The sequence below is a fragment of the Meles meles genome, chromosome 6 (assembly GCF_922984935.1).
Source record: "Meles meles chromosome 6, mMelMel3.1 paternal haplotype, whole genome shotgun sequence".
NCBI lineage: Eukaryota > Metazoa > Chordata > Mammalia > Carnivora > Mustelidae > Meles > Meles meles.
Window position 1 is genome coordinate 103,092,490 of NC_060071.1, and position 127,015 is coordinate 103,219,504.

General features: G+C 43.9%; 1 protein-coding gene across 7 annotated transcripts; it reads right to left on the reverse strand.

Annotated features, from left to right (window-relative positions):
* Positions 1 to 411: 411 nt before the first annotated feature.
* On the reverse strand, positions 412 to 99,793 carry NIN (ninein). 7 transcript variants are annotated; one of them, XM_046008168.1, is made up of 31 exons: positions 99,640 to 99,793; positions 99,119 to 99,172; positions 90,585 to 90,788; positions 78,687 to 78,768; positions 67,014 to 67,174; positions 53,217 to 53,256; positions 51,698 to 51,888; positions 47,237 to 47,383; positions 46,616 to 46,783; positions 45,996 to 46,132; positions 45,545 to 45,685; positions 45,120 to 45,294; positions 42,553 to 42,663; positions 42,071 to 42,160; positions 39,888 to 40,026; positions 37,947 to 38,068; positions 36,149 to 36,654; positions 33,165 to 35,312; positions 31,769 to 31,894; positions 31,587 to 31,656; positions 29,745 to 29,960; positions 26,722 to 26,835; positions 23,014 to 23,136; positions 21,858 to 21,971; positions 20,943 to 21,089; positions 19,447 to 19,626; positions 17,528 to 17,677; positions 14,902 to 15,003; positions 10,448 to 10,648; positions 6,620 to 6,733; positions 412 to 4,383 (listed from the first exon to the last, which is right to left on the reverse strand). In XM_046008168.1, exons 3-31 carry the CDS (start codon positions 90,765 to 90,767, stop codon positions 4,174 to 4,176), a joined length of 6,408 nt encoding a protein of 2,135 aa, XP_045864124.1. In that variant the 5' UTR covers positions 90,768 to 90,788; positions 99,119 to 99,172; positions 99,640 to 99,793; the 3' UTR covers positions 412 to 4,173. The 7 variants fall into 7 exon arrangements, with proteins under 7 accessions (XP_045864124.1, XP_045864123.1, XP_045864129.1 ...); XM_046008167.1 differs by having other exon boundaries at positions 14,902 to 15,006; XM_046008170.1 differs by lacking the exons at positions 412 to 4,383; positions 6,620 to 6,733 and adding an exon at positions 8,028 to 8,495.
* Between the last annotated feature and the right edge of the window lie 27,222 nt (positions 99,794 to 127,015).

Below are 127,015 nucleotides of genomic sequence, written 5' to 3' on the forward strand. Positions count from 1 at the left end.
TCTCATCACACACAGCTCAACAAAGAAAGTCTGAGTCACCCATAAAGATGGCAAAAGGAAACTAGTGCACCCAAAATCCCAAGTAGGGCCTCAACTGAGGTTAAGTCAGGATTTTGGATGTGAATTATGAACCACTACAGGGTACAGGGACCCCAAACTTGCTGGTATAAAAGTAATCAAGTCTGTGACAGAAATGGAGTCCCAGTGCTCTGAATCGCATACAAATCACTTGGGAATCTCCTTAAAATGGAGCAAATGAAGAATATGATTTATTAGGCTGGGATGGATGCAGAGATTCTGCATTTGTAAAATGTGTTCAGTGCAGTATTTTAATGCTTTTACTCTAAAGACCAATGATGAACACACTGACACGGTATGAAAGTTCGGGATATATAGAACACAAGAGCCACATTTACAAAACTTTTTATTTACATTTTAAGCTCACATTAAACCCTTTTAGAGTGGCTAAGATAAAATATACAAAGTTGGTATCCACACATACACATTAATTTTTCTCTCAAAAGAATCCTAGGGATGGCTTCTTGATGAACCCAGCCCACCCCCCAAAATTAGTGTTCCCTTAAAACATGGTGTGAAAATGTTTTCCCATAAGAATAGTTAACTTAAATTATTCAAAACTGAGAAATAAAAGGTTAATTTTATTAAACAGCTATCCCTATCCATAAAACAGTTTTCTATTTTATTTAGAGTGTTGATATGTTCAAATAGGTCCAAATTTGATATAATAAATAAGCTTTAAATATGGAATGCTTTGGTTATTAGGCTTTGATGTGGCTTTTGGCATTACTTGCATATCATTCCAATGAGCCATTACAGGTAATCCATTTAAAACAAGACTTGCTTAATACTATTACAGAGCGCTTAGCCTTGCCTTGATTGGGAATACCTTTAAGATGCGGACAATAGCAACATATTTCTCTTTTCCTTCACTCAGGAAAAAAAAAAATCAAACAAATAAATTCATTCCCATGTTAAAATCCACCATAAAGTAGACTTTTCATTCATTCTTAATAATACATAACCTGGGTATTTGTACATTATTGAAACACTAGACTCTAAGAGCTCCTTCTATATCCTGAAAGCTTGACTTTGTGATCTATTTATGTAAAATATGCTCATGATTAAATATATAAGCAGTGTATTTGAAGCTTCTGGGAAGGATTCACAGTTAAAAGTTTTAAAATCCAGGTTTTAGAAAAATAAATAAAATACTGTGATCGGTTCTACCCCTCCCCCTCTACTTTCTCCCTTCACTATTTGAGCTTAAGGGTTCAGGCTTCTAAAATGCAGAAGAAAGCAAAATAGAACAACACAGGTTTTGTGATCCACATTTTCTTTGTCTTAGTGTAACATATTATCACAAAGGCAAACTTGACTCTTTCCTTGAAACGAATAGCCCATCTTCTCAGACTAATTTGAATAACTCTGAAGAAAGCCAAAGAAAGTTTAACCAGTGCTTTTAATAAACGAGTAGCTAAATGCCAATAAAAGGATACATAACTTGTGATTTTAAAGAGTGTTGTTAAAGTCTGAAAGCCAAACCTAAACATTTAAGTTCAAATTTAATCTCTTTAAAAGATTTTTTAAAAGCTGTAAATGCTATTATAAATTGCCAGTTAAATTCCCACTCTAGGCTACAAAAATAAACTGCTGCACAAATGTATAAACTTAAGGTAACTATTTCTCATGTTGGTCTTTTTTCCTTTTATAAGTGCAGTAAAGCAAGAAATAAAGCACCTAGATGTTGATCCAATTAACTTTCATTTGAGCAGCATTTTGATTTTGGATAAAGGGATTCTAAATGTGGTCTAAAACTTTCCAGAAAGTCGTATTTACATTCATTAAACAGCATTTTATATACATATAAATACAGATTTTTGAGAAATTAACCTACACTTTTCATAATATAAAAACAGAAATTACAACACATGTGATCACATGCTAAAGCCAGTTCTTTGAGCAGTCTGCTTGGTGCTCAGTTTTGATAGTAATAAGCTTGAGTAACTTGAAGCATATCACATAAATACACCACAGATGCATAGTTTATTTACGACCTTAGTCGCCTAGGTCTATCCACAGTTTTCAGTGAAAAAGATTCTCTGTTAAAAAGCCAATGCCATACAAGTAGTTGGGTTTACAAGTAACTGTTTGCACTGGGAAGAAAGATTAGGGAAGGGATGATAGCAGATGTGACATGTTTTGAAGGGTAATTACAGGGAAGGATTAAAATTAATTATTTTTCCAGGGGGAAATTAGGACTTTCTGATAGTAAGAGCTATCCAGACCTGAAAAGTTTTGTTTCATGAGTGTGAATTCCAGTCCCACAAACTGCCATGCCTTGTCAGAGCTCTTGTAGTAAGGACTTGTGTTGGCCCTAAGCTTGTCAGGTGGGACCAAGAGATGGTTAGGCCATGAGGAACCTGAAAGTTGCTTGATGCAAATTATTTTGTTGAGATTTTGAAACATCATATGACTTCTTAGGCAGTGTTCTTGAATCTTTTGTTCCTGCCCATAATGCTGTGTGTGATTTTGCTGTTACCTGTCTTATAAATCGATGGTCTTGGCCTTCTAGAAATACATCAAAGTGAATATTTATCTAATTGCTCTTCCACAAAAACAAATAGGTGACTGTACTGAGCTTTGTTAGTGTCCTAAACATAAGTCCTCCACCCATGGCTGGCCGGCTGAAGTAGGCTAAGAAGCAAAGATTTCATTTGGGGGAAAATGATTACTCATCGTAAAAATGTTGACTGCTCTATAAAGTTCCAGTCTTGAGAACTGAATGGAAAATCCTACTTGGCACTCATTTACCTCAGATGGCATGCCAGTGCTTACTGGGGTAAGAAATTCCTTTCTTTTTCTTTTCTTTTTTTTTTTTTAAAGATTTTACTTATTTCAGAGAGAGAGAGCGAGCGAGCACGAGAGGGGGTAGGTTCAGAGGGAGAAGGAGACTCCCTACTGAGCAGGGAGCCCCATGTGGGACTTGATCCCAGGACCTGAGCCAAAGGCAGATGCCTAACAGACTGAGCCAAGCCACCCAGGCATCCCCAAAGTAAGAAATTCTTATGATCAGAATTGAAGTGTTAGAAGAACAGGAAGCACGGAAATTTTAACCTATGTTAAACAAGCAAGTTCCTCTTCCATAAGTTTTTAATTCTAAAATCAAGGATTTTCAGAAGAGTAAACTCACCAAAAATGTAGACATAAAAATCATAGTATAGCTCTAAATAAGGTCACATGGTTTATGCATTTCAAATTCTTAAAGGGGCCCTACAGTGTTTCAGGAAGACCATTCAAAGTATTGTTCCCTGAGTTCTTGAAGCAACCCTAAAAGTAAGTTCATGAACTCCAAGAGTTGAGAGAGAAACCTACATGGTTTTCTTATCTCCCTTCTAAGACCAGATGTTTACTCCAAAGTGATTTGTTCCCTGCTTTCCCTATAGTTCAAATGCTTTAAGAATGTGGCTTTATCCATTTTTTAGAAGATAAGCTCCCCAAATGAAACTTCTAAGAAGGAAAAAAAATGTTTAAAGAAAGTACAGTTTTAACATTAGTTAACAGTGCAGTTGAATAAATCAGTTTCACATCTATTATACATTGAGAGCGGTAATACTGTCACAGGTGTTAGAAGGTAGAGTACTATGGACTCTGGCTTTTCTGACCTCTGTGGTTATTGAGCCCAAGGTCTGTTACCAAAGAACCAAAATTATTGGAAACAGAATGACTTTTCCATATTTGAATGTGTAAGAAGACATACTTTTTTTTTTTTTTTGTAAATAAATATTAAAACAGTCATCAGATCTCAAACTTTAAATATCTGGGATTGACACATAGCATTGTACATAGTATTTTTTTTTTTTAAACTCATTCAAAACTGGGGTTTTAAGACTCTTTGTGTTGTGTTCATATATCTACCGTTCTGGTGGCTATTAGGATTTTTTTTTTTTTTTTAATTCAAAACTTGGGAATAATTTAGTCTCTCTAGAAAAACTAATTCTACTGAATGGGGACTGCAGGTCTGTTGCTGGCAGTTTTAGGCTGAGCTTAACTTTAAACCATTAAAGGTTAAAAAAAAAAAAGTTGAGAGAACCTACTGAAATGTTCCATCCATTTTAGTCAAGTGCGCAAATATGAGTGTATCCTTTGGCTTGGCTATGACCTCAATGGAGGCGTAGAAGTCAGTGGTGCTGGTGCCAGATTCCTGACTATATTACTGAGGCTGGCAATCTTCTCTTCTAGGAGGTAATTTTTCTTCTCTGCTGTTTTTTGTCGCTGTTCAGTCATTTCCAGAGCTTTCAACAACTGGGCATTTTCAACATACAAGTCCTTCACCACTGTATCTGCTTTAGTATTCTTGCAGAGCTAGAAACAGAACCAGAAACATCTTGACTCCATTTCTGTAATTAAGTTTAAGGGGCGACATTAGGACAGTTGTTCATAAAGGCAAATGACGTCTATCAGTTATATTCTTTTATTTTACAACACAGGTTTAACATCAGACCTGGCATCAGGGATACAAATAGAGCAAATCCACTTCTTCCAAGCTGTTTCTTTGCATGTTTTTAGAAGTCACTAATGAAAAGAACATACTGATATTTGAAGGCTCAAAAGTCAAAGTCTTTTTCCACCTAAATGGTTACTGCTTTTTTCATTCTCTAAAAAATATCAGAATATGTTTATAGTTTTGGGGGTATAGAGTATGAACTTTAACTCTGGGAAGCTCAAACATCTGTTAAGAACATTCATAGCTATAACCTCCTGATTATTTTAAACTTTGGTCCATGTATTACATAGAACAAAGAGGTAAGATCTGGGCAGTTATTTTTCTTTAACTCTTCCCCTTTTGTACGGTAGAGCTTGCCTAGAAGATATATTTTAATTTTTAGGGTTAGAAGACAAAGTCTAGGTTGAGCTAGGAAAATCTGTCAGCAGCCTTGGGATAATTTTATTATGGTTCCTATTAATGTATTCCAATCCCCCATTTATGCCTCATTTTACACCCAATTTTAACCAGGGCATCTGAAAGTATAGAGGTTTTAGGGAATGAAGAACTGAAACTTAGCTAATTTATTAGCATTTCAAAAGGGTTAACAACGAAGCCCGGACCCGGCACCCGGCACCCAGAACCCGGATGACTCTCAGGTTTAACATACTGACCTACTCGGACCCAGAACCCGGATGACTCTCAGGTTTAACATACTGACCTACTCGACTGAACTGGCGGAAGACAACTTTTCATCTCTCTCCTTCCCTCCCTTCCTTCCTCCCTTTTAAAAAACACTTTGATGGCTCTTCATCACCTGCAGAATGAAATGCAAACTCCACAGCTCAGCACCTAAAGCTCTCTACGGCCCACTCCTCCCTATTGCTCTAGTTTCTTCTGCTTCTTTCAGGACAGTATGAACTGTTAATGCCAAAATGTTTGTAGATGTCCACGCCCCATCTGTTGCCATAACTGCATGATGTTCCCATAGCCTAGGCTTCCCTTCTCATACTTCTTCATCTGTTTAAATCTGACTCAGCATCAGTACTTGCTTTAAGAGGCCTTCAGGAAACTCGCTTTAAACTCCTGAGTTGTATCAAGTATCTCTTCTCTATGTTCCCCTCTGCTGAAGTAGACTATTTTTTGCCAAATGCTCAATACCTTGTAAATGAACTACCTTCCACATGGGCAGGATTTTGTTTTGTTCTCTGCTGTATTTCTAGTGCTTAGAACAGGACTTGGCACATAGTAGCTATGTTTTGATTAAGTGAGTGATTAAAGGATTGAGTAAGTGCTTATTGTATAAGACTTTCCTTTCTTTCCATTTTGTGATTAAGACATTGAGCAAAGGAAAATTCCAGTCTACCTCTGCAGTAAGGCATTCTTTTGGGCTGCTGCTTTTTATATATCTAGAAAACCACTTGGACAATTTCTGCTCCCGCCCCTCAGTTCTTAATCTCAGTTTCCAAAGCACTACAACACATTCCTATAAAGTAGTCCTTTTTTTGCATGTCATCAGATGTTACACAAATACTTTACAAACACAGGCCCCACCTGCCAGCAGCAGGTGAAAAGGATCAGTCTGCACAGTGGTCCTGGAATTCCGGGTCCCTATTCTAATTCAGAGCACAGCCTTTTGGGGTCTGATTATAGCCATAAGTACTTTTTGAGGTCTTTATAGCTGTTGCAAATAGGAAAAGCTAAAGTTCCACTTATTATCCCCCCATTTTACCAACATAAATTTTGTGTTTCTTAAATAGAATGTTTCCGGTCTTGGGCAAATAAAAAAATCTACAAAAATTAAATTTGAGCTGAACTTTGTTAGGAATTAATTCGTTAGGTCTGCATCAGTCTCTGTCAGCAAATGTACATTTTAAAAATTGTGGACCAACCTGCCTTAAAAGAGCTTTGGGAAAATAATGCGCAATACAGAATTCATGCTTCTGGAGTGGTATGGGGGAAGAGTGAGTCCTAAATTCAGTTATATACATTTGTAGTAGCATTTGCCTTTATTTGACAGCATAAGTGAATGAGTTAATGGCGATAAAGGAATGGAAAGCTGGAGTTAAAAGTGGAATGTGAGGTGGGCGGGTAGAGGTGACCCGGGAGGCTCACTTGTTCTTTGAGCTGATTCACTTTCTCCTGAAGAAGCCTTTTCACCAGTTTCAGTTTCTGTTCAACTTCCATCATTCGTTCCTCCATGACCGTTACCAGTTGCTCCTGGCTTCCCTGAAGGGAAGAACAGAAAAGGGTATTATCATTGGAAAATCATGCCATAGTGGAAAGAAAACACTAGTAATTTATTTTTTCCCACAAGATGCCTAGACAAAGGACAGGAAATGTTTGCCTTTGGTAACTGGAAGGATGGATTTCTGGTGAAATGGGCGTTCTGAACACCGGGGTTGCACATTAGGAAAGAAACCCTATCAGAGAAAGAATCAAAGATTTTAAAAAAAATATCTTACCTGTGTTACCATCTTCCCCTGAGATAAAGCAATATTCTTAAAACCCAGAATTTAGTACCTGTGTGCATCTCTTTCAGTAAAATAGTTATCCAAAGTAAATTAAGCTATGGTTATCAAACTTCCATCTGTGACTGGGGCCTTTGCCATACTGTGGGTCTCTCAAGAATAAAACAAACAAAGCCAATCGGTGTACAATATGTGTGTCCATTTCTCCTGCATGGAAGGGCTGGTTATTGGAAGGGTGTTAGTGTTCCTTTCCTCGTAACAAACAGCTTCTTCCTGCCAGTTACTGTAGTCAGTGGTTCCCAGTTTGCTTGTCAGTGTGAAGCAAAAATTCATACTGGAGGTTGGGTTTATCCTAAAAGATGTAAAACCAGGAGTCCTCTCTGCCTCCACGACTCCTAGGTAGAACAATAGGGGAGAAGACCCTGGCTGTTCCTTCCCTCCCCACACAACAGTGATGGATTTAAGGAGTTGTGTGGGGTTTGGAGAGCCCGAGGACCCAGGGAGAGACTCAGTACTACCAACTGCCCCTCCCAGCAGGCCGCTAAAATGTCCACATAAGAAATTTGAGATTTTAAAAGGTTCTTCAAATGTTTAAGCAGAACTCAGGTGTTAATGGCTGATAGTATTACTCCTTTTAAAAGCACGCAGAATGACCAAACACGGGTTGACAGCCAACACTGGTTGGGATAAAATAACAGCATTTATTCAGATAAAAGCAACTAAATCATGTGATGATTTGAAGACAAAAACTGTAGTAGGTAGAAGTCTGATGCAGAAAGTAAACCTCAAGAAATCAGGCCTTGACCACATCTAGCTTTAAAAAAACTCTTTTAAAAGCTATAATGGCTTTTTAAATTTCAAACATAAACGGAAAATGCCTGATTTCTACTTGCCTAAAAAAACAAAACAAAGCAAAGCAACAACAACAACAAAAAACCGTAACAGATAACTCAAAGAACACAGAACATGGCAAAAGGGGAAAGAGGAAAAACAAAGGCAGTCATACATTTAAAATTTATTTTATTGTTTTGTCAAAATTTTCCTTTTTCCTGTCAAAAAAGCATTATACATCTTATACAAAACAGTATAAATAACCCAAACTTTCTTCAAATTCCATATATAAAAGTAGTACCTCTCGTTAAAAATAGTTACAGCATATGGAATGAGAAAATAGAATACATCCTTTTAAGAATCTCAAGTCCACATTCTTTAAATGGTATAAATAAAACGATTCAAAACAAGCTTAAGTTTGTGAATTTGATTCACAAAATCTGTCATTTCTACATTAATAAATAAGAGACAATACTGCAAAGGCTTAAAAATAAAAATAATAATTTAAAAGAGCACTTGATTCCAAAACGTTTTTCAGCTTATGTGTGTGTGTGGGGGGTGTGTGTGTGGGTGTGTGCACTGAGTATCTGCCAGGGTAAGAAATGTCAGCAAAAGCAGCCCAGTTTTCACAGGTGCCCAATCCTTCTGTAGGAATCTGCGTGCACTGCTCGCTGCTCCGGTAGCAAGGCCTAGAGAAAGAAGGCAAGTGGTACACTTCACCCGGATGTCAAGATTATGTTTTGGGAGGAGTCTAAATTCACACGCTTATAATGCAAACAGTTTTTAAAAGCACACACATTACACTCCATCTGCAAGCAAAGCAACACAGGCAGGAGAAATCATCACTCCACACAGAGAGGCAAGGTGCAGATTCTAATAATGTTCTGTCATCTTCAAATTCGTGTCAACTCAGTTCTAACAGAAGCAGGAGAGTGGGCAGTGGCGTTCTAGTGACAACAGTAAGCAGTCCACTCTGCTGTCAGCTGCAGAGATTTTTTTTTTTCTCTGTACAAAAATCTTAAGGGTTTTTGTCCTCCTAATCCTGAAGTAATCAGAGTAAAAGGATATCATTTTTAAACACTGGTGGGTGGGGTGGAAAAGCGTGCTCTGAAAACAGTGTATATGAGAAAGCAGTGGATAAAGTCTTCGCCTAATCCTTTGGTTTAAAATGTCTGTTAAAAAGTGAGGTCAAGGGGCACCTGGGTGGCTCAGTGGGTTAAGCCGCTGCCTTAGCCTTACCTGAGCCTCGGCTCAGGTCATGATCTCAGGGTCCTGGGATCGAGTCCCGCATGGGGCTCTCTGCTCAGCAGGGAGCCTGCTTCCCTCTCTCTCTCTCTCTGCCTGCCTCTCTGCCTACTTGTGATCTCTCTGTCAAATAAATAAATAAAATCTTAAAAAAAAAAAAAAAAGTGAGGTCAAGATGGGATGGGGGAGGGAGACAAACCATAAGAGTCTCCTAATCTCAGGAAACAAATTAAGGGTTGCTGGAGGGGAGGGCGGTGGGAGTGGGTGGGGTGGCTGGGTGATGGGTACCGGGGAGTAGGGTATGTGCTAAGGTGAGCGCTGTGAGTTGTGTAAGACTGATGAGTCACAGATCTGCACCCCTGAAACGAATGACACATTATATGTTGATAAAAAAAACTGAAGTCAAGGTTTTATAATTCAGTTCTGTAACTGTGGAATTGTTGAAGCATCTGTTCAATACCCCACCGGCACAGTTTTACTATGGGAACTGAAGTGGAATAGCAGAAACTTCCAAAAACGTGGATTTTTAAAGCACAAAAGACAAAAATAATTTGAAGGTTTTGTTTGAAAGCAGAGCCGACAGAGGCGTATCATGACAGAGCACAGCTATCTGCTACTAGAAGGGGAAGACAGAACTGCTTCAGGGAGTAATTATGGTGCTAATTTGACTTGTAAAGCCACTTTGAGAGGATTACAGAAAAGGAGGTGGGGAAATTCCTTATGAAAAGTCAACTGAGAGACAACAGAAGAAAAGCATCCAAACCAGAACGAATTCAGAGTTACACAAACTAAGGAGTATTTTTTAATTTTATTCCTAGTTCTGAATAAACAAATTGGGCAAGCAAAAAGCGTTAAGAGACTTCTGAAAAAGCTTGACTATGAATGAAGCACTTTGAGAGAAGTATTTGAAAACCCAGGTAGTATCACATTGTGTCTGCAGCGAGTTAGGGTAATGCTACTTCAACGGAAAGGGGAAAAGATGTTCCTTTTCTTGAAAAGAGGTTTTCAAACTCGATCATTTGCACTTGAATTCTGTAATATTTTTGGCATCAGACAAATGGCAAGTCAAAAAAACTTGGTCCGTTCGGTTATACATTATGCTCAGGTGATCTTGATACTTCATCAATTACCAAGGTGCAAAGGAGACCCAGAACACTGTTACCTAGCTTGGAAGCTGAGAGCACAAGAGCATCACTGCAAAAACACCAAAACCAAACCCCAAAATAACACTGCAGTTCTGCGGATTTGTCCTACAGGAAAGGTGGAGCTCTCTGACAGAGATTTGGATTCTCTGCCCCCACCCCGGAACCGGTACAACTTTCCTATAAACAGGCCAAATTCCGCGAGCTGAGTTAACTGGCAGGGAAGAAAGAGCCTCCTCAGAGCCTCCTCGTACCTGCGGTGTGTTGGTTTCGGAGGTCCTGTTTTCAAGTTCCTCCTGCAGGCACTGGTTTATCCTCTCTGCCTGCAGCAGCTGGTGTTGAAGCTGCAGAAACTGCTCCCTGGGCACCATTGGACAGGCTTGCTGCTGGCGCAGCGGGAGATCCCAGGCGTGAGGGGACGGGCTAAGCATCACAGTGGACCTCAGGTGCTGCTTCTGGAGGACAAAGGCAAAGCCCGGATTAGCGGTGCTGCGTCCCGGCGGCACAGCGCTACTCTTGAAAGTGTCAAGCAGAGTGAAAGAAGCTGACAGATTCAGTAATGGCTTCTCACACCCCCTGATAACTTGAAAACATGACAGTATGTGACTGGAGTTGAAGTAATGGGGAAGCATCATTTTTCTTAGGAAGTAATATAGTTTTTGACTTGAAACACTGTACTTCCTCACTCTTGAGGGACTCTAAGGGCACGAGGTACACGATATACATAGTGTGTCTAAATTCTACCTCACTGTCTCCTTATACTAGAATGTTTAATTACGCCACTTTAAACAAACAAAACACAGGGTTGGAGTAAGCGAAGGGGAGAAAGTGATGATGCTTTAGGGTTCTGCCACTTTACTTACCATTCATAAAGATTCTTAAAAGCAACCGTTCAGGGACCACCTATTTTCCAGGATAGCCACAGAACCTCCTATCTAAAACTATCTGACCCCGTTTTAGTTTACCAAGGTTAAACTCTTAAACAGCACTGCAAGATAAGCAATTCTGGGACAGAGGGGGGATATCCGAGAACCCCCCGGGGAACTGAAGTACGTGGAACAGAAGTATTTGTTCAAGACAATGAGGAAATGGTACATGTATCACATGCCGAAGCTGGGGAGAGGAAAAAGGAGGAGATCGCACTGCATTTGGCCAGGGAGGCATGCCCCTTCCCATCTATGGACACGTTCAGCAGACACAGGACTCCACAGAAGGCATGCAATGAACATGACCAGGTACCAGACTCAAGCAGCAGCTCCTCCAGGCTTGTGAGAAGGGAAAAAGACCCTCCAAGACACAACTCTAATTAAACGTTATGAAACTTCAGAGCCACTATCCATTTCCTGAAATCTAAACTTTGGAGGTGGCAGATGACCCATTTTGAAATTTTCTAGTTGTAGATTCAGAAACCCACCATTTTATTTTCAGGAATAAAAAATAGGGAGAATTTTGATCCCATGATTTTATACCAGCAGGATGATTTTCTTGAGGTAGGTCTTCAAATACGGAGGGAAATCCTGGTGTACATGTAAACAGAGACCTATTCCATAGTCAAAGCAAGATGAAAATGAATATTGGCTCTTATGTATTTACTGTCACAATCAGTAGAAATGATTATGTGAACAAAGAGTCTAATGAGATATCTCCATGCTATGAAATTCATTGAAAGAGAATGTTCTACCTTCACACACTATCTCAGGCAGAGAACTGCACCCTTCTCTGCTAGTTCCAACCACAGACTTCTAGGTACAGGTTAGCCACAGACAAAACAGAAACAAAAGAAAATTACAGGAGTCATAAAAAGAGGAAGAAAAGTATGAATTATAAAAAGAGAACAGTTAAAACTGGGTATATTATATACCCAAACATGTGTGCTCTAGTCTGTAAGAACTTAAAAGGGACCAACATTTACATTTCTCTGTATATCCGTTTCGCAGACCTTAAAATGTCTCATCGCTCTACTCCTGTAACTGCTTCTTCACCTACTGTGATTTGTGAACTTACCACCCTTATCTCCACCTATCCCCAAAGAATTAGTTAGAACATTCCAGGTCCAGTCTGGATGGATCAGATATTAAGTTCTTTTATAGTTTATATTCTGCATCTCTAAATGGCAACTTTGTTGCTCAAGTGTTGGCACCGTTGGCTAAGGCAGACCTGAGAACTGCTGATACAGACTGTAACCCTTTTCCTGAATGTTCACATTGAATTGTTCATAGGACATTGCCTCATGTCGCTGAAAAAGCCCTGGAGTGGGAATTGAAGATCCCAGATCACAAGATGAGGAAATGGAAGAATTTAATTGCCCTAGGCTATGGAGGCTATGGGTATGTATTGTGTTAGCTCAGTGACTACTTCTTCTTCTTTTTTTTTTTTTAAAGATTTTATTTTTAAGTAAAATCTCTACACTCAACACAGGGCTCAAACTCAGAGCTGCACTCTCCAACGACTGAGCTGGCCAGGGGCCCCTAGATCAGTGACATGTAAACTGGCATACAAGGACGAGGAGAAACTCCTTCCCACGAGGGATGGCATACACCAGATCAGAATGGCCTAGAAAGCTTTTCTTAAAATCCTCGATACCAAAGATTCTGATGGAGGAACATCTCCCTGCCTGCCACTTGCCCCTCACCCAAACCCAGTGAGAATCCCTGCCAAGTGAGAGGAATGTACCTATCTCTCAGGTGAGGTGGGCATAAAAAATGGTATGAAAACCACCATACGTGCCCCAAAGTGGCCTAATTTATAGATAGCAGAACATAAATAAGAACCTGTTTTGTAGGGCTAGCAGGATGGGGAGAGTTATTGCTTAATGGTTAGAGAGTGTTTGAGGTGATGCAAAAGTTCTGGAAGTAGTGGTGCCGGCTGTAGAGCACTGTGAATGTAATCCGTGCTGCTGAATTTTAAAATGGCAAATTTTGTTATGCAAATACCAAAGTCACAAAATTATACTTTAAACAGGTGAGCTTATATGGTATATGACTTACATGTTAAATTTGTATCGGTCTATACAGAGTTAATAGCTCTCCTATTGCCTAAAAAAGTTTCATTAGAATAGTGTTTCATTAGAAAAGATGTTCTTTTCAGTGTTCCAATGGAAAATTCATGCCTTTTCTTTAGTTACTCAGCTCTGGTGCCAGGAACATTCAATTTACCTCATTCATGAGCAAATATTTACTACTTGATCGAGGAGAAAAATAATGAAGGGAAATTGGTTATGAAGGCTAATCATGGAAAGCGGAGTTAGGAAGAGAGAGGGGTTTCTGAGGCCGGTGAGAGCAGCAGGGAGAAGAGCGGACCTGCTGGCAGAACATTTGGAGAGGCTCTCCCAGTGACTAAGTATACCCTGTTACTGCTCAGTTTGGGACGAGACATGTGGAGCTTAGCTTCAGATCTCTTATTCATCACAATATATAATTATTTCATCAGAAAGCATGTCTACATCAAAACACAGCCTGCAGCTCAAGTGCTGGAACACATTTATTATATGCTGTCAGAGAAAGAAAAAAATGGTTTGGATTTCACTATTTATAGTTTAATCTCCCTATTAGTGAATAAATCAGAGAAGATAAAATTGGCGGAAACCTCAGTGGTCATTTAAATGCCAGTATGACATATCTGCCCGTATATCACGTTTAAAAACCATTTATTTAAAGTTACTTTTGCGTGCGTCCAGCTTCATTAAAGAAAATATTTAAATCTCATCCTCTAATTCTGGCTCTAAAATATTTGTATACCTAGTACTTTCTAAGAGCACAAAAAGAGGGGCGCCTGGGTGGCTCAGTGGGTTAAGCCTCTGCCTTCGGCTCAGATCATGATCTCAGGGTCCTGGGATCAAGCCCCCATCGGGCTATCTGCTCAGTGGGGAGCCTGCTTCTCTCTCTCTCTGCCTGACTCTCTGCCTACTTGTGATCTCTGTCAAATAAATAAATAAAATCTTTAAAAAAAAAAAAAAAGCACAAAAAGACATTTCCTACCCATGCCTCTCTACCTTAAATAAACTTTACGGCTCACTACATGACATGTTCATCTACCCTAAGCCAAAAAATCTCGGTGCAATGGTTACTTATTAAGGAAGATTTGTACGTAAGTTGTTTTAGATCCTATAATTGCATTTTATATTCAGAAAGTGATCTAGAAACTCAGTGTCCAAGCTGAAAAGTTTTACAGGTTCATTTTTATATTGAACAGATTACCCCTCCCAAGGCCGTGCTGAGTTTCAAACGTAGTAATGCACAGTGACAGCACTGGAAGATGAAGCTTCTAAATGCTAACGCTCCCAAATTCCCTGCACGGATTTCCCAACTAAAAAGGCTGTTAGCAATCCCATCTGTAAAACACTACAACGGGGGAGGTATTAGGAAACGGTTATAACCCAAGGAGCGGGGTGAGGGGGGAGCTCTGGACCTCTTGAAGATCAGATCAAGTCCCCGCCACCTGAATTTGTGGAGGTCTGTGTCTTTCTTGCATTTTCGGACAGTCAACATTATTCCTTCCTCTGTGAACAACGATGAATTCCTGTGACTATGTAATGGGCAAAAACGACTATCAGTCTTGGTAAGACAAACCAAAGAATTCAGCTTGGCGTCATACTTTTCCACTTTTCTTCATAATCAAAATTCAGTGCTAGGTTAGCCTCTCCCAACAAATGTCACATCCGTGGATTAAAATATTCTTCGTAGGTAAGGCCAGCTGCTTAAAAACTTACCTCCATTAGCTGCTCGTCCAGTTTTACTTGTTTCTTTTTCAGGCCTTCATTTTCCAAATGAATTGTTTCTAGTTCTCTTTCGAGGGAATTCATCTGACTGACCTGCTAAAAAACAAAAAAATCCCCTTTAAAAAAGCCAAACCCTTGGGTTGCTCTACTTTATTTTGACAAATTTGTGCTAGTCAGAAATCTTAACCCTTGGAAGAAAACAGAATTCACTCAGTGAAGGAAAACAACAATATAACTGAGTGCATTGGTTACATTTAAGTAGGATAGTTTTTTTTTTTTTTTAAGGTTTTATTTATTTATTTGTCAGAGCACAAGCAGGGGGAGCCACAGGGAGAGGGAGAAGCAGCCTCCCTGCTGAACAAGGAGCCCGATGAGGGGCTCAATCCCAGGACTCTAGGATCATGACCTGAGCTGAAGGCAGATGCTTAACAGACTGAGCCACCCAGGTACCCCTAGGATAGTTTTTAATCACCACTGCTTATGTGGAACAGATTCCAGAAGGCATCTGGCTTTCAAACTTCAGGCCGCCCACTGTACAAAATATATCCAGGACATAAGCCCACGCCCATAACCAGTTATAAAGCTGAAAGAAAGCTTTCATGAAATGAAATTTATCCTTACCATGAGCCATGTACTCTGATACTTCCTAGCATCTTTTATTAATAAAGAAGGCTGAATCACTAAATTTCATGACCCTCTACCATGGAGCTGCAGTGGGAAATACATTGTCTTTAAGGCAAAGCTTATTTATTCTTTTTTAGGATTTTATTTATTTGACAGAGAAAGACACAGTGAGAGAGGGAACACAAGCAGGGGGAGTGGGAGAGGGAGAAGCAGGCTTCCCGTGGAGCAGGGAGCCCAATGTGGGACTCGATCCCAGGACCCCAGGATCATGACCTGAGCAGAAGGCAGATGCTTGAACACTGAACCACCCAGGGGCCCTAAGGCAAAGTTTAAGGTTTTAAAACAGAAAGTACATAAAACCTGAGTTGGAGAACTCCTTTCTCAATTTTAAAGATGAAATTTGAAGAATTGGGGAGTATCCATTTTTGGAATTCTCTATTATAGGAGGACTTCAATGAGCTACATGATCCTGGAATTCAGAATATTGCTAAGCAGAAAATACAGGACACTTCTAGAATGCTGATTTTGGTTTCTAGAATGCTGATTTTGGTTTCTATCAAAAAGAGCTGAGGAAAGGAGCAACAATTGTTAGAAGTGTAATCTTCTCAGGTTAAAACTACCGTTAGACTTTTCCCTTAGCAGCTGGATGAAACCCTTTACCTTTCTGAAAAGTTTACTTGAATGTACCTAAAACTGAATGGTATCTCCCCCTTGAGAGCACAAACCAATCTTCTTACTGCCTATGGTCATGCTAAATTTTACAAACTTAAGTTTCATACAATTTTTATAACAAGTAATTGACTGTTCATCATTCTTCCCATAATTTTTACACAAACCATAATTTTCAGAAGAGAAAGGTAACAGTGAAAACTCCGGGTTTTAATTTAGAAGAAAAAAAAGAAAACAAGTAACAAGAACTCCCAGGGTAACCTTGGTTTTAGAACTCTTACTTCATGGAATAAAGTACAGAAAGCAAACCGAGTGATGCCATTGAGGTTCAACCACATGGTAACCGGCCTCCAGGATGGTCCCTCATGATCTCCACCCCCACCCCCGGGGTTCATACCATTGCGTAGTTTTCCTGTACCAGGGTCAGTCTGTGTGACCGAAGGAAGACAGCAGAAATGATGGTGGGTCACTTTCACGATTAGCTTATAAAAGGCTCTACAACTTTTGGGATCTTTCTCCTATCACTGCTATGTCCTGAGAAAAGGCCCAGGTGGTGAGGAGCTGAGGCCTCTGGTAATCAGCCAGCAGGGAACAGAAGCCTCCTCCTCATAGCTACATTATTGAACTTGGAAGTGGAACCTTTAGTACTTCAGAAGCCTTCAGATAAATGCAGTCCCAGCTGATACGTGGACTGCAACCTTGTGAGCCCCACAGCCAGAACCACTCAGCTAAGCTGCTTCTGAATTCCCCACCCCCAAAGACGCTGAGACAACAGATGTGTGTTGCTTTAATTTGTTACACAGCAACAGGTAACTAATAACATACTAAGATGTTTCCAATATTCAGGATATATACATTTAAAAATAGATTTCACTAACTTTTAAGATTTTATTTATTTATTTGACAGAGAGAGAGAGATCACAAGTAGACAGGCAGAGAGAGAGGGGAAGCAGGCTCCCGCTGAGCAGAGAGCCCCATGCGGGACTCGATCCCAGAACCCCGAGATCATGACCCGAGCCGAAGGCAGAGGTGTAACCCACTGAGCCACCCAGGCGTCCCTAGATTTCACTAACTTAAAAGGACTATAGTACTACTGAAGATGATTAACCATCTTCATTGTGAATATTAAACTGCTCCTTTCTAACCATCACTAAATCAGAAAGAACTATGATACTATTTGATAAGATCACAAAAGTATAGAAAGATGGAAGAACCAAAATAGTCCACTGGAATCATTTCCCTGGAAGCCTGCAGGCAAAGAAACCTACGCATAGGGACACATCATGGTAAAGACAGACACATGGTAAAAAGTCTTAAAACTCACCTTCTTATTAGTAGGAGATTGTTCCTTTTGAAACTGTTCACACTCTCTCTTTAAGCTCAACTTCTCTTGCTCTGTGGGCTTCACAGTACCTGATGGGTTTAGATGCTTTTGGTGCTTGGGGGGAAGAAGATTGGATTCCAGCTGACGGACCTAACAAGAACATATGCGAGAGGAAGAAATGTTAATATAATCATCCAGCAAGAAAGAAAAAAATGAACATAAGAAAATTTTTTTTCACCCTTGGGTTTTGTCGTATTAAAAATGCTTTTTTTTTCCAGTTAAGTCGGCCAATTCTTTTTTTTTTTTTTAAGATTCTATTTATTTGAGAGATAGAGTCAGGCAGATAGAGAGAGAGAGACTCCCCACTGAGCAGGGAGCCCAACGTGGGGCCTGATCCAGGACCCTGAGATCATGACCCAAGTCGAAGGCAGACACTTAACTAACTGACTTGAGCCACCAGGCGCCCCAAATCTGTCAATTCTTGAAGTCTGCTTTTTTGCAGTTCAAAAAATCCTTCTGGGGAAATCGATTTTTAGTCTCTTGGGCGTAAAACTCCAGCCCTGTAAGGATCAGACTGAGACACAGGGGACCTCTGAATCTACCAAACTACAGGGAGTCGAATAGTGTGACGTGGCTATCGCAAAAACAGATGTAGTCCTAGGCATGTTCTGACAGGAGCATAGCTTTTAGGAGTCAGTGAGGTGACAGTCCCCTCCACTTTGTCTTGGACTGTTCACACCTGAAACAATGCATTTATATCAACCATGTTCCATGAGGACAGTGAGCCCGTCTGTCTTGTCGACACTGCACCTTCTGTGAGCGCAGTCTCGGGCACAGAGCGGGTCTTCTAAATGATTCTGCGGCTCTTCTGAGCGTTCTTTCTTTAAAGAGGTGTTTCAGCAGAGTTGGTCAGCTACTTAGTGGAAGTAAAGAATACAAACATCGGTGGCTGGAAAAGCCCCTCTTCAGAGACCATTCTAACCCTGAGTCTTTTTAAAAAGAGGTCCCTTTTCTCTCCAAAAAGTCTAATTTTGGGGGCACCTGGGTGGCTCAGTGGGTTAAGCCGCTGCCTTCGGCTCAGGTCATGATCTCAGGGTCCTGGGATCGAGTCCCACATCGGGCTCTCTGCTCAGCGGAGAGCCTGCTTCCCTTCCTCTCTCTCTGCCTGCCTCTCTGTGATTTCTCTCTGTCAAATAAATAAAATCTTTAAAAAAAAAAAAAAGTCTAATTTTGCCATTTTTTTTTATTACCAGTCTTGGCAGCTAGTCCATTTGAACAAAGAATATATGGGTAACATAATTTCCCTGAGGCTATTCTGGATAGGAGGATTAAAATCATTGACTATAATATAGAACTGATGATGCAAAATGAAAACTATTCTATAAACATACCACAGTAAAATTACTGGCAAGTAAATGATAAATTATACATTCTTGGGGCGCCTGGATGGCTCAGTGGGTTAAAGCCTCTGCCTTCGGCTCAGGTCATAGTCCCAGGGCCCTGGGATCAAGCCCCGCATTGGGACCTCTGCTCAGCAGGGAGCCTGCCTCCCCACCCCTCTCTCTGCCTCCTCTGTCTACTTGTGGTCTCTGTCAAATAAAAAGGTGGGGGAGGGGCACCTGAGTGGCTCAGTAGGTTAAAGCCTCTGCCTTCAGCTCAGGTCATGATCCCAGGGTCCTGGGTCCTCTCTGCTCAGTGGGGAGCCTGCTTCCTCCTCTATCTGCCTGCCTCTCTGCCTACTTGTGATCTCTGCCTGTCAAATAAATAAATAAAATCTTAAAAAAAAAAGTATACATTCTGAAAGTAAGTCTGCCATGGCAGAATACTCAAATCCACACCCTAGAGCTATTTCAATCACATTTTCCCATCAAACAAAGTATTTTCAAATCTATGGCAGCAGCTGCAGCTTTTCAAGTTACCTTGTCCCGGGAGTGCGTGAGTTCAGCTCTAGTGTTCCGCACCACGGTTTGGAGTCTCTCGTTCTCCTGCCGAAGTAGCTGTTGTTCCTCCTTTATCAGATGATCCATCTTGTCCCAAGTCAGCTTTGGCTGCTTCGTATGGAATCCTGGTGGCTGGGTGGCTGTTTCTGGGCCCCGGTTCTTAAAGAGCAAAGCAGAGTTAAGCCTTAAAAACAAGCTAATTTCTGTTTTGAGTGTATTTAACTCAATGACAATAATTCTTAGCACCTTTCATTCTTCACTTTTTCTAATGGAGGTGTGACTGTATGTTGTATACATAGATATAAAAACAGTATTTTGGGAGTTTGATTTTAAAAAGGTTTGGAAATTCTGCTGAAAATGATCTTTGGCAAAATAGCCCCAGCAAATCTAATAGGAAAGACGACTGTAGAGCAAGTCCTGATTCTATAGAGAACCCAAGTGTATAGAGATCGGTGGCCTTAATGCTTCATCCTTATGAAGGTAACACTTTGGTCCCCTGATAACTATTCCTTTGGTTAACAGAGGACACACAGGGAACTTTAAAACACACTGCTAACTTGAAAGCCTTCACAAGCTAAACTCTTTTCACATTTGCAGTCAGATCCTTTTTTTTAGAATCTAAAGCACATACTGTCCCTGTAATTGAGGCCTGAACTCCAGAACATGCTTTTAGCCATCAGAGCGATTTTTCTGGATCCTGGAAAATGCTTTTAAAAAGGTAACAAGTAGGTAAGACTTTTGCTTTTTAAGCCAAAACATGAAAAAGAAAAAAAGTTACAATTTCATTTTGAGGAAAACGTCAGCCCAGAAGTAACTTCTATAAATGGAAATAACTATTTTCCCTTAACAAAATAAAAAATAAAAAGGAGGCACCTAGATGGCTCAGTGGGTACAGCATGAGAATCTTAGTCTCGGGGTCATGAGTTCGAGCCCCACATTCAGTATGTAGCCTATGTAAAAAAAATAAAATGTAAAAAAAAAAAAGGTATGAAATAATTGGATTAAAATAACCGTCCTACTTTTACAGTAGGCAAAACTCCTAACATCTCCACAGGGCTGGTATCAGTAACACCATTTTTCATTTCTATGCACACAGGTGAAGCAGCATTTTGATATATTAAAATAAGACACTTTATACAACATCAAAATGTTTTAGTTTTGTTACTACAAAATAACTCAGCATGGTCTTCTGTCTTGCACATTACAAAAAACAACCTTGGCACTGTGGTTCCATTTATCTGAAGTTCAGAAACCGGCCTCCCTAACCTATGGTGGCAAAGGGCAGAGAAATGGTTCCCTTGTGGTTACCAACCAGAGAGGAGACCAGAGAGCCTACTGGGTGCTGGAAATGGTCTGTATTTTGAGCGAGGAGGTGTTTTCACAAATATAAACATGTGCATATAATAGATAAGTTATAGACTTAAAACTTGTGCGCTTTTCTGTATAAAGTCATACCTCAATAAAAAAGAAATTACCTTGTCACCAGCATTCTGAAGTTGCTTATATAAAGACATCACTTCTTGTTTTAAAGCCTCCTTTTCCTGTTGAGTCACTCGTAGGTCAGCTTTAATCAGTGACATTTGCAAGTTTACATTCTGCAGGGTGTCTTCTAAACTCTGAACCTGCATCATAAGAATAATCTTACACTTGACACAGATCCTCACGGTCTCACCAAACATGTCCAGGAATGAATGAGCTAGGACAAGAGAATTCCAAGGTCCCTTCTGTTTCTTTTTATTTATAGACAGCTTTTTTCAGTAGCTTAATGGAAACCCCAGATATTATGTATATTTACAGGATGCAATATTTAGGTGAGTGATGAACTGTGCTCCGGAACAGGGTCTTGCTGATAGCATCATCTGGTCACAGAACCAATGAGAACCAACTGGCATGACAGAAGATGGCTTTACTCAATTTTGTAGAGATTGTGTTTTAGCCAGTGGTGTTGGTTTGTAAAGGATCTCTTCATTAGAAATGAAAATATGTAGCTGTCAGAACCCTACTCCATGCTAACATCTAGTATATATTTTAATTAAAAATAATTTAAATTTGTAAAAGCAAGGTGGATAGAGATCTTTAATAGGGCATGAATCTGCCTTAGAAACCCTTTTTCTAAATGAGAAAAAAAGCAGTCCTTTCTACACATTATTCTCAAGCTTTCATAAGTAATCTCATAATGATGAGATAATCTCATAATTCTAACAATGAGCTTTGAGGGAACTGTTCAAATTATTTCATCACACCATAAACATGTGACAGGTATTAGTCAAGTTGTATCATCTGAGCCCTGGTAGGCCAATTCCACCTGGAGTATTCTTTCTACTGGGAATTCTGCTGGAATATCCAGGAAAATATTAACCGGGCAGATGAAACAAGAATTGGCCACATACCTTTTCCTGTGAAGCCACGAGTTGGGACTTTAAGGTTTCACTCTGGTGTTCCCAAGACTTCTGTTCTTGCTTCATAGTAGCAATTCTGTGCTCTAAAAGACTTGATTTTGCCAGCTGTTTCCGGGAAAAGAAAAGAGGGAACAGGGCTTTTTGCACACATATCTAGCCTCAATTTCTATACTGCTGCATACATCATCTGTTTGCATGGGGGACCAGGCAAGGTCAAAGAAAGGTGTCTTCCTGACTCCCTTTCTACCTTTAATTTTGAGGAGTCTCTTCTTTTTGACGATTTCCATTTTTCTCTCTCATTGCCTCATTGTGGGTGAGAAATGGTAGGCTGGAATGCAATTAGAAATTTCAAGAGGCTCCTGGGTGGCTCAGTTGGTTGGGTGTCTGACTCTCGATTTCAGCTTAGATCATGATCTCAGAGTCGTGAGATTGAGCCCCGAGATGGGCTCTGCACTGGGTGTGGAGCCTGCTTGGGATTCTCTCTAGGCCTCTCCCCCCTACAACCTCCCCACCTCAGTCTCGAGAGAGTACCATAATAGGAAAATATGAAATGCCTATCAAGGCCTGTGGGACAAATGTAGTGTTTGGGGATTTGCTAGGGAAAATAGAAAAAAAGTGTCGAAGTAATAGATCTCAGATTATTAAAAGCAACAATATTTATATTATATGTTAATAGTGATATATCTAATAATATACATTAAGGGGCACCTGGATGGCTCAGTCAGTTCAGGGTCTGGCTCCTGATTTTGGCTCAGGTCATGATCTCAGGGTTGTGAGATCGAGCCCCTGGCTGGGTGTGGAGTATGCTTAAGTTTCTCTCTCTCCCCCTCTCCCCTGCCTCTGCTCGTGCTCTCTCTCAATAATAAATAAATGTTTAAGTAATATACATTAAGTAACATGGTTATATATTAAAATGAGATAAACTACATATTACTATATATATAATAATATATTTATTAACCAACATAGACGCCTGTCGAAATCATGACCTCGGGAATTCTTAGGTCACATAAGGCTAGCTGAAATGTTCTACTAGGAGACCTTGGAACAATTTGGCTAAAATGGGAGGCCCATATGCCACTGTCTAGAGAAATGCTCGTTATAGTATACACTATATAATAATGGTAAAATGTCTTATGTTTACTACCTTATCCACACAGCTATTTAATTCTTCACTCAGAGCTTCCTTTTCTTTCAGCAGTTTTTCATTGTAGCTTAGAACACTAGAAAGTTTTTGCTGGAAGTCAGAGAGCTCAGGACATCTGTGCAGCTGTAAGAGATAAACAATCCCATCACATCTCATGGCTGTGTTTATAAAGAGTATTTATAAACAAGGCATTTTCATGGTTGCTGCTATTTCCTATCTATATAGGTATTTTGGAGGACATATAAACTGAGGGGACTAAAATTAAATTCAACAGAATGCTCCTGTTACATTCTCTCCATTCTCCAATCGACTGCCAAAATGTCTGCCCAGAGAGATTCACGTAAACAGATACGGTAACATCATGGTCCTTGCTTTCTTTTTTTTTTTTTAAGATTTTATTTATCTATTTGACAGACAGAGATCACAAGTAGGCAGAGAGGCAGGCAGAGAGAGAGAGAGGGGGAAGCAGGCTCCCTGCCGAGCAGAGAGCCCGATGCGGGGCTTGATCCCAGGACCCTGAGACCATGACCTGAGCCGAAGGCAGAGGCTTAACCCACTGAGCCACCCAGGCGCCCCGGTCCTTGCTTTCTGTTTCACCTTCGGGACAAAATAAGTAACATTCCGGCATTCTGTCATCACTTTAACTTGTGCACATATATTGCACAGTACATTTTCCTCAGGCTTTTTTAACGAGAAAAAAATCCTTTTCAGAAATCTCAGTCAGGGGGCGCCTGGGTGGCTCAGTGGGTTAAAGCCTCTGCCTTCAGCTCAGGTCATGATCCCAGGGTCCTGGGATCAAGCCCCGCATCGGGCTCTCTGCTCGGCAGGGAGCCTGCTTCCCCCTCTCTCTCTCTCTGCCTGCCTCTCTGCCTACTTGTGATCTCTGTCTGTCAAATAAATAATTAAATCTTTTAAAAATAAATAAAGCTTAGGACTATAGAATTGGCATGAACAAAGTACAGTAAATCAATACAAGGGCAAGTCTTAAGCTAAAACAGTGAGCGTTTTTCAGCTTGTTCCACATGCCTTTCCCTTTGGAAGAAGCCAAAACTGACTTGCTTCAGAAAATGTTCAGCGTGGACAAACTGGCTTTCTCCTCTCTACTGAAAACAAGACAAACCAAGTTTCTGTTCCATTTTGGCACCTAACTTACAAGCATTGACATTTTGGGCCAGATAATTCTTTGTTGGGAAGAGTGTCCTGTGCACTGGTGGATGGTGAGAAACATCTCTGGCTTTACCTAGTAGATGCCTGTTGCACTCCCTTCCCCACATACCAGTTGTGAAAGCCAAAAAATTGCTAGATGTCCCAGGGTAGAGGAGTGATTCCCATCTCCAATAACAACTGCTCTAAAGAGACTGAGTCTTTTTTTTTTTTTTAAGATTTTATTTATTTATTTGACAGACAGCGAACACAAGTAGGCAGAGAAGCAGGCAGAGAGAGAGGGGAAGGGAAGCAGGCTCCCCACTGAGCAGAGAGCCGATGTAGGGCTCGATCCCAGGACCCTGGGATCATGACCCGAGCCGAAGGCAGAGGCTTAAACCCACTGAGCCACCCAGGTGCCCCGAGACTGTGTCTTATACTTCTTTACCCTTTCCCATAGTTCCTACATTTTTATTTCCCTCTGTTTCACTTGGCTTTCCCATCTTCAATTCTTTATTATTCATTATGATTTTTATGGTCATCCTTCTACTTCCTACCTTACATTCCTTTACATTCACTTTAGGAATAATATGACAAACCGACTCTAAGGGTTGAATCTTGTCTTCAGCTGACAACAAATCCAGCATGCCTTACATATCTAAAGTCAGAAGGACATACCTGAGGGTTTTGAAGGGTCAGGGGTGGGAGGTTGGGGCAACCTGAGGGTTTTGAAGGGTCAGGGGTGGGAGGTTGGGGGAACAGGTGGTGGGTAATGGAGAGGGCACGTTTTGCATGGAGCACTGGGTGTTGTGCAAAAAGAATGAATACTGTTACGCTGAAAAAAATAAAATGAGGAAAAAAAAAAAAAAGTCAATAAGGATATGAAAAAAAAAAAAAAAAAAAAAAAAAGAAGGACATAGTAAAATGTATTTTAGAGTAACTGGGCTTTGGTTGACTAGAGGACCTGTCTCCTTTGCTCACTACCTTGCTTCCGCATCCCCAGACCCTCACAAAGCCTGGTGCCATTTTGGGTGTAGAGACTGGTATGAGACTTCTGCTGACGCTACTCTTGTTTTTTTTCTGCGCAACAGAGAATTTCTCACTCACGAAGTATTTTACTTGTATTAGGTCCTACAGAGCTGCACATACTTCCTAGGTCCAAACTGTATGTCAGCAACAATGGGCGGATACTGTCCCACTGTTGGGATCCAAAAGAGCCCAGGAGCCATGAAACACCTTCTACCAGAGGCAGACAGGGCTCACCATTTTTCCACTTCATTATTTATACCAATGCCTCTGTAAAAAATAGACAATAAAAACGTGCCGTATAATGTCCTCCCCATGCTGGATTAACCGCCCCCCCCCATCCACTCCTCTTCTTCTGATCTCTAGCTTAGTGAAGTTGCAAAACACGTACTTCTCTTGCTATGGATCTGGAGTCCATCATTAAACATCTTAAAGACTGCACAACAGATTTTCAAGAGGTAAAGGAGAAAACTATGCCCACAGTAGTAAACTTGGTAGTAACAGCTTTGGAATACTTATGCATCAACAGAAAGGCCTTATGAATTTTAACTTCTGGAATGTTTATAATGACAGCTTCTGTTATGGCAGAAGGCTTATACTTTGTATAGCAGCATCTGAATGGAAAGGTTCTTAAAAAGCTCCTATGAGGTATCAATCACGAGGCATTACGGGGGACACAAATTCCCTGGAAGTCTTACAATCCTATTAGGAAATCAAGACTTATCAGAGTCAACTACAGATCAACACAAACAGAAAACTCAGTGGTAGAGACCCAGTATTTCAGCATGCAGAGGACACCTTTATTCTCATAAGCTGAACAGACACAAGTGAGAAAATTTTATAATCTAAGGATGTCATAATATCAAAATAAACCTTTAGTGAAGCAAATTTAAAAAAAAACAACACAAAAACAGAACCAAATTCTCCTATTCATAAATCGGGATTGCTCAAATCCTGTACCCACTGAAAAGTTCAGAAGGAAGAATAAAATAGGGCAACATTCAGGATATAACTTTAAGGTGAGCCCTCTTTTATGTTTAAAATTAAGTCTTTGTTTGAAACTTTGAAATAGGCTTCTTAAAGCCAAGTTCACAAGTGAGACTTCATGTTCTAGAATCTACTCTTTAGTCCAGGATTGAAGCCTCAAACTTGCTGTAAGAATAAAGGGAAAGAGGGATGAGCTCCACCTCTGTCTTACAAATCTAGATGAATAGTTATTAAAGTTAGGAGCAAGAAATTCGCTTTCTTTTTAGACACACTTCTATTACTTTATCACCTGGCTGGAAGACAGCAGAACAAACTTTTTAAACTGAAGTGGTTGTGACTGATTTGTAGTAACAGAACTTCAGTCTGCCACATATGTAAGTTACACAGTAGAACAGCATTTAGAGAATTGGCAACTGGAGCCCTGTAAGTGGACTTGTCCTGCAAGCCCTCAGGACTCCTCAGAAAGGACATCTGGTGGCTGGAAAGCCAGACCATCAGGTACCATATTGTTCTATGAGCCTCCCCGACGCCCACTCCAAGCAGCAGTCTTACTTGTTTCATTTGCTCCAGTTCATCTTTGAGAAGGAGGTTTTCCTGTTCCACGATATGAGTCTGTATTTTAACTTCAGAAAGTTCTGCCTCCAGAGAAGACACTAAAGTAGAGGACTAAGAAGAAAAATTAGGAAGTCAAGACACAGGCATCTTCACGTAGCCTGGGGACACGTACTAGGCTCACAAAAGGCAGAAGTCAGGGAACCCAAGGCCCAGTTTAGTGACACACTCTGAACCAAAGCTATCCTCTGAAAGGCTGGGTACCTGAACAGTGATTTCTGAGACGGGTTTTGCGGGTTTCTCCACTGCAAAGTTACTCTCTCTTGGGGGAAGATAGTTTGAGACTACAAAAATCACATTTCTCCTGAAACTTCTGTTCGTTTTAGTTTCTCTCAGTGGATTTTGTCTACAATGGCCTGATGATGATCTTCTTTTTCCTTCTTTCTACATTCATTAATTGGAATTCTACTGTGAAGAAGAGCTGTTATTTCTCCCCCATTTATTTAATCAATTTTTAATATCAGGATGTGCCCCTATTTATTTCATTTCATATTTATCTTATGCAATACTAGAAATATTTATTTTGTTGATCACACCATTCTAGCTTTGGCCAGTAAGAGCTCCTTCAGGTGGAGCTTTGTGTCCTTTTAATGATACACCACCCCCCTCTTTAAACACTTTTTTCTTTCTGGCACCATGAGGTATTCGGGCTCATCTTGAATCTTCCCTGCTCCAGCCCTGGAATAAATAATTTTTCCAAGGATCCCTGGTTTCATCTATAGGAGAATGGTGTTTAGAAACCAAGATTTGGGCACTCCATCCATACACACACATCTCTATCTCTGTGTCAATCTATATATATACTAAGAAACACGAGTTTATACTAAAGCCTTAAATTCCAGTCCAACAACAGAAGGTTTCTTTTAGTTTCCCCATTTTCCTACTTGAAGCTTCCTTCTCCAAAAGTGAGAGACTCCATTCTGTTGCCTATAATCTATTTACTTATTTACTCACTTCTAATATATGCAGTTTCAGAATTACTAACTTATCCCCCATGAGAAACACATTATGGACTACATTATTATAGCATTTGTGTACACTTCTTTCTTTAGCCCTACAGTATGGAGTCAATAATAATTTCCAAATGACTGAATTATTTTCTTCCCTATCATAATTACATTATCCATTTATAATACGGTTAGGTTCAATTCTTAAGTGTCTGTGTTCCATGTTGGTATCCCCTGCCATCCTGATTGATTCTAATTGTGTTTCTTTTGGGGTATGTGAAGAATTTGGAAAACACTGCTGATTCCTTGAGTCAGCTATGTGAAAAGATAGACTCCCTTCCTTCCTCCCTTTGACACCATTCCCATTCCTCTCTTCGGTCCCTTTCCCATCTACCCACTATAGGTAACCTTTAGTTTCTGGTTTATCATTCTTGGGTTTCTTTCACACAAATGAGCACATATATGTGTATTTTTTCACGTCCCCTTCTCTCTTACATGAAAGAGGCATCCTATACTCTTCTGTGCTTTTCTTTTTCACTTAACAGTATGTCCTGGAAATAATTTCATATCAAGTAGAAGTCTCTTTCCTTCTCTCCCTTCCTTCCTTCCTTTTTTTTTTTTTTTTTTTTTAAATATTTTATTTATTTGACAGAGAGAAATCACAACTAGGCAGAGAGGCAGGCAGAGAGAGAGGAGGAAGGAGGCTCCCCGCAGAGCAGAGAGCCCGATGTGGGGCTCGATCCCAGGACCCTGGGATCATGACCTGAGCCGAAGGCAGAGGCTTTAACCCACTGAGCCACCCAGGCGCCCCTCCTTCCTTCCTTTTATAGCTAAATACTACTTTGCGCTGATTGTATCCACATTTATTCAACCATTCTCCTATATATGAACATTTAGGTTGTTTCCAAGCTCTGTGCATGTGAATAGTCACACTGTTGGAGGCATACTTTTAGGGTAAATCCCTAGAAATAGTATTACTGGGACAAATGGTAAGCCCATATGTAATTTTGATAAGAATTAACAAATCTCCCTCCAGAAGGATAACCTCAATTTACAGCCCCACCAGCAATGTATAAAAGTGCCTGCTACCCAAAGCCTTGCCAACAGAAAGTCCTATTTTTAAATTGTTTCCAATCTCATAGGTGAGAAAAGATGTATCAGTGTTGTTTTTATTTGCAGTTTTGTAATTATGAGTAATTTGGGGCATTTTTTCCTTAAAGATTTTTTTTTTTTTAATTTATTTGAGAGAGCGAGAGAGTATGCATATGACCATGGGGTAGACAGAGAGAGAGCCCCACATGGGGCTTGATCCCAGAACCCTGGGATCATAACCTGAGTTGAGGGCAGACACTGAACTGAATGAGCCACCCAGGTGCCCCAAATCCATGGATTTTTAAAAGCTCTTTACACAGTAGGGATATTAGCCCTACTCTCTGCAGTATATGATGTAAGCATTTTTCTCTCAGTTTGTGAATTATCTTTTGACTTTGCTTATGGTATTTTTTTTTTTTTTTTTTACCATGAACAATTTTTTTTTTTTTTTTTTGCCTCTGGTTTATGAGTCATAGTTGGACAGCTTTTCTCTACACTAAGGTTAAAGACAAATTCATCATGTTTTCTTCTAGGACTTACACAGTTTTGTTTCTGATATTTAGACTCTTTACCCAATTAGGGTTGGTCCTTATGTACTGTACAAGATATGCATCTCATTTTATCTCTTCTCAAATGTCTACTGAGTGTTCCAGGAACCACTCATTAAAAAAAAAAAAAGAAAATTCCATCTTTACCCCAGTGATCAGAGAGGGTACCTCTGTTATATACTAAGTTTCCATCTGTGCTGGGGTCTAATTCTAGACTTTCCAGTCCATGTATCTATTGGCCCACTCATTTGCCGGTACCACACTGTTGTAATTATTAAGACTGTATATTTTGTATATGTAAGAAATTTAATACCAGCATTGCTTTATTTCTTGGTATTTCCTTCCCCTCAGGCTGTAGGGCGGCTCTCCTCCATACCTGGGCTCTACATTGTTCCAGTTCTTCTTTTAGGTGAGACTCTCGTTGTTTCCACTCTTCAAATGCACTGGGTCCCGACTCTTCCTCCTCCTGGCACAGCATTTCCGCCAGACGCTCATGAAGTTCCTGCAGTTCTTTCTCATTCTGAGAGTTCTTTTGGCTAAGTTCAGAATTTTCCAAATCCAACTCCTGGTTTTTGGTTTTTAATTCTGAAATCTAATTAAAATTGAGATAAGTTTTAAAAACAAGTTACTCCATGTCTACTAAGAAACAGATATAGAGACTAACTGGTTCTTCCTCCTCTGTAGATAGGGTTTTCTACATAGATAAGTACACACGCACACACTCCGCCCCCCACCCCCATACTAAGAGAACGAATACAGTACTCGTTATCACAAATTCCATCGGCTGGGAAGTGTATGAGGAAGTGAGAGACCCTCCGTTCAGTCTAACTGCAGGGGGATAGCTCTGTTCACAGCTGGATTTGTCTCCCTCCAGATTGCTTTCTGTCTATATACGAAACTCAAATGTACAAAGGTGTTTCTCCTCTTTAAAACAAAAATAGGGGGGCGTCTGGGTGGCTCAGTGGGTTGGGGCCTCTGCCTTTGGCTCAGGTCATGATCCCAGCATCCTGGGATCGAGCCCCGCCTCAGGCTCTCTGCTCCGCAGGGAGCCTGCTTCCTCCCCTCTCTCTCTCCGCCTGCCTCTCTGCCTACTTGTGATCTCTGTCTGTCAAATAAATAAAATCTTTTAAAAAATAAATAAATAAAACAAAAATAGGAAACATTTCAGATGTTTGGACAACCTGCTTTTTTCCACTTAGTCTCTTGTAGACTTTTATCTTTCTAAGTCAGTGCATTTAGAAACTACCACATGCTCTCTGTTTTTTAGTGGCAATAGCATATTCTATATGTCAAGACATTCCATAACATATTTATCATTCCCACAGTGACAGACATATAGGACTGTTATTATTCTTTTAATTGTGAAGAAACAGAATAATCTCTTGAAAAATGATACCATTTTGTATTTAGGATCATTTCCTTAGAAGTGGGGCTGCTGGGTTAGGAGGTCTGCATACGCATCGCTGTTTGGAGAGAGATCCCCAAAGTGTCTTCCTCACAGTGCTACCAACTTATACTTCTCCCCAAAATGTATGAGTACACTGAGTTCTTCACATCCAATTATCCATCTTTCAACTGGATTTTGCCATTTATTTGTAAGAGTACAGAATCTATTTTTGGATGTTAAGACCCTGTCTGTTTCAAGACCTGAAAATGCTCTTTTCTTAGGATGTCCTTGTCTTTTGGCTGTTTCATACAGACCCTTAAATGGCCTTTCCCTGCACAATTGCCTGTTGTGAGATTATACAAATTGGGTGCCGAATGGCACAAGCTATCAGAATATACTGTAATTCTATGCAAAGATATACTGATGAACCATTACTCTCTATCTGTGAAAATTGTGTCCTTAACTTTCTGGTTTCAATCATAGTGATGAAAGAGGAAGGAGTTAACATTACATGAAAGAATGTGAGGGATAGAGCTAGTATTTCATAGAAATGGTTTTAAAGGTATCATCTCCCCATTCCCACTGGTTATAAAGCTTATATTAAGCACTCAGATTCTAGAAGTAGTATATATAATATGATATTCACCAAAAAATAGAAACCTAGTTTAGAGTCAGCACGGGGTGAGTTTCCATTCTGGAACTCTGGATTTACAACTGTATCATCATTAGGTACTTGCTCTTCCAGTAGCATATCCTATAAGTTCATAAATTACAAATAAGGAAAATTTCAGAGAATCAAGAAACACTGGGAAATACTAAGTATCTCCTTACCTGTTTCTTTAAACTTTCAACCACCTTCTGAACTGCAGCTTTTTCCTGTTTTACAGTTTCTATTTTTTGCCTAAAGGGACAGTGAAAATATAACCTAAGAGTTAGCCTTTACAAGTTGAAGGAAGCAAAACAGTTTTAGTCCTTGCAAAAATGCCTTAAGAAAATTTAAGTATATGTCTTACCACATTTCTTCCTGAGATTCATTTAATTTCCCTAATTTCAGGTTAGAATTGCTATCTTCTTCATTCAAAGTAGTAATTTCATTTCTCAAAATAGAATTTTCTTCTTGAAGCTTCTCAGATTCATATCTGAATTACAGAGATTAAAAAAAAAAACAACAGTTGTAACAAGGCAGTCATCTGGCATTTTTGGAAAATGCTTTCTAGTAACTTCCAATAAAACAAGTTTTCCATGCCAGTTAGAAAGAAAAGTCTAAATTAGTAGACTCTTAGTAATGGAAGTCAAGCTATGACATATTGACTCATTTCTTTTGGGAAGTTAAGAATTTCACGAAAAGACGTTAGGGAAGTGCCTCTAAAACACTTGAGCATAGAGATAGGAATTGAGACTCTGCCCACTAGAGTTGCTAATTTTCTCAGTGGCAAGCATACTGCTTTGAGCAAATAACTTCATTTATCTCAGTCTCAAGTCCTACTTGCTCTGGATGGGAATAAGCTTATTACTTAAGCTTATTAGCTTTAGTTACAGGCCTCAGGTTTCCTAGAGAAAGAAAATTCACTACATAAATCAAAAGACCACACTGAAATATGTACACTCATTTTACTTTGTTAATTTCTTTTCAGCTCATTATATTCTGACTTTTAGAACTTCAAAATGGTCTGAAGAAGAAAAACTACATCCAGAATTACTTTGTTTCATATCAAGATATTGCAGAAACATGTAATATTTTACAAGTTTTTTTAAAAACCAAATTTGTTAGAAGACAACTGCACTCATAGTATATAAAGTCAAGCGAGCAATGGTTCAAATTAGTCTTATTTCGAGCACATTAGAATCTGATAGCTCTTCAATAAAATTGTACATTCTATGATAAATTTCCATCGTTTACAGAATACCAGCATGTATTTCAACTGCTGTCAGTGAAAAACTATATGCCACAAGGCATGACCTTTTCCCTCTATGAGTACAGGATCGGAGTTCTGACCTTGCCAAGTGAGTTAACAATACACAAAAGGCATTCTCCTGGAACACATTCCGCCATATGACGAAAATAACACTGAGCCAAAACCCAAACCGAACCACTATCAATCCAAATGAGACGCTAGAGAGGAGTTATTAAAGACTTGACGTACACTGATGAGGCACATGGTTAAACGGCAAACACTCTCCACTCCGACACGGCAAACGAATGACACGCATCTCCTACGGGGGACGGGAGTGCCTCCTAGGCCGGGTTATTCTACTTGTTAATACGACACAGAAGCAGAAGGAAGTCTACAGTAGTGCTCTCTCCTTGAAGACTAGCGGGTTAGTTTCTCTAGGCAGAGCAAGCAGTGGGAGTTAGATGTGGTGAGGTGCTCTCGGGAGTCCGGGGAGCTTAGAAGGTACATACGTTACCTCAGAAGTTCCACTTTCTGTTGCATCTCACTGCACGTGCTTTGCAAGTCGTGCATCATGGCCTTCAGCTCTTCCTCGTTTTCTCCTTGACAAGGTGCGTCCTTCTGCCTAACTACAGCAGTGACTCGCTCCCTCAACTTTCTGGTCAGCTCCTGCAGCTTTTCCTTCTCCAGTTCTAACTCTGCTAGCGTGGCCTGACGCTGCAGGTGTCTGTCTTGAAGGCCTAGGAGAGCGGCGTCCTCCTCCTCCGGTATAACCGGGCTCTGGACACCGGGCCTTTCTCGACGTGTCCGGATCGTTCTGCGCAGCCAGGAGATCTCACGGGCCTGTACTCTTTCCAGGAGCTGTGTGTTCTCCTGCTCGAGGTACTGGTTTTCTTGATAACGTTCCTCTATAACATGGTGCACGTCCGTCACCTTTGCCGCACGCTCTTCCGGGGTCTGATGGAGTTCGAGTACCTTCCCATCAGGCAGGACTCCCAGGGCGGCAAAGGGGGCCTCCCGGGAGGAGAAGCCGTCCCGCCGCAGCCCCACGCTGGCCTGCAGCTTCTCTAGCTTGCCCCGAAGTCTCAACACCAGAACATGCAGCTCCTCGTTTTCTCTTTTTACCTCCTCGTAGCTCTTCTCCAGGCTAAGGAACGCGTCCGTCACCTCGGCCGCCTTCTGGAGCTCATCCTGCAGTTTGAACACTTCCGAAGCGAGTTCTTTGTTGCTCTCTAGGGCTTCGTCGTAGCGCAGCTCGATCACTCGCAGCTCCTCCTGGAGGCAGTCATTTTCCCTGCTGGCATCTTCATACAACAGTTTATACTTGGGGGAAGCCTCGGGGATTCGCTCAAGCATCTTCAGTTTCTTCTTCAGCACACAAACATCGAAGAGCAGGTCCTGTTTCTTTTCGGAGGCTCGACTGCAGTCTGCACGCAGGATCGTCAGTTGCTCCTTAAGCTGACAAATCTGATTCTGCAGGTCCCACGTCTCAGTCCTGGTCCCTTCACTATTTTCCAGCTCGGAAAAGCTCTCCATCGATGCTTCAGACTCCTGCATCTTGACCTCCTGTCTCTGAGCAGAGCTCGTCCCTGGACTGCCCAGATCCTGGGTCTCATCGTCCGGGAGGTCACTGAGGACGCACTGTGGGCTCACACCTTCCACCTGTTTCATCTGGTTTTGCAGCAGGAAGGGCTCTGTTCGTTCCACAGAGTTTCCAAATAAGCCAGTCGCTGGCTCCTCTGAACAAGAGGACGTTACCGACCCTGGCTCTAATGTTTGCAGCTTCTGTCGCAACCTTGAAATTTCTGCAGCCATTTTCACATTTTCCTTCACCGCTCGCTCGTGAGCTCTCTGCAGGCTTAAGAGGACATCTCCGTTCTCTTCCAACAGCTGCTTTCCTTGCTGGAGCAGGGACATGGCTCCACTTCCGTCCGCCTCCTCCTCTCCTGCTGCCTGGCAGCCAGTCTCTCTCCTGGACGAAGGACAGGCCACCTGCTGCATTTCCTTAATTTTGTTCTGAAGCCTGGAGATTTCGGTGCTCATCTCTGCCCTCTCTCGGTCTGCTTTCTCACAGGTCACTCTGTGGACATTCTCCATGGCCTGAAGTTTGGATGCCATCTCCTGCCGCTCCCAGTCCCGTTCGGTGGTGAGCTTCTCCAGCTGCTGGCTGGCCAGTGGCTCTGAGGTCCCCGCCCGGCCCGGGACTGGCTCGCCGTCCCTCAGCTCCCTCTCCCGACTGCTCTTCAGCTCGAGGATCTGGTCGGACAGGAGGCTCTGCTGACTCGCCGACACGTTTCTTAGATCTTCCAGGTCTTTGAGAAGCTGCTCCCTCTCAACAACCATACTATTCAAATGTTCTTTGTAGGTTTTCTCCAGCATCTCTCTCTCCTGGGTGAGGACCAGAGAGGTTGCTTTCTCTCTTTGGAGAGTCTCCTTCAGCTGCTCCTGGGCTTCTGCGCACTCCTGGGTGAGCTCGTCCTTCTCGAACTCCCACTGGGATCTCTCCTCACACTGTTGCTCCAGGAGCTCCTTCAGCTGCTGGCGGTAGCACCCTTCCAGGCTCCGCAGAGCGTTCTCACATCTCTCAGTGACTTTCTGACAATCAGCCTGAAACTGGGCTTCTATCTGACAGGTTCTTCTATTACACTCAGTCTCCATTTTTTCCCTAAATGTAGTCAACATACAGCATTACTGAAACTGCCACCAACTCCGGAAGCAAACAAAACACATTTTCCCATGCACAGAGGAAGCGCCAGAAAAATAAATTTAAATGCTTTCTAAAAACGGTCTTCACTTATTCCTATGTAACTGATTTCTACAGAGACAGGATCTCATTTCTGAGGGCTAAGACAAGCAGCCATAATCAATTTATATGACCTACCTCTCTGTCTGCATTTAGAGGGAAAATTGAGACACAGACTTCGTTGGCACACTCCTGGATATATTTGTGTTGGAAAACGTAAACTGATATTTCACATCAATGATTAAATGCATATTAATCTGTAACTTGGGAAATACATAAAATTCCTTCATGTTAACTAAGTATACACTGGAGGACAGTAGTCCTGTAAACCATACCTATTAACATAATCATCGTTTTTCCTTCTTGTTTAATAAAGCAGCACCCAGTGAATCAGAGTATGAAGCATCATATTCTTCACATGTGCCTGAGATTTCACGTGAGGAAGGGAAGCACAAAGCAGCATTTCATACTTTTGGCAGCAACAGAACTTTACCCAGAATTTAGCTCACAAATAGCATTTCTCAAACACAATAATTATTCTCATCTGGAACCTGAAAGGATACTTGTTGATATAAGAAATACGGTCTTTGAAAAAAACGAAACAGTTCCAATAATCCCAGGAAAGGTTTATGTCTAAACAATGGCAAAATGGGCTGAGAAACTAAAGAGCCTAGCCAAAGTCACCCTATGTGACTGGAACGTCTGGTGCCCCCAAGGGACAGTGCCCCAGGTTTCTCCATTTTCCCCTATTTTCTTACCTTCCCTCTTGAAGTTCCCTTTGGTGTTTCTCCAAGAGCTCTTTTCGCAACTCCTCTTTCTCAAGAGTGTGCTTCTCCATCAGGCTTTTAAGCTGCTCCTGGTGAAACTGCTCTAGTTCCTGAGTCAAGCCTCTCACCTTCTCTTCTGTCCAGGCACCATTTTGAATGAGTCCTTCTCTCTCTCGATTAAAGCTTTCCTCTGCCTGCTCCAGGTGAGCCTTGAGTTCCAACTCATGTTCCAACCTCAGCTTCTCCTGCAGGTGAGTCTTTTCCTCCTCCCATTTCCTTTGCAGTTGTTTTTTCTCGTCCTCGTGTCTACAGATAGTTGTATCTTGTGCCTCCTTGAGCACCACTGCCTGACCCTGAAGTTCTGCTAGTTCACTTTTAAGGTCACTTAATTGTTTTTCCAAGACATGCACTTCATTCTCATACTTTTGCTTCATGTTCTCTTGCTCCTTTTCATAGGCGACCTTGGTTTCATCTAGCTGCTTTTCATAATGGTGCACCTGAGGTCAGAAAGCGAAACCACCACAGTGTTATTCAACTCAAGGCTGTAGAAAGGTGACAGGGGCCGTGGCCACTTTTTGCCTATGAGACATTCTTCAGTTTTCCCATTTTAATGACTTGAAACCATGTCAAATAAGATATATTTGAGTCAGGCATAGTTTGCTTTCCTTTTTAACTTCACTGAATCTTATTATTATTATTTATTAGAGATGTTATTTCTTTGAGAGAAAGCGTGCACACATGCACATGAGCAGGGCAAGGGGGGAGCAGGGCAGAGGGAGAGAATCTCAAGCGGACTCTGCACTGAGTGGGGAGGCTGATGCGGGGCTCCATCCTATGACCCTGGGTCATTACCTGAGCCGAAATCAAGAGTCTGATGTCCTACCAACTGAGCCACCCAGGTGCCCTGAATTTTATTAGTTTCCAGAACAACTCTAAAAAAAAAAATGACTAGATTTTCCCATAGATACCATCTGTCTTCCCAGGCATCCTGTCCAGCTGTAAATGTAGGGTGTTAAAATACTTAATTAATTCAAGCATTTCTTGAACACTTATCACAGGCACTCTGTTATGGGGACCCAATGTGAGATAAGAGGTAGTCCTGCCACCCAGGGGAAACCACCCTAGACATGGTTTTGACAAGTACATACAAGCATACCACAAGGCAGAATGAAAAATATAAAAGGTCTAGGAAACAGAGCTACATTGTAACCTGGAGATCCAAAGATGGAAAAGAAATCACATATGGTCAAGGGTATTTGGGAATGGGTTCATGCAAGAGGTAGCATCTGATATAAACTCTGAAGGGTAAGGAGACTCTTAAGAGTAGGAAAGAAATAACATAGCATGTAATAGCATGAACAAGAGAGGACAGTTTGATGGAGAACAGTGAACTCCTAGTTTGACTAGAGAAGAAGGTAAAAGAGAAGACCAAAAATATAAGTTGAAGCAACACGGTGGAGGGTTTTAGAGGCCAAGATTCAGAACTTGTACCTAATGCTAGCTATATCAAAGGGCTTTTTTGGTTTTATTAAGATGTTTTGGAACCAGCTGGAAATAAGGTATTGGCCTTCAAGTTCCATGCTTGCTATATCTGAAGATAATACATTTTGGAGAAACTCTCTCCTAGGAAGAAAAGTCCTCAGGCTCTGCTTATGGAACCATCCTGAGCTACCAGATGCAAGAGGAAATGTATAGAAAGTGATGCTCTATGAGTAAAAAGAATTAAGAATGTCCTTCATGCAAATGCTTGTCAGAGCTCAAAGAAATGTACAGGATAAGAAGGACTTACTTTATCTTCAAGCTCCAGTCTCAAGCGACACAAGTCCCTGTGATGTTGTTCTTTCATCTGTTCAATGACCAGCTCCGCCTCGATGCTCATGTTCAGTGGATTGCATTCTTCAGAACTGAGCCCTGAAAACACATGGGATCTGTTGACCCTGTGGCAGGTTCTTTCAGTAACACAACTGGCATCTGAGGAAGGGAGGTCCAGCTTAAGGGATAATTTTTAGCCTAAATTACCACTAATGAGATCTACTAGGAAACCATAGGAACCCAAGAGGCTTCTTGTTTTCAAGCATTAAAAATGAAGATGAATGGGCAGTACCATAAGATTCTTTCATGGATAGACTCTGTGCCAGACCTTAACAGAATCCATCTTTTTGAAAAGTAGGTGGGTAGGGGTGGAAATTGTTGTTTAAAGATGACATTCTAAATGAAAATGCCATGGAGTGAGGTAATTCGGTGACACCAACCCACCTTCTATCCCAACCAACAAATACTACGGGACAAACTAGCAGAGGGGCAATATGATAGAAGGCGCCTGGAGGCATTACCTTCATGGGTCAAGATCTCCAATCCACCACTCAGTTATAGAAGATCGAGTATTACAATATTGGTTCCCTATGGTGCAAGTGGAACCCTAATTTCAATTATCAGCTCAAATTTTATAAATACAGGGCATGAGTTAGGAACCTAGATATAGCAGTTTGGGAGAAAAATTCGCAACTCATACATATGGGTTCACTTCCACAACTGCCCATGATGATGACTGAGAACAACACTGAAATGTGAAGTGAAAATAGGAGGCTGAGGCAGTATACAGACAAAATGATGATGTCTAATACTATGTGGAAGTCTCTGAAGGGAGGGGATTCAAAAAGGCTTTTCGTGTGGGGGCCCATAGGCATATAGGAGAAAGAGCCTGTCTGGCACCTGGGATTGACAGTCTTGCCTTGGGGTTTCTTTTCATATATTGTTTCTTTTCAGGTGGCATAGCCCCAGTGTGAGAAGTGATACTTGGAGTATAAGCCTTCCCAAGATGGCACAACTTCACACGCTTATGAGGAGAACCCCCAACAGTATGAAGAAAGTCCCAGAAAAGCTTCTGAGATGCATCATATGATCAGCTGGGTTCCATCCTCACACTACAGTAAAGCCACTGATCACATACTCAGAACCACAGGAAAGGTCTTCTGCTCTCTCCCAGTCCCCTCCCCAATCCCTTATTTATTCTAGAATGAATAGATAAGAAGAGGAATAAACAAACCCTCTAAGAACATGTACTTCTGTAGCAGTAGGGAAAACTATAACAGAAGAATTTATTATGAGCCCTTTCTGAAATGCAAAGTCAGCACAGGAAGGAGGAAAAGAGCTAATAATGAATGTAGCAGGGCTAACTCTGCCTTTCCACCTCACCACTCAAAATCCTTCTCACAGGCACAGTCAACCAACATTGACTTACTTGCTGTTTTACAGAGGCAATGCTGGTATTTAGCACAGCCAGCGTAAGAAACCCAAATTCTGGTTTCTGCTTGGCCTATTCTCCAAAACACTAACCATACTGGTGAGGCACTCAAGAAAGGGAGGACTCCGCACCAGCTCAGTGTCTGAATTCTAACGCTCCCAAGGCCTTAGACTCTCAGACTTGTGGTCAGTTGTTTTTGTTTTGTTTTGTTTTGTTTTGTTTTTAAATAAAACAAATATCCTTGTGGTTTGATTTTTCCATTCTTTTGTTGATACACGTAAAAATCGGATAGATATATTTTCATAAAGACTTTAAAGACAAATGAAAAAGTAGACCACAAGTGAAATAGCTCAAGAAAATAGTACTGCCAGGTTTTTTAGTTTTGTTTTTGTTGGTTGCCAAAGTTGTGCAATTTTACATTCAAACATGGCCCTAAAAGCAAAAACTGAAGCCCAGCCTCTGAAAAGATGATGTCGAATGGCTTACCCTGGTCAGGCTCAATGCAAGCCCCATTAGCATCAAGTTCTTCCAACAGTGAGTTCTTCAAGGGAAGTCTCAACACTTTGCCTTGTGTACGAAATTCTTCCAGCTCAGACTGGAGTTCATCCACTTGGTCTTGTAATACCTTGAGTTTAAAAACCAACATTAGTCTTATCTGTGACAGCAAAAGCACAAGCAGCAAAAGACAAAATAAACTGGACATCACCAAACAAAAAACCTTTGTTTCGAAGGATATCATGACCTTAAGAAGACCACCCACAGAGTGGCAGAATCGTTTTTGCAAATTATGTGGTCTGATAAGGGACTTGTAACTACAATATATGAGACTACAATATATAGTTACTACAACTCAATAATAAAAAGACAATCCATTTAAAAATTCGACAAAAGATGTCGGATCTTTTTTCAAAAGAGGGATGCTGATAAGCACTTGAAGAGATACTCAAAGGCTTCGTCATCAGGGAAATGCAAATAAAACACCCAGTAAGGTACCACTTCATAACTCCAAGGGATGGCTCGGCTCCAAAAGCCACAGCCAGAACAACTGTTGGCAAGGATGTGCAGAAACTGGAACGCTCATATTGGTGGGAATGTAAAATGGTGCAACCCTCTTGGGAAAAGTTTGGCAGTTCCTCCAAAGGTTAAACATGCAGTGATCTTCTAACCCAGCAATTCCCCTCCTAGCGAGATACCCAAGAGAAATGAAAACCTAGCCACACGAAAACTTACATACAGATATTCACAGCGGCATTATTCATAACAGACCTACCCCGAAGATCATCAACTAATGAATGGGTAAATAAAATGTGTATAACCATATAAGGGACTAGAACGCAGCAATAAAAGGAAGGAAGGGCTGATGCATGCTACAACAAGGACGGGCCATGACAACATTATGGTTAAGTGAAGGAGGCCAGCCACTAACAACCACGTGTTATATGATTCCATTTACATGAAATGTAAAGAACAGGTGAATCTACAGAGACAAAAAGTAGATTATTATTTGCCTACGGTGAGATTATAGCTAAGTGGAGTGGGAGCTTCTTTTGGGGGTGATGAAAACATTCTAACCTTGATTGATTATGGTAATGATTGTATAATTCTGTGAATATACTAAAAGATACTGAACTGTACACCTTAAATGGATGAATTGTATGGGTGAATGGTATATAAATCTATTAAAAAAAGGAAACACTGAATCTAAGGAATTTGGGGAGATAGAGATGACAGATTTTACTAAAGAAATCATAACTTTGAAGATCTATAAGGAAAATACCTCTACTTGATTAGAGCCTAGAGTCAAAACTTAATTGTAAAAGTGGCACTAATGTTTCGTTTCTTTTCTCAAAATGTGCACATGTATTTCCTGAGAAGGCAGGCCATGAGCGCCCTCATAAGGATATGATTGTTTTCCTTGTTTTTGTATGAGTACAATTCTCATCTAAAGTAGTTATTACAACTGTTATATTTACCCTTGTTAAGAGCCACAGGTGTTTGTGATTTAAGGGAAAAAAATCCCAAATTCCTAAACTTAGGAGAGTTACTTAAAAAAAAAAAAAATCAAAGATTCCTATTATTCATAAGGATGTTTTTGTCTTTTCTGGTAGGAATGTATGAGAATTTACTGGCTGAAGACTTGAGTGGTTTTGCTTCATTTGCATTTTGTAAATAAAATAAGGAATGTATTCAGAAAAAAACCCCAAAACCACAGAACAAATCAAATTACATCAGATTAGGTCTGCAGTGTTTGATTAAGAAAGGCTCATTTTGGAATAAGCCCATCAACATGACCATGTATTTCTCCACTTGGAATGAAACGATATTCTCCTCTAAGCACTAGCAATTCTCTTATTTATTTATTTCTCTTATTGCTCTAGCAATTTCTGACCTAGATAAAGCAGACTTAAATGCCGTTTGCATGATTCCTTAATATTTTGGGTTAAGTGCTTCCTAGGTCCAGGCTGTGTTCTAAGTGCTTCACAAATATTCACCCATTGACTCTTCACAACAAGGTACTGAGCGGGTACCCTCATGTTTCCCATTTTACCAAGGAGGAATTGAGGCGCCCACAGATTATTAAGTGACCTGCCTATGGTCACTAGTAAATGGTGAGGTGGGCTTTGAACCCCAGCCCTCCTGCACCTGTTAGGTTCTCCTTAGTCACTCACCCTGCACTGCTGCTCATATTCGTTTCTCATCTGGGTCAGCCTCTCCTCTTGCAGAAAGAATTCAGCACTGCTGGGATCAAGGTCACCAAACTAGAACCAGAGAAAGGGCATAGTTTTCATTTTCCCCAAGTATCTCTCTTGGACCTTTAGCCCACCAAAAGCCCCAGTTTCTGGTGTTCACCCAGAGGATGGTCTCTTGAGTATGAAAGGAATGTGACATTTAAGCAGAACATTACCAACTGCATGATGGGAAGAAAATACTAGAGCGATGTGTTCAGCTAAGGCAGGGATCACTTCTCAGCACTAGGCAGTATCTTCCCTCGTATCCAAGCTCTGAAATTATATCCCTGCCAAACCGACAGCCTCCTTGAGCCATCAAAATACTTCCCTAATAGAAACTTCCTTGCGGGCATTGCTTCTGCGCTGTTGAGTAAACTACACTTTGGGCTGCATGTCAGGAGTTCACATTTAAACAGATTTACCTTTTCGGCTAGCACGTTTTCCAAATTTCGCTGGAGTTTGTTTGTCAGATTCTCATACTCTGCCAACTTCTCTGCATTTTCCAGAAGCTCATTTTCTAGACGACTATTCTCCTAAAGAAATTTGGAGAAATTGAATGGGCACAGAATTAAAAATAAGCAAGGTGCTGAATCTTTTGGGAGGACGCATACATTAATTTGTGCTCTAGATTGAATTTGTCCATCTTGAAAGTCTCAGTAGATGAGAGGACAAAAGTAAGTATAAAAAAATTGATATTTATCTTATAACCCAAAAGTCTACCTCCTCTTTCTTTGACCCTACAGAATGATGCTGTCTAATACAGTAGTGACTAGCTGTCACGTGTGGATAGCGAGCACCTGAAATGTGGTTATATGAGATACACTCTAAATGTGTAAAATACTCACCAGACTTTGAGGAGTTAGTGCAAAAATGCAAAATGGCTTAATAATACTTTCTGTATCTTGATTATGTGTCAAAGTAATGTTTTGGAGATACTGGATTAAATAAAAATAATTCAGGATTAAATTCACCTGTTTCATTTTATGTGGCCATTTGAAAATTTGAAGTTACATATTTGGCTTGCATTGTGTTTCTATGGGATAGTGTTGCAATATAGTATTTATTGACATGAAAAACATTCTCAATATATTGTCAAAATTGGTAGCAGGATACCTTGTTCATCTGATAGCAAAAAAGAACTCAGAAAAGTTTAAAAGGAGAATAATGAATATCGCTTTCATTTACTGGTGATATAGTTTGATTTATATTTATAATTTTATTTTGGCTTAAAGATATAAAAGCTACACATAAAGATTTTTCATTACTTGTATGTTTAAATTATTATAATAAAATAATACATCAAGTGATGTCACAAAAGATTTTTTTAACCTGAAATTATTATTATGTATAATGATTGTTAAAGAGATTTCTAGTCACATTTGCTAAAAAAAATAAATAAAACCTCCCAGACATGCATTTTGACATATGTTCTGTTCCAGTGTTAAAGACTGATTGGAAGAACATTATTTTCAGAGTATATTTTGCCAAAAGAATATAAAGCCAGTATATTTTTAATACATTCTAGTTCACACCCTCACATAGCAATATGGAATAAAAAAAGAATGTGCTTGAAGAGTTTTTTTTTTCCTTAAAAAAAAAATCACCTTCTCTCAAAATGTCAGTTCTAAAACTCTAATCTTTCAAAGTATGTCTAAATTTAGATGTCAAAACAGTTAGGAGTGATCTCTGTGTATCAGGCCTGTGCTGGTGCTCTGGAAACTAACAAGTCAGATTCTGTTACTGACCACAAGGAAAACACAGTCTGGACCGTGGGGAGGGAGACAGATGTAAATACAATCATCTACAATGCCTTATCTTCTGGCAAGAAAAAAGCAAGCATCATGGGAATGAGAAAGTCATGCGGTCAGCCATGTTGGAAAAAGCAGTAAAGGAGCCTAAAAGCCCAGTGAGGAACCGAGAGAGGTGAGGGCAGGTGGGGGCCTACTGGCAGGACCTGCAGCTAGAAAAGCAGGAGGCCAGGCTCCCTTCCAGGGGCCCTCAGTGCTACCAGGCTGCACCTTAAGGGTAACAGCATGTTCTTCAGTCAGTTCTTAAGTGAGGTAACTCTGATGGCCGTTTGAGGGTTGGGTATATGGAAGAAAAGGTGCACTGAGAAATTCTGACGAATCTGAACCTGTGCAAAGGCTGCAGACACGGAGAGGAAGGGGATAAATCTGAGAGACCTTTCAGAACATCAACAGGTCTGAGAGACCGATGAGTGAGGACGACTGAGGATCTTAGCTTCTGTGACAACACATGGTAATGATGGAGACTAAGGAGGAAATTCTGAAAAGGAACCAATTTGATGGTGAGAGTGGGAGAATTCGCTCAGTTTTTGATGTGTGGAGTTTCAGGAACAATAATTCATATTCTATGTATATTTATTACCTTCCAAACTCCACATATTTAAATATGCTCTGAGGTAGACATCACAATGACGCCATTTTGGGGCATCAGGAAACAGGTTGGGATAACGTGATCAAGCTTTTCCAGTAAGTAGTGGTATCCAGAATGGAACTAGGCAGTCTGACTCCACAGCCAACTCCCTTTAGACCACACTGTACCATATCAGAATCCAATAAAGAGAAAGATCGCTTCCTCTCCTGAGACACAGGGAAGGAGAGGAGGATGTGTAAGGCAAAAGCCATATTTGGAAGCAAAGAAACAAAGCTGTTGAGCTATGTGTGGCAGGAGACAATGCCATCTGCTCTGACCTGGGGTGGGAGACAGGGAAGGGAGAGGGCACTGACCAGGTGGAAGGGGGAAGAACAAGACACACTAATCAACACTGTCGGCAAACCAGAAGCCTGGCTCCTCCTGAAATCTGGATCCCAGTAGGGGCTTGGCCATGTCTGGGTCATGACCAGCAGGGCAAACTTCCAGGAATCCTGGGACTCAGTCATGTACAGACCCGCCCTCTTACAGAGCCCTAGTTTTCCGGCAGTATCCCCAGCAGGGACACAGGCCAGATACCTCCTAGGAGGATTACCTTTAAAGAGAGAGCGAGGCGGTCCCGGATGTAGTTCTCTTCTGTTTTTGCCTTTTCGATTTCCTGCTCAAGTTCCAAACGCTGCTTGCCCACCTGCTGAAGGATCTGTTCCCTCTCCTTCCGGAGTTCGTTCTTTAAGGCCGCTATCCGTTCCTTGTACTCTTCATCCAGTTTCCTGTGAGAAGGGAAGACCAACGAGCTGCCATCCAATCCCTCAGAGGGCCTCTGCAGATCCACCAAAAATGGAAACACAGGGTCACAGAGATGGGAACCTCCTTGAAGGATCTAATGGGTCCTGCTTTCCTCTAGGCTTGACTACACCTACGTCACCCCAGCCCGGGTGTGGCCATGCAGGTGGGCAGGCTGAGTCCCACCTCGAGGGGCCAGGGTGGCAGGAGGGAGGGCCGTGGCCCTACTGGTCACACCTGAGGTTGTACTCATTCCGCCGCTCTATGGCTGCATGGTGATCGTCCACCTCTGAAGCCATGAGAGTCTTGAGCTTCTCGGCCTTGTCCAGGTCTGACCGTAGCTTCTCCTTTTCTCTGACCACTTGGTCAACCCGCTCCCTAGAAGGAGAAAGAGACTGAGTTCCAGAGAAACTGTCTTGAAGCAACAAGGAGACCCAGAAAGGCTCTCATCTGGCTTGCTTCGACACAAAGCCAAAACCAAGACAACCCAAACCCTTCCAAAACAGAAAGACATTTCCACGGCTCCCTTCACAAGCCTAACGCGAACCTAAGTGCTACCTGGTTTCCACAGTAGTGAGGTGCGAGGACTTGAGCCACATGTGTGCACAGAATGCGTCCCGGGCATCTAAAGGACTTGTGGCTCGAGTGGGAAAGGGGACGGGGCAGGTGAACCTTCTACTCAACTCACAGCAAATGCCGGATCTCAGCCTTAAAGCTGGCCAGAGCTGCCTGGTGGATGCCATTTTTGGTGACCAGAAGTTCATTTTCAAGAGCCAGTGTCAATTCTGTCAGGTTGACATTTCCATCAAGGCTAAAATCCAAGGCCTAGAAATCACAAGTTGAAGACGATTACAGGTTCTGTCCTCTGAAGCACAAGCAGAGGAGGGCATACACACTCAGAGAAGTAGACTGGATAGTCAAGAAGCTGGATAATTACGTCTCTTTAGTAACTTCTTAGGGACCATCTGCATCTAAGTTCCCTCTGAGAAAAAACAACGTACTTCTTTGCATGTTTAAAAAAATACTATCTGGCCCTGTACATAAATACAACAGTATGACTCTAATCTTTATCAACCAGAGATCCGTTAAAGAGCACTGCACTTGTCAATAGTTTAGAATTTACGAACATGGAAAGTAGTTAGCAACAGACTCCTGGTCACACGGGGTAAGAAAAGTTACCTCTTATCTCTGAGATCTTATGAAAAGAAGAATCATTAAGGAGAAATCAAATCAAATCAGTTTCAAAAGCCCTGGAATTTTTCAACCCTTCCCCAATTTGTCCTATTTGTCCCACGTTAGCTGCCATACCTTAAGGATCTCCTGGCTGTTCTCAATGCCCTCTTCCTGCCAGGAGTCGAGTATCTTCTCCACCGATGCATAGCCCATCCCATCATCCAGGCAGGAGAAGACCCGAAACCCGATGGTACTCGTCATCACCGATGGGGTTGTGGTGCGTCGGCCACTCTCATCGAAGGACTGGAAGAAGAAAGAGACTTAAGCCAGATGCTGACCCAAACTGGACAGTCCTGACCACAATGAGCAGGAGACACGTCTCTCTAACACTACTAGAAAAACAAGTCATACAGCCCCTTTGATCTTTCTTTCCCAAGTTGAGTCAAGAATGCAAACCTTATCAAGGACAGTCCATCTGGTAGCAAGTCCCTCGACATAGATGTGTCTCTGCTTAACACCAAGTTTCTTCTGATCCACAGCTAACATTAAGGAGCCTAATTAGTGGCTTCCTGCTCTGTAATTTATGGTCACTTTTCAAACCCAACTTTTCCTTCCCAGTGGTTTAGTCTGTCTTATTCTTTGGCTTCTTTCTCTTCCTCCTCCTCCTTCTTCGGACAACAGGTTAATTCATTAGAAATGACTCAAACGGGTTCTAACTTCTACTCACGGAGAAACCACTTCCTATTGTTTTCTTACCTGCATGGAGAGGTGCCTTTTCAACTGTCTGTAGGGAGTAGATGCTGACGGTGTGAGGGATTTTCCATTTCTGAACAGGCCGTAGAAAAAATCTTCTACCCTCATTGTACCATCAGGATCAAGATTATGGAAGACTTCCTCAAGCATCTAGAAAACAGTAACCACTTACTTTCAATATTTCCCTCAAAATAACACAAGACCCAAAGTACATCTGTGGCCCATAGAATTGGCACCACTGTCAACCCTAGAGCTCCAGGAACAGAACATGTCCCTTTATTCTCATTTCACTGAATTTCTTTTCCTTTTCAGTAATATGTCCTTCCTCCTCCACTGCCTTCTCCAAGTAAACGTCCATTTTCATAATCTTATGCAACTTAGCAATTGCCTGTTTTTTCTTTTATTCATACTCTTCAAATGGGTCATCTGTAATATTGCTATACATTAGTCTATGGATTAAAAAGTTACTTAAAAAATATAAAGGTCTAGCTTCCCAGTGTTGTAATAAAAGAAATAAGTTTGGATTGGGGGCAGCTGGGTGGCAGAGTCGGTTAAGCATCAGACTCTTGATTTCAGCTCAGGTCATGATTTCAGGGTCATGAGAGGAGCCCCAAGGCCGGCCCCATACTGGGCATGGAATCTGCTTAAGATTCTCTTTCTCCCTCTGCCCCTCCCCAACCTCTCTAAAAAAAAAAAAAAAATTTTTTTTTTTTTTTTTTTTTGGACAGTCATTAAGCCATTATATTGTGGTGACTGTACATGATATTTTGCTTATATTGAATTTTCTAAATTGGTACGTTAGCATAGCAGAATTTGGTCTGGGACAAATTGCAATGATCTAAGAGTTTGGGTCCGAAACCCAGGACCTGGGATTTAGAGCACTACTTGGAACAGCACTGCATGTTTTGGGTTTTTATTTAATTCTTTAGCGCTAGAGAAATAAAGATCAGCTGAGACGGGTTTGTGTGTGTTCAACAGAAGGATCCAAAAGATGTAAAGAGAAGGGAATTTTGCCTGGCTATTGTATACCCTCTAACAATAACCAAGTGGTCCTCATCATGTAGCTGGGGAAGGAAAAACCAGACTATAGTCCCTTCCAGAGGCTTGCCTAGGAGGTGGTTTGTGTCCTAGCTCAACAGAAGAATATAAAGGGATGAATAAAGCAGCATGAGTCACTGACACCATGAAATGGGGAGGAAAGGCAATGACCTCCTTTTTCCTGGCAGCTGGATTCCTCTTTACTTTGGGGGCTAAGATTTCTCTATGCAGAAACATCTCCATTGTACAAATCACCTGAGAATCTTGTTAAAATGCAGATTCTGCTATCGGGGGGTTGATATAAATCTGGGGGCAGGGGCCCAAGATTCTGCATCTCTGACAAGCTCTCAGGTGATGTCCATGTTGCTGAGTGGCAAGGGAACCAATAAAAAGCAGCAGAAATACTCTTGAGGCAGTAGAGTCTGCAACCGGGTCCATTCTAACAAAGGTCTCTTTGTGACACATCTTCAAATTTTGAATATTCATTTCACCAGTCTGGACTATTGCTAGGGTTTGTTGTTTCATAACTGTTGATTTTATTATTTGTGGAAGTGCCTGAGGCATTTATCTCAAATGCTTCTTTCCAAGTCACATCCAATAGGAAACATCTCTCTATTCTTTTTTTTTAATACCACTTCCTCTGGAGAGGTCTCCGAAACAAGAAACCATTCTTTTCTTTCTTTTTTTAAGAAACCATTCTAAAGAGTGGCAATCTCTGGAAGAAGAACAGTTCCTAAGAGAGAATTAAATGGTAAAACCAATGTAAAAGTATTTGGGGTGAGATTCTGAGGTTACTAAGATCTCTTAGCATTTCTGTCTCATTCTTACTGACCAAAAGACCACTTTCTTGGAGGCCCACCAAGCCAGAAGTCACAGTAAATCCAGGTGTGCTGACCAAAGTTAAGCATGATTTTGACTCTGACCTTAGCTCCACACTGCCTGGTCTTGTGACCTTGGCTAAGTTGATGCACAGCTTCCAGAATGCCTAAAAACCCATCACCTCATCCCTTCAAAATGGCAGAGCAAGTGAGTCCCACTAGGAATTGCACACAGCAGAGCGGACAAGTGGCGAAGAGATGCCTGTGGACTCTGGAGAAGGCAGGGTTGGGCTGAACAGAACGCAAGGCAAATGGGCATCAACAGGGGTACCCCCCTGGGCCCTGGACAGGAGCCAAATCTAGAATCCCAAGGACATTCCTACTCCTCATGACACACCAGCCGGGTCTCAGATGTTTGATTTCCCAATGTGTCAGTTGGGAAATGACGCACCAGATTAGGGTTAACAAACCCAAACACCCAGAGAGGCCAGGAAGGTGACATAGGTGGATGAGGCTGGGTGGTCTTGAGACATCACAGAGTGGCACCATTTAAAGCAGGGAATTGAGCACATGAGCACAAGCCCTGTCCAAAGGAGCTAGCCAGTCGCCTCCCACTGCTAGCATAATGGGGTCAAATACTCTGGTTCTTAGAAAAATCTCCTGATTTAAAAAAAAAATATATAGCAAAAGTTCAGTTTTAAACATTTGGCAGGCCTACAGAGAAAAAAGCCCCCAAAACTTGGGCCATATTTGGCATCTAGGGCCATAATTTGCCATTCCTGCCCTAGAGTTGTCCTTGCTTCTGGAAAGCAGGGTACACGAGATAGGCAATCTAGTTCCCCTTCAGGGTAACAAGCAGCAGGGACATCACTTTCTTTATCTATAAAATGAGGAGAGAACTAAATCTATAATTGCTTTCAGTCATGAAATCCTATGATCCCAAGTTGCAGGGTGATGAGATCATCTTGAACTTTCGGCTCCTCTGTGGTCTAGAGCCAGTCATATGAAGTACTATAGTATTTCATGATTTTTTTTTTTTTTTTTTTGGTGGGGGAGACATTAAGTAAAAGCTATATTCAATGAGCAATCTTTTACTCATTCTTTTTTTTTTTTTTTTAAAGATTTTATTTATTTATTTGACAGAGAGAGATCACAAGGAGACAGAGAGGCAGGCAGAGAGAGAGGGGAAAGCAGGCTCCCTGCCGAGCAGAGAGCCCGACGCGGGACTCAATCCCAGGACCCTGAGACCACGACCTGAGCCGTAGGCAGCGGCTTAACCCACTGAGCCACCCAGGCGCCCCTCTTTTACTCATTCTTGATCAGAGGATAATAACCAGCTGTGCTACTTCTCTTCCTGGGCTTTGGAAACTCCACCACGGAAGAAAATGCAACTCCCCACAAATGGCTACAGATTATTCCAAGAATTGCTCTTAGAGAAATAATCCAAGTGTGTGCAATATTTCTTGGCAAAACTGCCCAAGGCTCTGCATACTGCGCTGGTTTACAGCATGGAGGATGAATTTAATTTTATTCAACAACCAACCCTGAAAAGTAAATGACCACTGAGCCATTAAAAAGGTAGTCAAAGGGCACAGAACAGTCACACATTCTAGGGAGAAGCAGGGAAAAGGCTTTTCTGCAAATTTGGGTACTTGGTGGCTTTTGGTGATAAATATCTTTCTGGCTTAGGAAAATAATACCACATAGCCCCTGCACAAGCAGAAAGTATGGTTTGAAACATCATTATAACCCAAGACTTCCCCAACTATAACTGCAGCCCTAACCTGAGTCCCTCCTTGTTTACAACTCTTGGAAAAACACATCTTAGAATTACTTCTCTTCTCATGTTTCACGGCTGTTCAAGCACCCAGTCCTGCCAGTTCCCATCTTCATTCTTCAGAAAAGATAAAGCTCAGAATCTTAGCAAGTAGGAGTCTTTGGGTTTCCTTCAAGATTCTTCTGTGTCCTTCAAAACTACCAACCTACCCTTTTCCATTTCTTCTTGACCAGAAGAGTGTGATGGCTCCCAGCTGGGCCCTTCGCACAGGCCGTCCTGACACCAATATGCCCCACAAGGAAAGCTCAGACCCACCTCAGTATCCAAGTTTGCCCTGTATATTCCTCACTCTACTGAAGAACCCATGGTTGATATGAGATCTCTCCAAAAACCTAAACTCATCAGCCTGGCCTTTGAAATAAACACTCAACCAGCTCCAATTCTTCAACTCCCTGTGTCATCCGTCCTCAGAGTCTTTCCCACAATTTGCTCAGTGAAAGCTACTTCTACAAATACATTTGACATGGTGGCTGCACTGAGGTCATGGCTGATAATGACATGGGGTAACATGCTTAGCTCAGTGAGGGGTACATCGTGTGTGCCCAGGACGTGTCAGCTACTGTCAGGGTGGGTCCTCCCCCCGCCACTCCCCATAACATAACATGAGCTTCTCCAGAAAGAATCTTCACGGCTTACTTCCTAGGGGAAAAAAGAGACTAGAGTCTCTGTAACATGCTGCAGGAAGCCAAAACACGGCTGTTCCTAGCCTGTAGCCTGTCTAGATTTTACCATGATTATTATTCCTAAATGAAAGCACGGCGCAAGGCTTACCTCTCCATCCACATTCTGCAGACCGTACTGCTCACAGATGGAGACTAGCTTCTTTCGGTTCAGGTGACCATCACGGGTGATCCCCAAGTCTTCACAAACCTCCTGTAGTTTCTCTTCTATCCAGTCTTGGGGAGCGGAAGACCCACTTTGTGAGGCATGCAAGTCATCTGGGTTCCAAAATCTTAACTGACCTGAAATAAAAACATCTATTTTGCTGTCCGCAAAGGAAGTGCAAGGAGAACAAGCCTATCCTCAAAGAGAATTGTGCTTTGTAAAAGTCAGTATTACAGGGAAGAGACTATTGATGTTGGTTCCATTTTGATTTGAATCTGCAGCTCAAATGAAATGGAACCATGGGTTCTTAGGCTGCAACTAGAACCAAGAGGCACCTTCTACACCATGCAAGAAACACCTCCCGCACAGGCATATGAAGGTTCTAGGTTTGTTTTCTTCCAACTGAAAGCATGCACAGGCTTCAGGCTTTGGTGTGATTGGAAGAGAAGGCTAGCTGAGAACCAGTCCAAAGAGATTTCTATGCCCTGCCCCAACTATAGATAGCTAACAGACGTCACTATCACCACTCCTTTGAGTCCAAGCACGAGAACTGCTTTTACTGAGAAGGAAATGATTTCATGATAAATATCAAAACATAATCATTAAAAGTCTCAGGATTAGCCTCTTTCTAAATCTTTACACCTTTAGATATTCTGCCCTACAAACCCACTTGAAAGAGTACATGGTTGTAAAATGCAAGTGACTCATCATCTAAACATTAAGGATAGGTTTTATTTGAGCACTTAAGGGTCAGACTTCCTATTTAAAAATCAAAATGTATTTATTTTCTATTAAAGGTTCTTCTCACTTCAAGTTAAATTTTTCACTTATGCGTTAGAGATTTATGAAGTCGTTACTGAATCATGAGATAATTACTGGCACAATTTTGTGTGCCTGGAAGAACCTTAGGAGGCTGAGAAGTGCATTTAGTGCTACCCTTACTATTTATTGAAGAAATTAAGCTCATTACTGCTGTGTCTTTCCAAGTTAGACACAGTAATTACACTAAGTGGAGTTTCACCAGGGTAGGCTGTGAAGGGGGGCGGGGGGCAGGGAGGTTCTGTCCGCTGAACCACAGTGCCATCTGCTGGCCACAGAAGTCCAACAGGCTCTGCAGCTGCTTCAAACCATGGGAAACTTGTCAATGGGTGCATTTTAAAACGGCTCTATTTAGTTTTGGGACTACCCACAGATTAATTTGAAAGTTTGTATGAGACAGTAATTGACCCATAAGTAAAATCCCACACCTTAGTTGCCATACCTTGCATTAGGTTAAAGGCGAGGGTTTTAAAACTATGAACGTTTTCCTGGAAATGAGGTTGTTCTCATGAACATTGTTCTTAAGGTTACTTCGCAGCTGGCCTCCAGCCTAGGAGGCTGTTGGGAAGAAGGCTGGGAAATGCAGGAAGTGGGGGGTGGAGAGTGCCCTGTGACGGGCAGAGCCGGACACACACTCAGTTCCTACCTTCTGCTTCATACTCCTCACTGCGTTGTGTCTTCCAGTGCTAGAGAAGGTGAGAGAAGATGAGTGTGTTTTAGTACATATTCAGTTTTTCCAAGATCAGAGCACTCTCTGGTTCTGGAATCATCAGCTGGGTGAGTCCCATGACTCAGAACCCTCCAGGTGGGCTCTCCAGAGTCAACCAGCCAATCCAGAAGAGACTCCTAAAAAACACCAGGTAGCAGCCTGCACTATTTCACTAGGGATTTGCCTTTTGCATTTGCAAATTGACTCATTCAACAGCAAAACCTAGCACAGCCAATAAAACCAAGCCAAAGCAAATATTCAGAATCCGTCAACCAACAAAAAATTCATACCATGCATTTATGAATTTGTTCTTCAATGTGTACTGGGTGCGAGGTATTATGGTACATCTTCAGAATACAACTATGAACGGAACAAACACATTTCTTGCCTCGAGAAGTTCATATGCTAATGAAGACATGCAGACAAGAACACAGAAACTATAATATTGTAGCACATGAAGTGTTATGATGGGGAAATTCAAAATGTTATGAGGGTATCTTCCAGACTCAGGAAATCAGGGTAGACTTCCTGAAAGAGGCAACATCTGAACTGAGACCTGAAGGGTGAGCTGGAGACAGCCAAGTGAAAAGGAAGGGACAGCCACTATTTGCTGAAGCACAGAGGCAAGAATGAGCCTAATGTGTCAGTGACTCAATGAGGAAGGAGACAGAGATGCAACCCAAAACAGGTAGGCCAGAAATCTCAAGTTAAATAAAATTTATGTTACCGGTAAATTGCATAAGAAGCCATGAAAATTACCTGAACTGGACCAGTTTGATGGACTACTGTGCTGTGTTACTACTGGGTCTTTTTTTTTTTTTTTTTTTTAAGATTTTATTTATTTATTTGTCAGACAGAGACCACAAGTAGGCAGAGACACAGGCAGAGAGAGAGAGAGAAGAGGCAGGCTCCCTGCCGAGCAGAGAGCCCGATGCGGGGCTTGATCCCAGGACCCTGAGACCATGACCTAAGCCAAAAGCAGAGGCTTTAACCTCCTGAGCCACCCAGGCGCCCCACTACTGGGTCTTTTTCAAGTCACAGCATACATCTGTAGTCCATGTACTACACAAAAGCACCCAGCCAAGGGCACAAAGCAAAACCCGACTCCAGCCCTTGTTCTACCAACCAAGCACAGCGCAGGTCTACTTCCAGTCAGTGGCAACAAGGAGGTCCACAGTAGCCTTTGGCTAGCCAGGAAGCTGCCTAATCACTCCTGTGGGGAGGTTCTACAACCATCGCAGGAAACCCTGTTGAGAAGGGGGTATTCCCCCCTTTCGAAAGGAGCTGCTGTCTCAGCAGAGATCAAACTTGATGAATGAAGCCGCCTTTGATTACAAATACCCAGCCTTTCTCTGTGATGGCTGAACTACACAAGTCAATCTGATTTCCTGGGATCCTAAAGAAACTCAACAGGAAAATACATCTCATTAACTCCAGTTTGCAAGAGCTTGGATCCCTCACGGCAAACAGTCTTCCACCCAAAATTCTTAGCTGGAATGTTGACTTTCAGTATCTCATTCAAGCTGAGATGAGTTGAGGTCATCTACTTTCTTTCTTCCCATACTCATTTACGCTGGTCCTCTCCAGTGAACTAAAGGATAGATGTCTACCAGGGTTTCACACTTCCCATATTTCAGTTGGAAAGAGACTGAAGCTAGCACCAGAAAGTTCCCCCAGTTCTGCCCCACTATACCAAAACCCAACCTGGCGATGCTGGGAGGGGTCATTCTTGCCGGGAAGAACACGTCACAAGGCCGTGACTCGAAATACGGAAGTTTACTACAAGTCCTTCAGATTACAACTGTAAGTCGCTAATACACATGGTAGTTATGGAAACAGTATTAGGGGACAGTGTGACTTTTGCTTGTCTGTGATTACAATTTTAGCAGTCCACATTTCCTCATAAAGACTCACTACTGACCCAGTGGATGGAGGAGGCACAGTGGGGGTGGGGAAGGAGCAGTGGGGTAAGCAGCCCAACGTACAGTTTCTTACACCACTGGTTCCGGGCAGAATTCAACTGTTGTCGTAAGAAATGATTTAAATCAATAAAGCTCCACTAATAAAAGCAGCCTGCCTCTCTGTCCGGCATATTTATTTCCTCACCCACAGAGCAAAGACTTAAATTCTTCTACTACTTTGGCACCCCACATTGTGAAAATGTATCATTCAGCATGTCAGTTGGAAGCACCCTAACACGTAATCCCTCAAATATACCTAAAACAAATAAAATGGGTTTCTATGATCTAAGAACCATTGTGCAAAATAATAAAACCTACTAAAATCATGAGAAGGGAACAATTTTTTAACAGCACAAACGGACAGAAAAGTAACACAATTTATATCATCACTGGACCAAAACAAGCAACGGAGCCCCCACTAGGATACAAAGATGGGAAAATGCAAACATATACCTTCAAAAAAACCCTTGGTAACAATCCCTAACATAATGAAGTACGTATAGTGACAGAAAGATTTATTTTACATTTGCTCACTTCTCAATTCATTTTATTTTTTATTTTTTTCTTGAAGATTTTATTTATTTATTTGACAGAGAGAGAGATCACAAGCAGACAGAGAGGCAAGGGGGGAGGGAGGCGGGAAGCAGGGTCCCCACTGAGCAGAGAGCCTGATGCGGGGCTTAATCCCAGGACCCTGAGATCATGACCCCAGCTGAAGGCAGAGGCTTTAACCCACTGAGCCACCCAGGCGTCCTAAATTCATTTTAAAATAGGGAGCAATTCGTTCAGAGGTGCGAGAGGCTCCAATACGCCGTGTCATATATTTCATGACTATGGGACTGGATGCGTGTATCTGAGTCACTTCTCAGAACAGTATTCCCAGTATTGCCCTCCTTCCCTGATTCTTCCTCCTAACTAATAAGAGCCAGACTGCCTTACCTACTGAATTTGGCCTGGACACATTTATGAATTGCTTTTGCCTCAGTTTCTCCATCTACAAAATGGGAATAAAGTAGTACATATTTCACAGAGTTGGGTAGAATGCTTAGAATTGTGCTTGGCACATAATAAGCACGATAAGACCTTATTTTTATGGGGCATGTGTTTATGCAGTACCTATTAAATTTATTTTTATTACCATGTTTAAACTTAAGGCATTAAATTGGGTGGCCCTGGGACAGTATCAGTTATTCATATAAATTTATAAGAAAAATGCCAATTCTGGCAGATATGCAAAGAATACAAACAGCAACACAGTTAAATAAATATGGGGAAAGTTTCATTTCAACAGCAAAGAAGTATAAATTAAAACCAAGGAATCACTTTGTTCCCATTAAATTAGCAGTATTTAAGATAGGAATCCTATTACCATCAAGGTTATGATTTATTTAAAATAGGCCTGTTTAAATGTTACTGGTAGCAATGTGGATGGACATTAGCCTTTTAGTAAAGAAAATTGAAAATTGCTTCATATTTGAAAGCCATAAAAATGTTCATACTCTCTGACCCAGTAATTTCATGATTTCTAATGATAGTAAAATCAAAGGAAAAATGCATATGCATAGATATGTACATTTAGCACTTTTTATAAGAGCACTGAACACAATTTAAACTTTGAACAATGGAGCACAAAGTACAATTATACATCATAACGCAGTCATTAAAAGTATAATTACAAAACCATATAGGAGATGGAAAAATGCTCTCTATGCTACAACTGCCGCTGGCAAAAATATTTATACAATTAGACAAAGACTGGAAGGAAACAGACATAATCAGAATTGGTGCACTTGGTTGAGGGAATGTGGCAAACAATTATATTTCCTTTGCTATTCTAGATGTTCACTGGGGTCCTTGGGGCACCTGGGTGGCTCAGTCGGTTAAGTGTCTGCCTTCAGTTCAAGTCATGATTTCAGGGTTCTGGGATCAAGTCCTGCATCGGTCTCTCTGCTCAGTGGGGAGCCTGCTTCTCCCTCTCTCTTGGCCTGTCTCCCCTCACCACCCTCCCCTGCTTGTGCACTCTCTTTCTGAAATGAATAAATAAAATCTTTAAAAAAAAAATACAAACAGGTCCTACCTTGTTTTTTCTTTTACCCACTTGCCCTCAAATCCTCACCAAATGAATTTCGTATATTGTGGGGATGGGGAGAAGGAGGAAGAACTTTCCCTTTGCTATGCAACCCTCTGTGATGTCTGCGGTGTCCTTCCCCCGGTGTCCTGGACAGGGGAGGCCTCGCAGGAGGCCCAGGTGCCCTTCAGGAGGGTGGAAGCTGCTGCTGGTGCATCCCAGACTAAGCAGAGTGTGGAAAGATCAGGGACACTGGTCAGAGACTGGAAGAGGGCCCTGAGATTGTGACACACTAGAGGCAGCTTAACCTGGTGGCATCAGGTGCAGCCCGGCCTCCTGAAGGCCAGGCAAGCAGCTCGGGCAGCTTCAACAATCTCACCCAAACCCTCTGGGCAAGCGGTAGTGGGTAAGGGAGAACTTGTTAGAAAATGGCTAGGGTGACGATCACGCACACATTTCTCCCATGGCCCTGTGTAAGAAACCTAGATCCAAGCTAGGACCAGCCTTCTAGAAGCAGCAAACTTATGCTGAATGGCTGTAGTTTCATTCCACAACTGCTTCAGTTGGAGATGGAATTTGCTGCCCAGAAATGAGCTGTGCTTATCCCCATTCTCCACCAAGGGTCCGTTCCTTTAGTAAAGGGGAGGGATAAGCACACAGTGGCTGAGTGTTTGTTTATTAAATTGCAATTTTGAGGGGTGGGTCGAGTCGGGGGGGTTCAGTTCATTCATAGCTCATTTTTATTCCCACTGCCTGGAGCCTGTAGTTCCAATTAAAAAGCAAGGGGAGGGGGAAGGGGGGATGTCAGGTTGGAAGGTTGGGGGGTTGAGCTCATTCGCCTACTAGAACAGCCCAATAAAAGGAGGCATCATTCTGGAAGAAGGTCTTTTAACTGCTGCTGGTGTACCCAGTGCAGTGAAAGCCTGACAGGCACAGACCAGCCATGAGCATCAGAAGGGAGAGAATCTCACAAATCTTTGGGAAAGTTGGGAGAGAAAGGAGGGACAATTGCGGGCATGTGTTCTTGAGACTAATTCATGAAAAGGGATTTTTATTTTTTTCCCCTGAAGTCTTACGTCACCTCTCACTGCAGAAATGGATATTAATAAATGCTTCAAAATCATCCTGTGGGGCTTCAGTGACTGCAGAAGCTGGAGGCAAAATGGCAGAGGGCGTGAGCACGGGGCTGAGCAGAGAGGCGGGGTTCAGTCCTGCTCCAGCATTCTGGGAACCCTCAGTACCCGGCCTCAGCCACAAGGCGGGGGTGAGCCGCCCCGGGGGAGGAGGAGGCATGCGCCTGGCACCTGGGATGTGTCAGCCACGGCTACTAGCTCAGACACGATGATGTTGTGGTTAAGGATCTGGGCTCTGGAGCTGGACCCCCGAGTTCCGTGCTCCGCCCGCTTATGTGTGTTCAACCTTGGCCTCATTATTTAACTCCCCGCCCGCCTTGATTATCTCACGATGCCTGCCTCCAAAGGTGTGCTAATACTCGGAAGGCACTTAAAACAGTGCCTGCTACAAATTCAGAGCTAAGTGTCTGTTAAGCCAATAAATATCACTATTACTACTCCTATTATTTGGGCATCCAAAGCTAGGACAAGGGCAGAGAAAAGACACAGCTGATTGACCAGTGTCAGCTTTCAGAACAAACCCAGAAGAGACTGTAGAAACGACAGCTTGGAACACAGTAGTTGTGATGAAGCCGTCAATCTGTGATTCAACTTAGGAGCAGGGCCCCCAGACCCCTCCCCATGGGTGGCAGTGTCCCCTGGGTGGCCACAGCTGGCGGGGCGGCCGGGGCTTCTGTATTACCGTGCCCAGCATGCTGGCCCACAGCCCCACTGAGAGCAGCCAGAGGGGAAGGGTCAGAGGTTGCCGGGCCCTGAGATGGCTGCTACAGAAGGCAGCCTCCAGCCCCCTACCACCCTACCCAAAGCAGACAAAGGGAGCCCCGTACCCGCTACACGGGTTGTGCCTCTTCACATCTCCTGGGCCATTGTGGCCGGCGTTCTGGCTATCCTCTAGCTGGACCAGGGAGCCCCGTGCACATGGGCCACAGCAGCGAAACTGCTTTCAGGAATGCTTTCTTGGGAGGGCCACCTGCTTTGCTGGACTGCAGAGCAGATGGCCTGAGCCTCTTGGAGCCCGGGCTCCCAGCCCTGAGGCAGGGGCAGCATCTGCAGCCTGCGGGCCTGGTGAGGCCCCTGCCCACAATAGCCCAGTCACAGCCCCCATCAGCCATCTGCTCCACAGCGCAGACCTGTGCCCCACAGAATGTATGGCTAATTAAAACGATTATGGGGGTGCACACGGGGTTATTCTTTCCCAGCAGAGGTGGCTGAACTGATCTCAGCAGCCTTAAGAATTTGTGTTGGTTTTGTGTTTTGTTTTTTCCCTTCTTCTTTATTTGAAAGGGGAAAGCCTTGCAAGCCCAGAGAAAGGAGGAAGGAAATTTACCGGGATAACAAAGCTCCCCAAACAAATGGAGCAGTAGTGACCATTTGATGAAGGCAGCACACTTAGGTGTCTTAGACTGTCTTAGGAAGTCTCTGGAAAGACCCACACAGAGATCAGTTTAGAAGAGTGCCTATAACCAAAAACTTGAGACCTTTCAAAACTACAGCATCTATGGGATATGTAACGAATAGTCCTAAATGTCTATAAGCCCTTGCTCTGAGTCAGGTCCTGGGAGCTCAGGACGCCCAGCAGGGACACCCTTCCTGGGACTTCAGTTCCTTTCTGCCGCCCCGCCTTTGAAGGCACACCGGGCAGTGGAGGGCCTGACCACCCAGCCCCTGATCTCTCCGCTCGGAACCCAGGGACAAGCTGCTCAGTTGCCAGTCTTCTGCCTCAACCACAAAGCCAATCACTTCCTTTATCTTCACCAGTAATTAAGAGCTACAGGTAAGGACCGCCGACAACAGGAGTTAATATAGGATTTTTTTTTTTAAAGATTTTATTTATTTGACAGACGGAGATCACAAGTAGGCAGAGAGTCAGGCAGAGAGAGAGAGAAGGAAGCAGGCTCCCTGCTGAGCAGAGATCCTGATGCATGGCTCAATCCCAGCACCCTGGGACCATGACCAGAGCCGAAGGCAGAGGCTTTAACCTACTGAGACACCCAGGCGCCCCTTAATGGAGGATTTTTTTTTTTAAAGATTTTTTTTTTTAATTTATTTATTTGACAGACAGAGATCACAAGCAGGCAGAGAGAGAGGAGAAAGCAGGCTCGCTGCAGAACAGAGAACCCGATGTGGGGCTCGATTCCAGGACCCTGGGGCCATGACCTGAGCCGAAGGCAGAGGCTTTAACGCACTGAGCCACCCAGGCGCCCCTTAATGGAGGATTTTTAATGGCACACACAGGTAGAGGAGTCCTGCTACACTGTCAAAACGCCTCCAGGACTGCCAGTGTGAAGAAATCCTGAATTTAAGAGTTTGAGCCTTAAGTCTCTCCTCATACCAAGGTTGGGGAGTGTTCTTGGTTCACTGGGTTCTTAAGTTCCTAAGGAAAGGGGTTTTTAAACACATCTGCTCACCGTATCTTACTCATGAGAGCCGCTCTCGGTGGGTAGTAAACACTGCTTTTCCATTTGGAAAATAAACTTAATGGTATAGTTGGAAAATGTTACTCTTATCATTAAAATTAACTTGTTGATTTTTTTATATGTTGTCTGTTTTATTTTCTAGTTGGAGAATAATTACTGGAAACTGTTGACCTGGAAGGACGTGGGGGTCGGGGCTGGATGCCAAAGGAATTCCCTCTGGAATCAAGTCAGGAAGGCTTACCAGGATGGCAAAGCCTCAAAGTCTGAAAGCGGCAGTCTGTGTTCGAACGAGAGATACCTTATTAGCTTTGAAGGGATGTCTTTATATCACTTTCAAGTGGTCTACAATCGCATCTTGAATGAGCGTTTCATCTCTGGGAATAGCCAAAGGATCTAATAGACTTAAGAAAAAAGAAAAGGAAATGCTGGAATTCCATTAATAATAAAAAAAAAAAAACCTATCCTGATGATGTCACATCGTTTGATGAAATAAATGGCATCAGTAACTAGACTGCTTACTTTGTCGAAGACTGGAACAAGAAAATCTAAAGGGAGGAAGGGGGAAATTTCAACTACCAAAGTTCTTGGCAGACCTTCTCTCTGTTATTAACATGTTTGCTCCGGCATCAAATATTGCCTCTATACAATATAAATGAATAATTCATGAAGGTTAACCACAAAGTTATGCACATAAGAAAATGAATGTAAGGGGACCAGAAGTCAGTTTCCCACTGCTTGGCCAAGTTTGGTTTTCTGTAGGGTAGTAAAACCAGTTTGGGGGGGCTGGTTTGTTCCTTTCTGAGTTCTTAACCCCCCAGCACCCCTCCTCTCCCTCCCTCTACAGGCCCAACACAAAGCTGTGATTGCTTGGCCATTGTTGAGCAGACGAAGCAAATGGCTTCCACTTTTCTCTCAGGTCCTCACTTAAACTGCCCGGTTTTGGCTTACATTCCAATTGTCTATAGTTGAAGAAATCATTGTTTAAAGCCTCCTGCTCCCGATAATAATCTTACTAGACCTGCTTTACTCCCTGTGGAGGAAAACAGTTAACAAGGTGTCCCCTGTTTTCAACAAGGGCAGAAAGCAAAGTGGCCCTGCCCCAATTATATTCACGGAACCGCCTCGCCCACAAGGTCTGAGGAAGAGACTAGAACTGGGCATTAGTTTTGTTTCTCCCCTTTTCCACCTATCCTGAGAAGAGAGCACAAAATTAAAATTCAAGGTCATTTCAGTAGCCACTGCAGGTGTGCATATAAAAAGGTGGGAAAATGTACCCTTTGGACCCTCAAATCTCATTTCTGTTTCTTAACCAAGTGAAGCAAAAACCACCACCAAAATGGTCTCACTAATCACATCTTACACTGGAATCAAGAATGTGCCCTTTGTTGATCTCAGTTAATTCAGAATAGAATGTCCAACTGAACTGCCTTGAGTGAAAATAATCCCATAAAAAAAAAGAAAGAAAGAAAGAAAGAAAGAAAAGAAAAATCACCACTTTCCTTTCAATGCCACCTGAGATGAGCGGTCAGACTCCCAAGGGGAATGCATTTGCCTGATAAAAAAACTAAATTGGAAGGTGACGCAGAATCAGCCGACAGTGGAAAACACTTGTCATTTGTGAATCATCACATTCTGCTTCCGGGTTTCCAAAAGAAATTTTGAAAGACACATTCTAGCACTGAAAATTTAGGAAGATTCTAGGTCTTTCCCTATGCGATAGTTTTATGGCCTTGTGAACCAGACATGGCAGGGGAGGCGTGCTTAATAGCTAGGTAAGAGACTTTCTGTTTCAGCAGGAAAGAATCAAATTGCTGGAATAAAGCTGGATTGAGAGGATTAAAATGTGTACCATTTTATTCGTTCACCGTGCACGAACTACACCATCAAAAGCACCTCCTAACAAAGTTTATCCTCACATAGTCCATTCCGAGGATGAGGCCAAGGTGGTGAGTATTCGGTCCCCCACCAAGGCACCGCAGCACAGGGGTAGACCATGAGTGGTCATGGGAGGCATTCCAGGTAATGAACCAGGCCTGAAGCTTCCCATAGGACTTACATTAGAAATAAATTCAGCTGCTTGAAAGCAAAGTTTACAATGGCATCCCTCTCATCTGTCTTCTCGGGTGGGAGGGAGGGCAGGAGTTCCAGAGAAGTACAACTGTGCTGCATTTGGACATATGGGAGAAGGCTTCCCGAATAAGGATGCAGAAAAAATGTTGTGAGCCACTGACCCCGGAGAGAGGAATGGACTGTCAATCCATGGCAACTTCCCTATTATGGAATAACCCTAGAAAGAGGGGGGGAGGGGCACGCGGGAGCATTACTGTTTATCCCTCCAGATGATGGTCCGCTCACTTACCCCTATAGGAGGAGTTCCTAGAAGGAAGAAAGCCACCCTGAGGACAGCTTTCAGAGGTGTTTGTGACACATTCCATTCAGTTGCCCATCCCCCTCCATGTGCTCAGATAAATAAAACAACAGATTCATCCAAGAGCAAAAGTTGGTCTCCTGTTGCATAGCAACAGAAGGGCTTCTGCTCCAGGTAACTTTTGACAACAAGTTCAGGCCCTTTCATTGTCACCAAAAAACTCTCAAGTCACTTTACAGAAAATCAGGCGTGTCTGAGAGCAGCAGGGATGGCAGAGACAGCAGTCTGATGGCAAGCCAGTGTTCTCACCTTTCCTGAGCCAGCTCCCAGGCATCGAAGGAAACCCACAATCGAAACCAAGAAGGCCCATCTCCAGCTCCCCGTCTGACAACCCCTTATGAATTATTCACGTCAGGAGACAGCTCCCCCACCCCCGCTCCCTCCTTCAGGACTGCCCAGCGACACCGAGATGAAGTCTGAACCACTGGTACCAAACACACCCAAGAAATAAATTTTTAACACCCGAGGGCAGGAGACAAAAGGGCCTCAGGCAACCCCAAGGGAAAAAAGAAGCCAATGGAAGAGTAAAGAACTCCTGACAGATTCCCAACTGCTTCTAAGTTAAGAATAAACAAACCCTGCAGGTTATTAAGAATGTTCTCCTCTCCCCAGTTCCTGCGTGGGGGCCACTCTAGCATAAGGAGGACGAGCAGGCACTCCCAAAGACACAAGGGCACTTTCAGGACAAGCTCGAGCCACCCAGAGCATAAAGCTCTGTTGGCCCACTAGTGGCCCTAGATCTCTGAGGCTCCTGTGGAAACCGGCCAGAAAACAGGAATGCTATCCTGACAGGACAGTGTGCCGCAGGACCGGCATCCTGAGGAAACGACGTCACTGGACTGTACGGATCCGTGAAGGCAGCGAGGGTGACGGACGGCGGTGGCTGGGACAAGAGTTGACAAGAGGAGCTCCAAACACGTCACTCGTGCAGCTCTTAATGTAAGGAATCCCTTTGAGAACTGAGAGGCTCAATTCAGCTCACAAAACACTTCATTTTTAGGCAAGAAAGCATCTGGATGAACTCTGGCTTGGGTCCACCTTCAGCAATTTAAAAAATGGTAAAAGGGGGTGATCCAATGCCCCTGTAAGGCTTTTGGGGGGCGGGATACAATGGACTGGCCAAGTCAGGTCAGTAGGGGTCCTCTGGGAGAACAGACATGGAGAGAAAGGACCCTTTGGGGCCTCTATCTGCTGTTCTATGGAGAGGGCTCATTGAGTACTAAAGCGTCTCTCTACAGTGTCAGAAGGTCACAGTGTCAGAAGGTCTCACCTACAAGGTCCTGGAAGACTAAGGGAGCGGAAGTACCTGGCGCGGTGGGGGCTGTGAAATGGTTCCCCCAATGTACCCTTTTACTAAGATTTTGCCCAAACTAGGCTTCAACTCTTACCTTTATGTATACATGAGCCCAAAGTCTCACTTTTTTTAAGATTTTATTTTTTTTTTATTTGACAGAGAGAGAGAGAGATCACAAGTAGGCAGATAGGCAGGCAGAGAGAGTGGGGGGGGGGAAGCAGGCTCCCCGCTGAGGAGAGAGCCCAATGCGGGGCTTGATCCCAGGACCCTGGGATCATGACCCAAGCCAAAGGCAGAGGCTTAACCCACTGAGCTGCCCAAGCACCCCCAAAAGTCTCACTTTTAAACAGTAAATCTCCCTGAAAGTCGGAAGATAAAGCAAGAATATAAGAAATAAGCTGCCAGCAACAAAATCAGCTCTGTCCGAGAACTTTCTGGGTATCTCCAGGTAGTAACTAGAAATCACCTTATCGAAAAATTAGTAATCATTTTATTCCTTACCACCAAATAATAATGCCTTGGCTACTGAAAGTCATTGGGAGAAAGAGATACTAGCCTTAAAAGTGTGTTCCACATAATGAAAGCTTACCCCCATAAGTGTTGAGACAGATTTTAACCATTGTTTCCCCATAGAGAAGTGTCTCAGATACATTCCACAGTACTCAGGGCTATGATACAGACTTTATGAAATAAAATGGTACCCTTCCTGACAGCAACACAAACATTATGGACACAGCAATAACTCAAGTAGGAAAACCACTTGCATCTCTGAAACTGGATATGCAAAATTTTTGTGCCTGTGTTTTGCTGGGGAAAGAGCCTGATCTAAATCCTCACAGGGACCCGAAAAGGGTCTGAAATTGAACCCAAGAAGGGAAGCAGCCTCTGCTCCAAACCGACTGGCCCTGTGCTGTGATATCCCAGGCAGCGTTCTCTTCTTCGCGTCTTCTAGCCTTTTCTGTCTTCAGCTGTCACCTCTCACCCATGACACTCTTACACCATTTTCGGGGTCTTTCTATCTTTCTCTGTCTGCTTTTCTTCCTCTTGTCTCACTCACATGTCTGACACTGTTTCTTCACTTCTGGTGCGAGGACAAGTATTCCTTTTTTTTTTCCTCAAAGATTTTATTTATTTATTTGAGAGAAAGAGTAAGCAAGAGAGTATGCAGCACTAGCAGCAGAGAGACACAAAGGGAGAAGCAGGCTCCCCTCTGAGCAAGGAGCCCGATGTGGGACTCGATCCCAGCACCCTGGGATCACGACCTGAGCCGAAGGCAGACATTTAACTGACTGAGCCACCCAGGTATCCCCAGGCATTCCTTATGTTTAAAACCATGGTGGCCACCTCTTGGGATGGGCAGACCAGTCCTGTGTCTTCTAGATTACAGTACAGTGGCTGGTTTCATTTCTGCTCATTGCCTGCATTCTTTTCAGTTACCTCGGGGTTTGTGGGCATTCTGCAAGGTAGAAGATGCTAGAGGTCTGGCTGCTGGGGGCGCTATTGGAGCAAGTCTCCTGCGGGCTTTAAGGAGCTGAACACGGGCGTCAGACAGCAATGAAGTACGCGCATGCACGGGAACCTCCACCAACCCTACTGGACAGACCGCTTTGAGAAGGTTGAGGCACTCTGTCTCTTCCCCAGCTTATGTTAACATCTGAAATATTTGCATCCCCAGTTGGAGCTGGGATTTGCAAGAAATATTTAGAGCTTGCTCAGCATGGCCTTCTCGATCACATTCTATAAATGGCATGCTGGTAAATGAGCCGTAAGGAAAGAATAAAGAAAATGCTACTGCTTCCCCTTTGCGGGTAGATGATGGTGACGTGCATGAGGAAAGGCAGGGAGATGAGCAAAGCAGGCAGATTGGGCTACTAGAGGACCAGGCTGGCCCGGGCGCTCCTCACCCAGGAAGGAGAGCTGTGGCGACGGCCGAGGCCACAAGAACCAAGTCTGAAAGCTGCCTTCTGCTGCCACGAAAGATAAGGCGTGGCTCTCAGGATGCCCACGCACTCCGCCTTCCTCTCACACCTGCCACGGATGCTGGTTTATGGACTGCAGGGTGCCGGGGCTGGGGGGCAAAGGGGGCAGCTTTTTACACAACTAAAAATGGCAATGCCGTGAGGAGAGACATATCCCCAAGCAGGGCTGAAAGTGGCAGACCCCAGATAACGTGAAAGTCATTGAATTTTAAAACACATAAACATAAGGCTGGCACGGAAATGTCAGCTCTCCAGAAGAAATACAGACGAGACGTTCAAACGATAGAAAAATCGGCCATATATATCCCAAAGGCAAGTAATAAGATTAGCCAGTGGTTGGTAACGGACAGAAGCCATGACCCCCGGGTTCACCTGTCCCCACACCACCGCCCTGGGAGCGGGTGGGGGTGTCCCCACCGCTGGCCAGAGAGGGTGCACCTGTCCGACTCCTTACCTCGTTGCGGTCCCCGGCAGGGGTATGTGAGGGCCGAGCTTCTCCGTCCAGAGGCTCGATCTCTGCAAACTCTTCCACGGATTCTTGAAACTCAGGTAAGGATCTTCGTCCGTAACGCTTGCCACCTTTAACATATTTGGGCTGAGCTTCTAGTGAGCAGTCTAGGCGAGGAGACAAGAGTTGAGGCCACATTACATGACGGACTCAGCCCGGGGCTGACAGTCACAGCTGTCAGACGCAGCCTCTTATACTAGCCCCAAAATAAACCACCGCTGTTGGCCAGTTGTGCTGGCTGTGGGCGGATCTGAGCCATCAGGTCAGATGCAGAGCACGGCTTCTAATTCTGAGTGACTGACAGCTCCCCGAGCACATCCCTGCTTCCAACGGGAGAGCTGCGATGCCAGCAAGGAAGGGCTCCCCTGGGAAGGACAGGACTAAGAATGGGATAAAGCCAGATGTCCTATCTACTCTTCTGTTGACGAAGCTGGTGTCTTGCAAAGAAGGGAAAAGGGACAGGGCAACGGAGGCACATTGGAGGAAGTCTTGGAGAACAATGCTAAACCAAATGCCACATCAGCACCGTTAGTATTCCCACACCCCTCCTGTACCTCAGTGACTCCTCTGTTACCCATCCCACCTTTGGATCCGTCAGACAAGCGGGATGACAGAACAAAGAAACTGACACAGTGGCTCCTAATAAATTAATGACAGCTCATCGCTTACATGAAACCTGGCATCGAGATCTCATTATAAAATTAAATCCTAGGGAATAAAATAAAATAGTCAATGCAAAACTGCAGAAAGGCAAACAGTAGGTGATGTTTTTTTTCTCCTCTTCATGAACTTTGGTGCTGTACAAAATCAAAAGGAGTGTGCACTAAGGGGAGATTCATTCTTGACCTTAAAGGAGGACCTCAGCATTCTGCTGTAACGTGTCCCAGGTGCAACAGTCACCACCGTCACCTGCCACCGTCACCCACCACCGTCACCCGCCACCGCCGCCACCACATGCTAACCTTTCTCTACAATGGGTAGCTTTAGAGCAGTAGAATAAATACTTCACTCTATGCCAATGTCATCTTAAGAGATTTTTTTTTAGCACCTTGCACAGAATTAGGAGACTAAGATATTCTATTAAAGTACTAAAGATTGGCAAAGCTTTGATAGCAGTTCTTATCATCCACAACGCACTGGGTCTCTCTAGAGAACATAATGTTCTGTTTGAACAGGGCAGTCTTCACAAGATGGGTCTGAACTCAGACACGCAGATGTTCCGATGAGCTGCGGACACCCATCATCAAAACTGGGGCGTGGCTGATTAGAGAAGGACTGGAAGAGTGAAACCCTACCTTGACCACCGCGGAAACCATGTTCAGGGTTAGCCATTCTATTGTCCTTTCCCTAGGAGGCCGGGTGATCCTGTCTGGCTAACTCTGCCCTTCCCTGAACCCCCCTCCCCTCTCCTTCCTGTGGTATCAGCTCAGATTTCAGAGATGTGGTCAGAAGCATCCTGAAAATGCTCAGCAGAGCTCAGAGTGAAGTATTTATGCTCGCTCTATAATTTCCAGCGATATTTATATCCAGCTTCTTACAAGTCCCAGCCAAGTCATCGCATTTGGTTGAGCGATTCTCTCACAGAGAGGCTTTAAGCAGACACAATTTATATTGAAAAATCACATGCATGCTTGAAGGTACCTTTCATCAGGAGAGAGTGGGTCAGCCTGCGCGCATTCAGGAGCGGCCCAGATACCCGAGCTACGTGTTGGCAGCTGACCCCCACAGATGCTGGTCAGACAAGAGGCAATGCAGAACCATTCTTAATTTAGTACACATTCTTAAATTTTCCTGGCAGACAAGATACACCATTTGTGACGTTGCGGGGGGTGGGGGGTGGGGGAACCAGGGGGAGTCGAAAAAAATGAAAAGAAAAACTTAGGATGTCAGAAACGGGAACGTGACATGTCCCCAACATGACAAGGTTGGTGGTCTCAGGATGGGAGTGACAGAGGCGCTCTCGCTGCGTGTTGTGCTTTTACAGAGGTAAAGACTGGTGGGACAGGGGACTGATCCGCTTAAAACAACTCCTGGGATTTATTCCAGAACCCACCTTTGGGGAAAGGACTCACCAGTTATGTGGAGAGCAGCCGGTGGATTTGGATAAGGGATAGAAGGTAATGGATTATGAGCCATTAGGAACCCTACAAGGTTTGGGTTTATTTTATCTATTTGAGCACTGCCAAGAATTTTTTATAAAAAAGTATTTCATATTTTATTATTATAAGTAATTTTGAGCAAACTTTAAGTTAGCATCTTTAACAGAATGTAACTACATCACAAAGTCAATTTCTAGAGAACTCTATGAAACTGTATACTCTTTGGGGATACTAAAGATACCAGCCCACAGAAAGGAAGAACGGGGTGTTCATGTGACCTGATAGTGAATTTCTGAAACCATCTGTGACCAATAAAGACTAATTGAACTAATTATCAACAGTTACTTCTCTGACTTACATGCTCACATCTCTATTTCAAGCATGAACTAAGCAGCGAAGAGAGAGCAAAAGTAAGGACATCTGGAGAGAACATTCATGGGCAACAGTCACTCATGGGTTAAACATTTGAAAACTATGATTTTCTTCACCAATCTCAACCAGACCTTTAGAAGGCCATGGCAGCAGCCCACCAAATGAACATTAAGACACTCTCGTACCCCTAAATTAAAGAATGCTCTACCCCCATCCATACCACACCCAAGAGAGACTCACACAACTGCAGCCTGGGGGCAAAGTTTCTGTCCTTTATGAGTGCATCCAGCTGGAAGACGCACATTTCAGGGTTCCATCACAGAACAAGTTTATCTATGCCAGATAATAGGGTGTAGCTTGATTTATTTAGAAATGAAATCATTTATGTCAAACAGCTTTCTTTAACATAAATGTAAGTGACTGCTCCAATCACGTGCTCCAAGGAGGACCATGAAATGCCAGTGAAACAAACAATATGTAAAGGACTGCCAAACTTTCAGCATCTATTTCCTTAAACACTAAGTTATGTCTCTGCCTGAACTGCCAAGCTTCAGAGTCACTTTTGCTTCTTTCAGTTTTCTGTTTCTCCTATTTGAGAAAAGTAAAAATGGTCTTTGAAGGAAAGAGGACAAGCCCAGACTGCCTAGAGGAGTCTTAGACCCCATCCTTGGAGAATTTATTGTGAAATGCACCAGTCCTAATAAGGTGGCTTTGAAGCAGTCCTACGTGACGTAGTGTAGATGATCTGGGTTTTATGCCATAAGCCAAACACTTGGTTATGAGTAAGGGACAGAGAAATCCTGATTCAGTTCCCTAAAGACTGCTAGAGAAACACAGAACCAACCAACAGTCTCTACAGAGCAGTTGGAAGGGAGGAAGATCTAAACGGGGAGTTCCAAAAACTAAAGAACTACCATTTCTCCCAGCCTCAGCAAGGAAACAAAATCTGGATGCTAGACACCGCATTCTTTACTCCATATCCTATCTGTCCCAAGGAGAGGAACTCCAGACTTGTGATAATGTCCACCTTCCAGAATCAGGATGAACCCGCACGCATATGTATGACTTGTAATCACATGTCTTGCACTTACAATAAAAGGAAAACTGAAATGCAGAGTCAGTGAGAATGACTACTCAGTGGATGAGCCAGCTGCCGGCAGGGAAAACCACGGACACTCACTCACCCACCCACCCACCCCTCTCGACTCCCTTCCCTGCCTCAAGCTCTAGCTGAGCATTAAGGAGGGACTGTCCACCCCTCCTCCTTGAACTGACTGCAGCCTGAGGGGTGGAGGTCTCCACTTGGAAGCTCTGCCCTCCCAATGGCCAAAGGGCAAAACAATGAGGATCCAAGTGGAAGTTCACAGGCAAAGTATTATATCTATTGAGGGATAAGATGGATATTTTATCACTTTTTGATTTAAACCTCCCTGTTCCCAAAACTGACCTCAGGATATTTCCAGGATGAAGAAGAAAGCTCTGTCTTTTTGATGCTGATATTCTTATTTTTAAATGCTTGTATGGACCTTTGTTTTCTCCTTCCTTTCCTGCCCCATTCAGTTAGCCTGGGACAATAGTTCCTGGGGACAGCAGCCCCTTCCAAAGCCAAAGGCCCTCAGCACAGGGTAACGCCAGTCTGGGGCCCCTGTATTACATTTCTGCTGAGCTCATGGGATTCCTGAAACTCATTTAAAAATAAGGAGTCCAAGACGAAGCACATGCGACCCTCAGGACAAGAGGCCCCAATTAGCTTCCCTGGGCAAGGGCAGCCAGGCAGCAAACGAGCACCACCCCAGCCCCATGGCCCATCCCCACCTCCTGGCCTCCTGTGAACACCCTTACACGCACATGACACAGAGTGCAACCCCATACCTGACCCTAAGTAAGAGAGAGAGAAGAGAAAGAATTAAAGGGAGACCAAGACTGCGGGGTGGGAGGGAGAAAGTGGGAGGGGCAGAGGGAGGGAGAGAGAGACATGGACAGACACAAGTGGGGAGAGGGTGAGGGGGTGGGAGGAGGAGATGGGCAGGGACCCAGAGGCCTATGGAGGGTGGGAAGCAAGAGGAACAGATGGGGTGGGGATCAGAAGTTGGGGCAAAGTGTGGCAGGGGTCCAAGGAGGAGGGCAGAGGTGTGCTGGAGTGGTAGAAAAAAGAAAGAGGTGAGGAGGGGGATGTCCCAAGGAGGGAAGGGGAGAAGAGAGTCCAAGAGAGAATGAACAACATAAAGACGTCGGGGAAGCCTTCGGACGTTCCTTCCGCCTCCCGGCATGCTCTCTGCCTCTGTGGGAGGTCACTAGCCAGCAGGGTCTTCCCCCCACACCTCTGTGCACATACGGCCCTTTCCGGGGCAGCTGTTCCCTAGCTGCCAGCACCCCACTCCGCAGCTACCCCTCTCTCCTGGAATCCGCACACAAGACACAGGGGCTCATCTGGGGCTTTCAGTGAATGTGGTGACAGAATTTCAGGAATGGTCGCCACCAGTCTGCATTGATGGTTCTTGCTGGAGCACAGGTGCTTCGGGGCACAAAGTTAATGGAGGAGGGGGGGCTCTGATTAACCCTGCCTGGGAGGAAAGCTCTGAGGTGAAGGTCTGCACCTCCCCAGGGTGCCCAGGATGGTGGAAGGGTGCAGCCGGCAACCCACAGGACTAAGCGGTCTGACTAGCTGCTCTGTGGAGCCCTAGAGCCCTTGCAGATCCACAGAAAACCACTTTGAGTCGCTAACAATGACATGACTGTTTCCCCAGCCTTCTCTTGGGGTGTCTGCCTGCTGGATCCCTGTTAGAAGGCCATGCAGCCTAAGCCATTTTGGGGGAAGAGGCGGAGAATTCACATTCACTTAAGTGAATCCTCCCCATGGTTCCAGGTTCAACTCACGATGTACTTCTCTCAAGTCACTGCTCGTCCCAACTCTCATGGAACCTTTTCTTCTATGAATTCAGTGCCACCCACACTGTTGATAGCGCCTGACTTTATAACAATCACGGTCCTCTTTTCCTAAAAGCATTTTACCTGGTAGAATTACCAACCCGGCGGGGCTGTGATGCTTTCTAGGGCAGCAGAGCTTCATGGAAAGAGCTTGGGCTTTGATTCAAACAGACCTGGGGGGCACCTGGGTGGCTCAGTGGATTAAAGCCTCTGCCTTTGGCTCAGGTCATGATCTCAGGGTCCTGGGATCGAGCCCCACATCGGGCTCTTGGCTCAGCAGGGAGCCTGCTTCCTCCTCTCTGTCTCTGCCTGCCTCTCTGAATACTTGTGATCTCTTTCTCTGTCAAGTAAATAAATAAAATCTTAAAAAAACAAAAACAAAAAAACACAAAAAACAGACCTGGACGGGAACCCTCAGTCCTTGTAAAGATCAGGAGCACTTAATGTCATGAAGGCTTAGCCTACTTATCTGGAAAGGCAACCGACAGGAGCTCAGTGGGATAGGTCGCTGCTCTGTCTGGCAGCTCATGCTCCAGAAACCCCCATGGGGTCTCTCCCCACCTCCCAACTTCTGTGGGGCCTACAGTGGCCTGGAGCCAGTGGGCCGAGCCAGGGGAGCAAAGTCAGAGACTCCACGGCCCCCAAATCTGCAGCAAACTTGCTTAACCTCATTTTTTTTTGCAATGGGTAAGATTAGCGCCACACACATAATGTGATTCAGTCTGTCCTCTCCCAGAAACTGGAGTCCCCTCCGTGTCATTCTTGCCTGAATTTTCTTTCTTGTCACCTCTTTCCCCATTACCTGATATAGGAGGGACACTAAGACTCCCTAACTCTCCTCTTCATGTCCCTGCTTTGGAAGCCTTCTCCAACTCTGGAGCAGACACAAACTTACAACACTGGCACAACTCCTGAGTCCATGGTTTTGTTCACAGGAGTATTTTGGGTTTTTTGCACAACATATGTAGTTTTTTAAAAAAAAATGCCTTCCTGCCCTTAGTGAAAATAAAGCACATGCAAGATCATCATAGCAAGCATTCTTAGTAAAATCATCACAAGCATTCTTCTCTGGCACATTTGAATTGCTATTTATTCTTTGATTACAGACACATCACAATTTGTCTAACGATACATTATCAAATATTCATGCTTGATATATATTTTTCCTCTATTTCAAATGACTATCCTTAAACACACATCTTTGTGCACGTCCATAAATATTTCCATGGCATAAAATCTGCAAGCTGCATTGATTAGCCAAAGGCATTTTTATAGTTTCTGGTGCCCATTCATTGTTTCACATAATTCCAAGAAGGTCCTATCATTTTATGTGACTCGCAGTGGGCGTGAGTGTTTCCAACTTCCCCTGACGTTAGGAAGTGACTCCTCACTCCTTTTTTGACGGTAGTGTGGTGATTTTTTTTGCTTTTAACTTTTAGAAAAAATGTTCCGGTTCCCCATTGTTCTGGTCTTCATACACAACATGGGAACAGGGAACCAAGTTCTTACTTACTTGACTCAACCAGACAGAGCACAACAGAACCCAACTCTTGGGCCATTTGTGTGTTGTGTTCATCTCCTAAAAACAGGGCCCTCGGCCAGACTTCGGTGCCCGGCCCAACGCCTCTGAATACAATGGCAAACACCACCTCCAGCCCGATGCCTGACCATAAGACCTGCTTCACTGCAAACTTGGTGAGTGAATGAAAAGATAACTGTTTATTATTATAGCTTCCTCAAGATATAAGAAAAATAGTTAAACTAGGGCAGCCCCTGGAATTAGGAATATTATCTAAAAAAACAAAGAGTTGGCTGCACCAAAACCACGCAGAGTCTTATTTTCTTCATGATTTCGCTTTTGCAGATCTGAGCTTTCCCTCCCCAGGTAAACAAAGGGAAGATTTTTACACTAAGCATATCGGGGAAAGAAAGGGCTTCCTTTCTTTGCTAACATCTTCCTTTCTATGCTAACATCTACTACTGAACAGAAATCTAATGCAAGATGCATCAAACAAGGATAAAATCTCTGGAGAACAGACCCAGACGGTACGTTGATAGCATACAGCGTAGAGCCCATGCCGGCATTTCCATTACAAAAATCCTATAATCCAAAGCCAGAGCAAATTGAATAACCAATAATTAAGCTTTTGTCCCTCTCTTATTCGGGGAAAATAGTTTAAAAATTAAATTGTGCACGTAGATATGAAGGAATTAGTCACTGGTGTTAATCAATTAGGAATCTGCAAATAATTCCCTACAACTTAACCCATTTTTCTGTCCCTATCTCAATATCAGCATTTTTCATTTTGTTGTTGTTGTTTTTAGGGAAAAATCTCTTCTCTAAGAGTCTTAGAATTATAAATTATCAGAGTAAAACAGATGCTGAAAATCATCTAGTATGAAAAATCATCACACTAATTTTAAAAATAAAGAAATTGTACCTCAGAGAAATTATAAATGGCAGATCCCAAGTCTATGAAATAATGACTTAATTCCATCTCCTCTCAAATTCTTTTTTTTTTTTTCTTCTTTCTTTCTTTAGAGGGAGAGAGAGAAGAGGCAGAGAGAGGGAGAGAAAAAAATCTTAAGCAGGCTCCATGCCCAGCCTAGAGCCTGACATGGGGCTCGATCTCACCACCCTGAGATCATGACCTGAGCAGAAACCAAGACTCAGACACTTAACTGACTGAGCCATCCAGGCGCCCATCCTCTCAAATTCTAATAGAGGTTTGTTTTTGTTTAATTTATATATAACTGTCTTTTATTAGAGGAACATGAAAGCATGAGGTCCGCTAGGTATTTGTCCTGAGCAAGCAGAACTTCACAGTGTCAGTTTATGTTAGGTAGAATCTGGCAGAAACACAAAGTTAGTCATTTTCACGAATTTAGATGTCATTTAGAGATTCAGAGTGACATGACTGAATCCTGGAGCTGAACAGATTTTAAGTATCTTCCAGTACAACCTCTTTCACATTTGAGATGACTGAAGACCACAGAGGTGGTGACGTAGAAGGCCACCCAAGTAGAGGGGCAGAGCTGGTATTTTGTAATTCCTGGCTTGAAGGCCTTTCCACCATATCAAGCTGGGCTTTCTATATTATAGTCTGGTACTGCATCCGGTATTTTTAATGAAAAAAAATCTCAGGTGTTACAAAATATCCATCTGTGACCCATTCCGTTTCAAAGGCAGTGCACTGTGGCCCTGTTTTTTCAGTCACCTTGCACAGTTGAAGGGCAGTCTTTGCTCTCAAAGTCTAGTTGGTCCATTGATTGATTTCAAAAGACAAGACAAAAATACCACAGGTCTGGCCCTTATGGTACAAGATGAATTAAGTGCTGAAAAGCCAAAGAATGCTGCAGACACAGGCATTCCTGTCACTAATGATCAGGTGAAACTTGCTCTTTTCAGTCCTTCCTGCTGACTCGGGCCAATTGTCAGAATCCTTGGGGCTGGGATGCATGGACTGAGGACTGGGTCTGCCCCCCAGTTCATCCATCTGGGGGTTGACATTCTTAAACCAGAGCTTCCTCGAGAGGAGAAGCCCCCCCCCACCCCCCACCGGTTACACAGCGGCAGCGACCCCCTCTGCCGCACTCTGTGAGACTTCGATGAAGCCATGTGTCTCTTTGGGCCTCGGTGGGCTCATGGGGAAAATGTCAGCATTCTCTCCAGCCCTACAGGGAGATGGTCTAGGATTTAGGGGACAGGCATCTTCATACAGAGGAAGAAGGGGGTGACCTCAGGTGGACTCCCGATATGACATTTGAGTCCTGAACCTTCTTTCTCTGTCACTTGCCTGCCAAGCCAGTCAGCCTGTGGGGGCTGAATCACATTTTCGAGTGGGTGGGAGGATGCTGCAGTGGAACGGACTGTGTGATCCCCAGGAACAACTGGAGGGGCCAGAGCGAGATGGGCCAGGGACAGAAAAAGCAGAGATGCTTGGGCACAAAGCGGGGAGTGTGGGAGGCAGGGCTGACTCACTGGCTCCGAGGAGATCAAACACTCTTTAAGGCGCTGGCTCAATCTTAGCTTTGATCCTGCAGGCCAGGCATTGGGGGTGGGGGGGGCCACAAATGCTGTACAAAATGCTCTCGAGAGGTGCTCGGCTACTTCATCCTGCTGATTTGGGACGGCTCTCTCCCAAAGGTCTGCTGCAGCTTCCCCAAAGGACGGAGCACACAGCGACATGATGAAACCCCTTCTGTGTGTTCTCCTGGAAGACTTGTCCAAATTATGGTCTCGACCTGCACAGCAGTGGGGCACACCCATAACTCCAAGCCCACCATCTGGAGCCAGATTTGTAAATGTTACTTCCCGGCTATGACCAAGCTCAGCCAGCCTTTGCCTACCTTCCCCATCCTATTATTTAGATCCCAACACCAAGCAGCTCTAGGAGGTACCCTTCACATCTGGGGTCACCATAAACTGGCACACTTAGTATGACCTTCTTCTGGCAGGTGACCATACAGGTTTCGAGGAAAGAGCAGCACTGAGATCATGTGGACTGCTGGCAGGACTGCCCATTCCAAACCCACATAAAGGCACGGGATCAACACAGAAGAGCAGCAAACTGGATTCTGAGGTTACGGAGGCTCTCATGAACTAAAATATGGAGATGTCAGGTCCCTAGCTCTACTCAGGTCCCTAGGATCTTGCCCTATTGTTATCGAGATGAAAGACAACCTTAAATAAGTAAAAATACCAACAAAATGTGAGGACCCCCCCCCCCCCGGAAGAACAGAAGCCCAGAATGTTCCAGCAGTGGTTATCTACAGAAATTCTATTAGTGGTCTGGAAAATCTCCAGAAGGCAATAACTCCCCCACAGGCTCACTGTGGGCTTCTAGAGAGCGCTGGCAAGCCTCAGAGTTGATGATAACCTTCTTAGAGCTGGCGACGATAGGCAGAAAGAGGAACTTCAGTCTGGGGTCCAAAACACTGCTAAATGCAATGTTCTTACATACGACACCAATCTTGACCATTCCAGAAGGTACAGTGAAGAACTAGATCGCCAGTGAAGAAATGAAAGTTCCCATCTGTGCTTTATTGAAATAGGTCACACTGAATGAGTCATTGTAGTGACAAAACGTTAATGAGTTCTCCTCAATCTCAAAAACTGGATTATATTTTTATGTTATCTTTTCTAAAAGCGGGTTTATAGAGGTGGAATTCACACAGCCTTTCACTTTCAGCATACAATTCTACGGATTGGAAAAACTCATAGTATCTCTAACAACCACCTCCATCAAGATATGAAACAGTTTCATCACCACCAAAATCCCCTCATGCTCCCTTATAGCCAACCCCTAGCCAAATCTGACAACCAATGATTTGATAAAACTGGACTGTATTATGATACAAATATCAACCCTGTTCAGACTTTCCTTTAAATATTCACCATATTTCACTGATCCTATGACTGACAGACAGACAGACAGACACACACACACAACACACACACATACACAGACACCCTCCCCCACACACATTTGAACACTGACTTTAGGGGTAAGTCTTACAATCAATGGTGTTTTACTAATATACTGGCAAAAGATGTTTCTTTACAGAGATACATAAAATAATGATGTCTTATAATCTATGGTGCTTTCGAAAAGATCAGTGAAGTGTAACGTTAAGTCCTTTATTTTTTTAACATTCGTTGAATATTTACTATGTGTGAAGCATTCTCCTAGACACTGAAAATACGAAAGTGAACAACATGGTCCATAAGAACTACCGCTGGAGACAGATATTATCAATTACGATATAATGCGATAATGTCTATAGCAGAGAGTTATCCACCTACCAGGACTAAATAAGATTATCTTTAGATTGACGACTCTTCTTTCAGGCAAAATCCCCCCCCCCCCCCAAATCAGATCCTTCCATGAACACAGGAAGTAGGATGAAGGAGGTACGGTCCGCCTTCACTCTGCTCATTCCGGGAATGAGTTACAGGCGCTCCATCTGACATATTGCCTAGGAACAATCCAATTATTTCTTCCATAATACACTGTTGTGGTAGGGAAGCCTCATTTTAGTGTTCAACAGCTGCAAGGCTTTTAGGATAATATCAGAAGACAAGTCACTGAAAATAACTATTCAATCTGTAAAAGGCAGACACCCAAGCTTTCATAGACATGCTTCAAGGTCCCTGAATTCTTCCCTGGACAATTTTTAAAGGGGAATGTACAGAAGAAAAGTGAGTGAGTGCCCTTACCTGGTTCTTGAAAGTGCTCTTCATTTGACAGAGTTCTAGACAAGATCAGTATTAATGCTTCTTTAAATTGGTCAAAATGTACCTAAAAATAAACAGCAAAAAATAAATTCAAAATAGTTTCCACAGCCTTAAGGAAGTAAATCCATCTTCAAGGTACCAGAACCATTAGGTAGCATCCTGACAGCCTCGAAGTGAGTCATAACTTGCTTTTGTCCCCTTTCCTTCATTTCTGTAGAGCACTGAAGGCAAAGTGCGCTGATCATTTGACACCCCAGCATCATAAACACTAACGTCAACACCAATATTTACTCAACCCTGAGGGGGAAAGCTATAGAGCAAAACCCTCTTTATAAACTCAGGAAAAGATGTGTTTTGAACTCCTTTTATTTTTCTGAACAAGACCACAAGATAAAGAGGTTAGGTGAGATTTTAGGAAAAACTCCCCAAGGAAATGATCCATTGTAACAATGCCCCCGGGATGCTTTCATCTCTTCAGACATTCTAGAGGAGAACAGCAACCAGTTCAGGATGACTTGAGTATAGTCTTGCCTGAGGCAGGTATATAATATTTATCACCCAAGGCCCCTGTGATTCTATAAACAAAAAGAAATCAATAGCAAACACGAAGAATAAAAGAACCTTGGGAAGCATTTTCTTGAATTTTTAAACACACAATTACCTTGATAGAAGGATGAAATACTCAGAATTGGGATATTGCTGTGGCTGAAGGGGTAAAATGATTTTCTTTATGGCCAAGTGTATTCTTCTGTAACTTAAATTTATGTGACCTCACCATGGGACAGAAGGAAAAGATGGTATTCCTTCTCGTTCGATAACGGGGCACCTATTTATACCGAAGCCCGTATATTTATACAGAAGTCCGTCGATTTGATGTTCGTGCTGCTGTGGGTCTCTCTGGACGTCATTATAAAATACTGCCTAGAAGCTGGAACATAGCTGACTGTGACACTGCCAGATTACACGGGGAAAAGCAGCAAACCTCGTCAGTTACCTACACGGTGGAGAACGGAAAGCGTGTCTCATCCATGCAAATCGATGCGAGGGAGAGAAGTCCATCCAGGTTCCTATGTCATAAAATTGTGTATGCTTGCCATTCACCACATTCTCCCCAAGCACATGTGCTTTTTCTACCGCATCCATTTTCATCTCTTACAATTACTTTCTAAAATCATGTTCCTTTAGCCAGTAGAGACTCAAAAGCAGCATACTCTCTGGAGACAGAGCAGAAATCTACCAAGGCAGGGGTGCCTGGGCGGCTCAGTGGGTTGGGCATCCGACTCTTGGTTTCAGCTCAGGTCAGGATCTCAGGGTCGTGGGATCAAGCCCCGTGTAAGGCTCTATGCTCAGAGGATGGTCTGTTTGGAAGTCTCTTTGTTCTTCTCCCTCTGCCCCTGCCCTCCTCCTCTCCCACTTAAAGAAAAAAAAAAAAAAAGGGCACCCCATCAAGGGAGGCAGGGCATCTACTAATCTACTAGAGAGCCAGGGCCCAGCAGTCAACAGAAGGTTAAGAGACTGAAAGGGACAAATGACTACGGAGCCTGCAGGAGGGAAGAGGGCCAAGTCCTGCTGCTGGCCCAAAGTCTGAGCATGGACTTCAGGCACTGGGGCATCCTGGCTCCTGTTTCCAAGGGCAAGGCAGTCTCCCCAGCACCAGCAGTCCACAAACAGCACATACCCAAGGGCTCTCCCATCTCGGACACTTGCCAGGCATTTACCACTGCCGACTAGAACCATCCTTTCCCCTCAGGGTGGGCAGTAGGATGGTTAGGAGCACAGGCTCAGCGCTGGAGCCAGCTGGGTCCAGGATCAGACCCTGCCCCAGCCACCGCCTTCCCGCTGAGCTCAACAACTAACCCTTTCTGCGCTTTAGCTTGCTCAGGTGTAAAAATGGGGACCTCTAACAATTTTTTTTTAATTTTTTTACAACATTTTATTTATTTGACAGACAGATCACAAGTAGGCAGAGAGGCAGGCAGAGAAAGAGGGGGAGTCAGGCTCCCTGCTGAGCAGAGAGCCCAATGTGGGGCTCGATCCCAGGACCCTGAGATCATGACCTGAGCCGAAGGCAGAGGCTTTAACCCACTGAGCCACTCAGGCGCCCCACCTCTAACAATTTTTATGATCCATCCAACAAATATCTATGGGGCAGCTGCTATGGGCCAGGCACTATCCTAGCGAACAACAGTGATGGAGATCATGCCACCACAGGGCACATCTACCAGAGACAGCACAGGGAGCCCGGGCACCCACCGTGTCAAGAGTACGACACGTATTTCATGTGATCTGTAACAACACCTCCCTCACAGCGGCAGGAAGAAATCCAAAGGAGAGTTACACAAGGTGTCTAGAATTTCCAGGGACTTGGCAGGTACTCAGCAAGTGGTAGTAAAGCCACTTGGTAGTTAATTACCGATAGGTAAATGCTAGTTACTACCAATCGGTATATGGCATGACTGCTTCCTCGACTTGTACAGAGAGACAGCCACATTTTCAAGCAAAGCCTTGAGAGTAACCAGGACGGCCACGGGGCGGGATGACAGCCAGGATCTTGCCTCCCCACCGAGACCTGGACAGGTGCCCCCCATCAGAAAGATGTATCCAGCGTGCTGTGTTTAGGGACCTCAGTTCAGGGGTTTCTCTGCTTGTAGGATACTGATGGGAAGGGCCTGAAGGAAAACTCCGTCTCTCCTTCCCAGCTGTGAGCTGGACAGAAAGGGGATCCTATTTCAAAAGGAAGGTAACTAGCTTTGAAAACTTCCGAGTCTTTTACACTTCACTCATGGGCCTCTGCTGAGTCTTCTAAAGGCCTAAGCTTTGGCAGAGGCTACCAAAAAGAGCCCTTCTGAATCTAGTCCTGACATAGCTCAATTCAGTGAGTATGAGCCGTGAAGGTCGCCCAGGAGTCTATGGACCTCAATCTTACCCTGAAAAATGACCAAGGTACCTACACTCTGGGCGTTAATCCCATTCAACTTTTAAGACTTCATTATACCACATCTGAGGGACATTTAGGCCTCCTAGAAACACACCAGCCTCTGAGCCAGTAAAGCCTCATTTATACAGAGACTGCTTATCACACAACGCAAGAGCAGACAACTAGAACACAAACAAGTGGTGTCCAGAGCTGAGGAAGGTGCTAGAAAGCCCACACACTCTTCTCACAGAAAATGCCCACAAGCAGCTCAGGAACTATTTATGTCACTTTACCTGATTTATTAGTAGCTCTGTTGTCCTGCTTCCCCACCCACCACAGATGAGAAGCAGCGAACAAGAGACAGGAGTACTCCGGGGTAACCACTCCAAGAAGTAACGACTGACATCTTGGGATTGAATAAAAAGACATGAACTCTCTTCCCTCAAGGCAAAATACAGTACTATTTTTACACTTAAAACACCTGGTTTTAAAAACTATACCAACTGTTTAAAAAGCCATGGTGTCGAAAACCTAATGGGCTTGTTTAGTGCTGAGGCAAGGATTATGTGCCACGAAGTAAATCCTGAGAGAACTGCTCTTACAACACAGATGAGTAACTGACAGACCAAGAAGATTTTACATGATTGTGAATAACCTTATTTTGTGTCATATCCTCTTTGGTAGGGTAAAACTTTAATAAAATGTTTGTAATCCCCATTGGTTAACTCTTTTTTTTAAGACTGTCACTAAATGGGGTAAGAGATCCAATTATTAGAAAATTGAATGAAATGTGGGTCCTGGATCACACGAGAGGAACCAGGTGTTATTATTTCTGGTTCAGTCTTGCCCAGGCATTTGGTCATTTGGATCTCACAACATCCACGGGAGTCGGTCAAGGCAGGCATCTCCCCGTAGAACTGAGGAGACAGAGCATGAAGAAGACATGTGCCTTGATGGGGGCCTCACGTCTTGAAACCTTGGGGTTACCTGCAGAACCCAGGACTTCTGACTGGACTCAAAGCCCGGCAGCCCTGCCCGCCCCAGACAGCCTTCACTGCTGGTCTGACATCTCAGGAAATCCCTGTGGCCCTCCTGGTGGTCAGATCCTCGACACAAACCCCACTAAAGCAACATGCTGGGACGACAGGGAGTAAAAGAGCAGAAAGAGAATCTTAACTGTGGGAGGGCAGAAGAGAGGAACGCGGATGGCACCTAGAAGGTAGGGTCTGGTGAGAGCTTTGAAACTCTTGGGGCAGGGGCGCCTGGGTGGCTCAGTGGGTTAAGCCGCTGCCTTCGGCTCAGGTCATGATCTCGGGGTCCTGGGATCAAGTCCCACATAGGGCTCTCTGCTCAGAAGGGAGCCTGCTTCCCTCTCTCTCTCTCTGCCTGCCTCTCTATCTACTTGTGATCTGTCTCTGTCAAATAAATGTTTAAAAAAAAAAAAAAAAAAAAGAAACTCATGGGGCAGTTTCAGGACATTTGGCTTCACGAAGATATTCCCAGGCAGAGCTACACCGTTTCCAAAATGGACCTATTAGATGGGCCACATTTTTTTTTTTTAAAGGAAAAGGGTCCGTAAAAGACTAGACATGATGAACTCAGAGGTTCTTCATAATCCAACAGTGCCTATCTGAAGGACCTCTTCAACACACACACATACACACACGCACATCCAAAAATCCCAAAATGAAAACATGGCAAACTGATCAAAACAACTGTCGTTAAGTCTTAAACTGATGTTTATTTTTCCTTCTGCAAAGGCACACCTCCGCTTTAAAGAACAGTAAATTCTGCATCTTCCAAGAAGATAATTCGCTCATAGAGGCAGGTGACTGCCATTTTCTGACAATGCTCATGAATACTGATGTGGTGGAAAAGCCCCTGAGGGCACATCCCAGAACCCAAACGTTAATAAATGCCCTCTATTGTGAAGAAATGTGCACCAGTGGGCTCACTAAGCTCAGTAACTGGAATTTTTAAGTACCATTTTTCTCCTCCAAGGGAGCTTTGCTGTTGCCTTATGTTAAAATTTAGAAATCTTCACAAATATACAATCCAATTAAATCTCATGCGGTAACAAGCCTCCAAGCTGTGCTTCCCCGGGTTGGTACCCCCTCATTTGAATAATAATTGCTGCCATTCATTTTACAAGCATTCCTCTATCTTGTATGCCTCAAAGGGCAGTTTGCAGCAATGGGAAAATTACCTGACGGACTAAAAACACACATGACATTTAAACTAAATTAACAGAAGACCAGTCAAGTCTGATTTTTTGTCATGTGTCACCCCGCCTAATAGAAATTTACCTCATCATCTTTCCTCTCCACATTTTATTCGAATGCTTTTTTAGAAACACAATTTGCCTTTCTGAAGAAAGAAAGTAAGCATGGCGTAAGAAACAAATGTTACTTCAAACCACACATGCACACACACACACAAACCCTGTAACAGGAAGTAGAATAAGGAACTTAACGTTGCATAAAATTGTCTCCTGCAATCATGGAGATGAAATACAGAGTTTCCACATGTGTGCAGGCAGCACTTCAAACAGCCCCAGGATGAGAGGCTCAAGCCAAGTGTTCAACCAAGTGATCTTATTAAACGAGACAAAGGCCTGCGTAACTATCACCACACCAAGGAGGTTCGGATCTCCTAATACAAAGGGAAATCGATGAAAGAACACTCCACACATGAAGGGGTAGCTGCCACGGGAAGAGAAAATTGGAAATTTCCAGAAGGTCACCGTGCAGAAAAATGATGTGCACAGCATTATGCAAAAGAGAAAGGATACAGATAAAGAGACACAGTTTCATAATGAAAGACATCGTTGTGAAATGTCTGATTCTAAGTAACACACTCAGGTTATTGTAGTCATTTACTGCAGACAATGTGAAGAGAGGCAAAGGTGAGTCCAAACCTAGAGCAAACGTTTGAGGGCGTACTCCAAGAGTGAGCCAAGGAGCCCTGCCTACAGATGGAAACAGATGCAAACCACGGCCACACAAGAGAATTTCTAGCAAATCCATTCTCCACGCCTAGGAGCTTTCTCAGGAAATCATTACTGGGAAGCCACTATTTATCAAAGACCCATTCTGGGTATGTAAGGGAGGGAGGGAGGAGAGAAGCATACAGGCCGACCTAGAACATGGTAGTGACCTGTGTGCCTGGCTCTAGGATAAGTCTTTGACACACACAATCCAATTCAACCCTCATCACAATCTCGTAAAGAGGGGCGCCTGGGTGGCTTATTCGTTAAGCCTCTGCCTTCAGCCTAGGTCATGATCCCAGGGTCCTGGGGTCAGCCCTGCATTGGGGGGTCAGTTCCCTGCTCAGCGGGAAGTCTGCTTCTCCCTCTCCCACTCCCCCTGCCTGTGTTCTCTCTCTCGCTGTCTCTCTGTCAAATAAATAAGTAAAATCTTAATTAAAAAATTTGTAAAGAGGGTATTATTTTTCCCATTTTACAGATGAGGAAATTGAGGCTCAGACTACTTAAGATAACATGCCCATAGGGCTAAAAAACGGCAAGAATCAGTACTTGAATCTGGGGCTGACTTCAAAGACTGTGCTCTAATCCTATACTGTCTTGATGTGGTGCTAGCGGTGATGGGGGTGTGGGTGGGGGTGGGGTGTGGAGAATGAGATCCTTTCTTGCCTATATCTGGAGTCTGAGGAGGCTGTGAAGACATGCACTCAAATTCAAGGATGGAGAATTTGGGTTCCTATCCTGCTGCTGCCTGAAATGAGTTGGAGAGGCCAATGTACTTTTCCAATTCTGGGTTCCAAGGTTTCTCTGTCATACAGATGAACACTGAAGTCTAAACTCCGTGATGGACACTAAAGAATTGTAAGTCCCCTCTGTCCAAACAAGAAGCTACTCATAAGAGAATCAGTGGGATACTGCAGAAATCAAACTGGCGGTCTGGACTATACTTTCTCCAGAGAAAGAGGCAGTCATCACTGAAATCAAGCAGGTAGGAGAGAACAGCCTTTCCGCACTTGTTCCCACCTCCAGCCCTCCCCTTGCTCTGGCTTCCCATTAGACTCAATAGTTCTAAGAGGCTCGAGGTTTGCAGCATGCAAAATCGAAGTTAATTTTGCAATGAGTTTGACAACAAAGTATTAATACAGAGTAGAAGCAAGTCTTGCAGCCTCGTAGTCAAAATGACTTTTTTTTTTTTTTTTTTTTTTAAGAATGTCTTCTTGTCTGTAACTGAGAACCACTGGCCCTTCGGAGTTCAAGTCAACCCCAATGGATACTGTTGTAAAGGAAGGGAGTGATGGTTTACAGAGTCACAAGACCAAATGGGAATGAGATAATACTCCCCTCCCCATTTCAGGTTAAACTATGGTGGCTAAACAGTAAGATACAGCAACTTTCAGACATTGAATAAGAGATGCAATGAGAAATGCTTGCCACCATTTCCTCCAATGCATTTAAAAAGCCTCAGATCAATACTACGAAACAGAAGCATGAACGTGGGGTAGTTGTAAATAGACACTATTTGATGATCAAGCACAATTTTGCACATGGAGAACAAGCCCAGATAATCACAACCAGAAAGTACTTCTGTACTTCTGATTTACTTTTCAAAGGGTTAAAATATGTATAAGAGAAAGAAATCTTAAAAAGCTTTTAGGGAACTGGAAACAAATAAACAAATCCACCATATGAAATTAATCACGATATTCATAAAAGAACTCCCAAGCACTTTAAAATGAAAGGTAGGAAAAGTGAGCTAAATCATATATTTGTAAAGCTATAAGATTTTAACACCAAAAATTCCAAAGTGCCTTTGATGACCAAAGTCCACACACCTATGGGACTCTTTGGAAGTCAGCTGTGGGTTCTGCTACCAGGTGGCTTGTTCAGATTCTAACCCGTGCCAAGGGCATGGAGCACCTCAGCATCCAGATTCCCATCAAAGAGCACAGCAAGGAAACTCCTTAGAATCTCAGGGAGCTGTTATATCTCAAAGTTGCTATATTCCTCAAGTAAAGGAAAATGCATTTTTTAAAACTGATACGACAGCTTCAGTAAAACCAAGGTAGACTATCATAGTTATGTCCTAATTTCTAATAAAAGAGAGAGGCATATGACAACATTTAATTTAAAAGACACATTTAAGAGACAAAGCAGATGAACAGAGGGGAAGGGAAGGAAAAATAAAATAAAAACAGAGAGAGAGACAAACCATAAGAGACTCTTAACTATAGGGAACAAACAGGGCCTCGGGAGGGGAAGTGGGTGGGTTATGGGGTAACAGGGGGATGGGCATTAAGAGGGGCACGTGATATGATGAGCCCTGGGTGTTACATGCAACTGAAGCAGCCCAAACTCTACCCTGAAGCTAATAATACACATTATATATTAACTAATTTGAATTTTTAAAAAAATAACAAAAATAAAAGACAAAAAAGAGGAAGCACTAGGACCAATATCAGTTGCTTAGATGAAAACTTGGTTCCATAAAAGAGCTAATGCTGTTATGTTTTCTTATATGTTTGTAGTATCTGCTCTCAGGGCTGTTCAGCTGGGGATGCCTGGGTGCTCAGACAGTTGGGCTTGTGCCTTCAGCTGGGGTCGTGATCTCGGGGTCCTGGGGCAGAGCCCCAGGCTGGGCTCCCCAGCAGGGAATCTGCTTCTCCCTTTCCCTCTGCTCCTCCCCTCCCAGGCTCGAACTCTCCCACCCATGCCCTCTTTCTCAAATACATAAAACCTTTAAAACAAACAAACAAACAAACAAAGGGACTATTCGGCTGCAGGTAAACATTAGCTGACCAGACTAAAAGTTCTTCAGTGTCTTCAGGAGTCCCTGGGTCTTGGAATCCCACCCACCTGACAGGTGCTTAACTGAGGACAAAGATATGGATAGAGCTCTTTTGATAACCAGCAGGAAACACCCACTGTTGTCCTGCTTCTTTCAAATCAGTGATCCACAATCTTCAGGCATTTCAAATCCTTAACTAGTGAGCACCATACTCAGGGGAATATGACTTCAAGTTATAAAGCCAGATCAGAGAGATGAATTGAAACCAATTGGGGTGGGGGGCGTCTGGGTGGCTCAGTGGGTTAAAGCCTCTGCCTTCAGCTCAGGTCATGATTCCAGGGTCCTGGGATCAAGCCACGCATCCAGCTCTCTGCTCAGCAGGGAGTCTGCTTCCCCCCCCCCCACACCGCACCTCTGCCTGCCTCTCTGCCTACTTGTGATCCCTCTCTGTCAAATAAATAAATAATTGGGTTTTTTTAAGTAAAAAAAAAAACTTTTTTAAGTAAAAAAAAGAAAGAAAGAAAGAAAGGAAAAAGAAACCTGATTTGGGGGTAGATGGCCTAGGAGTAAAATGCATGAAAATGGCGAGTCAATGAGTCAATTTCAGTTACCTTTCTCAACAACTGTCAAAAGAAACATTAGACCTTAAAAAAAACCCAAAAACCCAGGAAGTTTTACAGATGGATTTGGAAATTAAAAAACAGAAAATATTCATTTTCTTATTGAGGAGGGCAATGCCTTTTATTTCTTTTTCAAGAAAAAAATGATTAATTCAGCCTGATTCCAACAAGGGTAAACTTGGGAAGTTTTGTTTCATTTAGAAATTATACTCATTAATACTTAAAGATACAATTAAACCCTAAGCCTCCAGGAAGCTGTTGGATACTACTGTACCCAAAAGCCAATTTAGTGGAAAACCTTAGTCTATGACAAACATAAGTAAGTTGCACCTCCACAGACTAACAGAAAGCCTGACATGCGGGACCCTTCATTATGTATTTGTTGAATTACTGAATAGTTGAATATATTGAGATTTGTCATGCTACTATTTTCTTCTCCTTATTTATGAAACCAAACTGCAAACCCATACAAGTTTTTCTATAAATACCATCTAAAGAGAACAAAGGTGACTGGCATTGGAAACAACATATAATTTTACAACTTAAGCTCCATACTAATAGATCAAGAATGTGTTACCGCTTAGAATTCCTCAGTAAAGTGTAAGGAATTTTTTTCCTTATAATTTAAAATTATAGACCATATAGAGTATCTTACCAACATATGGCCAAGTTTATGTGATCATCTGAGGAGAATAATTTCAGTTTCATAAAAAATGCAAATCGAACAGGAGTGCATTAATTCATGCCAACCCTGCTCTCCAGACAGTCCCCAGGGACCTCCCACATGAAATCAACATGCATCTATCTATTTAACTTTTATCACTGGCTCACTAAGTAAATATCAGGCTCTAGACCACTTAGGTATTCATTATTCATAGGCAAATAGCAAACGGAAAAAGCAGGCTGATAGTGTCAAGTCGTTAACAAATCAATCGATAACTGTTCCCCTGCTTTAGTTTGCCGAATGGTTGGGGGGGGGGGCAGCGTGCGAACATGGGCAACATCTGGAGAGGGAAAATGTGAACGCGCTGCCAAGTCTCGGTCTGTTAACAGAGGGCTGTGTATTTACGCGGACTTGGAGACAACGTCCCGAGGAAGCCTCAGGTTGTACCAGCTCTTCCCAGGCTTTCATCAGCCTTGAAACAACATATCCACTCTTAATACTCCGCCTTTTCCCCCAGGACCACAGTGGGAAACTCGGCTCCCCTGACTCCCCTGGGTCCCCAAGGTGTCCGGGATTGAGACAGAACAAAAACACATCTGAAAGCATTACATTACGTGGGGGGTGGGGGTGGGGGCAAATGACTTCATCCTCAAACCTCTCATTGCTAAGGCTTCCGAAACAAGGTTTCCAGCACTTTTTAGAGTCCACAAGAGCTAGTCCCCACTCCCAGAGTGACCAAGAATGGTTCCAGTTTTGTAAAACACCTCACATTTGTTTTTCTTTAAGAGGAAGCCCTGTTGGCCACGACATTCATAGTGCCAAGCCCCTGAGAACAGCATCCTTTGTACAGTAATTTCAGGATAATCGCTACTCCTGTCTCGTGTCGCAGACAGCCAATACATGGTACTGTCTCTGAGGTCACTTAACCAAATTGTCAACTCAAAGTCAGTGAAAATGAAATGAAGAAAAGGAAATTCAGTCACCAGAATAAAGTTGAATTTCACAACTCCTTCCTCAGTTTGCACCATGTGATAAAAACCATTGTCCACGAAGTGTCATCGATGATAACAGCAGAGCTCAGAAAGCGTTCGCCATTTTCCCCCTCATCCATTCTAACAACCAACAGCAAGACTCAACTCAAAGCCGTACAAATGATGCTCTTAATTAGAATTATGAAAACTGAAGGCAATGGGAGGTTGAGACAGATCGAGCACCCTTCCCACTAACAGTAGGAGTTAAAAAGGCCCCTTCCCACCCTGTACTCATTCCTGTGACTTGGTTTGTGGGGACCACAGGACTATTTGTTGTCAAATGCAGAAGTTACCACCAGCACACACTCGCATATCCCTACTGAAGTCGTGCTGGGTTTTAAATGAACCTGCCCTGTATTTACTAACCCTCCTGTCATATTTCCCAGGTGAAAGGTTTAATTAATCCTTCACCCTAGAAGCAATCTGCACAAGAAATAGCTTTATTGGGAGTAAAAGTCAGAGCAGCAAACTGTTCATCCTGTGAGTAGCAATTTTCTTAACTCTGTTTTCCTGTTCTTCAAGGGAAACCTCGGTCCCCTCCCTCTGCCCCCGTGATGATGAATGCTAAGTCCACAGAATGATCCACCATGAACAAGAGTTGGAAAATGAGCTCCTATTGCCTCTTTTCCTCCCTTCATCTAAGATGCTCTGGGCACACGTACACTCCAGAGCACAGATTCGAGCAGGCCCTCCATAGCAAACCACACTGCTGGTCCCGCCCATTATATTTTCTCTTTCTGTTTATCAGGTTAACAGCTCCGGGCACACACAGCCAGGATGTGAGAGGCAGGTCGCCACACGTGCTCTCCCCCTACCCAGCCCCCCTCCCCACAGAAGCCGCACCCACTTCCATCCGCCTGCCTTCTTCCCCAGACCTTACCCTGCCCAAGAGGTTGTCCTGAAGCAGCGTCTCCTGGAGCACCGGGGCCACCTCCTCCAAGCTCAACATGTGGCAAAGGTCGGTGAGTTCTTCCTGCCCCAGGGACCCGGTGCCCGTGGTGTCAAAACTGTCGAACAGCTCCTTGAGTCGGGCCTCATGCTGGTCCTGTTCCACCTCATCCATCCCATAGCCCACGGCGCTCACCTGTGTGGGACAGAGACAAGGGGGGTCGTGGCAGCCCCCGGGGCTGGCCGACTGGGACCTTGGTGGAAGCCGGCAGGAGAGGCGATGCTGTACCCCGCCGCCCCTCCCCGCCTCCCCCCAGCGAGATTGCGGGGCTCTCCTGGAGCCAGCCCTGGCCAGTTGAGCTTCCATGGCCACTGCCACCAGGGCCCCAGCCACAGGTTCGGTCATGCGGGGTAGCGTGACCAGAAGGAGGGGGTCTCCTCTCCTGCCTGGTCCTTGGGCGAGCGGCCGGTCCCAAACTCAAGACCGAAAGCAGTTCTCTATCAGCTCGTCTGGCCCTGGACTTACAGTGAAAGTCCACCCCGGACACTCAGTCCTTTCCAACTAACCGGTAGTACCCACAGCTTCCACGTAAATCGGCGAGCTGTGGACCACCTGCCCAGATGTCGCACCCCACTCCTGGGATGGGGCTATCTAGTTCCCCTTCGTTGAGCCTAGATGCCCCCCACCATAGTCAGCCTGCAGGCAAGCAGCCAGAGAGGCGCCAGGCAAACCACCTCCCTGTTTACAGGAGGCACAATGCCTTTTACACAAGTTCCTCAAAAAGCAGTGCAATTAACTTCCTTGGAGCAATTACTTAAGGTGTGATGGGAAGAGTATTCCCTGAAGCTCACTTTAGCCCCCGGGAGTTTTAGGTAATGCCTAGTTGCCTAGAGAAAGGGGAAAACACTACTCCCAGCTTTCAGATGGGGAGGTTCAGAGGAGCCGCAGACCACACGAATCCTACAGTGTCAGGGAGCCTCCCCCATCCAGACCACCTCCTGTCTGCACACCTGGTTCATCTGTCTTCCATCCTTCCAACCCCATTTCTCCACCTTCTGTGGGATCAGTGGAAATGTGGACTCAGGATTAACTCAGAATCACTTCTGCTAAAAATATACATCATTAAATTCTCAGTCCCTCATATATTAACAGTCAAATCTTCGGGAGTGGGGTTGCTGGCACAATAATTCATTTTTAACGTGGTGGGGCTTCCAATGAAAGCCTGAAATGAGCCCATCAGAAGCTACCCTCACCCGGATGCAATGGAAGCCAAACACAACATCGCCCTCAAGACGGTGACCTCAGCCATCTGAAACCAGGCTCTCAGAACCAGCCCCAGGACCATAAAAAGCAGCACTTGCAAAAATATTCTTATCTTGCCATTACGTTTTTTACTACGCTAAAAAAGACATAACAGGACGTCTAGTCTAACAAAACTTTATTTAAAATTTTACGTGTACAGGACAGCCTTCTTCACTCTATGTGCACCGCTGCACAGCAGACTTCTGGCATGGTTTCATCTTGCACAGTGGAAACTATACCCTCTGCAGAGCCACGTCCCACCACCCCCTTCCCCAGCCCCTGGCAATCCTCACTCTAGTTTTAAAAGCAGCACCTTTAACTAATAAAAGCCCTGAGTAAGAGAACTCTCTAACTTAGAGGTGATGTTTGTTCATAGAGCAGATGGGAAACACGGGCAATGTACAAGTTCAGGTGTGGAATGTGGCCAGAACTGAAAATGAGAGAGGCTCCCAGGACCCATCAGTGCTGCTCTCTCTCCCCCACAGACAGCTGTCCAGAACAGCACGAGCTCACACAGAGCCGTGACCATCCCAAGAGTTTCAGCAGAACTGGATGGACTCAAGGTGGATTCAAATAGCTCAACCACTCCTCGGTTTTCACTGAGGTCACTCCTTAAAGCAAAGGAGCACCACTTATGTCCAGGCTGCTGCTCTGGGTGTGTGTGTTGGGGGTGAGGCGGTGAGATGGGGGTTCTTCTCCTAATTATCAGCTTTTCTATTACTAAGGTGCTGCTGGCTCTGGCTGTCTTCCCAGAGTTGGTCTGTTGGGTTAACTAATCACCATGCAAATGTTTTCACAATTAAGTTGAGAGTGCTATATAAACATGAGAGCGCCAGAAAAGAAACACCAAGGTGTTAATGCAAAGCCACCAAAGTTAGGGATTTAGACAAGGCCAATGCCTGGCTCCTGAGATTCACTTACAGTCAGCCAGCCCGTTTGCTGTCGGCTGAGAGCTGAGAACCACACCCCGCCCCCCCCCCCCCCCCCGCCCCTGGGTGCTCTGGAGTTTTCGGGGCTTTCATACCTCTTCAGTACCCCTACCCGGGCTACAATCTGACTAATGTCATAAAAGGCAGTCTATTCTGCTTTCACTTGATTTTGCTTATTTAAAAAAAAAAAAAAAACCTCAAAAGCGAAAGAATTCTAACATTTCCTCTTTTTTAAACTATTTTTAAGGCATGGGGATTGGTTCATTTAGACCAATGAAAGAGGGGCATAAAACTCCTAACACACTGAGAAATCCTATCTTACTTATCCACAGCTGTGAATCTGATAAGCTATCATGCCCTGTCTTCCGGAGGTCATTTGGACTTTTGCTAAAGCAAATCTCTTTCACTTTTTTTTTTTTTAAATCTCTTTATTTCATCTTCCTTCTTCCCAAGACACTGTGATTTGGAAAACATTCTTTTGACTGAAGCGGGAAAACAGTCCCAACTCTGAGGAACAAATGAGCATACGGAAACATCCAAACGGTGTTGCATATGGTGACAAGTTGTCAGATCTCGTTTGGCACAGAATGCCTTTTTACTGGTTGATATTATCCCCCAAATGTTCATGAGTAATTTCATGTGCAAGAATTTTTTCCCCCTGCTTGGCAGAAATTTCCTTCAGGACAAGGTCCACAACTCATTTCTTTTATATCCTCCCCCAAATGCATAGTACAGTCTGTTCCTCACACCAGAGACTCAGTAAACACCAAGGACTGACTTAGTGTAGGGAGATCCCTTGAGCGGAAACTTCCCCTGGATGAGAGTGACATAATGAGCACAGGAAGACTTTGAAATGCCTATTTCTTCCAAAAGCACACCTCTCCTTCCCCCATCCAACGCGTTCTTCAAAGGCATTTTCAGTCTTAGATGTACCTACGCAGAAGTAGAAGCCAGGACCTCCTCCCAAACTATAGCATCCAGAACCATCTGGAGTTGGATTAAGGAGTTAGTGATTAAGCCAATGGAGTCATAAACTTCAGCTGCATTTGGGTTTTTTGTTGTTGTTGTTGTTGTTTGGGGGGGGGGGCGGTTATAGGATGTGACTTTGGAGGAGAGTCGGTACTAAAACACTTTCCAAGTCCCCTTGTTTATAAAATGGGAATAATAATACCCATCTAGAAGGGCTATCCTGGGGGTTAAAGAGGGCAAGCAAGTGACAGGATAAGCCCAGAGAAAGTTGATACAAGAGGGGAATTGAGAAAGCAACCATGAAAATAGAAACAACTGACCAAGGAAGAATAAACTGAAGAAAGGTAACTTACAAGTCAACCAATGATGGATCTGCCTTCAAGGAGCAGAGCAGAAGCTGCAGAGTGCCTTCCAGACAGCGAGAACGCACAGGGCAGGGAGCAGGACTATAAACAATATTATACTACTAACGGGGCAACGGGTATGGCTCAGGGCTACCTCCATCTTTAAAGGCAGATTACTGATAAATTTAACATCAAACAAGAGCAGAAAGGCTGAAATACAGTTGGGACTTAAGATGAAACTTTTTTTTTTAACTTCTTGTTATCTACTAGAAGTCTGGCCTATGCTGAGTACTTTACATAAATGAGCTCATTTAATCCTTCTAATTCTTTAAAGTAGACCTCACATTCCCATTTAAGATGTAAACATTGGGGCTTGGTGAAATGAAGCAACTTGTCCAAGGAGAGAGTGCTAATACGGGGGTGGAACTGAGATCTGAATTCTGGTCTGACTCTAAATCAGACCCTCTCTCAGGGCTATGCGTGCACACAGAACACAGGAACAGGACGACTGAAAGGACATCACGTCAAATCCCTTATCTCCACCTTCATGTGTTAATCAGCTAGACTCTGAGTACCAGGAAAACCTGATGGCCACAAACTCCTCCCAGTCGGAGTGGGGGGAAGGGTGGGGATTCTCCCTGCCTACAGCTCTAATCCGTTTATTGAATAATTAGAGCCTATAAGGCACTAGAGATATACGGAATAAGCACTCTTTTTTTCCAAAGCAGCTTTGGAATTTAGGGCAAGGAGGAAATATATATATATAATTATATATATATAATTATATATATATATATATTTTTTTTTTAATAAAAATGATCGGAAGAGCCCCGTATTTTCCAACAGCAGGCCTGGTCCAGAAATTGATCATTGTTAAATTACTCCCTCAAAATATTCAAGTATGTCTAATCTGTGCCATCAGTGCTTTCCAGAGTTAAAGACTAATGGACACCCACCAGTGATAGAAATCTTCCTCAGAGATGAAGAACATTGGGTTTTGAGTGACAAACCCTCCTTCAAATCACAAAGAAAAATTCCAGTTTTATAAAGCCCCCCCCCCCCACCCTGGCCAAGCCGAGGCCTCTCTTCACCTGCTACCTTCCCCATCACACTGACAGAAGCCTTCACAGTTCCTCTGGAATAGAAGGGCCAGAGTGGGCAGTATTTGGGAGTTCTAACTAGGGACGGTTAAATAAGAGGCAGATGCACAGAGCCATTTATCAAAACATTTACCACCCAATAAGCACCCATAATGAGAACTATTTGGAGCGTTTTCCCTCCAAATAACTCAAAACAAGGCTGCCAAAATGCGTAGACCAGGACGGGGATGTCCATCACAGTCTGTGCTACTGTGTGCTACTCAGCAACCCCGGCTGATCAGCGAAATCAGCGCCACCTGGAACTGGGAAACACACAGGTGAGGAGCCGCTGGAATAATGAAGTCCCCAACATAAGGCCACCATGAAGTGGCTATGCGAACTTCTGAACTTTCCGGCATGCAGGGTACAGAAAGGAGCTTGTAAGAATGACATCCCAGCCAAAGGGGACGTCTGTTCTGGGCCAGAGGGAGTGAAAAAGGGACAAAGTCTGGCAAGGGAAAACCAAATAATAAATGAGCACAATGCCAGAGCCCCTAGTCCAGGCCTTTTATTTCCCTCCAGATGGTCCAGCAGCTGAACAGCTATGTGGAATGTCTGGATGCCCCTCTTGGCTCAGCCGCTTTCCTTGGGTATCACAATAGATACTTTTAGGTTTGTGTTCAGACATAGCTGCTGGGGATCCACAGACCAGGCAGTGACCACCAAGTGACTAATTTAGTTACTTTATAACTAAAGTGGTCAACATGGAAAAACTCTTTTCATTCACTTTTCATTCACGCCATTAGCTTTCACCATTTGGCAAGTCGGAGCCTCATAATGCCAATGATCAAATTAAAATGTTTCTTTTTCTTCTCTCTCTTTTTTTTTCTTTTTGCAACCACTCTAATTACAAAGATTTCCATTCTTAACATTTGGATTCATTTCAGTATAAAACGAAATAGTGACAAGAATAAATTCAAGTTGAGCGAAAGCTTAATAGAAAAAGCGACTATTTACATATCTATATAGGATATTTCTGCCAGAAACCACAGCTGCTCATCACAACGACTCCTGTCAGGTAGCCTCCTCTCGGCTCTGACAGTACCTCATTCCTAGCTGGATACCACAGGTACCCGAGTATCACCAGGAATAAAGTCACGGGATAAAGATACAACAGTATCTTTAAACATAAAAGTTTAAATGCCACTACACAGAAACAAAAATGACATCACACTTATTTGAAAGACAATAACTACCTTGGTTAACTACACTATTAAAAAATTTAACCAAGGACGTTCTCCTAGCATTTATTCTAAAACGTTAAAAAAAAGTTTTAGTATGTGACTATCCTGAACCATGTGCCAAACCCAAGCTTTTGTTAAACCTAACAGTGAGGTGGATTACCAATCAAGTAGTTAACTCAGGGTAGCTGGAGGAAAAAAATCATTAGCCTCGCACATTGTGGAGTCAATAACCTGTAATCAGCTACTAAGTAAAATTATAGAAGCAGAAAACAGAGCTCCATGTTTGTTACTTTCTTAAAAGAGACTGCTCATAACCACTTGCACTCCTTGAGCCATATTTACTGGAATTAATTCAGAATGCCTGCAGCTAGGGGCACAGTCCCCCCCCCCCCCCCGAGAATTTCTTTTCCCACCTATAAACAATGTTTTCTCAACTTTGTATCTTATGTGAATGGTAGGACATAAATACTTTGTAACTGTTCCATTCCAAAGCTTCAATAAATGATTAACTGCTGATATACATTGCAACAAAGAAGTGTCCTAATTTAAAAAAAAAGTTGCTCACTTGCATATTCCCATAATCTTTTTAAAATTCTATTTTATTTATAAATAAGAGAAAAACATCTTTTTGCAAGCCTTGGTTTCTCCACAAGTTCCTGCCCAACAGATGTAAGCTCAATAGCCAGAATTCAAACCACATAATTTATTGGCTTACAGATGAATTGGCATCTATAAAAATAAACCTCCTGAAAAGGCTTTAGGCTGCTTGAATCCAGCTAACTTGCCAACCCTTTATCAACGTGAGACTGATAAAATGTATTTTCATTATCAACACAAAATGGAAGCATCAAGACTGGTGAAATGTTAGTTTAGAAAGTCATTTGCAGTGACATTTAAAACAATTTATTTTAACATTTGACTTATGATAAGAATATTGCCCATTAAATTAAGGTTGGCTGTTCAGAATTCACTGGGGCCCTCTTCTCCCACTCTGTGACAGTCAACATCGTTTGATACGAAGGGTCATCGCATATCTAAAGTGAAAAAAGATGAAGAAAGAAACCAGGCCATTCTGCGCAAGTGCCTATTAAAATGACTGATCCTTGACATTTTTAAATGTGAAGACTGTGCCTCTGATGGCGTTCTTTCCACTGCCCCTGTAAAGCCTTCTCCTGCCTTGGCTATATCTTTATTGATGCCCGACCCATTTGGAACATCTATAAGTCCTTCCCTTTATCTCTACTGCAGTTCAGAATGGTTTCCCCTGCAGAATCACCAGGGAACAGGTGAAAATAAATCTGTAAACGAACTCCCCAGGAGTTCACTTCACCTCCCCAAGAACACTGACAACAGCTGAAGAGACAACAAACTGCTTCTCTGCCAGCCTGTAACGTTACTTTTACACACAGTCTGGAAATCACAACCCCCCTCCCCACCCCAACTCCAGAGCCAGTTATCTGCCAATATTTCAGGTCATCCACTAATATGCTAGCCACTAGAGAAGATTCAAGACAAAATTAAGCTGACACAGGAAAAATATATTTCCTTGTAGAATGGCAAGCCTCAGGAAACAAGCAGACATAAATTTCTGTCAAGCTATTAAAGGGAGCCCCACTGAGAAATCCTCCATGGCCTCAGGAGCTCGGCTCATATGCCGGTATGGACTTTACCAGGATTTTAATCCTAAAAAGATACTATGGCAGTCACAAAAGACAACTAGGCTATCTGATTTGATTTCATAAATTAAGAGTTAAGTTGTATGGCAAGTCCACCTCAGGAATTCCGCTGCCCCTGTTGAGTAAAGAAGGCCCGGTTCTCATAACAGCTAAGTTGTCGAAACAAGGTACAGGGTAGAGCAATCTTTACACCCCCAATTTTCTGTGCTCCTTGACCCCGGTTTGTCAGGGCTGGGACTAGGAAAACGCCTCTTTCTGTGTCTCTCAACTTCACAGAAAGAGCCTTCTGCAGTCAAGTGTTTCCATCAGCTTTGTCCTTTTGTCAGGGACCGGTGTGGTAGTCGCAGAAGCCCAGCATTGGGAATCCTGGAAGCTTCTCCCGCAGCACGCCACATTTCCACTCCACTGGTCTGGCGATCAAGGCTTTCAGGCAACAACCGCGTGTCATTTGGTCCTTTTCTCCTTAGTTTTTGCTCACTGCACTGGGAAAGTCTTGCTATATGAGTTCCCCCCGCCTCCGCCTTCTGAGATGCCCCCCTTTAAGGGCCCCAAACAGCTCTCCGCTGCTCAGACAGCCCAGGCTTATCATCTCGGGCTTCCCCAGACAGGTTTCTCTTCCGCGGCTCCATCACGAGGCTGCCTTGGTGGCACAAGGCAACAGCACCACCACCCTTTCTGCTCCCTCCCGGGGTCAAGTCCGCTCCTGGGTCTACACACAGAAGCGGCTTTCAGCCGCCGCTGGCGGGCCGGGACCGCGGGGGCGGCGGAGCAGCCCAGACCCAGCAGCGCAGCTGGGCGGAGAGGCGGAGGTGCGGCCGGGGGGGGGGGGGGTGGGGGGCGCGAGCGCGCCGCCCGAATCCCCGGGCAACCTGTGATGCCGATGCGTCTCCGACCTGTCTGCCCGTTGCACCCCCAGAAACCTCAAACACCCCATTGTGTCCCCAGGCGGCACGCCGCCTCGGCCCCCGCCGTCCTCGCCTACCTTCTGGCGGCCTCTCCGTTGCGCCCGCACCGCCGGCCGCCCGCCTCCAGTGCTCTGCAAAGCGAAGGAGGACGCTTTGTTAGGGCTCAAGAAGCGGGACAATACTTCGCAGCCGGCGCCGTGGTTCCCGGCTAGCGTCCTTCAAAAGGACGCGACTGGGGACCGGCGCGAGCGTCATTTCCATATGTAAGGAGCCAGCGCGTACAAAAGCGCGGCTCTCGGGGGCTGCGGCGCGCATCCTCCCCGCCCGCGGGCCCGCCCCCCGGCAGCGCAGCCCGCGCCTCCAGGACCGGCCCCTCCTCCAGCCCGTGAAGCCGCCCCCTCCCCGCCTTGTCCCCCGGGGGCGCCCCGCGCGCAGGGACAGCTCCCGCTCGGGCCCCGAAGGGGAAGCCCCAGCCCGTCCCGGTGCGGGGTCCGCCCTGGGCGCGCAGGGCCCTGCCGACGGCGCGGGGGCGGCGTGAGGCCTCCGCGCACCCCCAGGCCGCGGGGCCGGGGACCCCGGGAGCGGGATCCTCGCTTACCGCGTTCCGGGGCTCAAGCGCCCGGCGCCGCCGCGGGGACCATGGTCGCGGGCGCACTCAGGGCTTGGAGGCGGCGGCAGCGGGACAGCCGCGCCCAGCGCGCTCGGCTCCCCGCTCGGCCGCGGCCACCCGGAGCTTTGGACGCCGGGGAGGAAGGGCCAGGCCCGCGCGGGGAGGAGGAGCCAGGGCGACGCCGGGCCGGGCGCGGCTCCTCCTCCGCGGCCCGCGGCGCTGGGGGCGGCCCCGGGAGGAGCGCCGAGCGGTGTCCCGGCCCCTACGGGGTCCTTCCCCCCAGGCCCCACCTCGACGCTGACTGCGCCCCGGCTCCCGGGGACTGCTCAGGTCGCGGGAACACAGCCCCGGTCCCGGCTTGGCTGCTGCGTGACGCTGGGGTGGTCGCTTTGGAGATTTGAACTTGGAAAAGCCAGGGTTCGCGGGGTGCAGGTGGAAGAGGTCGCCGCCGAGCAGGGGCTAGCGCGTCCACCCCGCGACCCCCCTGCCTTCTAGCCTCTCCTTCCAAACCCACCCGCTCTCACTCGACTGCCCCTAGGACTCCCAGCCAGCCAGGTCTCCGTGTGGAGGAAAGGCCTCCTCCTCCAGCCGCGGGACCTTAAGGTAGAGACTCAGGTGCCTCTCTTGCCCCCGGCCGGTCCTGGATTTCTTGGCTCTTGAGCGCTCTTTGACCGTCCTTGAAAGAGGGCTCCAGAAGACAGAAGAGCTCTAGACTTGACTGAACTCTGGAAAGAGGGTGATCCCCTACCAGGTCTAGACTGGGCTCCGCACCTGCCCACCATGTCTTCAGAGGCTCCCGCCTCCTATCTAGCCTTCCGCGGGTACATCCATCCCTTGGTCACTAGCCACACCGGACGAAAAATCCTTGGAACTGGTAGTTCTCCAGCCAACGGTTGTTCAGTATTTACCGCTTCCTACCCCTACTCCACAGCTCCCCCAGAGTCTCTCCTTTTTCACTCCTCCCCCCACCCCCATCTCTACACTTCTGATCTGGATACAAATAGGATCCCAAGTCCAGGCCTTCAGGCAGCAGCTGTGGGCAGGTGACATCCACTTTGCTCTCTTTGAACGGCAGGGCTAAATGCATTGACTTTGAAGAAGAAGCCGCCTGATTTCTTTTAACCCACAAGTCTGGTTATTTCTGCAAGAAACTGGAGACTATTCCCTTGCTACTGAGAGAACAAGGGATAGATGGGAAGGAAACCAGCATTTATTGAGAATCTAGTGTGTTGGAAACTTAGCAGAAATGATCTTACTTAATCCTGGCACCATCTTTAGAAGACAGACATTATACCCATTTTTCAGGTGAGGAAACTGGGCCTCAGTAGCTAGGGAGCTTGTTCAAGGTCACACAGCTAGTACTTAGCTGAGATTCAAAAGCAGATTACATATGTGACAAAACTGCCCCAAATTAAATACACAAATGAGTTCATACAAAAGAGGTGACATCGAATAAGGCCCTAGGACTGTATGAATGTCAGTTTCCTGGTTGTGTTATTGTACTACAGTTATTCAAAATATTACCATCAGATAAAAGGTCTGTAAGGGGTCTCTCTATACTATTTCTTAAAACTTAATGTGAATCTACACTTGTCCCCAAATTTAAAAGTTTATTTTTTAAAGCATATCAGTCTTATTTTAGAATCAAGTTCTCTTTCAACACATACTCACTCCTCCCCCCACCCCCCGCTTTTAATACTCTTATCACACACACAGTTACATACTTTATGCGCGGTTCATCCAGTAGTAATTAGACAACACACAGACACACTGTTAAGTGGATAGCTAACTTGTGACCAGAATACTTATGTAGGTGTCATCTTATAAATAGAGAAGATTGTTCACTGGGGAGGGAAACAGCCAATAGTCTTGAAGGTAAGAATGAAGAGATGTTTCCTTTTTTCACCTAATCTTGGCCATAGGAGCCTCATCCTACGTTCTCTGAGCATCCCTTTTTACCTGCAAGAATCCTTAAGGTTGGGATTGCTCATTAATTCAAAATGGTGATTCTTGGGAGTCAGGGGATTCTGGAGGTGGTATTCACTCCCTATGGAGAAAGATCAGAATTGGTGGGGGTTGTGTGGTCTGAGAAACAGAAGATACTCTTTCTTGAGGGGGGAGAGTGGGGTGGAGTTAAAGCTGGGGCTAGAAACCTGGGATGACATCCAACCTCCAGCCTTGTGGCAGAGGAGGGAGAGCCCGGAGCATGGCTACTTTGCGGTGTAGTTTTGCAAGGACAGTCTTACCAAGGCAGATAATTTAATACCATGTGCCTGCAATTTGGGTTGCACGGGGTGGGGGTGGGGGCTAATCTTAGTGCAGTCTAGAGTCACTGGAAAAAAGCAGGGACTTACCTTAGAACCTATTACTTGCGCTTTTCTCTGTTAAAAATGAAGATAGCAGAAATAGTAGCCAGGTTCCAAATCTGGATGATACGCAATAGAAGGAAAAAAGAAAAGAGCCAGAAACATTTACCCAGCCTTCACAGACCACATTTCACTTTTATCCATTGCAGTTTATCTGTCTCTGATATTAACTCCTACCTTACAAAGAGCCTTGTTCAGGGACTCAGGATCCTTAAAGTATTAAGGTGGGTGACGTTTTTAAGTGGCTTTTGGCAACACTTTTCAGTATTGGATTGGCTTTCTCAGGTGGCTAAATGCTCTAAAAAGTTAACTAAAGAATAATCGAGAGAATAATCTTTCTTCTTGAAGTAACTTTGTAATGATTAAAGTCAGGACAACAAAAGTGAATTTTTTTTTTTTTAAAGAGAGAAAATTCAGGCTTTGTAAATTTCCTGGGATCTACAGAGTTATCTTTCTTTGCTGGGCAAGGAAAACCCATAGTTCTAACCAGGCTCAGTCTACCCTCCCCCAGAGTCGCACTCAAATACAAGTTATTTCTTTCACAGTACAGTTAAAAACAAAGCGAAACAGGTGGCGCCTGGGTGGCTTGCTGGAGCATCTGCCTTCAGCCCAGGTCACGATCCCAGGGTTCTGGGATGGAGCCCCATATCAGTCTCCCTGCTCTGCAAGGAGCTGCTTCTCCCTCTCCCTCTGCAGCTCCCCCTGTGTTTTCAGTCTCTCTCTCTCTCTCCTCTCTGACAAATAAATAAATAACATCTTTAAAAAACAGAAACAAAAACCAAAACAAAACAAAAATGCTTCTGTCCCTCCATGGTAACTCCCAGCCCCTTCTACACTTCTTCAATAAATGCCTTTCTTATTTCTCTGACCATGTGAACTGATCAGAAACAATCTTCAGGGTGCCTGGGTGGCTCAGCGGGGTTAAGCCTCTGCCTTAGGTTCAGGTCATGATCTCGAGGTCCTCAGATAGAGCCCGCATCCGGCTCTCCGCTCAGCGGGAGGACTGCTTCCCCTTCTCTCTCTGCCTGCCTCTCTGCCTACTTGTGATCTCTCTCTGTGTCAAATAAATAAATAAAATCTTAAAACAAACAAACAAACTTCAGGTAAGTTACAGAGCTGCATCAAGGAGGACTAAATGGTTAAAGCACATCATCATTTCTAGTCCAAGCCAGGGACTGTCTGGGTGGAAGGGGCACCATACTCTCCCCCGAAGAACCTAAGGAAATGGGTGGTGAAAGGAGGCAGGGGGAAATTTGGGTTCCACCCATATGCACAAGTCAAAGCCCAGGAGAAAATTTCAGTGACCAAATAATGGTGGTAAGAATGGAGGAAAATGCTGGGAAGAAAGGAGATAAATACCGGAAAGGGACAGGAAATAGAAGGCAAACTGATTTACACTTTTGTCCCTGAAGAACCCTCATTAAGAATTAGGATTCCCCATTTTCCCTCATGAAATATATGAAAGAAGAGGACACAGGGATTTAACACAATTTAATTCATTATTACTACTTTTAAAGTAAGCATTGAATTACCTACCTTGTGCCTACAACTGTCCTGGAAATCATGAGATATTCAAAAGAAACATCAACCTTGGCTCTTGCCCTTGACTGTGTTATTCTCCCTCGGGGAAGCAAAAAACATGCAGAGGAGAGAGTAAGGGAATAACGTTAGGTAGCACTGGATTGTTCTTCTTCTTTTTTAAAAAATTTTATTTATTTGAGAAAGAGAAAGTACAAGCAGGGAGAGGGGCAGAGGGAGAGGCAGACTCCCTACTGAGCAGGGAGCCTGACCAAGACCTCAATCCCAGGACCTTGGGATCATGACCTGAGCCAGACAATGACCTGAGGCAGATGTTTAACAAACTGAGCCACCGAGATGCTCTTAGGTAGCACTGGATTCTAATTAGTTCCTCCAGTTGGGGGACACACACATATAGCATGACAGGGAAGAGAGGAATGAGTCCCCTAAAACATGACTTCCATTAGATGATTCAGCCCAGCATCTGTCATGTCACGTCCTAGATCTCCCTCCTGATAGGCAAGGCCCTAGTTGATCCCTGCAGATGGATGTTTGCTCAGTGTCCCCCGACAACACACCCTCCTTCCACTCTGCTCTTATGTGCCTCTGAATCTTCCCTGTGCTGCTCCTTCTGCCCCGATCATCAGTCCTAAGTCATATTGTAATACCCTGTCTCTGTCTACTGTTCTTTATTTGACCCAGCAGTTAACACACAGCAGGAAGTGGTTATTGAACATGTGCCTTCTGGAGCTCATGAACTGAGCATTTAGGTGCTTTCCAAATATTTGGCACTCACATGGGGAAGAGATGTTGCGTGCGTGTGCATGGCAGGGGAGGAGGGCTGCTCTTTACTTTGGGTAGCATCTATTTTCATGTCTCTGCAATCTGGAAATGTTCTCCTGTTCTAGAAATTAAAGACTGACACTCGAGCTTCACTCAAAGGAGAAGAAAACGAAATTCTAGTTTAAGGAACATTGCCATTCCTTCCCCCCGCACTCTCTTCAACACGTAGCCAGCATGACATGAAATTTTTACCTCTTTTTATAAAAAGACCTTTGCATGGAAAAATGATAGAACATTTTTTCCCAAGCAAGACTACTGCAAGTTTTCTAGAATTTGAGGAGCATCCAGATGAAATGGGAATCCAGAAACTATATTTTTTAATAGTTCAATAAATAAATAAATTTATAAAACCATTCTGTCCCATAGAAATGTAATATAAGACACATGTATAATTCCATAATTTCTAGTAGCCACAATTTAAATAGTAAATTAGTAAAATTTTTATATTCTATTTAACCCAGGATATCTCAAATTGTTAGCACTTTCACACATAACCGATATAAAAATTTTTTAATGATATACCTGACATTTGCATTTATACTGAGACTTAGCAATCTGGTGATTTGGGGCACTGGCCACACATTTCAGTTTAGACCAGCCATATGTGGCCAGTGGTTACTGTAACTCACAGTGCAATGTTAGGACAAGAAGAGGATTCCAATTTCATCTCACCTCATTCCTTGTTGTTACTAGGAACTTGGGCTTGGGACGGTTGGGTGCCTTGCTCCACATAATCTCACAGTGACCACATCAGATGCCCAGGCAAGTTCAGCCCCCCTCCCACTCCTTTCCGTGGTGAGTTTGCCTGTCAACATTTGCCTCAAAAGAAAGCCTGGTGTTTAGAGACTTTTTTTTTTTTTTTTAATCACTACCCTCTAAAACCTTTGGACTCCCCAAAAGTATCTTAAAAATAAAATTTCAGAAGAAAATAGCCCAATATATATTATTTTAATACTTAGAAATGACAGCCCTGTAGGCCATTTGCTAATGGGTGCACCACAACCTACCTGATTTCTGCTCAGCCCTATCTGAGTCTGCAAGGCACCCGGCAGAGAGAGAGAGCTAGAGGCTCAGAAGGCACTACTGAGCATGGCCTGTCCCCCAGGGATATGGGAAGTGGTCCTTCTCCATCATGTACCCTTCATCTCCCCCACATTGGCTCCTGCCAGCCTCCCGAGGACCAGGATGTTGTTTTCCATGATTAATCTCAAAGACCTTCAAATAACTGAGTGACCCTTTGTCTTCAATCTGCACATTTCGCAAGGCTTTATATTCTGAACCAAGCCAGAGCTGCTTGTGGGGAAAATGACCATTTTAAACACAGAAAATGAGACCCATGGAAAGAGAGCATTGCTTCCAATAATGAGGACATCTGGGAGTAAGCCGAATAATGAGGGCATCTTTGCACCTGGGCTGATGAGAAAGCAATTAGACACATCATTGCAAAAAACAACATAAATCTTTGATTTGTATTTTGTTTTCAATTGGGAGAAAATGGGTACAGTTCTCTAGGGATAGAAATTAGAGCTCTTTACACAAAATGGTGAGGTCAAAGAGATGATAAATTGTATGGTAGCAAGCTCTGTGAGTCACATTTCAATCTACCAAAATTGCCATCTTAGAGGCTGGGGTTTGGGGGCTACTGTTGAAATGCCCAGATATTATGTTCAGACTTTAATAAAAAATGTATTTTGTCTGATTCTTGATTATTGATAGTCTATATGATGGTGACATCATTCAGCCTTATCTCTGGGTCCTCTGAAGTATAAATAAGATAGAAACAAGATCAGCAGACAGAAAAATCAGGGTCTATTTATGTGTCTAGTCACAAGTCAAAATCAAGAACAGGATGAACTGTGTGTGTGTGTATGTGTGTGTACGACAGATGAAATAGGTAGGTAGGCTGGATAGCTTCTGTTTGTCCTTCTGGATGCCCTTCTCTGCCTTTCTCCACCTGCCCTATATCCTTGGGGGCCAGTTTAGATGTGCTACGTGATGGGGCTGTTTTGCACCTGACTTCCCATTAGGTTCAGCTGATGGGATCACTGGTAAAAGACAGGAGGAATGAAGGAGCATGAGATCGGGGTATTTGGCCAGCTTGTCCCGTTTGGGGTCCCTTAGGCTGGCTGGCCGCATCCCTTAAAATCACAACTTCTATCCCACAGCCCTCTCCATGCAACTTCATCACCAGTTCTCGACTTTCCAGTGGAGCCTAGGGTTGGTAATGGCACCCCCTGTTACCAGTTTCCAGGCAGGCACTCTCCTTGTTTCTCTGCACCCAGCCCACCCCTTTATAACCAGTCCTTTGATTAACTATTCTCCAAATATCTAATTTGAGTGTATCCACGATTTCCTTCTAAATTTTGATTGATAAAGTAGGTATGCATACATTTCTTGCCCCAGAAACATGGCCCTTCTCTATGTCAGCATGAAATGCCTTGAATTTTCGCCCTGCACAGAATTTTAAGCCATTTCCCCAGAAGCAGACCCCGAGATAAGGATTTGGGTACAAGAATGTTGTTAAAGAAATGTCCATTAGCTCTGTAAGGGAGTTCAGGGGAGGAGAAGGATGGGGAGGGAGGAACAAGACAGGGAAAGTAGAAGAGAAGGAACCAGCCCAGGGCACACTTTCAGGCAAAGTCCCAATCTCAGCTAAATCTTGAATGGAGCTCTGGAATCAGGGGAGCTAGGCTTTCAATCTCCTGGAAGGAGAAAGAGTCAGGGACCCAAGAGTGTCCAGGCAGAGCACCATCAATTTATATATTTCATGTATATTCCCTGTAATTTGAAATTAGCTAGGGAGAGAAAGAAAGAAAATAAGTAAGTAAGTTAGGGAGGGGAGGCATACTGATTATTAATTGGCCTAATAATGGAGTTATTGGTAGAGAGGAATAAGAACTACCTCCAGATACTAAAAAAAAACTTACAGCAGATGCTAATGAAAGCAGATGCTTTGAAAAACACTACATGTAATCAACTAGGATTTACTTTCAATGGACTCAGTAAATACACTTTGATATTCGTAAAAATCAAGTCAGGGCTCAGTCTTCTTAAAAAGCAGAGGCATCTTAAAAAAAAAAAAAAAAAGCAGAGGCATCTTTGTGGGAATCTTAATTACCAGCTGCAGGTAGTAAGTCTGTGGTGTGTGCATGTGCTTGGGGGGGTGTATCAACACTTGCCATCTCCCTCTGAAGCTTCTAACGCTTGGAAATTTGTCATAGAAGCTTTTCTCATCTGCAGTTCAAACACTTTTTTCAGCAGGAATTTAGCTGAAGTTGAAATCACCATCTGGCATCTCATATTGAACCAGGTCTTTTGTGTGCCAAGAACTTCTTCTTTTGGCAATGATGTTGACTGTGATCTTTCGAAAATGTTTCTTGGGTTGGCAGTCTTGACTGAGCAGAGCAAGCAGCCTGTCTTGGAATTTAGGAAGAGATATGCTGAGCAAATTGTTGCCCTGGGGAGGAAAGTACAAGGTGAAAAGTTGAACCTTAGGTTTTGAAACCCCAGAAGCCCTATCTTTTATTAGTGAGCTAAAACCAGCAAGGGGAAGAAAAATCTCAGCAATATGATTATTAGTAGCAAAATATTGCAAAAGACCTACAAAATGAGTATTCAGTTCAGACCAATAAACGCTATTTAAGCACTTTCTGGGTGTGAAGTAATATCTTCACTGCCGTAGGGACATAAGGACGACTAAGAAGGGGGTCTTCCCTCCCAAGTAACCCACTATCCCGGGCTGGAGGCGCAGAGGTGCAAACAAGGCAGACTATACCGAGGAGCAGAGCTGACACTGTCTGACTCCTCCCAAATGCCTGGGGATCCCTTTTTACCATTCCTATTCCCCTCCTTTCAGTTCAGACATACTTTTGCTTCCAATGGCTTGCACTTATAACACCTTGAGTGGCTGTCCTGGAGTACTGCAAACATATTCAGGGAGCAGAAAGTGCCTGAGAGCTGAGTTCCTTGCTAGTAACTGCTTGGTTTGGGGGCAGGAAGGCCCAGCCCCCTTGCCATAGAGCAGGACATAAATTAATGTCTGGGCTTTCTCTACTGAATGAGGCTCAGCCACTAACTCTGGGACTTTGTCTAAAGCCACCCTTGCTCATTCCCTTTCTCTTGCCTGTCTCCTTTTCTCCTGCACTCGCCAATCTCTTCTGAGAGTATTTCCTTAAGGAAACGCTTCCCTGGGGCACCTGGGTGGCTCAGTTGGTTAAGCACCTGCCTTGGGCTCAAGTCATGATCCCAGGGTCCTGGGTTGGAGCCCTGAATCAGGCTCCCTGTTCACTGGGGAGCCGCATCTCCCTCTGCCTGCTGCTCCCCCTGCTTGTGCTCTCTGTCAAATAAATAAAATCTTAGAAAAGAAGGAAGGAAGGGGGAAGGAAGGAAGAAAGAAAAGAAAAGACTTCCTTACAAATCCTCTCCTCAGGGTCTGCATCCAGGAACCTGACCTAAGATAGGGGTACAATAAGATTCGAAACAAAAGGATATGAGAGCAGAGAATGACTGACTAACTCTGCCTGGATACCAAGGAGGGTATTTGAACCAGGCCTTGAAGGGTAATTTGGATTTTGCCAGGTAGATAGAACTGAGGAGTATCACATAAGTCTGAGGAGGATACATATATGTGCAGGTAATGATGGGAAGTGATAGGAAATGCGACTGCTAAGGCAGGCTGGGAGTAATTGAAGATGAGTCTTGAAAGTTGGTGTTTTTTTTTAAGATTTTTTTTCAAGATTTTATTTATTTACTTGACAGAGAGAGCACAAGCAAGCGAAGTGGAAGGCAGAGGGAGAAGCAGGTTCCCAGCCCAGGGAGCCCAATGCAGGGCTCAATCCCAGGACTCTGGGATCACAACCTGAGCCGAAGGCAGATGCTTAACTGACTGAGCCACCCAGATGCCCCAAGTCTTGAATGTTATTAAAAAGTTTGGACTTTTTAAAAATTGGCAATAGTGAACCATTGTAGGTTTCTGAGCAGGGAAGAAACGTGATGTATCTCTTTGTTAGAAAATAACTGAATGGAAATATAAAAGATAGGTTTGGGGAATAAGACATACACAGTGGAAGCTCGTTGTTGGGGGTGGGGGGTTGCTGCAATATTTTGGGTGAGGCTGATGAGGAACTGACTTAGGGCGTGGAGTGAAAAGGAAAGGGTGGATCTAGATACAGGTTGAATGAAAGGACTCATCAACGAACTGGATGTAAGTGGGAAAACAAGAGCCATCAAAAGTGCTAAATGTTGGTTTGGATCACAGAGTGAATGATGGTGCCATCAACCAAGGGACAGAACCTAGGAGAGAAAGACAGATGGCGGAGGGAAATTAGTGAGTTCATTGATATATTGAAATTATGAGACATCTGAAAAAAATCCCTAATAACTCAAAGAAATTTGAATGAAATCTGAAAATCATCTGAGAATAAAGAACAAAGAAAAAAATGGAATATTGGGGAAAACTGGGATATTCAGGGACTCATGAGCTCTAGTTCAAGGTTAGATCATAGACACGCTTTTTAAAATTAGCTCTCTGGATAAGAATCAGAACAACAAAGTCAACAGTAGAAACTTGGATACCCTTTACGAATAAGAACAGTTAAAATTCACTTGTGACAACAGGGCAATGATTCAGTTTCATCAGGATTTTGCTTTGTTGATTGAAACTAGAGTGGGGGTCTATGTGGTCTAAAATTAGGTCTAATGTATTAAATCTGTATGACTGGAACATTCTACGGAAGCAGCCCCCAATGATGCTGGTGCTAAAATAAAGAAGAAACACGGTGTTTTTAGTGGTCCCAACCTATTATTTGTCTCCTGAAACGTGCTGCTGGTGGAGGGACTGCTAGAGTAATATTTCCATCTACTGACGGTGGCCATTTCTTTAATTATTGCTGTTCATTTGTTTATGGCCTCACATTGATTTAAAAAAAAAATCAATATGTCCATGCATGGTATTGACATTTCAAGCTGTGCACAGTTAGAAGAAAAAGCATAAGTCCAAATTCCTAAAAAATGTTTCCGTTTGAGGGAAAAATCTACTTTAAATAAGACACAATGTTTCAAAAGCCAAATGAATTATAGACCCGCAGAGAGGCCTCCCTACCCTGTAACAATGTTACATTTAAACTCTTCTCTTTGAGAACCCTTGATACTTAGAGAAACTAACACTTCCTTCTACCTTAGGTAAGATGTAGATTTTAGACACCAAATTATCCATAGAAATAAACAGGAAAAGGGAGCATAACAAATAACATGGAGGACATGGGGAGATGGAGAGGAGAAGGGAGTTGAGGGAAATTGGAAGGGGAGATGAACCATGAGAGACTATGGACTCTGAAAAACAACCCGAGGGTCTTGAAGGGGTGGGGGGGGGGGTGGTAGGTTGGGGGAACCAGGTGGTGGGTAATAGGGAGAGCACGTGTTGCATGGAGCACTGGGTGTGGTGCAAAAACAATGAATACTGTTACGCTGAAAAGAAATTTTTTAAAAAGTGGAAAAAAAGAGAAATAAACAGAATCAGAACAACTTTTCTACCTTTTCCAAAGGGAGAAAATCTAAGGAACAAGAGAAAGACATTAACTGTGTTTATTCATTTGTTCCCTCTTCCTCCCTCCTTCTCTTTTTTCCTTCCCCCCACGGTCCCTCCCGTCCTCCCTCCCCCACTTCCAGGAACACATGAGGACCTACTGAGTGCCAGGAAGTATACTGGGAGATAGAGACTCCATACTGAGCAAGGGAAACATATATGCTCTCCACCCTCAGAGAATTTAAGTGTATCATACTTAATTTCAAATTTTACATGTAAATAAAAGACAATGTCACTTGTCCTTCACTCCTGTTCTCTGACACCTTCATATTGTGTAATAAAGCATATTGGGTTCACCCATTTTGGGGGCAAATGTGCCACACATAACCCAAGTAGGCTACCTTCATTTGAAATTCAACTCTATCAGTTAATAGTTGTATACATTTGGTCAAATGACTTAACCTTTTTACCCTACAACTCTTTATGTATCAAGCATAGATAATAGCATATGCCTCATGGGACAGTTGTATTACAAGAATCAATTCATTTAGAATTTAGAACGGGTTCTGGTACACAGTGGGCAATCAAATGATGTTACCCATTATTCTTTTTAGCATGCACAGGAATAAACAAATGGAACAGGCCACATCTTTCAAAGAGCTTATCGTCTTGCAGTTGGCGACAGGTACACAGATAAAAGCAATGAAGTGTGCGGGTGAATGATGAAGAAAGAACATTTAAGCTATAGTCCAGGGTGGCCACAAAGAAGGGAGTGGTGAATTCTTTTGGTCAACTCTTTTGAGATGGATGTAATATCAATCCAAAGTAGTTTCTTATTTCCCTGTCCCTTAGGTAAATGATCCTTCCCTGTTAGATGCCTGTTTTGCTTGCTTTATTTGCCCATAGTTATTTAACTGTGAATAATTATTATGTAAGCACTAATGTTGGCTTTTCATAAAGGAATTGTCCTTCTTTACTTACACCCTGAATAAAGGAGCTTACCATAATTGGTAAAACTGGGTTACGTTTTCCTGATTTCTTACATTCAGTGGCATATTCCTTATAGGAATCAGAGTTGTTTGTGCAAAGGGAAACTAGGCCTTTTCTTATCCCAGAAAGTCGTCTTTCCTTTTGCTCATGATGGGCTGAGTCATGGTCATGTGATTTAATTCTGACTGATAGGACCCACCGTAAGCTGGGGTTTCTGGGAAAGATTTTCGCAATGCTATGAGACTAGTGGAAGGAAACACTTCCATTCTTCACCGGTTGTTACTTGTCTGCGTGTGGTGGCTGGCACTGCTGCAGCCATTTTGTGACCATGAAGAGATATATTGCTGATTTCCTAAGGATGGGAAAGTAGAAAGATGGCAATAAAGTGGGTCCCTAAAAACATCTTTGAGCTACTGGATTTATCAATTTGAGCCTTGACCTACCTCCAAACTTCTTGTTGTGTAAGAAAATAACCCCTTAATTGTTTAAGTTGTAACTTTTGGAGGGGGTTTTCTGTTAACTTTCAGTTAACTCCTTATGGTAATTTGTCCCCAAGTACTTGGGGCACTTCCTGTAGAAAAATTATACATGTTCTCCCTTTTAAGCCCAGGCATGGCCATATGACTTGCTTTGACAAAAGAAATCTGAGCAATATGATGGGTCATATCCAGGTGGAAGCTTCAAGAGCCAACGTGTGGTTTGTCATGCTCCTTCTCCCCTGCCCCTATGATCAAGGAAGCCCATTGAGATGGGGCCGCTGCAAGTCTGGTTCCTCAGTAAGTAAAACCTTCTGTCCCTTCCATGGGGGACTTGTAGCATGAACATGAAATAAACTTTATCATCCTAAGCTGCTGAAATGCATTGTGACCACAGATAAATCTGGTTTACTTTGACTGCCAAACATCCCCAAATCTCCAGTGAAACAGGGAAGGGAAGGCAAGAGATGCAGAAGCTTAACTCTGAGTTACTGCAAAAGACAGCCTGCCCCTGTCCACTCCACACACTTCCTGCTGAGTGAGATGAACCTCGGAATGGTAGGTAACTTAATCTGAAGAACGCTTTAAAAATGTCTTCACATCGATGCATTATTCAGAGTAAATTAATCACAACTTCTTAAGTGTCTCTCTAGTATCTCTGAGCTCACCTCATCACTTTGCCCCACCAAGCTTTTCTGTAATGACCCCACTGTCCTCTCCCCTAACCACATCCACATGCTGCTCAACTTCCTAGGGGGCTGGGTAACGGCTCCATAATCATAGTGCTGAATTTCTATTGCGCAAATAAGAGAGGAGGGTGACGCCTCGGTGGGTGGGACAAGAGAATGATGAGGGTGAGAGCTAACACTTAGAAAGCACTTGTTCTTTGCCAAGGGCACATTCTAAGCACTCTGTGCACAGTAGCTCCCTTACTCCCCACCTCCTGAGGCAAGCATTATCATGTCTTCTTCATGTATGAACAAACAGAGGCACAGAGAGCGAGGTTAAGTGTCTCATCCAAAGTCAGGCCACTAAAATGTGGTGACACCTAGATTTGATTTTAAGCAATCTGGCTCCAGAGCTGTGTTCTTTTTTTTTTTTTTTTAAGATTTCATTCATTCATTCACACATTCATTCATTCATTCATTCAGAGAGTGAGCAAGCAGAGGGTGAATGACAAGCAGATACCCTGCGTAGCACAGAGGCTGACACAGGCCTAGACCCCATGACCCCGAGATCATGATCTGAACCCAAACCAAGAGTCCAGTGCTCAGCTGACTGAGCCACTCAGGAACCCCTAGAGCCATGTTCTACGATGCTTACCTAAGTTCTTGGGGAGGCAGTTCTTGGAGAAGCAAGAGGTTAAGAGCCCAGTGGAGCTTCACCTGACTGAAAACCCAGATGGGTATTGTTTCTTGATATGCAAACTTGTCTACATCCTGGTTTTCCCAACTGTGAAATGTCACTGTGTAGGTTTCTGTCCTCTGTGAAATGACTGAGGTTTGTGAGGACCCCAGCATTGAGGGGGACCGTGATAATGTTACCGGGGGCTAGGACAACCCCCAGAGGGGGGGGACTCTTGGGGATAACTGTGTGTGAATTTCTCTAGGAGTCTGGAGGAGGGTATGGATGGTAAGGGGACAGGAGCTAGGAACAGCTGTCTGGAGTCTTTTCTAGGATATGCAGACAGAAAAGCAGCTGAAATGCACTTGGTACATTCAAAGGAAAGCTGGATAAGCCATTTGGACCAACTGTGATTTAAGAGGGTTGGGGGCAGAGAGCGCCTGGGTGGCTCAGTGGGTTAAGCCTCTGCCTTCAGCTCAGGTCATGATCTCAGGGTCCTGGGATCGAGCCCCACATCAGGCTCTCTGCTCAGCAGGGAGCCTGCTTCCCCCCCACCCCAACTTTCTGCCTGCTTGTGATCGCTGTCAAATAAATAAATAAAATCTTAAAAAAAAATAAGGGGTTGGGGGGACATTTTCCTGAGGCCCAAAGGGCCTACTCATATGCATATGAGTAGGGTGGTGAGGGGCAAGGAGCTTGGACCTAAAATTGTTTCAGAAAAGCTTTGCAAATGTAGCTCAAGAGAGAGAACTTAGCTTGGGAAAATGCAGTTAACTACCAGCACGTCCTTTAGGTTGTATCTCTAAAATATGTTTTGAATTTGAACACTTCTCACCATCCCCACTAAAGCCACTGCCAGCAGCCCACTTGGGGTCACCATCGTGGCTCTCCTAGTGTCCCACATCCATCCAGCTGGTCTCCCTGTTTCCATTCTTGCCCCGTCCCATTCATTTGCCTTGAAGGAGACAGACTGATCTTTAAAAGAGTGCAGTCTGTATGGACTCTGAAAAACAACCTGAGGGTTTTGAAGGGGCCGGGGTGGGAGGTTGGGGGAACCAGGTGGTGGGTAATAGGGAGGGCATGTATTGCATGGAGCACTGGGTGTTGTGCAAAAACAATGAATACTGTTACACTGAAAAAAATAAATTAATTAAAATTAAAAAAAAAAAGAATGCAGTCTGATCCTACCGCTTCTTCTCGCTCTTAGAATAAACTCCAAATCTTTACTACAAAAGTTGGCTCTAACACCTGGATCTTGTCTCTCACTACTCTCCCTGCCAAGCCAGCAACACCGGCCACACTTCTGTTGTATGAGCACAATGAGTTCCTCCCTGCACTCACAGCTCCCTTTGCCTCCCCCTCCCCCAACCCAGGGCCCCCAGCACTTTGCTTTGCTGACTCCTTCCCCTCCAGTGATCTAAACACCACTGCCTCCAATTTCCCAACCACCCTGCTCCCTGCCCCTCACCCATCTCACCACCTTCTATACCGTGAGCTGATTTCCTTTACAGGACTCATCACTATCTGAAATGGTCTTACTCATTCATTTGCTTATTTACGGGGCTTTGCCCTTACCTCCCCTCTCCCGCCCCCTCTTAGCCTGACTGGGCCTTGTTCACTTTGTTCATCCCTACCACCTAGATAAGTTCCCAGTGCGCAGAGTTTCCAGAAACTAATAAGTAATTTACATTTAATTTCCATCAGTAATACATTTCAAACAATTTACTTATATGCCCCAGTGGAAAAAAGGAGAAAAAAATTAATTTTATTTACATTTAATTGAATATTGATGTATTCTTTGGATGATGGCAAAGGAATAGTGATATTTGAACACAATTTTGTGAGGTTAATCTACTCTTTGAAAATCTGAAATTACATGCGGTTCAGAATAAATTAGTTTTACATAGAAAATTAAAAACCCAGGAGCCATGATTGATAGGTTCCTACATTTAAATATTACAGAAATATAAAATTTAAATGCTATGAAAATGTAAAATATAAGCTACAGCATGTCCATAATAAAGAGCTTATAGTTAGTAAAAGGGCAAACAATACAGTGTCAAAATCTATCTCACCATATTCTCTTCACTGGTTTCTTTGAATAATATAATGGTACTGAGTGTTTATTTGAAGCCCATTGAAATACTAAAATTTTACCCGGGTATTGATTGCATTTGCCCGTTTGCCTTATTTCTGGATTAGAGTCAACATTTTTATATTTAAAGATTCTTAATGGAGAGCTCTCTGGGATATAATCATCTTCAATCCACATATGACTAAATTTGGTCATATTTGCTGATTGTGTATAGAACCCTTTCTGAGAAGTAAATATTAATGCTGACTGCTTTTGAAAAAAAGAACCCTTGGGGCACCTCTTCTTTCCATTTTTAGACACCTCTGTTAGCTGCTTTAGCACTTGGGTAGAAGTGTTTTTAAAGGAGCCTGTGAAGATTTGGAAAAGATTTTATTTTTAATATCCCAGATTGCATTCTCTGCATTTGGTTGGTTTTGTTACATGTGCTCCATCTGTCTTGGAGATACAGAAAATTCAGCAGGGGAAAAAATGGAAAGGGCAAAATTGTTTCCCTAGCTCTATAAAATCTCTAAAAATTACTTCACATGCAAGATTTGGCGCATGGATTCCTTCACTTCTAACATCTACATTACCCAGGTGCCTGTCGATCTTTCCTCCAGAGCAGGGAGAGGAGAAATTGTCTAGTTACTCCCTGGTTAGAAAATGTGCAGGGTTGAAAGCCTTTTTGCAAAACCTCCACTTTGGAAGACTTCTGTGAGACGTCTTATCATTTCAGGTGAATTTAATGAACATACAGATTGGTTCTGTTATTATGAATACCCTTAAAGTAAAATCAATTTCCTGGCTGGCTACTGCTGATCTGGGATTTCTGATACCGCTCTTTAAGGTTTCAGGCTAAGTACTGAATGAAAAAAGTCTGCAAAACCAAACAAAACATTTCTTTGCCTATCCCCAGCTGCACCTGACATTGAAAGAAGTTGAAACCTTACTCCGCACTGGACATTACATCCAATTTCAAGCTTCTCTTATCTATGTTAAAAGCTCCTGGTGAATATCTGGTAAAGTTCTTTGTTTCTCTGAAAATCAATTGGGTATATCGGTAATTGGAGCACTTCATGGACAGGGTGTCTGGGAGATATAAGTGCTTTTATCCATCCTCCCATTGTTTAGCATCATATTTATGCATTGACTGAGGGGCTTGTCACCTTGGAATATGAACTTCTGGAGACCACAAGTCTCTTATGATGTGTGTAACACCGAATAAAATATGGGTTCTTCAGTATCATCTTAAAAGGGATTCAATCTGGAGCTGTGAAGGAACATTTCTTTCTTGTGTGCTTATCTGCAAATGAACAGAATTAATCCTTCAACAAACAAAACTGCCCCGATTTTATAAGCCTACAATCTACAACTGAGATGATGCTAGGAGCCTGGTTTGTTAATTTGGGGAGGGTCATTATTTTAGAATTATTTACAGATAAAGTATTGTCAGTCAAAAGTGGAGTATTGGAGAAGGTGATATTTTAGGTTGGCTTTACAGTTTACAAATCATGGTTCAAGCCAATGAACTTATACATCGGTGCCTAACCCACATCCTATCAAATTTTCTCATATCCTATGACTCATCTGAGAGCTGTACTCACCTGTCATCAATATCTCCTATCCTGTTACAAGACCTTGTCATCACCTAGAACTGTTTCACCTCTGACATCTTGAACTTGGAAATTCCACTCTGACCTCAACCCTATACCTTCCTCCCCTACACCACCATTCCGCCCATCTTCAGTCTTTTAAAAAAATTATTTATTTTAGAGTGAGAAGGGAGGGGGCAAAGTGAGAGAGAGAGAATCCTGAAGCAGATTCTCCACTGAGAAAGGAGCCTGACATGGGGCTCCATTCCAGGATCCTGAGATCATGACCTGAGCCAAAACCAACTGTTAGCTGCTTAACAGGCACCTCCCATCTTCAGTCTTACCAAGGCATCTGGCCTTTGGTCTCCCCAGCTAACGGCCCCCAGCCCTCTTGGTTTTCAGGATATTGTCATCATCAGATACAATCTCTTTCCTCCTTTGACTTAATGGCACAGCCAGTCAATAAAGCCTCAAATTTGGATCCATTTATCTGTTTTCTTTGGGCCCTGAATATTAATGGAGAAAATCACATAATACATACTCACGCCATCAGGAGTTAGTATAAATTTTGAATTTCAAACCTCAACTGGGCACTCAAGATCATCTGAGTTTCAAGACGATCTGATCACCCCTCTTGGTTCCCTGTATAACCAACCTGATCTGAGAGACATGGGATGGGAGAACATGAATCACAGACACTTAGAACAGAGCCATAGTGAATGTATTATGTATATTCAAAATACATAATAAATTTCATTTTCTCTCCTGGATTTCATGTCAGTCAAAATTCCCCCCTCCACCCCCCACTTTTTTTGGTATGCACTTCCTCTAATTTTCACTTTCTTTTGCAGTTTTCCAAAGATATTACTTATTTATTTATATTCTTCCAACTAGAATACTTCACTCAAAGAGTTTAGAAAGAGTGGGGCATCAGGGTGGCTCAGTCTGTTACATGAGCATCTGACTTCAGCTCAGGTCATGATCCTGGGGTCCTGGGGAATGAGCCCCACGTCAGGCTCCCAGCTCAGCGGAGAGTCTGCTTCTCCCTCTCCCTCTGTCCCGCCCCTCCCCCACCATGTTCTCTCTGTCTCAAAAACATACATAAAATCTTAAAAAAAGGCTTAGGAGAATACTAAAGAATTTATGATAAACAGAAAATGTTTTATTATATGCCTACTGTGGGCTCAGCATTATTCCAAGTGCAGGGAGACAGCAGTGAGCAAAAGAAACAGTTCTGCTCACAGAAAGTTTATATTTTATTATCAAGGGACAGAAAATAGGCAAATAAGTGAGATATATACTGTCAGAAAGTTATAGGTGGGACTGCAGTGTCCTAAGGGGCCACGGAGGTTGTGAGCTATGCTGTGGAGAGGATACTTCCTGTCCTAGGTACAAGTATGAGCCAGACTGCCTGGGTTCAAATCCCAGGTCTGGCACTTACTATAGGCGTGACCCCAGGCACATTGCCTAATGTCTCTATGACTCAGTTTCCCTATCTGTAAAATGAAGATTTTTCATAGTACCAACATCACAGTATCATTAAGAGGATTCAATGACTTAATACACAAGTAACATTTCCCCCAGTAAGCTGTCTTATCATGGCTCCCACCCTCCCCTTCACAGCCTGTGCCCCCCAGGCAGAGATCAAATCACGTGGAAGGGAAAGCTCCTTGCTTGGCACAGTCACTCACTTCCAGGCCCTGAGAGAGGTCCTAATGATGTGTTCCTGTGGTGTTTTTGTCAACTTTGCAAATGTAAGATATATACATACACACACACACACACGTCAAGTTTGCAAATGTAAGACACACACACACACACACACACGTATATAAATAGAAGTAAGATAATTTAATTCCACTGGTTAAGATGTCTCTGCGTTAGGTAGCATTAGGTAGCTGTGGCATTTGGGCATTCAGCTAACGGAGCTGAGTTGGAGACACATTTAGTTGGAGTTTAGTGGGGAACATCTACGTGTTTGGGCCACTTTCGTATCAATGTCGGTTACTGCCGGCCACCCTGGGGTAGAGGCAGCTCCCAGGCCTCCTCCTACTCACTGTGCCATAGGGACAGGGTGGGACATGGTGAAGGGAATGTGTCCCACACAGGCTGACAGCAGGTGCATAGTGGTTGAAGAGAAAACAAGGGTTTGAAATGTGCAGAGCCAGAAATCGGTCTTCTGGAAAGTTGGTAAGTTCGTATAATTCTCTGATGTATAAAATTATAAGTAAAGGATTTGGTTCTCAGGGCATAGTCAAAACAGGAATTCTTCCCTATTGGGAACATGCCAGATAATGCAGTGTTAATAATTATTAATGCATTCTCATGGACTGAACGTTTGTGCCCACCCCCCCTTCCCCCATGTAGGCATTGACACTCTAATACCCAGTGGGATGGTATTTGGAGACGGGGCCTTCAGGAGGTAATTTGGTTTAGATGAGGTCATGAGGTCATGAGGATGGGGTCCTTATGATGGAGTTAGTGGCCTTATAAGAGAGCAGAGAGCTTGTTGTTTTTCTCCTTGTCCTGGGAGCACAGAGTGAGAAGACAGCCTATATTAGCCAGGAAGCCGGCTCTCACCAGAACCTGCCCCAGCTGGCACCCGATCTCAGACTTCCTGGCTTCCGGAGCTGGAAGAAGTAAATGTCTGTTGTTTAAGCCACCTTGTTTGGGGTATTTTGTTATAATGACCTAAGCTAAGACACGCATTGTACATTTTTTCCCCTTTTTTAATGGGCATCACGTTCGAGCAACTATAATTCCTGCAGTTGCAGACCAGAAGCCCATGGCAGTTCTACAAACACCAAGTGGTCTGTGTTGAGGTTTTGAGCTTTATGCATCCCACCCATCAATATTAAAAAATCAATTTCTTGGGGTACCTGGGTGGCTCATGGGTTAAGCCTCTGCCTTCGGCTCAGGTCATGGTTTCAGGGTCCATGGGATTGAGCCTGCTTCCCCCTCTCTCTCTGCCTGCCTCTCTGCTTACTTGTGATCTCTCTCTCTGTTAAGTAAAGAAATAAAATCTTTTTAAAAAATTTAAAAATGAAAAACAAATTTCCACCAAGCATATGAGAAGCATTGCATTCTTCTTCTATGATTTCTTTAGAAAATATTACAAAATTTTCTCCATTTTAGAGATGATCAGAATCTATGGCCATAGATGTCGGAGCAAATAAAGTATTGGAGAGGTGTGCCAGTCAATGAATAGAAATCATATTGTTTTCTGAATTGTATAGGGTTTGTGGTGTAATTTGTGTGACTCCTTTTCTCATTCTAAATAATATCCATTTTCTCCCTAGTTTTGATTTTGTAAATTGTGTTTTTTTTTAAAGATTTTATTTATTTATTTGACAGAGAGAGAGATCACAAGTAGGCAGAGAGGCAGGCAGAGAGAGGGGGAAACAGGCTCCCCGCTGAGCAGAGAGCCCAATGCGGGGCTCGATCCCAGGACCCTGAGACCATGATCTGAGCCGAAGGCAGAGGCTTAACCCACTGAGCCACCCAGGTGACCCAATTGTGTGTTTTTTCTTCTTTCCAAGGACTTCTTTCCAAACTGCATGCGTTTGAGGCCCACGAGCCCTGGACCCCCCTCTCCCAGGAGGAAACCAGAATGAGAGGATGCATTTTCTCTCCTTTCTCACTTCGTCCAGACTGAGCTGTGTGTTCTTTTACACTTAACATCTTCTGTCCCGCAAGAGGAACAGATGGCTCCACTCGTTCCCTCCACATGTGCCCTGCTGGGCTCCGGCCTCTGACCCTCCGGCCTCTGACCCGACTCACCCACCTTGTCCAGCAGCTCTTTCTTCCTGCTGATGTCCCCACCTTGGGACAGCTGTTCACTGGCTCTTCCCTGTCACACCACAAGCTTGCTCAGGAGTGTCGTCCCCTGACTCTGCCCACCCACTCCCTGCCTTCCTCTGTTTTAGAAGCTTCCTGACTCTTGTCCTCTCCCCATTAAATGGTTTGAAAGAGAAGCTCCTATATATGGCCTCTGCTTCCTCTTTCCTTACTTACTTACTGAGATCCGGTTCCTCAGAGCTTTTTTTTTTTTTTTTTTTAAGATTTTATTTATTCATTTGACAGAGAGAGAGATCACAAGTAGGCAGAGAGGCAGGCAGAGAGAGGAGGAAGCAGGCTCCCTGCGGAGCAGAGATCCCAATGCGGGGCTGGATCCCAGGACCCTGAGATCATGACCTGTGCCAAAGGCAGTGGCTTACTCCACTGAGCCACCCAGGCGCCCTTCCTCAGAGCTTTTGAGAACCACCCCCTGGGGTCACCAGGGCCAGCCTCTGGCCTCTGGTCCTCATCTCACAGGGTGTCTGTGCTGCCTCTGCCAATGTCTTCAACACAGTCCCCTGCATCCTTTCTGTACTGGCCCCATGGGATGGCCAGTTCTGGTTCACCTCCTTGCCCTCTGGCTGCTTGATCTCCATTTGTCACCTCCTTCCCAGGTTCCCTTAAGTAGCTACCAGTGTCCCCCAGGCTCCAACCTCTTGTCTCCCCATCTCACAGGCTTTTCCTGGATATGCCTGTTGATTCCACGACAAGTCTCTGCTGTTGACTCTACAACGAGATTTCCATTCCCACGGTTGTACCCACGTTTCCAGCTTTCCACTAGGAAGCTCCAACTGCTTCTTGTACCTGCCATTTTCACAAATGAAGATCCTGCTCCCCATCCTCCCCAAACCTCTCCTCCCTCTGTGTACTCCATGGTGGAAGGTGCTGCCATCAATCACCCAGGTGCTCTCTTAGGCTCCTTGTTTTCCTCCTTTCCCCTCACTCCTCATCACCAACCATTAACAAGCATAACTTATCTTACCTTTCAGTCAGGTTTTTTTTTTTTTTAAGATTTTACTGATTTATTTGACATAAAGAAAGAGAGAAAGAGAGAGAGAGCGTACAAGCAAGGGGAGTGGCAGGGAGAGGGAGAAGCAGGCTCCCCAGTAAGCAGGGAGCCTGGTATGGGGCTCAATCCCAGGACCCTGGGATCAAGACATGAGCCGAAGGCAGATGCTTAACTAACTGAGACACCCAGGTGTCCCCTAGTTAGGTGCTCGTAACATTTTTTTTTTGGAATCATTAAACCACCTTGGCAGCATGGTGAAGACTTTGGATTTCTTCAGAAATAATGCTTTTTAGGGGTGCCTGGGTGCCCCTAAATTGTAATAATGCACTAATATAGTATTAGATACTCAGATCTGATGTCAAGTCTAATTACCAATGTTTTAAAGTAGTGATGAACACAAATGATACTCACAGATACTTGGTGAAATGTGATGTAAAAAAATCTGTGATTTCTATGCGTGACAAAGCCATAAATATTGCTAATGTTGCTACAGTCGTGTTTTTATATTAATCATCACAGAATAGGATACATTTTAGTAAGAGAAAGGTAAAAATAAAAATAAAGATAAAACATTTCTCCCCTACAAGTTTACAAACCCCTTGAATTCTTTCCAGGCTAAGAATGCCTGCTTTAAAATGATCTCTGGCACTTGTCTCCTCTCCTCCGTTCCTCCTGCCACTGACCTAATTAGGGTCCTTCTGTCCACATGGAATCTCCACAGACCCCTGATTGGTTCCTCCCCCACCTTCCAAGCCTGATCTTATCATTGCCGTGTCCCCAGCATACCTGAGCAGAACCCCCCCCCCCACATCCCATCCCCTAAACTGGGTGCTGAATATCCAGGCCTTGTCTCCTCAGTAGAGCTCGGTAATATCCACCTTCTCCACCTGGCTTGACTGCCTCAGTCGTCCATTAGATGGCTCACAGCCACCTGGCTGCTGCCCTATTCGCCTCACCAATCCTTCCAGAAGCACAGATGTCTCTAAATCCTAGATCTGATAACGACACTCCAGTGTTTCCAAGCCTCTCCCCATCTTCAGTATAGAATGTGGGCTCCTTGGCATCCTGTAGCTCTGCCTACCTTTCCATCCAGTTCCTGACACTCTGTTCCAGTCACCTCGTACTTCTGGAGTTACCCAAACTGAAAGATAATTGGGGGTTAGAGCAAGGGCTCTGGAGCCAGACTGCCTCAGCTCAGATTCTGACTGCCCTGCTCATGACACATGTGTGACCTTGAAGAATCACTCCATCCTCTGTGCCTCAGGGACCTTGGCTTTGACATGGAGCCATTAGAGCACTTGCCCCACTGTGTTGTGAGAACTAAGTGTACGACCCACGCGGTGTTTAGAATGGGGGGAACAGGACATGTAGAGAAGCTCAATGACAGAGGGACCCCCTTTTTATTTCATGTTTCCCTCATGGAGAATGGCCTTTCCCATGTTTTCTGCTTGGCCAACTGGTCCTTTCAGACTCGCCTCAGGCATCTCCTCCACCTGAGAACCTTCTGGGACCTGGGCTGGCAGGGGCTCTGTGGCCCCACCCATCCCTGAACTGTATCCCACACAGGTGGGGTCCTCTGGGTGCGGGATATGTCTCCCTCCCTTTGTAACCCAGGACCCGCAGAGAGCCAGAGAGCCGTGAGCAGGGTGGGTGTTCTGTTCCGAGGCTCAATGGATTAAGGAGAGATTGCAAATCAGAGGACAAAGTGTTAAAGAGGACAAAGTGTTAAAGAGCAGCCAGTTTGCTCCTGCTCTCCTGACAATTTGCTTTTCAGAGTATCATATGCAGCATGGACTTATCTGACCGTTTTTCTGAGAGGTCCTGTATGTAGTGAGCCCTTCCCTGGCCAATTCTTGGGCCTGATAGCATCATGCTTCTGAAAACGAGGAAAAACTGCAGCCTGCTGGGTGGGGGGTTGGGGGGGGCGGGTAGGGGATGCAGGCCTCTGGTCTGGGCCCCTAGGAAGCCCTTCAGCCTGCTCCTCAGGAAGTAGGCATCCAAGGACAGGTTAGGCACTGAATACTCTTTTAGCAAAGGAGACTACAATAGTGGGAGCAAGAATTGAAGCCTAGTTTTAAGAACAGAAGAGAAAAACCGGCTGTGTGAGCCCTGCTTTCCAGCGTGGCAATGACCCTGACTTTGGTCAGAGCTGCAGAGCTGTCCTCATTCTTTCCTTTTCAGACATGATGAAATAACAAATCAGAGAAAGGTGAAACAACGCAGAAGGGTAGAAAGTAAAAACAAACAAACCCCCCAGCTGCCTGCTCCCCATAGACAATCTCTGCTTCTATGCGGATTTAAAGACCCACTGAGGGAGGCTTGCAGCTGTGTTCAGCCAGGCTCAAAAACTCAGAAATGTAAAATTACGCCACAATTTGTCCAGAGAGGCAGACTGGATGGAAATCACCCAGAAAGGAGAGCAGGCTTTGGAGTTGGACGCTCTGCGCCATATGGCTGCCCACCCTGGGCCTCAGCAGTTGAGTTCCAGAAAGGCCCAAGTTGGAGCCCGCAGGGGACAGGGGGGTGGGGGTCGGGGGCTGCGCCGGGGCGGAGCGGGGATTTGGGAGCACAGGCGGGAGGAGGGACCTCGGCCCAGGTGCCACCTGCCCCAGCCCCCCCTTGACAGCTGCATCCCTTTTGCCACTTGTCGGGGCAGATGCTGGTGAGGGGAAGCGCGGCAACTTCGGGCCAGGCCTTAGGCCCGCAGAAGCCACAGCTGTGCGAGGGGAAAGCCCGGAGCCAGGAGGGCAGCCCCCAGCGAGCTTAAAAATAAAACCGGGCCTGACCGCCCAACAAAGGCCTCTTGTGAGGTGCAGCAAGGGGGACGGCCCTGGGTGCTCCTTGAGGGAGCTTCTGAGGCCACGGCGGGAGGGAGCCCAGACCTTCCCGGGGGACGGGGTGTCGATCCCAATACCTCCTCTCGCCCCGGGGCAGACCAGCCTGCCCCCAGCCAACACCCCCCTCCTTCCAGGAGTCTCTGCACCTCGCCTGTGGGTGAAGGATGGACTGGGTGCGGTACCTTTGTTCACAGAATGCCTGGCCGCGGTGCCCAGTCCGTTTTCAGAGAGGCAGGGAGGAGACCAATCTTCCTCTTTGGGGAGGAAGAGGATTTTTTAAAAAAATATTTTATTTGTTTATTTGACAGAGATCATAAGTACACAGAGAGGCAGGCAGAAAGAGAGGGGGAAACAGGCTCTCCACCGAGCAGAGCGCCCGATGCGGGGCTGATCCCAGGACCCTGAGATCATGACCCAAGCTGAAGGCAGAGGCTTAACCCACTGAGCCACCCAGGCGCCCCCAGGAGGAAGAGGATTTAAAGGAAAGGAACCCTTTGGAAGCCAATTTGCTCTAACAGTGTTGTCAGCTGTGGTCCTCAGAGGGTTCTGCCCAAAGGCGGTCCTTGTTACCTTGTGCCTTCCCCACCACCCCCCGCCGAGAAGCTTGCTGTCTGCGCTGGTGGGCTGGGAACAAATTGATCTGCGCCCCGGCCTTCACCTTGGACTAGACAGAAAGATGTTGGAGCTTTAAAATGCTCCAACTCCTCCAACTCCTAAATGGATTAAAAAAGAAAATTGTCCGGGCTCCTGTCTGGCTCACTCAGTAGGACAGCAGGCCACGTTCCAGCTCAGGTTTGTGAGTTCGAGCCCCACGTTGGGTGTGGAGATTGCTTAAAATCTTAAAAAAGAAAATCGTCAGTAGGAAAAACAAAGACATCTGGGAAGTAGGGAAAGTAAGTACTAACGGGGAGCAGAAAACATATGCTAGAACAGTAAATTCTTTTAATGTTTAATTTTAAAGTCTCTTAAATAAAGTGTTTCTGTTTGGGTTTAAATGATTTTAAACAGCTAGCGGGTTTCTCAGTGTCTGGAGTCAAACTTTTCCGGCTCCAAGCTGTTACCATTGTTTATACTGCTCGTTGGCTCCCTGCTGCCTCCTTGTGTCTGAGCGAAAAATCACCACACAATTTTTGGCTTCAGGAATAAAGGGTGGAATCACCCCCCACCAGTGTATTAGCTCCCATGACAATAAAAAACGCAGACTTAAAGCAATGTTTAAGCCTGTTAGTGAGAGCTGTATAACCCAAGTGAGATTTTAAAATTTCGTTTTAGGAGATGTGATTATATCACCTTTTTTCTTTCTTTTCTTTTTCAATTCACCATGCCTTTGCTGGAAGGATACATTTAAAAATTTAATCCTTAGTGGGAGGGATTATGATTATATTATCAATGTAAGTCTTACTAATGATATCCCCTTGCAGAGAAACCACATGACTTATTCAATGATGTGCATTATATTTTATTTATACCATTCAATAAAAATCCTATATTTAGGATGGCTGAAAGTTTGCACAGAGTGTCTGATGTGAGATAATTTTGGGGAAATGGCTCAAACAAATGCAAATCAAAATGCAACCACCCTTGTGCTCACCTGCTACCTTTGACTTTAGTGAGCCGGTTGGATCCCCATCTTGATGTGAAACAGCCTGCCTCTGTGGGTTTGTATTAAGCACCAATTCTTCCTGTTTCTTGCTCATCCATGCAGTTTATTTCCATTGCTTCTCGCTTCTTACAAACTGGGAGCCACACAGAATATCATGTTGTCCTGGATGGAATTTGGAAAATGCCTTCCATCCTGAATAGATCAAGGAGTCACTTCCTTTAGCAGAAACATCACCTGCTTGGAGACAAGGGCCACCAACCCCTAATCCTCATCCCAGATTCTTTCTGTACTGCAGGGGCAGCCCTAGTGTCACTTCCCAAAGTCACCTGCCATCTACAACCTTCTGTGGTTC

Coding starts and splice junctions, on each gene's coding strand:
- NIN (XM_046008167.1), bottom strand. CDS start 90,767: ATGGATGAGGTGGAACAGGACCAGCATGAGGCCCGACTCAAGGAGCTG. Junction 38,069..39,887: donor TTGCATTGAGCCTGACCAGG/GTAAGCCATTCG, acceptor ATGTGTTTTCAG/GGCTCAGTTCTGAAGAATGC. Junction 17,678..19,446: donor TCACGCACTCCCGGGACAAG/GTAACTTGAAAA, acceptor TGTTCTTGTTAG/GTCCGTCAGCTGGAATCCAA.